The sequence below is a fragment of the Haliotis rufescens genome, unplaced genomic scaffold (assembly GCF_023055435.1).
Source record: "Haliotis rufescens isolate VD_foot unplaced genomic scaffold, xgHalRufe1.0.p SCAF_86, whole genome shotgun sequence".
Taxonomy (NCBI): Eukaryota; Metazoa; Mollusca; class Gastropoda; order Lepetellida; family Haliotidae; genus Haliotis; species Haliotis rufescens.
Window position 1 is genome coordinate 704,714 of NW_025964379.1, and position 144,179 is coordinate 848,892.

A 144,179-nucleotide genomic window follows, 5' to 3' on the forward strand; every position below is an offset into this window, starting at 1 on the left:
TTTGATTCTCAGCTCTCTGTTTGTACATGCTATGGTTGAGTCTGTTTCTGTCCCTCTGAATACACTGCACTGTGGTCATTCAGCCTCTCCTTGATAAACTGAATCTGGGCCGAATTGATATGGCACTTCCCTTTGTTGACACTCATTTCTGTACCTACATTTCATGTCCTACATCCTTGGCTCATTTAAGAAAACTGTGGAATGCCTTGTTTTCATCATGGGTCCTGACATGCTTCACAAGAGGATCATCATACAAATAAATGTGTGCAAAAGTGCACAATACAATTACTGCTACTACTACTACTACTAGTAGTAGTAGAAGTAGTAGTAGTAGTAGTAGTAATAGTAGTTTGTTCGAAGTTATGTGTGCAAATGTGCACAGTACAATTCTATCACGGAACCACGCCCTCCCATCATGATTACCTCCTTTTCACCATCAGTCTTGACATGCTTCATAAGAAGTAGTAGTAGTAGTAGTAATAGCAGTAGTAGTAGTAGTAGTTAGTAATAGGTGTAGTAGTAGTAGTTTGTTCGAAGTTACAATTTTCCGATAGAACTAACGTGATCACGACAAATGGATAGCTTTGAATTAATCATATTTTCATTTCAAAACACAAGCGCCTCGCGAGCAGCAAGCACCGTCTAGCAGTAGAGAACCATCAACAATATTAACATTGAGATTATGTCCCTCGTCATTATTATTACTATCATTGTACTACTAATTGATTATCTTGTATTTCCCCGATAGCCTTTGTTATGCGTGAAAAGAGTGAGTTGAACCAAACTCACTCGAGTTGAGGCCCTAGTAAATTGTGAGTGAGTGAGTTTGGTTACGCTGAAAAGAACATCAGTTATATCACTGAGGAGCCGTGAAGATCCGGGGTACTATAGGTCTTCAGCAACCCATGCTTGCTGTAAAAGCCGACTATGCTTGTCGTAAGAGGCGACGAACTGGATCGGGTGGTCAGGCTCGCTGACGTGGTTGATGCATGTCTTCGTTTCCCAATTGCGTGGATCGATGTTAATGATGTCAATCACTGGATTTTCTGGTCCAGACTCGATTACTCGATTACTTACAGACCGCCATCATATAGCTGGAATATTGCTGAGTGCGGCGTTGAACAACAAATAAACTACTATATCACTGAGTGTCAGCTTGATGTAGGAGGAAAGCCCGAAGTGATACACAACCCTCCATAACTCTGCCACCGGCCCAACACTTTCTGCAAGCGACACAAGACCAATATTTACTGTCAGCATAACTGGCTCAAACCCGGTGTATGTAAGGACGTCTCGTATATCTCTAAATCTCTAAGGAATCAGGATGGAATCTTGAAATATTGAACAGGAAGGCATGTATAGTAGGGTGGATTCATCCCGCAGACGACACCCATCCCGTGTCAGCATTCCCAACCTTGGATCAGAAGGTCGTGGTTCGAATCGCATCCCAGAAATCGGATATTGTATGACCGCTACATTAGCGCCTAACGTAGGGGCTGAGGACGTTCACATTAAATATCAGCAAATCGCGGCCCAAACGTGTCTTCTGTTGGGGAAGGGCTGGCAAGCTTAACCTCTGTTCATGTGGACCTCGGATCAGACGGTCCGTGGTCTGAATCCCATTATGGGGATTGGAAATTTTATAGCTGCCCAGAAGCAAATTGTGATGATTTGACAAGGTGCAAGTGGATATGTCTCATTCTTACGTAGGAGCTTAAAACTTAAACAATGGTCTCATATATTTATATTGGAAGAAACAAGGCTTTTAAATGCGGATTAAAGTGAAAATGATTCACGATTTTGTACAAGACATTATATATAATTTAAAAGACATCTTGTGATCCATTGTTTAGGCTCCAAGCCATAACGTTATATACATAAAAGACATAATAGTTGTAGATATAGAGACACACTATTTCAGTGGTCAAGTTTATTAATCGTCACACACAGACAATTTCTGTCACTGGGAAACAGGTAGGTGATGAACTTTAACTGAGATTTTACGACAGCTTCTTCACCACAGAAAGGTATTCACGACGTGCCGTGTTTAATATTATTACCAACGTCCCACGTTTCCGGTACTATGACAGGCACTCAACCAGGTCACCTTTGTCCACTCAGTCGCTTCACACAACCTTCACCTCTAATTTCACACATTCTACAACGGCAATACTTGGAATGGTCACCGAACTTTACCACCTCATCCACTCCGTCGCTTCATACCACATTCACCTCCACTTTGACACATTCTACAATGGCAATACTTAGAATGGTAATCTTTCCAAGCATGTTGAGTCCAGTTTCATGTATAACTTGTTTCAAGATAGGTTTCCCGTAAGTTGTTCAGATTGTATTTGAAGAAAATGTAATATATGAGAAATACTGTGTTCAGAATACTGCGGATCAGAACACCAAATGTGAAACTATTCAAGTCTGAAATCAGTGTATATCGCAGGTCTAACCTGAAGTTAGTAAGAAGGTATAACGACGTTAGTGAATGTACATGGATACGCATCATGACTGTACAGTTTGATACATACTGGTTCTGGATAGAAGCAAAAGAAAACAGGATGCCAGGCATTAGTTACACAATTTAATTACTTCACTTTGAAATCTCACAAATGAAGTTGTGCTTATGGCTGCAGGTGGCGTCATTCCAGCGATACCCGACTGCGTCCCAAATGACGAGACAATCCTCACCCCCCTTGTAGTTATCTGGTTGACCCGATCCCCAGTTCTGGTATCCACCAGCAAAAGGTCTGCCTCCTTCCCAGACGAACCTGCCCTCGCGAGCCAGGTCACTCCCTCCAATGAAGTAAGCGGAAGCTTAAATGCAAAAGGCAAAGTTTAGAAGTGAAACATAGCCTCAAAAATTGATCGATTGTTTGTCAAAAAAGTCTTTCAATTATTGTTTTTCAAAAAGTGTCACCTCTCTATGTAAAGAGTCCAAACTGCCTTACCTACCTATCCAAAACTCTTAGGCTTTCAGTGCACTTTTGCCTTTACAAACCTTTTCCTCTTGCATATCCCCTGATGAAGTCATCCTCCGCTCGACCGTTGACGATGACGAGCCGAGCTCCGAAAAACTGACAGACTGACTGCAAAACGAATGGTATCGGGATGAACAGTAGTACATCAACCGTCTATTGACGTGCTGATATTTTAAGATGTCAATCCACTGGATTTCCGTTTTTTATTATAATTTGTGTTGTTGCTGTAATCGGATTTGATGGAATAAACGGTTGATTGATTGATTGTCAATCAACCTATATAGCACCATGATACACCAACCGATCTCAAGCACTACCACTCCGAATGTCTTTGTTTGCTCCCTCCTTGTCAGTTCTGTTAATACTGTTAATAGCCCTGTACATTTATCTTATCGCGTTTATTCACAGCATGCCCAATACGTGCAATGAGCAATACAGTTCTGTACACCACTCAGTTCAGTCGCAATTTGCAAAGGTCTTGTGGCTATGGCATGCACTATTGCATCTCAACCCTGATTTCAATCAGGAGAACCTGTTTGTCAAGCAGTTGCTTCTGCATTCTGCACGACTTCACGTATAGATAATGTTGTTTGAGTGACATTTTTATATTCAACCATTCACCTGATAAAGGGGTGAGAAGTGAGATCCGAAACATCGATACAAACAATAAAACAGTTGTTTTCATAATACGTTTAATGCTTTTGATATTTAACTATTTCATATTAATCATATTTGAGCTAAGGACTCAGCACTGGTTACTTACCCTTGCTTCAGCAAACGTTCCTGTCATGTCAGAGAACCAGTAGCAGGAACGTCCATGGGAATGAAACCCTGCTACACACCTTGAACCTTCAACATTTAAACAAACATATTGGTATATGTCATTGGAATCAGTTAGTTTCTGATGGACCATGTAACAGAAATATAGGATAAAGACCGGATTAAAGACTCATTTGGAATTGGGTGTTGGCAAATGAAGAATCACCAGTGGATCCTGGCGATGTGGCACCAGAGCCCCTCCAGCAGTTCAAAACAGGGGAAAAAGAAGTTCATGTTAATATTCCTAATCTACTCATGTTCGGTATCAAAAGTACAATATACCGATATCCAGAAGGTACAGATTTATGCCTGGGGTATGTACGTGTACTTTCAAATGATATGACACTCAGTTAACGTATGCCTCTTGCAAATGAATTTCAGGGGGGTTCAGTCAACGTTCCTAATATGAAAACACTAAACCTTCACTTTCAACAATAGATCATAGTACATTATAGCTAAAATGGATAGAATTATCATAAAAACGCCCGCATGTTATCAGAAATGAGCGGGCCACTGTAACTTGATAATGCCCTCATATTACTTGACGACGGGCCATTATCACGCCCGTTGTTAGGTGACGTCATAGGATAGGGATAGGTGACGTAACGTTCAATAGTGACGTTATCTGGTTTGTTCTATGACGTTTCAATATTTGTTAAAGTGGGTCAGTGACATTCGTGTTGATTGCAGTAAATGTTTCAAAACCGATATTGTTGTTTCTTTTTATTTGATAACAAATTCCATCAATTTTAACTATAATAACGGTAACGCTATTTTTCAGGGCATTATCATTTGCAGAAGCCCTCGGTCTTCTGCAAATGATAATGCCCTGAAAAATAGCGTTACCCTTATAGTAAACTATGGTTATAACGAACTCAAATGGACTACTCAGTTTTGTTCGTTATAAGCATACATAAACCATCTGTACAGCAAATGGCCGGGACCAAAAGTTAAGTTCATAATATCCATCAGTTCGTTATAAGCGTGTTCGTGATAAGCGTTTTTTTTTTTTCATTGTAATCCTGCAATGATTTGATTATTTTGAAACGGATGCAAATGTTACGAAGGTACGGTAGCGAGCATCAGTCCATGTGAGTCATGTTGAACGAGAGGTTTCAGAGACAATTTTACAAGTCACTGGCAGTGGGCAATAATGCAGGACTGACACCTTCTCCTCTTTGAGGCAAAGAAACGCCCGATGAATGGTAGTCCATATCTGAGGAGGGATATACCTGAGTTCCTGCAACATCATTTGAGGATGAGAATGACATCGGAACATCATTCCATTTCATCCCAGCATGTTTGAATGATGAGGTGATCTTGCAAGCATTCTGGTATTTCGCAACATTCAAATTCCCATCAATCACAACACTTTGACTGTACCGTTTACCCGTTGATTCACCTCAGATCATAAAGCCACCACCTTCAAACGATCGCTTTCAAGAACGCACGGTGTGCCATAACGTTCACCTGGATGCCTGAAGACAGGTGTTTTCCCATCGAATCGGTGAACAAGTAAACGTGACACATCAGTGTCAAAGACCACATATCTGAATCACTGGAGACGTCGACCTTGATTAGGCTTAGCCTTTTAGCTGGGCGTCTCTCACGGATGCCGTAGGTGTGTCAGTGTCTGCGGACCACCCTCGCAGATACGCCACTTATACACGGGGTGTGAGCCATGCTGTCTGTGACCTGTGTCGACGATATCTTGGAAAGGGGTTGTCACGGGAGGGCGGACACTACGGGACCATCTCTGACGCGGTTGTTAATACGGGGGCTGGAGGAAATGTTCTTAGCCTGACTAACTTTCAACTATGGGCTATTACTTCAACTATGGGCTATTACAAAGTGAACTAGTCAATGTAGTACATTTTTTAGTAGTTCATTTCAAGTTAATTTGGTCTGTTGAGTCCGTTTGTATATTAGTGACAGCCAGTAGATTGTGATACGGGTCTAACGGATACAGAAAAGGAAAAGAGCGAGTACCGAGCAGTCATTAAGTTTATGACTTTAGAGAAATGTACTCCCCATGAAATTCATGGCACAAGAGTAAGTGCCCTAGTAATTCCACTGTTAAACTTTGTTGATCCATGTTCAAGGTTGTGAGAATAAGCCTTGAAGATAACTCTAGGTCTGGACGTTCCTCAACTCCCACCAATGAAGATTCAATCAAGGAGATTGCTTCAAGCATACCAATGGCTCGCAGACGCTCATTTTTGGACAGGGGTGGCATTTCGTAATGTTGAATAATTGCGTAATTTTGTTGTTTTTCTGAGTGGTTGTTGTCAGCACGATGCTAAACAATGCATATGGAATCTCGTTAACGCACATGTTTTATACCCATTCTTGGGTAGTGAAATGCATGGGAATTGCATAAAAGTCAACCTTTGCATGAAATGCATGCTTTTCTGTAGCAGTTGCGTTTTTTTGTGACTTGATTTCATACATGTACTACAATATTGAAAACCAAACTTTACTTGTTTGAAAAATACACTAAAGTATTGGTGTCACGGGAACTTTTGTTGTTGAGTATAGATATGTGAAGTATTGTCAATTTGATGAAGGTCGCAATTCTGCTGTAATATAACCTTCACTTAATTAAAAGCATTTATTGGCGAGATATTGTATATTTTAATGTATGGACAATCATGTCAGGTGTAGATGGCACACACAACCTGGCATCAGATTCACGAAAGTATTTAGATGAAACACGTTTCCTTGAAATATATGGCATTCCGCCATGAGAGTCATAGGCACAAAACAGTTTAAACCAATACTTCAATGGTCCATTATGTGACGCTAAACCAGCATAATATTGCTGTGAAATAGCTTCTTACTGCATTTTGTACATCATTTCACGGGTGCCTGTAACTTGAAAACGTTACGAGACAATTTCTGTTTCGATGCTAAAGCATTCCAAACCTTATTACAGAAAGGTAAAAGTCCCATATGGAAACACATGCAACATTATGGGTCTACGGATTCTTACGTGCATTTTATTGAAGGCAATTTCCTGGAGTATACACTAGTTTATAAATGTTAACTTTCAAAGACATATAAATGAGTGGTATAAACACATTTCTTTAAAGATGACAGTAAGCTAAAAAAAAAAAGAAACACTTTTTTCGCACAGAGTATCAAGAAATGTTAGGAAAACATTATTTACTATTGATGCCATTAGGACATGTTAAACGTTTTGGGGAAATGAGTGACTTACCCTCTGCGTGCAGGAGCATGGAAGAGCCCAACAGTAGAAGCGCAACACCAGAGAACACATTCATTGTTGCAGTTCAGATGCTGGCGGTTAGCGTGTCATAGGATGCACTGGCGAGTAAACGGATGCATATATGATATAAAGCGTTTTCATGGTTTGGAGCAGCTGTGAAAGGATGAGCATTGATTATACTATCGGGTCACAAGCAGCTTGGAACTAATGATGCGTATTTAGAGGGACATAGGGCTAAACAATATTATAATCAAAAAAAAAAATATCTTTCACGATTTCTACTTTTGTGAAACTGAATACATTTATATGTTTTTATATCCCAGTATAAATAAATTATTTGAATTAAGTCGTCAAGATACAAATGTCATGTTTGTCGGTTTAATTGATATTTACTAACGTAGGTTCATAAAATATGTATCTCAAATACACTAACCGTATTCGACGTAATAAGCGCCCTGGGCGCTCTCAAAATAAGAAATAGGGGGCTCTTATTAGAATATTATTTTGGTGGAAAAAAACAGAATTGAAAGAAAAAAATTCGTGGTTTATGCGGACCGCCTCCGTGGTCTAGTGGTAGAGCGTCCGCCCGGTGAGGGGAAGGTCCGGGGCTCGATCCCCAGCCGCGTCATACCAAAAGACGCTAAAAGATGGTACTTGTTGTTACCCCGTCTGGCGCTCGGCCAAACATAAGGACTGGTCGGCTCGGAGTCAGTATACTGTGTCTGAGTTGGGTATTCATGTTAAACTGCGGCATGGTATCTCAGTGTGCTAGCACTATAAATCGGCATCAGTCCGGTCTAGTACAAGCAGCTACACACACACACACACACACGTACATGCACGTCGCTATATAAGTGCAATAATCTTGGTCGCGACGTTAAACCCCATTTCACCTCACCTCACCTCGTGGTTTATGCTGACAGCCTGAAATGTTTATATACGACAGATATATTTTTCCAGAATTTAATTGCCCATAATTAAGGGTGCATATAGCACACGAGTGCGTATTATACGCGAATAAATAAGTCTTGTGTACATTGATCAATTGGAAGGGGTGCTAATTGGGATTGTTCACTGGCCAATATATTAGCAAATATCGCCGTGGGCGCTTATTACGTCGAATACGGTACATACATGAACAAGTCATGTTGAACGAGGGGCTTCAGAGGACAATTTACAAGTCAGTGGCTAGCGCGCAGTATACATTAATACAGGCCTGAGACCTTCTCCACATTTAGGTGACGAAAGGCCCGATAAGTGGTAATCCATATCTGAGGAATATATATATAAATAATTTTACTCCCAAATGGAATGAACAAGATGGGTAAGCGGAGAAGGGAATTAAAAAAAACAGCCATTGAAGAGCAATAATTAATTGGGATATCAAACACTGATTTGTCTTATAATGTCTCTACTGTTACATAAGAGTTAGGACAGGGCAAATAACAGGACAGATACAAAGGTAACAGCGTTTGTGTTGTCATGTTTAACTCATGATGTTTATAATGATGTGTTCGTTCTAGTAAATGTTTAAAATGGGGAAATTATTTCACATAATGATCAAAATGTTTATAGTTTGACTGAGATATTAATCAGAAGATGTGTGTAACGATAGGGACGTTAGTTTGTAGTTTCTTTGACAAATTAACCTTGCAAATAATTTTGTAACAAATTAAACTGTTGAGCTGTATATATGTACTGAAAATGTACATATATTGTTGCCCGACCCCCCCCCCCCCCCCCCCCATTGTTTTCGGTGCCTTAGGTCTTTTGGCTAACATTGGGAGAGTGTCAGGGGAACGCCCCTGAGCTGCTGATGAGCCTAACGAGACTGACTATGTCAGGATCACGCCAACCCTCATTTGCTGCATTTTTTATATTTAAATAATAATAATTATAATTATATTTATAATTATAATTATAATTATAATTATAATGGATTGACTTCCCCAAGCGATTACTTGTTTTACTCAAGTCATTAATGAATTGCTGGTCAACTCAACTTGATATGGGGCAGGTGGTGACTTCGGAACCCATTTCTATCAGCAGAGGAATATTTCAGGGCAATTCTTTTAGCCCTTTGCTTTTCTGTTTGTCACTAAACCTTTAAGCTTTTTGCTCAGCAAAGAGGACAGTTATCACCCGGGACCTCTAAGAACAGAACCCCAACAGCCCTTACTCACCTCCTTTACAAGGATGACCTTGAACTTATAGCCAATGGAGGATCTACACTCAAAAAACAGATTCTGCTTGTGGAGTACTTTTCTAATGATATCGGCATGTCCTTTGGACTCGACAAATGCAACATTCGTCATTTGCAACGTGGCAAGGTAGAAGAGGGAGGATCCGTCCGTTTACTTGGAGGAGGAGTTATTGACCACGTTGTGGAAGGTCAGGCCTATACGTACTTAGGGATGCAGATTAGGGACAAACTCCAGAATGCCCTTATCAAGGGCAAACTTCGGGCAGAGTACAAATGTTGACTTACGAAAATCTGGAGTTCGGAGCTGAACGCTCGCAATAAAGTCAAAGCCACAAATACTTATGCTGTGCCCGTCCTTTCGTATTCTTTTGGTGTTGTTGATTGGACGAAACAAGAAATTCAGGGTATTGACACCCTCACACGAAGAATCATGTCAGACAATACATCCCACCATCCTCGCTCTTCCCTCAATCGCTCATATTTACCAATCATGATGGGAGGGCGTGGTTTGAATAATGTGGAGGCTCTTCATGATAGAATTGTCTTGTGCACTTGTGCACACATTTATTCGTCTGATCCTTTTGTGAAGCATGTCAAGATTCATGATGAGAACAAGGCATTCCACAGTTTCCGATAACGAGCAAAGGATGTGGTACATAATCTCAATGACCGTGTTGATTTTGTTGATGGTTCTGTACTGCTGGACGGTACAGATATGAGTGTCAACCAAGCGAAGTGTCATATCAAGTCGGCCAACTCAGATAGCCTTTCCATTTTCAAGGAAATGTAATATTTCAGGTGATAGAAATGCTAGGATCATGAGAGGCAGCACAGCTGTGGTCCGCACCTCGGTGTTATTGCACACCTGTATGATAACAAGTTGGGACGGCGCCTAAGTTCTTCACACGCATGTAACAGAACATGTGTGATACTTGATCAACTTCAAGATAAAAGTTGGTCACGATTGTTTCAAATTGTGACATGCTGTAAATTAAAGTGACAAAACCCTTTCCGAATTCACCAGGGTCTATTGTATTCGACTACAGTCAAGTCTCGTTAATCCGACACTCGTTTATCCGACAATCGGCTTTATCCGATGCAAATGATGGGAACCGATTAAATCAGTGTTATTTAGACCGGATTACCGGGACTGGACTGATTATCATGAGCACGTGTTCATGATTCACTATTAAATAGTGATAATACCAGTTGATAGAGAAGAAAAGGTGAGCGTATCTTGCCCCTCCCGTGACACCCATCACAAACACATGCAAAATGAATTTTTCACCCCAAAGCGTTTTAAAATCAACTGACAGTGGTCGCACTGGTAAATACATTTCTATGCAAATGAACACAAGCTGTTCCGTTGGTAAAGAGCAGCCAGAAAAAGCATACAAAGTTGTCAATATATCTGACATATGCAGTACCAAATTGTGACTTGCAGAACTATCTGTGTCATTTGCGCATGACTATTCGGGTATCGATTGAGTGGTTGTCATCATTAAATGTTAATAATTATACATGAAATATACAGACACATATTCGAGTCAAAATAGACCGCCTCCGTGGTCTAATGGTTGAGCGTCCGCCCGGAGAGCGGAAGGTCCGGGGTTCGATCCCATACCGCGTCATGCCAAAATACGGTAAAAGATGGTACTTGTTGTTAGCCTGTCTGGCGCTCGGCATTAAGGGGCTAAAACAAGGACTGGTCTCGGAGTCAGTATACTGTGTCTGAGTGGGGTATTCATGTTAAACTGCGGCATGGTATCTCAGTGAGCTAGCACTATAAATCGGCATCAGTCCGGTCTAGTACAAGCAGACACACACACACGTACATGCACGTCGCTATATAAGTGCAATAATCTTGGACGTGACGTTAAACTCCATTTCATCTCACCTCACCCAACTCGACTGGGGAATTTTCCAAAGTATGATTTCATGGCAACAGAACGTATGGAGATTAGGAGTTCTCATCATGGCTGAACAGACTGATAACCTCTTTCAGCAGAGATTTCTTATAGGGAGGTTTTGTCGTATGTCTATACATGTTCTTCTAAAATAGCCATTGTAAGTACTAAATGAATGAGTAGGGAAATTTCGCAATATGATCCCGAGAACACCATTACTGGGCTCAGGGTGGGCCTGAAAATGCTTCCCTTTTCTCGAGCACTGGGTGCCATCACTGGTGCCATCACCTGGTGCCATCACCTGATGCCCATCACTGGTTTTCCATGGCCCGTTCATGTGGTATTCGACGCTTCTTTTGCCGTTTGCGCCCATTTGAGTCTGTTTCCGTTGATGATCGAGCTGATTACTCTACGGCGTTGATGTTCTAAATTTACACAGTGAACCATATGAGAAATCGAAACTAGGTCCATGGCCCTTTATCACAACGAAGAGGATACAGTATTCAACATCTTGAGTGAGAAAGTATCGTTTTACGCAGCTTTTTTGAACAAAAGTCATGCAATATCAAGATGGGGACACTGGAAATGGGCTTCACACATTGTATCCATGTCGGGAATCGAACCCGGACTTTCGGCGTGTCAAGCGAGGGCTTTAACCAGAAGGCTACCCAACCTCCCCTTTTGAACATCGAAGGCATTAAAGTTACATTGAGCATAATTCTAATGTTATAATTATTTAATATTCCCTAGTTTTAAGGGATATTCTCTAAATAATTTGAAGAAATTTAAACTTAGCTCATTTCAGTGTATATGCTGATGTAGAAACAAGGAAACGAACTAATTTACAATCGACACTGTCAGTAAGGACAGCAAACATCCGCTTATCGGCAAGCTGGTCACAGGGGCCAGTGTGAACAGTAATTACAAAATGTCACTTGATATTCCATGTAGTTCCATCCACGTGCGAAGTGTTTTGTAACATATGGTTCTTATCTGTCAGGATGTGTTTGTGTAACGGGTGATCATAGTGAAGTGAACAACTATTGCGTGACTGAATGATACACAATGAAGCCAACATCACTAATCGACATGTTTTGTTCGTTGTTCATATTGTCAGGTATGGTATAGCTTCATGTTAATGCCATCTTCAAATGTTAAGTGTAAACTTATTATACTTTTATTGGGTTTTTAAACATGTTATGTCTCACGTACAAGTCATTAAATATACATGGATCTGTTACCCCACGGCGAATGCCATCTGTGTATTCATTTCAAGTTCGATCCCCACTATTTGTGGGACATTTAAGTCCCTTAAAGATGGTAGATTATACAATAACCCAACGTTCCAATTTTCCTTTACCATGACAAACAATACAGGTAACTGACCACTTCGGTGCAGTGTATTGATTTCTTTGAACGATCGATGCTGAATTCTTGGCCGCGGAAATGGGGCATATTGAAAAAAAGCAAAATGGAAAAAAGATTACTTTGTAGTTTGGACTCATATCCAGAAATAATCATGCCATCTTCTAACATTACTAGTAATCATGTGTGTATCACTCACTTCACATACGAAGGGTATTAAGGGAGGACAGGACATACTTACTCACTTCACACATGGCGGGTACTAAGTATTGGACACGACATGCTTACTGACATCACAAATGACGGGTACCAAGGGTTGGACAGGACATGTTTACTCACTTCACACATGGCGGGTACTAAGGGTTGCACAGGACATGCTTACTCACTTCACACATGACGGGTACTAAGGATGGACAGGACATGCTTACTCACTTCACACATGACGGGTACTAAGGGTGGACAGGGCATGCTTACTCACTTCACACATGGCGGGTACTAAGGGTTGGACACGACATGCTTACTCACTTCACACATGGCGGGTACTAAGGGTTGGACACGACATGCTTACTCACTTCACATATGACGGGTACCAAGGGTTGGACAGGACACGCTTACTCACTTCACACATGACGGGTACTAAGGGAGTAGAGGACATGCTCACTCACTTCACACATGAGGGGTACTAAGGGAGTAGAGGACATGCTCACTCACTTCACACATGGCGGGTACTAAGGGAGTAGAGGACATGCTTACTCACTTCACACATGACGGGTACTAAGGGTGGACAGGACATGCTTACTCACTTCACATATGACGGGTACCAAGGGTTGGACAGGGCATGCTTACTCACTTCACGTATGGCGGGTACTAAGGGTGGACAGGACATGCTCACTCACTTCACACATGACGGGTAATAAGGGTGGACAGGACATACTTACTCACTTCACACATGAGGGGTACCAAGGGTTGGACAGGGCATGTCCTTACTTCACACATGAGGGTACTAAGGGAGGACAGGACATGCTTACTCACTTCACACATGACGGGCACTGAGGGTGGACAGGACATGCTTACTGACTTCACACATGGCGGGTACTAAGGGTTAGACAGGACATGTTTACTCACTTCAGATATGACGGGTACTAATGGTTGGACAGGACATCCTTACTCACTTCACACACGACGGGTACTAAGGGTGGACAGGACATACTTACTCACTTCACACATGACGGGTACTAAGGGTTGGACAGGACATGCTTACTGACTTCAAACATGACGGGCACTGAGGGTGGACAGGACATGCTTACTGACTTCACACATGGCGGGTACTAAGGGTGTGACAGGACATGCTTACTCACTTCACACATGACGGGTACTAAGGTTAGACAGGACATGCTTACTTATTTTACACGTAACGGGTACTAGGGGTGTGACAGGACATGCTTACTTATTTTACACGTAACGGGTACTAGGGGTGTGACAGGACATGCTTACTCACTTCACCCATGACGGGTACTAAGGGTGTGACAGGATATGCTTACTCACTTCACCCATGAAGGGTACTAAGGGTGTGACAGGACATGCTTACTTACTTTACACGTGACGGGTACTAAGGGTGGACAGGGCATGATTACTCACTTCACATACGACGGGTACTAAGGGTGTGACAGGACATGCTTACTCACTTCACCAATGACGGGTACTAAGGGTGTGACAGGACATGCTTACTTACTTTACACGTGACGGGTACTAAGGGTGTGAGAGGACATGCTTACTCTCTTCACACATGACGGGTACTAAGGGTTAGACAGGATATGCTCACTCACTTCACCCATGACGGGTACTAAGGCTGGACAGGAGATGCTTACTTACTTTACACTTGACGGGTATTAAGGGTGTGACAGGACATGCTTACTCACTTTGCCCATGATGTGTACTAAGGGTGTGACAGGAGATGCCCACTCACTTCACACATGACGGGTACTAAGGTGGACAGGACATGCTTACTCACTTCACACATGACGAGTACTAAGGGTTAGACAGGACATGCTTACTCACTTCACCCACGATGGGTACTTAGGGTTAGACAGGACATGCTTATTCACTTTGCCTATGACGGGTACTAAGGGTGTGACAGGACATGCTTACTCACTTCACCCATGACGGGTACTAAGGGTGTGACAGGACATGATTACTTACCAACCACGATGGGTACTAAGGGTGTGACAGGACATGCTTACTTACCAACCACGATGGGTACTAAGGGTGTGACAGGACATGTTACTCACTTCACCCATGACGGGTACTAAGGGTGTGACAGGACATGCTTACTCACTTTACACGTGACGGTACTAAGGGTGTGACAGGACATGCTTACTTACCAACCACGATGGGTACTAAGGGTGTGACAGGACATGCTTACTCACTTCACCCATGATGGGTACTAAGGGTGTGACAGGACATGCTTACTCACTTCACCCATGACGGGTACTAAGGGTGTGACAGGACATGCTTACTTACTTTGCCCATGACGGGTACTAAGATTGGACATGACATGCTTACACACTTCACACATGACGGGTACTAAGGGTGGACAGGACATGCTTACACACTTCACACATGATGGGTACTAAGGGTGGACAGGACATGCTTACTCACTTCACACATGACGGGTACTAAGGGTGGACAGGACATGCTTACTCACTTCACACATGACGGGTACTAAGGGTGGACAGGACATGCTTACACACTTCACACATGATGGGTACTAAGGGTGGACAGGACATACTTACTTACTTGAAACATGACGGGCAGAAAGGGTTGGACAGGACATTTTCACTATCTACACACATGACGAGTACTAAGCATTTTTTATTTATACATGTACACTGTACCCTTCACCTTTGGGCGACAAGGTAAGGGCGACCCTATCACTATATTCTTTATGTTAAGGTTTGATCATTTGTGAAGTTATGTATCAGCTTTGATTGTTAACAACTGTAAAACTGTGTGGTTATGTATGCTTGTAATATATGGTACTGACGCCCAAAGGTAGCAATATACCATAGTGTTACATGTTGCAGAATATATAAAATCCTATTTTAAATGAAATGCATATTAATTTTTTTATATCATGTTGCTTGTGAAGAGACAATGGGGACACACCAGCGACACATTAGTGCGGACACCGTGCGTCGACGATTGACGAGCCTCCACTGTCACAGGCCACACAGAGGACCCATTCTGACACCACGTCATCGCCGGGACCGTCACTGGGCAACACAGCACCAGCACTGGCGCCACCAGCAGTGGAGAAGAGTCCTCTTGTCAGAAGAGAGCCGTTACTGCATGTCAACAGCAGATGGCAGAGAGAGAGAGAGAGAGAGTCTGGCGACGCAGTAAGGAACGTTAATCGGATGATTGTTTTGAGAGAGAGACTCGTGGGGTGGTCCGAGCATCATGGTGTGGGGTGGAATTGGTCTTGCACAGAGGGTCGACCCTGTGGTCTTCCGGAACATCGGTCCAGGAAGAGGCAATGGTGTCACATCAGCTCAGTTTCAGCATGATAACGCCCGTAACCACACTTTGAGAGCAACACGAGACTTCCTCCAGCAGAATGGCATCAGAACCATGCAGTGGCCTGCCCTCAGTGCCCATTTAAATCCCATTGAGCACTTGTGGGACGAGATTCAAAGACAGCTGAATGACGTCCAACCAAGGCCGACAACTGCAGCTGAACTGTGTCAGGCGTTCCTCAGAGTGTGGGCTCAAGTGCCTATGGCCTTCATCAACCGCCTCATCCATTCAGTGCATCGACGTTGCACGGCAGTCACCAATGCACATGGCGGACACACAAGATACTGACTTGTGATGCCATTTTCTCAGAGACTAGTGTTGTGTTTCACTTTAAGAACATTTGACACTTTCATTTCAACCTTGATGATCAGCTTTGGCAAGTTTCATCTTTTTAATATGTCTTAAAGTATGTTTACAGTGTTTGGACAAATAAGGTTTCTCATATACCTATCCATGGTGACGTTTCTTTTGCGGTTAAGTTTATATTAATCAGCAATTAGATGACGTTTTCAAAACAAATCATTTATTCATATTCCGTGTATTGTAGCCCCATGAAATGTACAGTACAGTAAACGACGGTTATAACGAACTCAAAGGGACTACTTATTTTAGTTCGTTATAACCGTAGTTCCTTATAAACATATATACAGCAAAACTACAGCAAATAGTCGGGACCAAAAAAGTAAGTTCGTTATATCCGTCAGTTCGTTATAAGCGTGTTCGTTATAACCGTAGTTTACTGTATGTCGTTGCAGTTTGACCCTCCCCTCCTTCTCCTTCGGCAAACACTTAAAAAGGTTGCAGGTCAAGCATGCACTGGTCGAGTGTTGGCCGTTACCTATAAGCAGGATGGAAGAGGTCGGACCTGCACTTGGAACTCTAAGACAGCAACTTCATGCAGTAGTATTGTAAGGGAAAGAGTAAGAGCATCCTGGAATATGGTCTGCATGCTTCGAATCTATAAACTGTTATATGGCAGTGTATTTATTCTTGAGCAATTATTGTAACTGTGTTACATTATTTCTGTTCAGGATCGGTAGAAGCTCATTGCATTGTATTTGGTTGGTTGTTGGTTGGTTGTTTTAAGCCGCATTCATTAATATTCCAGCTATATGACGGCGGTCTGTAAATAATCGAGTCTGGACCAGACAATCCAGTGATTGATATCATTGGCATCGATCCACGCAATTGGGATCGATGACATGCTTCAACCAAGTCAACGAGCCTGACCACCCGATCCCGTTAGTGTATTTGGACAATCATAAGTCGTCCGGAATGTGGTACTATTTTATGTAAGCAATCACCCGGAAGTTACTATATTTAAATGCTTGAGTGGTATAGTTACTTCCGGAATCGGCGAGACTCGTCCATCAGTGTATAGAGCCTTACATCACTGGAAAGTCTGGAAGCTGGTTAGGTATATCAAAGATGTAAACGACTCGTGGTCGTTGTTTATCGTACAATAAAACACTGCAGGGAGACTAAACCATGAAAGGCGCAGCCCCGAGTGGTTTATTCTCCCTGCAGTGTTTTATGGTGCGATAAACAACGACCACGAGTCGTTTATTTTTTATATGAGATATCAACATTATGTACAGCCTCTTTAAGAATGTTACTAAAAAGAACATGCTTTATAAATATTTACCCGTATTTAAATAATGATGCCTCCCGATGCCTGCCTCCCGAATAGAATCCGACGCGGGAATTTAGGACCAAGGAATAAGTCCATTTTATGTATAGCGTCGGGTAGCCTAGTGGTTAAAGCGTTCGCTCATCACGCCGAAGACCCGGGTTCGATTCCCGACATGGGTACAATGTGTGAAGCCCATTTCTGGTGTCCCCCGCCGTGATATTGCTGGAATATTGCTAAAAGCGGCGTAAAACCATACTCACTCACTCACTCACTATAGCGTTTCCTTCATATTCTCACAATTTTAACGTCGATTATCTGTACCCTTCTCCCAATACCGATTGTCATATCTCTCTCAATTTTGAAAGCGATCGTTCAGCCATTGCGTTCTATTGCCATCTATAGGGAACAACTTACTTAACACTTCCCTCTTAAATTTGTCCAATTTACGACGTCATCAAGTTGCGAGAGCATGTTGGAATCACCAGTCATGATAGAACGATGTTTTATCGTGAAATAAACCCCGCTTCGTTCGTCATTTTTTTCTTTGCGCTTTATCGCTTAGCTATTTTGTATAAGGGGATGAGAGCACGCCTCTCGTATCTATCTCATACATTTCATTGCATCAAGTCTAGTCGTGTGAAGATCATTCATTTCTCCTGATTCCCTGATTCCCCAACTCACTCGAGCTCAGTAACTGTCGTATTCACTGAAGCAGTGCTCCGTTTTATTTGAGCTGTCCTACTTTTTGTATCGGCTGATGTACACTGGTGGTTGTCCGGTATAAATATGCAGCGCAATACACGCTTGGGAGAAGCACGTGTGTTGTGATGTATGTGGAATGTTGAGGTGACGGCTGACTGAGGTGACTGATCATGAGTATGCCGCAAAACGCTGGAAGTGTTTTCCCACTCCATCGCCACAGTGTATCCCACTCGGCCATACTTCGGAAAACGTTCACCTTGAGTGGACCAGAATCCGATTGTACCAATGATAAAGATTCCGACTACAGCATAAGTAACTGTTTCTGAAATGGTTACAATACCAGGTGTTCGAGAAAAGGTGAGCATATTCCGCAACGCCGGCGGTACCCATTACAAACACGTGTGTGAAGATCCGGGGTCTTCAACAACCCATGCTTGCCATAAAAGGCGACTATGCTTGTCGTAAGAGACAACTAATGGGATCGGGTTGTCAGGCTCGCTGACTTGGTTGATGCTTGTCATCGTATCCCAAATGCGTGGATTGATGCTCATCATGTCCATCACTGGATTGTCTGGTCAATACTCGATTATTTACAGACCGCCGTCATATAGTTTGAATAATTCTGAGTGCGGCGTTAAACAACAAACCAAATGCAAAAAAATGTATCTCACTACGGCCATACTGAGCAGGGAGTTTGCCTTGAGTGGACCATCCGATTGTACCAATGATAAGGATTCCGACTACAGCATAAGTAACTGTTTCTGAAATGGTGACACAACCAGGTGTTCGTGTAAAGGTGAGCATATTCCGCAACGCCGGTGGCACCCGTTACACACACGTGTCATGTCTTGGATAGACATATAATAGAAGCCAAGGAAAAACAGGGAATTACATCAGGCTTCTTCTTGGTCCATGATGTGAGTGAGTGAGTGAGTATGGTTTTACGCCGCGTTTAGCAATATTCAAGCAATATCACGGCGGGGGACACCAGAAATGGGCTTCACAGATTGTACCCATGTCGAATATGTTTCATTTTGTTATCTTATAAATCCACAGTGTTCATAATTTACTTGATCTCCTTAAAAATAATGATGGTGGAAAATCTACATTAAATAAGAAATTATTTATTGGTTGGTGGCTCTCATACTTTCCCACGTCTATAATTTATCTTCTTGTTCATGTACACCGAAATGATCTTCAGAAACACGCTATTCTCTCGACTGTACGTTTTATAATCTAGAGGTGAACTGCTGCAACCTTTATCTTTTCATGTTTAAAAGCTTGATTTACCATTATGTGCATGGGTGTGTCGCAGTGTTTCTTATTTGCTTATGTTTTTTAAATGTACATTCTGAAAATAAGTAGGGAATCAAGAAACATAAATGTTATTTGCAAGTGTAGTTAAATAAAGGTAAGTGTTAACGACAATTATCCTTTACAAGAACGTTTATGTCTGTGAAGTGTACCACCAAAACGAAAGTGGCAAAATCCTTTGCATATGCATAAGATGTATCTGCCAAAAGCAGATTCGATTTTACTATTCCGATCATATCATGTGTTTTTTACTCATTATCAAATAGTGATAACACCAGGTGTTCTCGATACTGTGAATGTATCCTGTCCCACCGTCGGCACCCGTCACAAACACATGCAAAGGCAAGTCTGTTGTTTCCTGGAGTGAGTGAGTGTTGTGTTTAAATGCTGCTTTTAAGATTATTCCAGTTCCATCACGGCGTGTCAGCTTAATTTTGGAGGAAAACACGAAGTGATGCAGATCTCAGACGTTTACCACTTCGGTGAAACCCACGAGCGCGGGTATGGTGCTGACAAATCTAGAAACATAATCGGGGCGAACCGGGATTCGAACCCACAATCATGGGTTTCTGGCGTGCCCAAGGGACGCAACTCTGCACAGCGAATCGCGGCGCCTTAGACGCCACCGGTGCCTCCTGTTCACTTGACAAAACAATACGGGACCATATGGTGTTAGTCAAAATAATAAATTGCATCGGACATCAGTCTTATCACTGATGCGTCTCATTTTCAAATGCCTTCCACATGTCTCCAATAAAACTTTCTGATAGCTTTACTGGGGTCTTGTGCCGTGTAACCTTGATCAAACAATATATGCCACGCTTTGAAGTCTTGGTAGAAAGAGCATGCAGGATCATCTCAAAAGTTGTGAAATGTAGACACCAAAAGCTGCAGCTGCAGAAATATTGCGCGACATAAATGGAACCGATCCTATTGTTTGCATGTGTCTCACACAGTAGAGCGAAGGCTTACATTCCTGATTTTGACACGTTTTGTACCGACAGACCTGTATACCCGAGCACATGTCAAGTTTGTAATATTTGTAAAAATCATCCACACTAAGCTCAATTGTGATTGTTGGCTTCACACAATCTAAAACAATAAAATGACAATCCAAATATTTTGACATACAATTTTGTGTTATGTTAAATTTCTATCCCCAAACTTCCTATAGGTGTCGCTTTGCAAATTGAAACAATAAGTTAAACCAGAAATCAAAACGTAAATAAAATGAGTGTCAAGCCAATAGACAGCAAAGAAATAGTATACAATTAACAATTGTATCATCATATTATGAGCTAGGTTTACAAATCAACACAAACTAATGCAGAGCAATTACCGTGGTAGTACACACCAGAGTGTAAGTACAAAACGTAATAGCAGTACAATTACAATTGAACCGTAAATGAGTGAGCATGGTTTAACGCCGCTTTTAGCAATATCCCAGCAATATCACGGCAGGGGACACCAGAAATTGGCTTCACACATTGTACCCATGTCGGGAATCGAGCCCGGGTCTTCGGCGTAACGAGCAAACGCTCAAACCACTAGGCTACCCGACCGCCCCTTATCCCTGATGTGTTTAGAAATGTCCTCTGTGTCCGACCATACACTATTCGAAAGCTTCACTAAATGTTGCGGGAGCACAACACACAATAATGACTTATGTTTCATTTTGCTTTTTGTAAATCCACAGTGTTCATAATTTACTTGATTTCTTTCAAAATAATGATGGTTGAAAATCTACATTAAATAAGAAATTATTGATGGGTTGGCGGCTCTCATACTTTCCCACGTCTATAATTCATCTTCTTGTTCATATACACTGAAATGAGCTTTCGTTATACGCTATTCTCACGACTGTACGTTTTATAATCTAGAGGTTAACTGCTGCAAGCTTTATCTTTCAGGTTTAAATGCTTGATGGACCATTGGTGTGGCGCAGTGTTTCCTATTTGCTTATGTTTTGACATATGAAATGTCTATTTTATGGTGATTTGAAACGGGTATAATAGTTGTGTTTTGGACAAGACGTTTGCAGTGATTCGGCGACTCTTTTAGCCCAGTAACGTTTTGATAAAATAGTGATTTGTTGGTCAAATCATAATTTCAGGTTTATACATTCTTTTTTACCGGCAGTTTATATAATTAGTCTGGCATCGACAATTCCTCCATTATGAAGCATAAGCACACGTTACATTACAAAAAGAGACAGCCCATATTTACACACTCATGTCCAGTATGCATTTAAATGGTACACAAAAGAGAGACATGTCTTGACAACTATATATTACCAACTAGTTTTAAAGATAAAAAAATACTTTCTTAATTACTACAGAATTGCAGAGTGAACAAGAATTCAGTCACTCAGTGGTGTGTGTGATTACACTTCGTGATAGAACACTTGAAAGGACAGGTACAGAGATATATGCAATGGTGGGTGTCAAATACATTGATTAGCTCTGTTATCAATCGGTTTGTAATTTATATTTTCACTATTGGCGCAGATGGACAGTATATTTGACAACCTTTATTTAAAAATTCAAGACTTCTATCAGGGTAAGAGATAGAGTGGAGATATTAGATGCGACAGACTAACAGTTGGTTGGTTTGTTGTTAAACGCCGAACTCAATATTCCAGCTTCGTGAGCCTCTTACTACAAGCATAGTCGCCTTTTACAGCATGCATGGGTTGCTGAAGACCTGTTCTACCCCGGAACTTCAAGGGTCTGGGAAATATAGAACGGTTGTAAAGAATATTTGACACAATCACACTAAAGACAATCATATTCCTCATGGGCTGGAATGGTACGTAATGCATATGAAATTTAATGGCAATGTACGACAATTATTTAGTTAGAACAACCACCATTTTCAAACGGCTTTTTGGCTGCTTCATAGAAAAGGAACGAAACTGACAAACAATTGGCAGGACAGTTTAGAAACATACAAACACAACACAAAGGTGGCAATTATCAAGTAAAACGTCTGTATAACCAGCGACAATGGAACATGCACAAAACAGAGCTATAATGTTAGGATCATGTTCAGATTATTGTGTGCAATGGAGATATAATACACATGATAACACGTCCAATCGAAATAGACGAAGACATTGCGGTTGTGCTACGAATACCTATGCATGATTAACCTCTAAGCGTTTGCGTCAATAAGGGAGGCTTTTAGACCCGCTAAGCCCATGATAAACGTTTATCTCGAATTACTTTAAATATCAGTCAGGATACCGACATCGGATTACCAAGATGCCATGGCTTTTCAGACTGATGACAATCACACATAACTTTTCGACGTCGACCCTAGCCTACACAGCATAACCTACCACAGTTTGAAAACAAGGGATGTTTGTTTGTTGTTTAACGCCGCACTCAGCAATATACCAGCTATATGACGCCGGTCTGTAAATAATCGAGTCTGGACCAGACAATCCAGTGATTGACATCATGAGCAACGATCCATCGATTGGGATACGATGACATGCATCAACCAAGTCAACGAGCCCGACCTCCCGATCCCGTTAGGCGCCTATTACGACAAATATAGTCGCCCTCTACGGCAAGCATGGGTTGCTGAAGACGAAAACAAGTAATGTGTGACATGGATTGAATGGTGTAAGTGTGTATACTGATTGTTTGTTTTGTATATTTGAACAGCTATTTGTGCCTTGTGATTTATTTATATCTGGTTTGATTCAATATCAGCTTCAGCCCTCAAACTATAACTTACGTTCTTGGATCATGCATAAATAATATGTGTAGAATGGTATCAATCGAACTGAGTTTAGGAACCGACGAAATTGACGAACAAAGTGACAGCAGGACTTTTACTTAAGCGATAATGTTTTTCCTGTCACATTCTTCACTATTTGTAAACTATTTGAAATGAATGGCATTTTGTTCCATGACACCAAAGAATGCATTAATCTCATTTGTCAAAATCAGTTATCTAATTTCACTCTAACCTTCAAAATTTACATATTTCTTCCCAAAAAAACATCTATCCATCTATTGTCTTTGCATCCAGGAACATAACAATGGCTGTCGATAACCCATTACCATTGTATTCGTTCAATATCAGTATATTATTAGCTGTTTTTGTCTCTGGTACACGCACTTGGTCACAACATCTTATCAAACATGATGACACCTTTTTCTGAGTACATGTAATCAAGTAAAACGTACACTAACCACTGTGTCACAGACATCAGTCTCATGTCAGAGTCTGAGTTTCAGTGTAAGATTTAACTTTGACTTCTCTGTCACTATTCAAACATATATGCACAATATATAAACTGTTGACAACTACAGAGAATCACTTTGAACAACGACGCTTTAACGCTTTAAACTCGGGGTACTGCCTCCGTGGTCTAGTGGTAGACCGTCCGCCCGGACAGCAGAAGGTCCGGGTTTCGATCCCAGCCGGTCATACCAAAAGACGTTAAAAGATGGTACTTGTTGTTACCCTTGTTGTAACTCTGTCTGGCGCTGGCATTTAGGGGCTAAAACAAGGACTGGTCGGCTCGGAGTGGGCTAGCACTATAAATCGGCATCAGTCCGGACTAGTACAAGCAGCCACACACACACACGTGCATGGACGTCGCTATATAAGTGCAATAATCTTGGACGCGACGTTAAACCCCATTTAACCTTCACCTTAAACTCGGGGTTTCATTTTGTTTAAGGTTAATGCATGAAGATACAGAAGTGTGGTGCATGCTATTTGATGAGATTCATTTCCTCCGAGACCCCACACCTGTGATGAATGGATGTCCTTCCATTGTATGGTGCAAACACCTCTGACAAGGAACGTCCTATCCTGAAAGAGGGGATTTCTACGCAAACAGAAATTTATAAGACACAAGAAATATATTTGTATCAAGCATTTTTTGTTGTCTTGAGACTTCTTTCAAAAGGATTTGTTTAGTTCAGACGGAAGTCATGAGCTGACCTCTCAGAAAATGCAGCAGGAACTTTCTTACACCTGGGTCAGTCCTCTATTACCAGAAGGATGTCACTATGCTTCCCAACTAGCGGTGAGACGTGCTATCTGGTCATACCTAAACACGTATTCAACCTCGCAGGTTAAAAAATATTTTTGTTAGCAACTTCATACTGGAAGCCAGTGTCATTTTTTCTATACTTTTCTTGGTCTAAATTCTTGTCCATATCAATATGTTTGCAAACATCTGTTTCTCTTCCTGGACAGGTTTTTATTTTTTTATTTTTTTACACGTGTAACGCGATCTGGTCATGCATACACTGACGTTTACTGCATCACGTTTTATCTTCTTAATTAAAATATATAAAAGTCAGAAGGAATGGGTGCATAGACAGAAAGAAATGGGAACATTAGTGACTTGTAGTGTCACCATAGAGTTTAAGATATTTTTTATCATCAAACAATGTATTACGTGACTAACCACGGATCCGGGTAGTCCTGTGGGTACCCGGGGAAGAGTGACGTGCCCTTGATCAACATGGACGTGAGTTTTCGAACATCTCAATAATACCTCGTATTTGTGTAATTTATATGCGAATTTGAGTCTGAAACTACTCATTTTGAAACCTGGTGACGTACACATTCTGAAGTAACGAAGCATGGTATCGACCGAGGTGTACAGGGCCAGGATCGGGTCGTTCTCCCACCCGAGGGGCACCCGGCAAATCAAGCTCAACAATGTCACTTACTCACCGTACATATCAGGATCGGGTATACCACTCAGATGTTTGATGTGCTCTTTTCTACTGACGATCAAGGTACTATGCTCATTTGGCATTATCAATATTCTAGAAAATGAACTAGATTTCACCAATTTGATAGCGGCAGAAAAATACGTCATCAGTATTGACAAGTCCTTTGTGTCAACGACGGGCCACTTTTCCCGTGCACCAGTTTTATGTTGGCTCGTGGGACACCCTGCGCCAGCGAGTGTTGTATCAGATTTGCTACTTTGCTCTGGCGATATAGAGGCTAACCCCGGCCCAACTACTCTCGAAGACGTTTAAAACACTATCCTCGAAGAGATTCGCGCCGTCACATCTGAGCTTCGTACTGTCAAAACGGACCTGAGTAATCAAATTAGTTTAGTCAAGTCGGACGCTTGACACTATCAGCCAAGTGTGGACGGATTGAAAATCAACTAGCCACTACTCAGTTGGACTTGAACGCTCCCCAACAGACAAACAGTATCAAGTATGACGACATAGATGCGCTGACGGAAAAGGTCGACAGGATACAGAACAAGATGTCAGGTGTCGCCGTTGAGCTGGATAGGCTGGAGGCGTTCAGCCGTAGAGACAACGTTATCTTCTACGGTGTGCCAGAATCGCCAGAGGAGACACCCTTATTATGTAAAGAAAAGATAATAGCACTTCTCAATGACAGCGTAAAGGCTAAAACGTGGGAGAAATCTGACGTTATCCGTGCTCACCGCCTTGGCATCCAGCGTGACAATCCGAGCAAACCACGACCCTTAATAGTGAAATATCGGGAGTCTGATGATAAAGTCGAGACTTTAAAAGCAAGGCCTGTATTGAAGGAGGGCGGTTATGGCGTCTCCAACGATCTCACCTTTCGCCAACGTGACTGTCTGAAGGAACTCGAGAGGAGAGGATTGAAAGGGTATTTCAAGCAAGGAAAACCGAAAACAGTACGAAACCAACATGAGACGGAGCAGGCACCCAGCACATCGGAGACGCGATCATTGACCTCCAGGCGTCCGTTCGTACGTGTGAGTCGTCGAATTGATGGACGGCGAACCGACCGCACCTCAACCAGCAGGGACAGTGTCCAAGGCCTTTTTTCCACAGGAGCTATGTCTAGGCGACACCGGTGAAATTGACAATACAAGCTCATGTCGTGAAAATCACAACACCGTAAAAGAATCCACATTTCATCGTCTATTAACTTATAACAAAAATGGACTTTCAAACTTTCAGATCTTGACTTTTTAAATCATTTACAAGCATTTGGCATTGTATTTCTATTTGAAACGTTTTTGTCTAACAAAGTACCAAATAGTTGGTTACCTGGATATGTAAGTTTTTATTCACCTGCCATGAAAAATAACTAAATACTGTCGGTGGTGTTTGAGTCTGTATTGAGCAAGCTCTTGATGGTTTTTGCACCGCTATGCAAACCAACTTAGATAATGTTGTTTGTCTCAGGCTATTAAAAATATTCTTAAAATTGATTTTGACATTGTTCTAGTTGGTGTATATGTTCCTCCACAAGGATCTACTTATTATGATAATAAGTCATCAACGTGTGCTATAGACCAGCTGGAGTTGTTTTTATCTGATTTATTACCCGATGTATCAGATTGTCATATTGTGTCGTGGGGGCACGGGTGGCTCAGTCGTCTCAGGCGCCGCGATTCGCTGTGCAGAGTTAACGATTACTTCATCTGCTCTATGATTTTTTTGACACATATCTATGTTGAATGTTGGTGAAAGATTAGACTCTGATCATTTTCCTCTGAAACTCTGTTGTAAATATGGCGATGACGTAGAAGACCAGCATCGGGGAATCAGTAATGTATATTATGATAAGTACATTTTGAATGATAACTTCAGTGTTCAGTTTTTAGATAAGTTACGATCCACTAAGTTATTAGATCGTCTGTTGTTAGATGTTAATGAAAATGAAGGTAAAGCTTTAAACGACTTTGTAAAAATAATGTTAGAATCAGCACATTGTATGAACAGATGTGTGTCAAATATCCACAATTCACCCAATAGAATAATATTAAATAATGAATGTATATAATGCTAAATGTGCAGACGACATGGAAATGAACATTCCAGAAAATAATATTATGCTGTTTGGAATGAATATAAGCAAACATGTCGGAGGTATAAATTTTAAGTTCGACAACATAAAGTAGATACATTATGCAAATCTCTCGGTAACCCAACAAAATTTTAGAAAGAGATTAGAAATATTAACTCAAAGACATATACCATTTGCAGAATTAATCCCACTGAATGGTTAACTCATATCACAAAGATGTCTTCCAAACTGCTGATATATTGAAGAACTTAACCAGTTCTGATACAGACACAGATATGTTATCATGAGCATTATACTGATATTGCAATGTATTCTCTGAAGAATGGAAAGTCCCCTGGACTAGATAATCTTCTTGTTGAAATGCTTAAATGTTCTAAGGAAATAATACTGCCGAAATATTTTAATAAGATATACACGTTGGCAACGACGTGACTGGCAGAGGGCTGTCTTCACTGACGAAAGTCGATTCTGTATGTTTAGGGCTGATGCTTGACCGGTGATTTGGTTCCTTGTCAACAAGACCGAATTGAGTTTATTTCAAGGTCATCCTGATCGTCGTTTACTACTATTAAGTGTATGGTTGGAGGCAAGATCAAAGGCGCCGCACAGCATTTATTAGACAACAGACGGGGTCGTCAGTTTCGCTTTGAACAACCACCCCACCCTGTCGGTAGGAGTTATATAATCGGTGCGCAAATAACTGTGTCAAGTCCACTGTGATAGTTATGAAAAGACATTCGTTATATATCGTATATCTTTTGTTACTAACTATCCTCCTATTTGCTAAAAGAAAACGGATTTTACCACCAATAAGTCAGCTGACTGGAAGATCCACTGACTGCTACATTCCTTATATAGGCTAAACGGTCCTCTTTGTGTGTACAAGACGTACCATTCGAAGACTAATAAAGTCAAGGTTAAGCCAGCACAGGCTATGGAACTGAAAGACAATATGTTAAGAGCGAATCTGTTGTATGTAAGAGGATGGCTATGCCCTGAAATGTTAGAACGTTAGATCGAGAGGACGAAACATTAAAGTAGATACACGAGAACTGGGACACTGGCTGTGTAACACCAAGACATGCGGGGTAAAATTAGATAAATTAGAACACATGTATATCAACAGTAAGTAAATGTAACAAGTCCGTGAAAAATCTTTGGTGTACGGTTTTTTTTCCACTTTGACATAAGATATGTCATAACAGAGTACGAAAAGGTTTGGGATTGATTCATCTTGACAAGAACTAAAATAAACTGTTGTACTGAACACATATTTTTTATAATAAAATACATTGACTATTTATTTCTTCTCTCAATTTCCAATGTAGTTCACTTCAAATTTCGGCTGTTCTTCGGGACTGTTAAGAAAGACGTTAATAAAGTAATGAGCCTGTTGAATGTTACCCTGTGAGAACTGTCACATCCGTCACGGATTTGATTCTTTTTACAGGTTCAGCTATTTCCGATTTCCTTAACCAGTTATGAGAAACTGTTATGAAAATATTCCCCCTAATCCCATCTTTCACGCACGCGAAATGTAACACATATACTTAGTGAGATCTATATGTAATTCATACAATAGATTGATCTCCATTCATTAAGATATTGATTGGTGTAGGGAGTAGTCCCTTTGAATATTTATGATTTAAAACCCAATTTTATGTACAATTTGACAGAGATTAGAATAATATGAATATTAAAATTCATGGCCACTTGCCAAATTCACTAAAATGTCACGAGTTGGAAGTTGTCACAGATAAATACGGATTCTAACCAAGTCTTATCTTCGTTTACATAGAATACATGAACTGGTTAAGTGACTTGTATTATTCAGAATTACCCACAGAGATGGAAAGAGCTAATAAGCCAGGAGGTCCTATATACATGGTATTAATAATTCACAACTAATTTCCTCCAATAATATAATATTACCTTTGGGATCACCTAGCACCAATACTCAGCAGGATAATTTGGGCAATTGTGAAAATCACAACCCCCTAATGAGAACCTCTCCACATGGTCACACCCAGTGATTGTTTACATAGCAAATCCTATCTCCAGTCAGACAACATGGCAGTCTACGTTCATTTCCAATCCTCCTGTTAATCGACATAAATTATGGCTTTGTTTGGAAAATACAGGCATGAATGGTAAAATCCTACATATGTTAAAAAGTATGTACACAAATGTGAGAGCATGTGTACGGTTTGATGGTCAGTTAAGGGTCTTTTTCGATTGTCCTCTTGGTTTGAAACAAGGTTGCTTATTAAGTCCTATGCTGTTCTCATTTTTCATTAACAAGTGAACAAAACCATATTGTCAGACATACGATATTGTCAAACACGGTGTTCAGCTGTACCCAGATATTTGAGAGTTATTCATGCTATTGTTTGCTGATAATGTTATAATTGTATCAGATACTGTGGTAGGGCTTGAAAACCAGCTGAATATCTTAGAAACGTTAACAGACGAATGGAAACTTACAGTAAACCTAGATAAAACAAATGTACTTGTGTTTAGGAGTGATGGTCAAGTCCGAAAACTTGTTTTACAAAAACACCCCAGTTAGTCTTGAATATAATGATATATAATATAGATGAATATAAATACCTGGGTATTTTATTTACTAAGGAAGGATACTGTGAAGCTGAGGTATTAAAGATCAACCAATCTTCAAAGCCAATATACTGTCAAGGAGTTGATCCTGTCCCTACCAAATTCGTTTTGGATTACATGCATATCTTGCTTCCCATAATAACTAGGATTGTGAACCTCAGTCTGGAGTCTGGAGTCTGGAGAGGTACCCGAACGACATAGAAGGGCCCTAGTTCGCCCACTCTTGAAGAAGAAGACTTTGGACCCTAACCTTCTCTTGAACTATAGACCTGTGAGTAATTTGTCGTTCATGTCCAAAATCCTGGAAAAAGCTGTGAAAGTCAGGCTTACAGATTATATGGAACTGTATGGCTTATATGATAAGTTCCAATCGGCTTACAGGCCAGCACACTCAACAGAAACTTGTCTTCTGAGAGTCATGGCAGCTGCTGATAAGGGCAAGGTAGGACTTCTTGTCCTTGACTTATCAGCGGCATTTGACACCATAGACCATAGCAGGCTACTACGTCGTCTTGAGTCTAATCTTGGTATAACAGATGTTGCACTTGCTTGGTTTACATCATACTTGTGTAAAAGAAAGCAGGCTGTTTCGATTGATGGCTTGTCATCTGAAGATTCAATGCAGGGTTCTGTATTGGGACCTCTGTTGTTTGTGATTCATATTTCTCAGTTAGGCAAAGTTACAGACACTTTTGACACTAGTCGTCATGGTTATGCTGATGGTAATCAGCTCATGAAAGTCTTTACACATGGTGACTCAGCACAGGTGATAGCAGAATTGCGAATGTGCACATCTGCGATCCAGACATGGATGACACAGAATCGTCTGAAGCTCAACCCTGATAAGACCGAGGTCATACTCACTGGGAGTAGCCGATCTGTTGCATCAATATCCGAATCATTCTTGACTGTTAATGGAGTTGATATCCCCTTTTCTTTGACTGTTAAAGACCTCGGAGTCATCATTGACCAATACCATCAAGTAAACAATATCTGCAAAAGTTGCTACTTCCACATTCGAAATATCAGTCAGATAAGACCCATGTTGACATACGATGCGGCACATCAGCTCGTGAGATCACTTATCCTATCCAGGTTGGACTATGCTAACAGTCTGCTTATTAATATCAAACAGGATCTGTGTAGCAAATTGCAACGTGTGCAGAATGCTGCTGCCAGATTGATATGTAGACGAAATAAGCGTGCACATGTCACTCCTTTATTAAAATCATTACACTGGCTTCCTATAAGATCTAGGATTGAACACATAGTCGTGTGCATTGCATACCAGTGCTACTATAGTACAGCACCTTCCTATCTGAGTGAACGTCTTACCCTACACCAGCCAGCACGAGATCTCAGATCAGCACATAAACTCCAGTTTAGTGTCCCTATGGTCTCACGCAAAGCATTCGGCAACAGAACTTTTGCTCACACTGCATCTGTGCTCTGGAATTCCCTTCCAGTGGAAATTAGGCAATCTCCAACTCTGGACACTTTCAAGACAAAACTAAAGACTTATCTCTTTAGATGTGTCTATGACCCTGTGTGAGGCGCTATGAGCGACTACGTAGACGGACATGGCGCTGAAGAAATGGACTTTATTATTATTATTAAGACTTTGAATTTAGGAAAAACTGTCCACAATTCAGCTGTAAGGGCCAAGAAAGCAATGGTCATGGTTACCACTGTATCTAAATTAGAACCTGTTCCACTTAGACTTTATTTTAAGCTATTTGATGCCGAAATACAGTCTATCCTTTTATACGGCTCAGAACTCAGGGTTTTAAAAATTATGGACCATAGCGAAAATACATTTATATGCATGTAAAAAGTTTTTGAAGACAGGAATAAACACTCCAAACTGTATGGTTTATGGCGAATGTGGAAGATATCCGATGTACATTAATGCATATATTCGTTGTTTAAAATACTGGTTTAAAATTTTAGAAATGCACGAAGACCGCCTGCCTAGAAAAGCATACAAAATGCTACTTAATCTGGACAATCATGGGTACACAACATGGGCATCAAATATTCATTATATGCTATTATATCACGGTTTCGGTTATGTGTGGTTGTATCAAGGTGTCGGTAAGATTATTTCATAGAAAGTGACTAGATATGTTTCAGCATGATTGGAGATCGACACGTGAAAACAGTTCAAGATATGTCATATATAGATCTTTTGAATCGTTGATTGAACTTGAATTGTATTTAAATGTTATTACATGCAAATCTCTGCGCATAACATATTCAAGATTTCGTCTCGGATTGTCTGAAATAATGGTTAACATTGGACGACATCGTTCTATCATGCAGCTGGAATGTTGCTGAATCCAGACAATCCAGTGACTGACATCATGAACATCGATCGACGCAATTGGAAAACGATGACATGCATCAACCAAGTCAGCGAGTCTGACTACCCGATCCCGTTAGTCGCCTCTTAGGACCATGTTCGAGACAAGTGACACTTGGTTTTGAATAGAAGTGAACCTGTATATACCTGTGAACCTGAACTGTACATGTGTTAAGGTATTCGCCACAAGGGAGCTTGTTCAGTTCCTTAGTGCATTTACATGTCTGCATTGCGCTTGAATATTGCCAAACTATGTGTATGTTTATGATCAAATAGTTAATAGATTATCAGTTGGAAGTGGGAGTAGGTTTGAAGCAGTGTGAGAGATATGACGAGTGTTTGAGCTTTGTGTGGGCAGAGTAGGAGTTGCATCACTCCGGTTGGTTGGTTTGTTGTTTTACGCCGCACTCATCAATATTCAAACTATATTTTGGCGGTCTGTAAACAATCTCAGTGAAAGCCTACCAAAATGCACAATAATAATACATTTGCATTATTATGTCTATTCTCATTTAATATTCAAACTGGGGCGGTCGGGTAGCCTACTGGTTAATGCGTTAGCTCGTCAAGCCGAAGGCCAGGGTTCGATTCCCTATATGGGTACAATGTGTGAAGTCCATTATTTAGTCTCCCTCACCGTGATATTACTCGAATATTGCTTAAGGCTGCGTAAAACCACACTCACTCACCAATATTCAACCTAACTTTTCAAATTACACAATTTATGCACATGCTTTCTACATTGCATAAAACTATTGTTTCCGTCATAAAAAAGATCTTAAAGAAATAACTTACTCATTGTAACTAATTTTTTTAGTTTTTTTAAAACTACTTACTTTACTGTATATAATGCATATTTATTTTTAAGTTCCAAACACATGACTGGCTTATTATGCAGTATAATTCCTAAAAAATGTATATATACAATTGACTTAAACACATTTCTCGTTTACAAATTCATAGCATGGATTTTCCTAATTTCATCCTCCAAATCCTCCCTAATTCAATGTCGATCCTGAAGATGCCGGGGTTGAATAGGTCTACAGCAACCCAGACTTGCAGTAAAAGGCGACTATGCTTGTCGTAAGAAGTGGATCGATGTTCATGATATCACTCACTGGATTGTCTGGTCCAGACTTGATTATTCACTGGCCGCCGTCACATAGCTGTAATATTGCTGAGTGCGGTGTAAAACAACAAACCAACCAACCAACCAATGCCTAGTCAAACTGTCAAAAGGCAAGCTCATGTTCATGCTGTCAGATACCAGAACACTATGGTCGTTTGGCCTACATGTTAGTTGTTGAGGGGGCACGGGTGGCCCAGTCGTCTCAGTCGTCGCGATTCGCTGTGCAGAGTTGCGTCCCTTGGGCACGCCAGAAACCTATGATTGTGAGTTCGAATCCCGGTTCGCCCCGATTTTGTTTCCAGGTTTGTCAGCACCATACCTGTGCTCGTGGGTTTCACCGAAGTGGTAAACGTCTGAGACCTACATCACTTCGGGCTTTCCTACCACATTAAGCTGGCTGATATAACTGGAATACTGTTAAAAGCGGCGTTAAACCCAACTCACTCACTCACTATTGGTTGTTGCATCTTCATGAATAGTCCTATATCTCAGAAACAAGTAGCACATCCTACGTTATGATAAAATAACTGTCCACTGCGAACATAAGTACACTTCTGAACGATAGTTACCCAACTGCTAATGAAAGTTATTTTAACGGTGAAGAAAAGAACACATTCCTTTACGAACGGTTCCATGATTGTCATTTGTCAGTCAGGAACTTTGCAGGAATGACAAATAACCGATCATTATTATTCAGGATTAAGCCATCTTTCACGACTGTCAATAGAGGAGACAATCAAGCATGGTAGAATACTTGGTCCTGTCTAGCAAAGTTAGCTTTGGCAGTCGCGCATTTCGAAAAGCAGAACTAGTTCAAGAGTACAGGCACGTCACCTGAAATGCTGGTAACGGATGTAGCGCTTCGCGAGATTGACGGGACCTATATCTGGAGTCGAACTTTGGTTCGAGACAAGTGACACTTGGTTTTGAATAGAAGTGAACCTGTGTATACATACACGAACTGTACATGTGTTAAGGTATTCGCCACAAGGGAGCTTGTTCAGTTCCTTAGTGCATTAACATGTCTGCATTGTGCTTGAATATAGCCAAACTATGTGTATGCTTATGATCAAATAGTTAATAGATTATCAGTTGGAAGTGGGAGTAGGTTTGAAGCAGTGTGAGAGATATGACGAGTGTTTGAGCGAGTTGTGTGGGCAGAGTAGGAGTTGCGAAAACATGAGAGTGGAATATTCAGGAAATTGTTTGAAATTTATTTTATTGTTATGTCTATAAATCTTTAAAAGCCCCCTTTGGCTTCTGTTGACATTTGATGTGTAACAATGTCTGCTATTGTAAGGCCGATATGTGAGAGATGTCTCACTTCAGGAAAGCAGCCTTCAGTGCGAAACCCTTTGACAAAAGCTTGAAAAGAAGCGAAGATAGACGTACCATGTACATCACTCCGGTTTGTTGGTTTGTTGTTTTACGCCGCACTCAGCAATATTCAAACTATATGACGGCGGTTTGTAAATAATCGAGTCTGGACAAGACAATCCAGCGATTAATATCATGAGCATCGATCCGCGCAATTAGGATCGATGACATGCATCAACCAAGTCAGCGAGCCTGACCACCCGATCCCGTTAGACGCCTCTTACGACAAGCATAACATTACTCCGGAATTCGGTGATATGGCCTATGAAAGCTAAATCCTTCAATGTATCACATAATTTATTATTACCGTTTTTGACCTAATAAGCGCCCTTTGGCGCTCTCAAAATCAGATATATAAAACATTAGTTTGGTGAAAAAAAACAGTTGAAAGATTGTAAATTTCGTGGTTTACGCTGACAGCTTGAAATGTTTATATACGACAGATACACCTTTTGCCAGAATTTAAATGCCCATAATAAAGGGTGCATATAACACACGAGTGCGTATTATACGCGCATGAATAAATCTTGTGTGCATTTATCAATCGGAAGGGCTGCCTATAAGGATTGTTTACTGGCCAATATATTAGCAAATATCGCTGTGGGCGCTTATTAGAGCGGGGCGCTAATTACGGCGAATACGGTAAATACATAACTTGCAGACTATCTTTGGGTCATTTTTACAGACGTAGTTTCTTTCAATGTGGGTTTGGTTTGGACCAGCACAGTCAGACTTGTTTTCTTGCGGAGTTCAGGGCTTTTAGGTACAGCATTATGTTGTATATGATAGGTTAGGATATTCAGGATCCCTCATGGACGACCCTAAAAACAGCCGTCCAATAAGAAAACCCTTAGCGTGTCCATTATGGAGTCGGAGAAGTCAATTCCGAAATTTATTTATGTTGTACTTTCCGCAAAATGACCTATGCTTGTCGTAAAAGGCGACTAACGGGATCGGGTGGTCATGCCTGCTGACTGGGCTGAAGCATGTCATCGATCCCAATTGCGTTATTCGATGCTCATAATGTCAATCACTGGACTGTCTGGTCCAGACTTGATTATATACAGACCGCCGTCATATAGCTGTAATATTGCTGAGTGCGGCGTTAAACAACAAACCAACCAACCAACCAACCAACGCAACATGAAATACTGACGCGGAAGTTTGTTGTGCATATGGTTTTGAAGTTTCTTTCCAGCTTTTCGCCCCGATTATGTTTCTAGGTTTGTCAGCACCATACCTGTGTTCGTGGGTTTCACCGAAGTGGTAAACGTCTGAGACCTGCATCACTTCGGGCTTTCCTCCCACATTAAGCTGACACGCCGCTATATAACTGGAATACTGTTAAAAGTGGCGTTAAACCCAACTCACTCACTCACTCACTCTTTCCAGCTTACTTGTATACATTACTTTTTTCAAAGGAGATACATTTTTTGCATGATTTTACCTCATGATTTATCCATTATAATTGTGATTAAACATATTTAATGACGCAGGACACACAAATAGAATTGATATTTCACAGTGATTATATTTACAAAAATGAGATCTTTCTGCTCAAAACTACTGTTAATTCATTTAAGGAATATACAATTTCAAGTACTTTACTTTAATGCTCTATTTTAGCGATGTTTTTGCTTTATCGTTGTATTGACTGAACACTAATGATCTACTTGCTCTTTCAGTGATGTGATAGAGTCTGGAACAGAACTGATAATACTCACGACGACTACTTTCATTGTCAGAAGATAACACCATAATATAGTTAATATGCACATTGATGTGTTTTTATATGAATTAAATGTGAGCTTCACTTCAATATAAGAAAATCTTTCTCATGCAATAAAGATGCTTGGCTGCTCAAAAAACTTGAATACTGACTGTCTGCGTTCCGTTGGCAAAGGCAAAACCCCTTTCCATTGATCGGGGACAGTCGAGAAGAGTGTTTTTTCTTAACGTTGTTTAGCAGTATGGTTCGTAAAAGCCCGTAATAACATTCCTGAATTGTACATCCAATACACAGACGTGTATTTTCGAGAAGGTTAAGGAAGCAAAACATTTTACATTGTACTAGTAGCAGTGTTGGTATAAAAAAATCCAAGCTGTTAAGAATGATATGCCACGTGTTTTGTACTTGTCTTACCTTGCCGTGGGTCGTCATGTACAGGGCAGATGCGCTCAAGGATATGACTGTATTCAGGAAATGTGCACAGGAAGAGCTATGTGACGCCCCCCTTGCTGAACTGGCGCCATACGGTAGTTCACTGTGCTTCGCTAAATGTTTGCAGCTTGCTAGTTGTAGTCATGTAGGATTCAATTCCAAGACGCTGGTTTGCAGGATCTGCATGGCATCAAGTAATGTGCCAGCTGGTAAACCAAAGACGTCAGAGAGTGATGAAGACTGGATGTGTCGGAAGAAAGTAACATTAGTAAGTCCAAACATTTGTCACTTTTAAACTTAGACAAACTGGATGTTTTAGATATTATTATCTGAACCCCAAACTGGAGGGCATCTGGCCAACCTGGTAGTAGCCGTGCCTCAAAACCTATGACCGCTGATTAGAACCCCCTGATTATGTTTCCGGGGTTTGTCAGCATCACAGCCATGCTCGTGGGTCTATGTCCTTGGATTGAGTGTTACTTCGGTTTTAGTAAAAGCAATGTTACGATGGTAGACCCCGGAAATAAGCTCTCAACAAGGCCTTCAGGGTTTCCAGTGTTTGTCAGCACCGCAACCCTGCTCGTGGGTTTATGTCCTTGGATTGAGTGTTACTTCGGTTTTAGTAAAAGCAATTTCACGATGGTAGACCCCAGAAATAAGCTTTAGACAAGGCCTCCAGGGTTTCCAGGGTTTGTCAGCATCACAGCCATGCTCGTGGGTCTTTGTCTTTGGATTGAGTGTTACTTCTGTTTTAGTAAAAGCAATGTTACGATGGTAGACCCCATAAATAAGCTTTAGACAAGGCCTCCAGGGTTTCCAGGGTTTCCAGGGTTTGTCAGCACCTCAGCCATGCTCGTAGGTCTATGTCTTTGGATTGAGTGTTACTTCGGTTTTAGTAAAAGCAATGTTACGATGGTAGACCCCGGAAATAAGCTTTAGACAAGGCCTTCAGGGTTTCCAGGGTTTGTCAGATCCACAGCCATGCTCATGGGGTTTTGTCCTTGGATTGAGTTTAATCACGCTCTTCCTACTGGTGGCAACCTCAAGTCATACAACACCCGTGTAGATCCGGGGTAGAATAGGTCTTCAGAACCCATGCTTGCTGTGAAAGGCGACTATGCTTGTTGTAAGAGGCGACTAACGGGATCGGGTGGTCAGGATCGTTGACTTGGTTGATGCATGTCATCAATCACAATTTCGTGGATCGATGCTCATGATATTAATCGCTGGATTGTCTGGTCCAGACTCGATTATTTACAGACAGACAGTTTGTCTTTAGAACCCAAATGAAGCTGTTTCGTCGAATAGTCAAGAAAGTTGGGTTTATTTTAGCGTTGAAGTTTTGTATTAATGTCACAAATGTAGGAGGCGGCCCCTGCTTGGGCTTCTTTCAGCACTGCCCCCACATGTATCTGACACTGGATTTAATATCTATGTTGCTACAAGCGGAGTATGGTTGTTACATCCAATACAATGGTCAATCCAAGTAAATAACAAGTCAGGGTTATCCATTGAAACATATTATTCTTTCATGTCACAGGCTCCTTTTTCCGAGTGTCAGCCAGGAAGCACATGTGTAAAGTCTCGAAGTGGTGAATCAAAGTGTGTCCATTATGGTGAGTGCATAATATGATTTTATCTGCACATAACGGTCGTCTACATATGTTTCGTGCTATTGTTTTACAAAAGTTTTACTTTAACATACCTGAATATTTCCTGACAGGGTACACCATCAGAAGATATATCACAATTAAATATGGTATCGATAATTCGATGTCTTGACTTAAAATGACTTGGTGTGTTTCCGCGTCAGAAATATACAACTCAAAAGAAGTTAAAGAACACCCAATTCTTTCATATTACTATAGTTAATCTCACATGCCAATACAGATTAACTATAGTAATATGAAAGAATCGGGTGTTCTTAAACTTCTATTGAGTAGTAAATAATATTTTAGGAATAATCAATGTATTATACAAGCTTTTGGCGATCATAATTTCATGTTATGTTTTCCTAACATACGGTATTTACTGTGCTGATACAAACGAGGGTAACATTCCCATTATTCCCATTATTCTTGAAATAATCGATGTTTATGATAGTTTATTACTCAATGCAGTTACTTTAGAAACCGCTATCAATAAACGGTTTGTGTGAACCGCCTATTTATCATATTCCGCCATATTATTTGCAGCCATTTTCGGGATTCCTGGTTAAATCATAGTTGCTATGTGGGTTGAAAGAGACATTGGGGTCGTTGTTCCCAAGATCAATCACTGGATTGCCTGATCGTTACTCGATTATTTCTAGGCCGTTGTCATGGAGCGGAACATTGCAGAATGTAGCGATGAACATGAAACCTGCCTCCGTGTTCCTTACCTGTAAGCTGTCTGTATCAAATAGTGAGTGAGTGAGTGAGTTGGGGTTTAACACCACTTTTAACAGTATTCCAGTTATATCACGGCGTGTCAGCTTAATGTGGGGGTAAAGCCCGAAGTGATGCAGGTCTCAGACGTTTACCATTTCGGTGAAACCCACGAGCATGGGTATGGTGCTAACAAACCTAGAAACATCATCGGGGCGTAAGCGGGATTCGAACCCACAATCATAGGTTTCTGGCGTGCCCAAGGGACGGAACTCTGCACAGCGAATCGCGGCGGCTTAGACGACTGGGCGAAACCGCATTATCAGTGGTTCGAGTGTCAAAGGGAGCTAACTCTAAATATAGATTGGAGCTATGCTGTTTAGTTACGTATCCGAGAAAAAACATGGCGCTGTGAAAGCGATAATCTGTTCCGCCTGTCACTCCGTTCATCATTAAAACTGCACAGGGTATTCTATTTAGTGAATCATTCCCATCAATACGAACAACAGTAGTATGACTCACGATGGTTACAAGTTTATGTCAACATTACTGAATTGTGGATCACTTACTAGCTGGTTATAAGAGGGTAACAGATGTGGGCCCACATTTCGGAGGGACTTTCTTACTGAAACACTCAGCATCTTGTGGTGTGGAACAAATATCTGAGACATGAAAGGTAGGCCATTTCATAATCCTAGTCATCTTATTAATTGAGGATAATTGTAGATATCACCAACGAAACTGTATGCGTCATGAATGAAAACCGAAATGTGGGCCCACTTTTTTTTATATCTATAAAGAGATTTTTCTGAGTGGGCCAACATTTTAAAAAATGTGTAAATCAATACAATTCTTACCATTAATTTTTTTTTTTTTGACCGTAGTAATAAAACAGAAAGACAAATGAGCTCACCTTCAAAACAAGGCGATAGAGTGAAAACAGAAATGTGGGCCCACTTTTTTTTTTTATCTCTATAGAGATTCTGATGGGTGGGCCCACATTTTAAAAAATCAGTAAATCCACAAATCTCACCTATTATTAAAACTAATCTATTGACTGTAGTAATGGAACTGTTGTTATGAAAAAGAATGACAAATGATATCACCAACGAAACTGTATGCGTCATGAATGAAAACCGAAATGTGGGCCCACTTTTTTTATATCTATATAGAGATTTTTCTGGGTGGGCCCACATTTTAAAAAATGTGTAAATCAATACCATTCTTACCATTAATTTTTTTTATTTTGACCGTAGTTATAAAACAGAAAGACAAATGAGCTCACCTTCAAAACAAGGCGATAGAGTGGAAACAGAAATGTGGGCCCACTTTTTTTTATATCTATATAGAGATTTTTCTGAGTGGGCCCACATTTTAAAAAATGTGTAAATCAATACAATTCTTACCATTATTTTTTTTTATTTTGACCGTAGTTATAAAACAGAAAGACAAATGAGCTCACCTTCAAAACAAGGCGATAGAGTGAAAACAGAAATGTGGGCCCACTTTTTTTTATATCTATATAGAGATTTTTCTGAGTGGGCCCACATTTTAAAAAATGTGTAAATCAATACAATTCTTACCATTAATTTTTTTTATTTTGACCGTAGTTATGAAACAGAAAGACAAATGAGCTCACCTTCAAAACAAGGCAAAAGAGTGAAAACCGAAATGTGGGCCCACTTTTTTTTTTTATCTCTATAGAGATTTTTCTGAGTGGGCCCACATTCTAAGATCTGAGTAAATCTACTAGTCTTACCTTTCTAAATGAAAGACCATCACAGTAAGTAAACACAAACACATTCTGAAGATTAAAAACTGACATTTTATTACCCGGTAATTCATAACAAAACAAAAGGACTCAACATATCATTTCATCCAAACATGTGACATCAGTAGCAATATAACAATGACATTCAGATCATTTAGTAATTGTCATCACAATAGCAGCTTTTGATGGGAACTCTGTTTCATTTTATCTTTTCAAATATGAACTCACATGTCAGCGTCCTCAATACACATTGATATTTACCTTCCACAAATATTTTAATTATATAGAAACAGTAACAAATTCTATAATGTCACAAACAAAATACCCAGTGTGGGTATTTTAATGGGAACAAAATTCTAATCATGGTAATGAAAATTTATTTATGAAACACTCACCCACACATGTCATTTCTATCACGGTTAGTTTCACCAGAACTATTTAAACAGGAACTATCTGACATATCAGTGGCAATCTGTGCAACACCAGCATATAACATGTCAATCTCGGGAACGTTTAAGAATAACAGTTTAAAAACAAAACAACATACAATGATTCTGCACTCTGTCATGATTATCACAATGATTGAGTTTGATATTGATGGAAACAATATCATATTTCACACTGAATACTGGAAACACAATTTAGGCAACTTGAATCATCTGCACAGATGATGAATAGAAATCTTTGTAGCACTATCTGTCAAACTATTGACATACATGTGTCCTTCATGATACATGTATGTTTGAATTGTCAAGAACATCACAAACATTGTAAAGGGTAACAGTGTCACAATAACTGATGCTATGTTCATATGAACTTGATGGAAACATTTCTATATTTCCAAGCACAATGGGCAAATTGATAAATGAGATAATCAGTAGATCACATTCTCATCAAGAGATCAGAATTGATCAAATTGGTTCATTCAAATATTCATACAAATTTGTAGTATTTGTTCATAAGGCCAAGCATGAGGGTAAACATACATTCATTCTTGTTGTTCCATCGGAACATAATCTCATCAAGATGAGCAGCTAACTGTTCTCTTGGGACACCATGCATTGACTTAAACTTTGCCTTTGCATTGCCCCAAAATCCTTCAATGGAGTTGGTATGGGCCCCAGTTTTGGGGTTCACATAACCATCCTTGTGTTTTACAGTGTCATGGGCATACCCTGCCTTTTGTAGACAAATATAGGATTTGAATTCATCAGTAATTATTTGTGTACCGACTTCAACATGGGCAATGATTATTGGCAATAGGGTGTCTGTTGTTCTGTCATGAACATTAAAAAGCAGAACCTTCTTACTTTGCCTATCTATAAGGCCAAAGATCCAAAAGTTTCTAATGCCCTGACTGGAACCCATGTTGTATTTTCTCTTCCTCCCCCATTTACTTTCATCCATTTCTACCACATGACCAACACCCCCAAGGACAACAGGATCGTCCAGAAGAGAACGGGACATTAAATCACGGTATAAATTGTACCAGCTGTACACAGTGTTCTCACACACGCTCAACATTTTTACAGTGATGTGACCGGGAACGTCATTGCAAAAAAGGTACAAAATCATTAACAGTGTGCCAAGTGAAGCTTTCTGGCCTTCCCAGAAACTTCCAAATCTAACAGATTTACATTTTCTACATTTAGTACAACGCCACACATGGCCATCTGATTTGTTCTTTTTATCTTTCTGCCATGACATAGACATATTACATTTATCACAGTTCATTGTTGAAGCTATCAGATTGTTTTCTTTCATAAAATCACAGGTCTTTTCAAAGTTATTACATATCGCACCAATCTGAATTAAATCACATTCCATGATGTATCAATAAATAGAATGTCCAGTGAAATGCTTGAATGCTTCCATGGCTATCCAACAACTGTATGGCTTGGAGTAAATGCCAGTACACAAAAGTGATTCTACCCACCAGAACAATCTTCCAACAAATGTAAGTCCATCCAATCTTCTGACAAATAGAATCTTGAATCCTTCATGGGAAATAATTGCAAATTGGTACATCATGTAGCTGTTCCCAAAGATACGTTAAACTGAGTCATCATGAAAAGTTACATGTTGTAAAGACTGTTGTGTCGATATATAGTTCAAATTTGAAGCAAGATTTTCCACAATATTGGTGTGGGTAAATATGGCAATATGAGTAATGTAAGATTGCTTTCTTTTGGACCACCAAAACAACAACTGTTTTATTCTCCCTTCCTTGGCAGGCAAACCCTGAGCAACGTGACTCAGTTCATTCAAATGACCTGAAACAAACATGATTATGAATAACACACACAAAAACAAGCGCCAAGTTCATGATACTTTTCCCGAAATCCACTCAGATATTTGGTTAAAAGTGTCCGGATAGTGAATTCAATTGTGTTCTTAGGTGGGTATCTAAATGTCTGATGGATGTAGAATTTCAAATTCAGTCTGTTCATATAAAAAAACAGCATTCAAAGTATTTCTTTTATATCTCCTTTTGTTGAAGGTCTTCTTTTGCCTTAGTTGGTACTTGTAATAGCACAGAACATCCAAATCATGCTCAGGAAAGAGTGGTTTAAATCCATGTGAATATAAGTGTTCATTTACCTCATCTTCCTGATAATCTTCAATTGGGGCACAGTTTTCTTGAGATGTGAATCCACAAAAACTACAGAATCTCTCCTTACTCTTGAAGATAGGGTAACTCCTCTTTAGCCAGAACTCAGAATTACAAACACGAAGACTCTTGACACACGTTAAATTAACGCAACATTCTCGAATTTCTTCCATGTCCCATAATTAGGGCGTGATGATATTCCCAGAGAACTCTCCGTAGTAAAAAATCGGCAGACGTAGTAAAGCGATTAGCATATGACCCCTATCTATGACGTCAAAGGTCAAAATCTCAACCAATGGCGTCATAGATAGCGTGGGAACTGTTCCACAAAAGGAATACCCTCATGAATATTAATGAGCCTACGTCCTAGTTTCGCGGGGCAAGTGTTCGTGTCGTTTGCTATTGTTTTACTTTATTGATACTATTTCATGCATTTTGAGTGAATAAGTGACTCTTAGATTGAGTTTTTAAGTAATCAATTTGGTAGATATATTTAATTTAAAGTCTACTGAGTTCCTTAGTTTCGAATGTGGGCCCACTTTGCCCGTCCGATGGAGTGAGATAGAGTGACCTCCCTTGAACCACTGATAATGCGGTTTCGCCGACGACTGGGCCTACCGTGCCCCCCTCTGTAATAAAAAAATTACCTAACACTGATGATTAATGTTAAAATGATAAAACTAGATGTGTACTCCGCAATATTGTTTTAAATCGGTACTCGAATTTTCTTTGCAGACCTACAAGAACACTTACAGGGGAAAGGTAGAATGTCGACGCAACAAGGAAATGCTAAATTATTGAAGATGTCAAAACAAGGTAATTTGTTTCACTTTTTCGAGAGCAGATGGTTTTCGAGAGCATAAAACAAGAGTGAAAATACTCTGGTGACTAAGGACATTTAAGTGTTGAATGCTGCAAACTCAAAAGATAATAAAGTCCTTAGGTAATTAGGATGCAGCTGTCCCTCTGAGAAAGAATTTGGAAGCAATGCTAGGTACAAAGTTAACGTCCAAAAAGACTCAGACACTGCCAACACGGAACTGTCATTTTTTTGTCTGTACATTCGCATTGGAGAGAAAAAGAATGAAAATTAATGAAAATTGATTAATTGGTGGACACTAAGAAATTATCCAAAATACGTTCGATGTTTTGAAGAATAAAATTTGCTCAACCTTTTATAAATGTTAATGATTAATCACATGGCCTTGCTCCCCCGATGCACATAATACCCTCAGCTTCATTTAGGATACTATCGATCTTTAACTGTAGTAGTTGTATTTCTGGCTGTGGGACATGCCTTACTCTTATATCTCTGTGATCCGCCCTGCGATGTGCTGCTAGATTTGCTACAAGGGCGTTGTGGGATATGTAACAAGTCAGTTGCATTTATAAACGCGCCAAGAAGTCTCTAGAAACCTTGTTACCAAGTTCATTGATATTAATGAAAGATAATTTATTCTTCAGTAACAAGGTATCGAAATGTACCCAAATTATGTTCCAATTTCAATTCCATCGGGTAATGCATGACACACATTTGGCAAACTGTATGGACTCGGATCATTATTATTAGTAAGAACATTTCAGACTCTTACCTCGGCATGTATGTGAACACCTTATCCCTTCCCCACACTTCTAAAATGTATGAAAGCAAAACCTGTAGCTGTGTGTTTTAACTTAATATCTTCTGAAGGAAATGTATGCTTTTTTTTCATTTCGATTTTATAAGAAGGACCTAAATGATAAATGTCTTTGAGGTTTACCACTTCGTTGAATCCAACGAATGCAGGTATGGTGCTGATAAACCTAGAAATAGAATCATAGGGGATCTGGGATGATTCGAACCAACGATCATAAGGTTTCTAGCATACTAAACAGAAACAATTAAGCGTAGCAAATTACAGTAACTTATGCGACTTTGCAAATTTTCCGTTTTCCTTGAGAAACATGTAGCGTTAATAATTTGGTTCCCTCTGCGGGGGACCCGAGAAGATCCGGGGTAGAATAGGTCTTCAGCAACCCATGCTTGCCGTAAAAGGCGACTATGCTTGTCGTGAGAGGCAACTGACGGGATCGGGTGGTCAGGCTCGCTGACTTGGTTGATACATGTCATCGATCCCAATTGCGTAGATCGATGCTCATGATATTAATCACTGGATTGTCTGGTCCAGACTCAGGTTATTTTCAGACCGCCGTCATAAAGCTGGAACATTGCTGAGTGCGGCGTAAAACAACCAACCAACCAAACCTCTGCAGGGCGTTCGTAATGTAAAAAAACAGAGAACCAACAGAACGGTAGGATGATGTTGATGCGAAACATACAATATTGGTCCGGATCGCGCAAACGTAGCCTCACAAAGAAAAACGACGTCCGATGATATGTCATTCTGTATTCTGCTTTCCCTGGGATACACTAAACTGACCGTACGATTCCTACTATATCATAAGCATGCGTTTGTGAATCAAATAGTGATCATAACAGGTGTTCGCAATAAGGTGAGTCTATCCTGCCCAACCGGTGAACCCGTCACAAACACATGCAAAGACAAGTCGATTGTTCACCTGAAAAAAAACCACGGCAACATATGGTACAGTCAAATTAGGGAATTGCATTGGACATCATTTTTGTCACTCATGCGTCAAATTTTAAATGACTTCCACATGTCAACCCAAAAAACTGTTTGAAAGCTTACTGAGGCCTTGAATCTTGCAACCTTTATTGTAATCTTTCTTATATTAGCGACTCATTGAAAAAGTGGAATTCACAAAATTAAATGTTAAAAGTAGTACTTCTATAGCTGAACTTAAAACAAAAATGTTTCAAAATGTAATTATATCTTAATATTATTTCAGTTATGGAAAGCGTGAAATTAATATTATTCACAGTAGACGTAGATATAGATGTAGTAATCTGAATAATGATTTATTCAGGTTAATTTGTAGGTATTATGAACAAAGGGGCTCAGCACCAAATTAGAAACCGTTCTAAGTGGTAACAATACTATTTTCGACGAATAAAATAATTTAATTTTCAAATATGTGTGCATGTATGAACATGTGTGTAATACTTGTGCCTAATCCATTTGATTTATTCGCAATAAAATATGTTTAATTCAAATCAAACTATAACTGGCAGCAAGTGCCGAGCCTATAACCTTCACTTAATACTAGCGTGAGAATGACCGTAGGTATATTCTTCAATAAATGAGTCTGTTTATACTTATTACGGACCAGTTTTTAAATTTAAGCATTACAGACGATCCTTGCACCTCCCTCTAAAGCGGTATATAGTGTAAGTATCAGTTTTATTTCTCTGAAAAAACACCAACGGTGGTACAAGAGTATATATATATATATATATATATATATATATATATATATATATATACACACACACACACACACACAACGTATAATATTCAATTCAGATCAAGATGGTAACATGCCTTTATAATTTATTTAGACACTTTAACGTAATAATGTGTTCAAATGTACAATTATTCTGGACAGCTGTTTCAAAAAGGATATAGTTTAGGTGATAACGTCTTGCGCAGTTTACACATAGTTGGCCAGGTATAACAATTCTTTGGAATATAAAGAAGTCGTTGTTGGAGAAGGGCTTTACACCCAAAAAGATTGTGAAACTCGTCTCCAACAGCCGATGAATTTCAGTGTACAGACACGGTCTTCTCTCAGTAACCCCCGCCATCGACCGTTTTCAAATGGGCAATTGATGATTCGATGTAAGTAATTGTGAAATTGGCAAGTAGATAGTGTTGGGAAGTAAAAGAAAAGTTCAGAATTTTGATAATTCCTCAGACCAGTTACTATTTTTTTTAAATTTCAATTGCATGCTCTCATTTTCAAAACTCCATATATCGGAAGAGTAAACAAGGATTGGCACTACCATCACGGCAAACGCCTTCAATAAACAATCTTATGGTAGGTAATCATTTCGTGCTCTTTTCATTAGGCAGTACATTCCTTTTGTCGCGTTTGCTGTCAGTGATTTCATAAAAAACACAAATTTTCTATTTCCGTGAAGATTTATCCATAAATATGTATAATTATCAACAATTTCCAGTGTCTTTCCTTCAAACTAAAATATTGATTTGTTTGATTTGGCTGGGCCCCCCTCAAAAGATTTTTTTGTTTGTTTTTCAGATATTTTACATTTAGCTTCCATTTTAAGCAATCTCGATTAGGGAATCTCATGATTTGTGCAATCCAATCCAGATGGGGCATCGCTCAAAAGGGACTGTGTCGACTGCTTAGAGTAATACTTAAACTTGAAGCCACACTGTGGTGTCATTCCCTGATATACAATCAAATAAAATCCATTCGCACCCTTGTTTTGTTACATACGGTTCAAGATCATTTAAAAATATTGAAAACAGGAGTGGCAATAGATTTTCGCCCTGTCTGACACCCGATTGACAAGAGAAATACTCCTATTCTGCATTTTTTGATTGTACCATTGATTTAAAATTACAGTTCACATTTTCAACTTAAGTCTGAAATTGGTCCTGAATACCAATGTTTTGCATTTTAGACCACAGTCCTACTCTCCAGACAGTATCTAATGCTTTTGTAAAATCTTTGCACGCACAAGTATTTTTGGGGGTAGTTTCCCGACTGTGCTGGAGTTAGGATATTATCAGCATCTAGAAATTTGTTAATCGTTCGTTTAGGATACAGGTTAAAAGTTTTCCGAAACAGCTTTATATCGTAATAGGTCGATACGAGTTTGGGTCAAATTGATCGCCCTAACGGGATCGGGTGGTCAGGCTCGCTGACCTGGATGATGCACGTAATCGATCCCAATTGTGTGAATTGATGCTCGTGTTGTCAATCACTGGATTGTTCGGTCCAGACTCCATCATTTACAGACCGCCGTCATATAGCTGGAATATTGCTGAGTGCGGCGTTAAACAACAAACAAACAAACAAAACATTTCAGAGGATAAGATTGAAAATTCGGAAGATAGTGGGGCAAGTACCCCAATGATATCTATAATATGATCATTCTCGATAAAATCTTGCCTGGAACCCTTATTTCTTATAAGGTTCATTGCAGCTTTTATAATTGCTTCAGTTGTTACGTCATCGTTTAAGATTTTACAATCATATAGTAATGTTGCAGTTGCACATTCTTCTAATTCTGAATCATCGAATTTGTTTTCATTTATTTTTTTATACAAAAATAAAGAAGGAATTAATATCAGGAGCTTTCGGATTTGTTTCTTTCTTACAATTAGTTAGGATCTTCCAAAATTCTTTTGGTGAGTGGTAAATGTTTTGACGAAAAGTCCTATTTAAACTGTAATATACGTAATTTCTTTTCCATACATCTCTTGTAAGCCTTTGTTTCTTGGTGATATGCCAATTTATTAAATTCTGTTTTTGAATTTTTAAGAAGCCGTTTTGCTTTATTAAATATCTTACGGGATCGTCTATACCGAATCAAGGTTAATCTTTTTCAAGTCTGTATTTAACACTTGAGTCTCTGTTGCTCGTGCAGCGTTAATAAGCACTCGACGAGTCGCGTATGACTTGTCATAACACAAAACGGGTCTGTTGCCATCAAGGGCGGCGATACCTGCCCCGATTGGCAGAAAGGCTAATCTAATGCTCAAGTATCTTGTAATCCGACACACATACACTGCTCATTCCACGTGTCTATTTGTACATGTAATAGTTCCGTTAAATGTATGTGGGGACATGGGGTTTATGGGTAAATGTACAGGAAATTTATAATTTTGTCTACAAGGGTCTGTGACAATTCATTTTTGGTAATCGTGCTTTACACATTTGCGTTATGCTGTTGGTTGTTCGGTTGTATTTTTAAGGAAACCCCTAAATTCATAAAAAGTGTCTACTGCGCTTTACATGAGACGTTTTACATTTACATGTTACCAAAGTGAGTGAGTGAGTTGGGGTTAACGCCGCTTTTAACAGTATTCCAGTTATATCACGGCGTGTTAGCTTCATGTGGGAGGAAAGCCCGAAGTGATGCAGGTCTCAGACGTTTACCATTTCGGTGAAACACACGAGCATGCGTATGGTGCTGACAAACTTAGAAACATAATCGGGGCGAACCGGGATTCGTGCCAAAGGGACGCAACTCTGCACCGCGAATCGCGGCGGCTTAGACGACTTGGACACCCGCGCCCCCCTTTATACAAGACTCAATAAGAAGAGGGATGACTTCTACTTCCCAATAGTCAACTTTCCCTTAAGGTCGAGCAATATTCCAGCACCTTCAGCCTTTGGCGTCTACATCTCACAATTTTTGATGTACAAACAAACATGCTCTGTCCACGAAGGAAAACAGTCATACAACTCTGACACAAAATTTGTAATGTTTTAATGTGATTGCCAGAAAATTTGGTTTGAAGTTGACTCAGCATATTTGATAAATGCTGCTGAGCTTATGATGAATTCGGGGACTTTGTCTAAGTAAATATAAAATGTCGATGCCAGGGACCCCTCTCATTTATCTGCCTAAACAGAAACCAATAGGTGTAAACGGCCAAATAGTTGTTTAAATGATGTGAATGGATAAATGAAAGTCAATGAGGAAACAAGAACTTGGCGAAGAGAGCAGCATTGCTTCTTACCACAAATGTTGTTATCTTCGAAACAGACACATTCGATCTAATAAATCTGATTCTAGATTTAACACTGTTGATATAGTCGGCAATATAGGCTCGATTATTAGCTCACGTTCATTTCATGATACTCCAGACGACGGTTTTTTATGTGCCTGGTTAAAAGGCATAGAAGCTTAAACGTCAGGACGTCAGCTAAATTCGAGTCTTTAAAAGTAAAATAATACAAGAAATATATTTCAAACATGATAGAAGCAAGTAGTTGGTGTGACTTAGCTAAATACATTTAGATTCGCTTTACTATGTCATAGTGTTGAATACAGGTTTTCTTTTATCGTTTTGTTTCAGGATCTGAATGACAGAGTGTTCAGGTCGGGTCAGCTGATATTGCTTTATGTCAACAAAGGGTTATTAACATAAAGGGTATTTTTGATGAGTGTTACCAATAACCGTGTATAAGTGATATTTCCTTACTGAAGAGGTCATGACTATTTTGAATATATTCATGTGCTTCACTTCAGTGTGTACATTCGAACAAGTGGCATTTGTGACTGCCACATTGTCTACATTCTCCCAGTGTTTCAGCGTAACTTTATCAGTACATCTGCAATACACCGTGCGGAATACAATGCAGTATACTGTTACACTACCATATGACCATACAGCATGCATGTGAAGTTAGCTTTAACCTCCTTTGACACACAGAAGCACAGAAGAAGTTTGATAACATCCTTTTTGCGCAATAAATCTTAATATCAAATGTCGACGGTTATTCGGAGTTCAACCGTCGCTTAGAAAGCATCCAATGCTCATATACGTTCGAAAGCAACGGCGCCGTGTTTGCAGTGTGAGTCAGGTTAATAAGAAATCAGCTAAGAACTGTATTTAATTTTGTCCACGATGTGTCAGCTCAATCTTGAAGGGAACATCAAAACAATACAGGTCCAGGTATTTACCACTTTGGTAAAACGCATGAACACAGGTGTGGCGCTGACAAACCTGGAAAACTGGGATGTTAACAGCCGTAGATTTCTGGCATACGTCAGGGACGCAACTCTGCATAGCGAAATGCGAATTTGCAACATCCCGTGCAGCTATTCCCTACCCTTAGGCTAACCCTACCCCACCCAAACCCTCATATGCCCGTCTGTTCCAAGCACGTTACATTATGTAATATTTTATATTACAGATTTTAAAGACAACTGGACCACAACTAAGATTCTAGGATCCGCCAAAATAATAGCGTTGACTTATAGCCCTTCATTTGCTAATGAGCTGTACAGTTTGAATGAGAAGGGGTCTCAATTCCTCATTGGGCTTTTCATGCTCAAAGGAAATTCCCTGGAGAAAAAGGTCATATGGGATAATGTCCGTCTTCCCCTTAAAAACATAGCTGATTTATGGAAATCAATAGACACAGGACCTTGTCTGACAAGTGATAATATGTCCTGCATATATGCATTCAGAAAAAGGAACTCGTTTCGTGAACTTGTGATGCATTTGCGTTCTTACCGGGAAGTCAAGAGTCCACGTAACCTGGAGTTGGAAAAGGAAGGGGACATAACACAGTATGGATAACTATGTTCTTGTTTATTGTAGCTGTTGTCGACTCAAGTACACAAGTATACACCCGTGTCTGTTAATGTTCCATTATCAGGTGATGGGGTCGGTGTTGAAGCCTGTGGTTAAAGCGTTCGCTAATCACGCTGAAGACCTAGGTTCGAATCCCCACATGGGAATAATGTGTGAAGCCCAATTCCGTGACTCCCGCCATGATATAGCTGGAGTATTGCTGAAAGCGGTGTAAAACCATACTCACTCACTCATCAGATAATGCCACTTATTTCCCCGTCGTCAGGTGATGTTTTCCAATGTTTCGGCAGATATTCTAAACTTGCTTTTCTCTTACATTGACAATTTTTATTCCCTTATTGCTTCTTCATCGTGTGATATTACCTACAGCCCCTTTCATGACTCGTGCTTGCAAACTGCACGGTAATCTGTATAGAAACGTCGCATCATAAGAGAAAAGAGAAGATATAATCTATAAAATATCTCGTCTTTACAGTCGTAAGACAACCCTGGTACAGACCGCACCCTCCCTTTTCATTGGAGCGTAAATGTCGTATATATCCTCTAGTGTAGGATCATGGTCATGTGAAATATTAGATTACCAATAAGTACAAATAACGATGTTGAGACCCGTGAAGATCCGGGTTAGAATCGTTCTTCAGCAACTCATGCTTGCCGTAAAAGGCGACAATGCTTGTCGTAAGAGACGACTAACGGGATCGGGTGGTCAGTTTCGGTGACTTGGTTTGATGCATATCATCGATCCCAATTAATCACTGGATTGTCTCGTCAAGACTCGATTATTTACCGATCGACGTCATATAGCTGGAATATTGCTGAGTGCGGCGTTAATTAACAAACCAACCAACCAACGATGTTAAGAGGGTAGCAACTACAAATGAACATAACATGTATTGGACAGTAGGCACTACATATAAGATCAAGGGAACATTTCTATGGACACTACAATTGTAGCGCTAAAACGTGTACAGTATATCTGGAGTGTTTAAAAAGCAGATATTGACAGTGAAGATCACATCCTGAGTACGTCAAGAAAGCAGCAAGTGCCAGTGGAATTACTATCTCGATTGCATAAGAAATACAGTTAGTTACCGCCAGTGGACATCAGATCCCGGATGCTTAGGAAAGCCACAACTTGAAGTGTTCATGACATTCCCATCAGTGTTCCGAAACATTTAGTAACACATTTATCACTATAAAAAAAATACACTGTGAGATGAACTCATACAGGTTGCAACATCAACTACGATTATCTTTATTGATGACATATTTACAGACTGTGTTTCTACCTAGAAACTTTACACTGAATTATCATTTATTGTGCGCTCTCTTGACTCTAGCAGACAAAGATACAAACAAAATCAACAACTGGCAGTTAAGTTGGGAGGTGTAAAAGGCTGTGCTTGAGAGAAAGTTATTGTTCTCATGTACTCCAAAACATTCTTACCATTATAGAAATCACTTATCTACATAAGGCATGTATGTCTAATTTGAATACTACACACAGACCACTCATCCAGTCGCTCACTAACTCACTCACATGCTTATAAAATATATATATATATATATACACTTTTTTATTACAGAAGTCTTCCCACCTCTTTGGTTCAATATATGTTTGCCAGCCGTGGGAAGTTCGGAATGGCGATATACTGCCATCATGGTATGAGTACAACAGTAGAAAAGTACCACATTCAGACCGGAGAAGGGGAATTTACGTTGAAGGAATCTGGAACTGTAAGCCAACTGGGGATTGCTCGGCACATTAAATGGAATAATGATGCTTCATTTGCCATAGCCACGGATATTAATAGTAAAATACATTTTATCAGGCGTTTTGATGATAAGGAGCAAGTAGAATTCTCAGTCAAGGTGAAATGGTATAGGGATCTTTTCCCTGTATGGACCAAGACATCAATTTTGCTTCTTGAAATAGATAGGTTAAATCTGTTGCACATTCTTAAATTTTAATGAATTTGGTAGAACGACTGTAGCTGACATCTTTTCGCGATACTTTCTTTGAAATAAAGTAAGTGTGTGAGTGAAAACGTAACGTCTCATCGGCAATATTTCGGCAATATCGTGATGAGAACAATTTATACATGAATAATAAATACATTCAAACAACATAGAAACCTGTAAGGAAAGGACATGAAAACAACTATAGTATCACAGATTATTATCTAGCATATAACCATAAAAAAATATACATGACAATACATAACCAAGACATACAACACTATGGACCATGGGGACTTACACTACATCTGCTTCCTGCATGGTACCCAAGCAGGATTTACACCATCCCTTGAGTCACTGGTGATTATTAATAAGTTTCAGCTAGAGATGAAAAGAAACAAATATTCGCAGATCAAAACACTGGAAGCCATAAAATTACTTTGAATGACGTGGCTTTCATATCCTCCTTGAAGGACAATAATTGACTCTACTTCAACCCCAATCAAGGGCATAGCCACTACCAATCTCAGTTAATAATCATATACTACCATTTAATAAAATGAATTATTACCAACAATCCAAATATATCAATTTAATTCAATTTCTTCAAAAAAAGTAAAAATCTGAAGGAGCACTTACTTGATTTAAAAGATCCTTTATGGGTGAAACTTTGAAGATGTATCCCTTGTGATGGAAAATCAATATGTTCAAGCAGGACATACTTGACCATGATTCTTTCTTCAATTGGGATACAAAATGGAGGATCCTCATCTTTAAAACAATACCCATGAGTATATCTGTTATGGCCAATACAACATAGTCAGAAAATGACCTCTTCTAATCTGGACTGACAGCTGAAGAAGATGTAGCAGGTATTTCGTGTATTTGTTTTATCTCATATGGATGTAACATGTCGAATTTGGCATCAAATCATTAGTTTGTAATCACTGTATGGGATAACAAGTGGGGTCACAGATTTGTGTACCCTTTTCTGCCCACATGACCAGGCAACAAACAAAACACAATGTTGGACTGACCAGTTAAAAGATCATGTAAAGTTCTAAACTATCTTAAATTATTAGATGAGACGAAGATACAATTTTCAGTGCCTTGGGACAAGATAGAGTATCAGAAATGATGAGAAAATGTTCAGACGCATACTGTCGTTGAAGGTATACAAAGGTTGTAAGGATAGTATTAGCTATGATATTTCATTCGTGTCAGATTTGTTTAACTAAGTTAGAGAAAGGTTCACTTCAGGCCTGACTAATTGCCAAGAAGTAGACAGAAGCCAGAATGGAGACATTACATCTAAGTTAATATCAGCATCGGCAACATGAGGCTTGATCCAAATCCCACGTTGAATGATACAAGCTTGAACTTGTTTTGAAACAGACTCATCAGCCTCCACCACATACAAACTATCAACAGAAGATGTTCTAAAAGTTCCAAGACAGAGCCTCAGTCCTTGATTGTCTATGCTATCTAATGTCTCTAAATTACTTGAAGAAGTCTTTGAAAGGCATTTTGAAGTAATGCGCATAAGGAAAAGAATTTTTGGATGTCAACAATTTATTATGAGGAAACATTACGTTTCCGAGTATATGCTTACTCCTTCATCAGGTGAATAAATGTTATGAGGCAGAGATCATGTATATGTACCCGAAAGAACAACAAAAGTAATAAGATAACAAAGGTGGAAACTTAACATGGGAAGCAAACAGATAATAGGCAGCTGATAAGTGATCAGCAATAGGCAAATGGAAGCCAACACTTAACAGTAAATTGTGCTGAAAGTTGATTAAAATGGACAATTGAAAGGCAGGACTAATTGGTAATAGACAATGGGCAAACGGGAGGCCGAGGGTATTTAGCTATGGTAATAGAGTGGAAACAGCGATGGACAAATGGAAGCCAGCTAGATAATTGACACCGATCATGAACAAAGCAATAAATCCCAAATTGACATTTTAAAATTATCTTCTTTACTATAGAAGCTCCGCCCTATACAATTGAACCATAGTCTATTTTTTGCGGTATTATCTTCAAGTGAGTGAGTCGGGTTTAACGCCGCTTTTAACAGTATTCTAGTTATATCACGGCGTGTGAGCTTAATGTGGGAGGAAAGCCCGAAATGATGCAGGTCTCACACGTTTACTACTTCGGTGAAACAATCAAAGGTTTCTGGCGTGCCCAAGGGACGGAACTCTGCACAGCGAATCGCGGCGCCTTAGACGACTGGGCCATTCGTGCCCCCTATCATCTTCAAAGAAACAATCATTCGTGTAGTGATTTGTTTTATAAAAAAGACCACTTTGTCATTTAACGCATTACAACAGTGTTTGGTAATAACTATGATCTTTTCCCATTTGTGTATTGAACAAACGAATAAATGTTCTTTGCGATCCATTGGGCATTCAATTGAACCTGGTCGTATATCTTTCTCCTTGTCATCTCCTCCTCTTCAGCACTAACCTCCCATACCTCAACTGACATTATTTACCCACGGTCTCACTGTCATATTCACCTTGCCTTGTATATTGTATATATTCCTTCTTCACAGTATCCACACGCAATTAAACAACCCATGCATTGACGTACGATATACCACACCCGCACATCCACCATAAATTACCCCGTGTCAGTCCCCCCTGTTGAAAGTGCATTATTACCTTAATCAGATTCTTAATCATGATATGAAATACATGTTAACTGGTTGTAGTTGGGGGTTCGAAACACAGCCTCAGTCTTATCCAACGTATACCCCAAAAATGTTCAATCCAGATAAGCTATATTTGGATCACATCCGTCTTGAGGACTCAAGTATGTGTATTAGTTATGTGAATGAGAACGAAAGAAAGTTATAGGAATGTTCACATGTATGTAAGATATGTATTCTGTATGATTTGTAAAGTTTTCATGTCAAACATTCATGATATCGATACAGCCATGCTCTTTTACTATAATACTATAGGCCATACTATAATGGTATTGCGTGTAATGCATGGCAAAGATATGTATTGTATTTATGATGGCGATGGAAGTTATGATTGAACTATACCGATATAAGATATGTTTGAAGTATATCAGAAGAGGAGAGTGAGGGGATGTAAGCTAGAAGAAGTTTGGGAACAAAGGAGATACATTTAGCTGTTATCAAATTACACATTTTGTCTTTATAATGTTTTCCTGATTGTGACACTGTTCCACATTGATCTGCGGCACTTTTTGCTTAATCTAAATGTATATCTAATGTGTATGTAATATTTTAGATGCAACATGCACAACATGTTAAATGTAATCACTAGTTATTGTGTGATTCCTTATTTCTAATGCTTCTGGTATAAAAATCTTAATTTCCCTTGTATTTTGAGTTACATTTTCTGCCGTAACAATAAAACCACTCGGGCCTTGGGTGCATGTAACACTTCTTCTTAAAGGATCAACGCTGCACATTATCAGGATGCTCATATTAATTACGTTCATTAATATACCAATCTGCTTTATCAAATTAAAGAGTATTGAGAAATATGCTCGATAACCGCAGAGGTAAGAGACTCACTCGGGTATAAGAGCGGAATCTAACATACACTCTGAGAGACACCCAACCGTCGGTGCCCCAACTTAAACTTCAAAGACCAGAGTTGCTGTCCGGCTATGCCTACAAAGAACAAGTATCACACCAGGTGGTTTGTTCTGAAGCCTGTTTTAACTACATAGATTGGCGTCTTTCGATTTATATCCCGGTAGAATATAATACCCTCTGTATTTAGATCTGGTGTATCTGTGTATTAGAACTGAGAATTGTTCTTTATTGCTGCTTGATTATTTATATTGACATGTTCGACTGACTCAGGCTGTGTGAATCTAGCCGATGATTGCTTACACTAATCCTTAATACTTGTTATAGGATTTGTCTCTTGGTATTTTCAGTTGTATGATCTAAGTCACCTTAATTGTGTATTGCCCAAATACAATCCGAGGACGTTATAACCAAACACCTTAACCTTCATATAAACAAATCGCATAGTATTTGAAACACTGTTAACATATGTGTATAGTAGTCCTAATTTTGTGATTACTTATATGTTTGTATGTGAAGGTTATATATTTTCGAAATGATGAAACATTTACAATAATGTATGCGGGAAAAAAATCTACCGAATGCCATCTGAGACGATATTGAATCTTCTACACAAAAATTACTTTTAGATAGGTCATCACCGTTATACGTCAAATATATGCAAGCGTGAAAGGCAGGAGTCAATTGTAGATGAACAAGTACAGAACAACCAAAAGAAAAAAGAACCATCTCGTTACTGTCAGAGGCCAGTCGAAAACCTAGCAGTGCAGTGATTGAGAGAAAGACAGGTGTCAATTGTAGATGAACAAGTACAAGACAACCAACATAAAAAAGAACCATCTCGTTACTGTCAGAGGCCAGTCGAAGACATCGCCGTGCAGTGATTGAGAGAAAGACAGGTGTCAATTGTAGATGAACAAGTACAGGACAACCAACAGACAAAAGAACCATCTCGTTACTGTCAGAGGCCAGTCGAAGACCTAGCAGTGCAGTGATTGAGAGAAAGACAGGTGTCAATTGTAGATGAACAAGTACAGGACAACCAACATAAAAAAGAACCATCTCGTTACTGTCAGAGGCCAGTCGAAGACATAGCAGTGCAGTGATTGAGAGAAAGACAGGTGTCAATTGTAGATGAACAAGTACAGGACAACCAACAGACAAAAGAACCATCTCGTTACTGTCAGAGGCCAGTCGAAGACCTAGCAGTGCAGTGATTGAGAGAAAGACAGGTGTCAATTGTAGATGAACAAGTACAGGTCAACCAACAGACAAATGAACCACCTCGTTACTGTCAGAGGCCAGTCGAAGACCTAGCAGTGCAGTGATTGAGAGAAAGACAGGTGTCAATTGTAGATGAACAAGTACAAGACAACCAGCAGGCTGTCCAGAGCTCCCTGGAGGTGGATGATGGATCCACATTGGCATGTTGGGGATGCAATATCATCCTCTATCCTACGAGTTCAGGTAGTTGTGGAAGGGCCAGCCATCCTGAGTGGAATGTGTGTTCATAGTTAATTCCATGGGAAATGTTGATGTTCCGTTATTGTATGTGTTAATAAGGAATCGCAGGAGACAGGAGAGTGGCAGCTTATGTTTATTTTTACACCAGTTCATTCAAAACCTGAATTCATATGAATAATCACAGTGATAATCTTGGGTAAGTGGGCACAATGATTTCTGAAAAAAGAAAGGTCCACATTAAGTTAGTATGGAACACACAAATTCTAAACACACATTCATAAAAAAAATCTCTGCGATCAGACAATGTTTTCTAAACAATTTATTTATTGTTGCACTTATTCTGATTGTCCATTGTACTTCATTCTCAATATTTATTAAAGACGAGAAGACACGTCTGTTGTCAAGACCGGGTGGTATATCACATGAAGTATACAGTATGTCGCGTGAGGTTTGCGACTGGGTTTTCGACCCTGGGTAGAGGCTCGCATGACCCTCCCCTGTTTCCACTTCATCATTCACTGATTGGATTTTTGGCCGTTGCCTTTTAGGGGCATGCTGGAGTCGCATATTACGTCTTGCAGTAGCCTTATAAGGTGAAGGTTAAGACTGGCCACTGCACTAGATGCAAAGGAGTTGTGGACGAGGTACGTTGTGGTCTGGTCTTATAAGCATATTAGGAATTTGTTCAGGAAGCTTAGGGTGTTTATACATATACATTTAAGCCCGCCAGAGTTGGCAGATGGAGTTGAGATGTTGAGAGCTGAACGTCTTCTTGTGACGAATAAATGTTGTAGACCTTTATGCGGACTTGTGTTGTTGCTATCGAAGTGTCCTGTAGAATGCCAACTACTACTCCCGACATGTTCTTGTGTGTTTCATCAAACAGGTACACATTATCACATAACTGCATCCTTTTTAGCTTTCCTCACAAAGTAAGATGCCACGCAATGATGTAACTGAAATACGGTTACAAATAGTGTTAAACCCAACTCAATCGAGTTCTGTCATATAATAGAGGGCACGGGTGGCCCAGTCGTTTATGGCGCCGCAATTCGCTGTGCAGAGCTTCGTCTCTTGGGTACGCCAGAAACCTATGATTGTGTGTACGAATCCCGGTTCGCCCCGATAACGTTCCTAGGTTTGTCAGCACCATACCCGTGCTCGTGGGTTTCACCAAAGTGGTAAACATCTGAGACTTGCATCACTTCGGGCTTTCCTCCCACATTAAGCTGACACACCGTGACGTAACTGGAATACTGTTAAAAGCGGAGTTAAACCAAACTCACTCATTCAAGCACTCACTCTGTCATAAAACGCATATAAAAGAAAGTGTTTTAATACTCCATCATCACACTGTATAAGTTCTTTTGTTTTGTTCTCAGTAAGGACATATCTAGCGAATAGACTCCCTTGAGTGAACCAGAAGCCGATTTATCGATATGCGTCTGACTGATATTCATCAGAAAACCTTGACTGCAATTTCTGCTGATGAGGCGAGTTTTGCCTCAGAAAGAAATGACGTCATTCCTGATTGTCATCTGTTTGAGTTCACGTTAGTAGATGGTATTTACGCTGTCCATAAAATGCACGGGAAGTTTATCAACATATTGTATCAGGCCTCAAGAACACTCGAAACAAAACATGTTTTACAATATAAACAACGAACAAGAAATAAGGGAAATTAAGTTAATTGATGCATCTGACCGTTTTTGGTCATTAGCGGACATTATTCAACCGATGTCCATTTTTCCTCAAGGACTAATTTCCTGATTTTCGCAGTGTATACAAAAGACGAATTGTACTCCGGACATCGTAAATAACATAATATCAAATATGTTCTGAATATGCTTATTCATGAACAAGGACGACATCTTAAATTATATGTAATACGGCTGAATTCCACATTCTACATACCACACTTTTGATTGTGTGGATGCTCATGTTCACTGGAAATATTTGGAATAGTTACATTTCGTATTTTAAATTAACCCAGTCCCCCGTGTTTTTTTAATCAGTGCACCGGACATAGCCACATGTGAAACGTTTGGCAGCAAAGTCAAAGCAAAATAGTAGTATTTTTCAAACGTTTAATGGAATTAAATGTACTGTAGCTCTGGTCGCTATCATACATTTTGTGTCCCAGGGCTCAAATCTATTTGCGTTTGTTCCACTGACCTCGATCATCTGCTGCATGAAGGCACAGCTCTCTATGGTCACATGGTTAAGGCTATGAGGGGTATTTAGGTCATAATCAGTTCCCAGCAGCCACTGTCTCAAGCGATATTGTCTCCACAACAGATCAGTTTTATGGCCGCGTCATTGGTGCTCTAAATATTGAAGCAGGAGAAACAGATATCCTCGAATCATTTCAACAAGCAATATTGATATCCCAGTCAGTTTTGGTAACTTTTAATGATGTCTCCATTGCAATCTTACGGAATTTGATTCGTATGCATTATTTGGCTCTTATATGCGGAATGGTTTGGGTCAGATTGATCAAAGACCTCATCTAGTATGACGTTTTTACCATATGGTGCCCATAGCATTTTCATTTACATTATTTTAACCAAATGCCTCATTTTGCCAAGTGTTAAAAGAATGTGATTTATTATTTGAGAATGTCCATCTGCAAATATTGTCGGCAGTTTTGATACTATTTCCACATGTTTACATTTGTGCCAGAAATTGCTTCCATCTACTGTTTTAATAAAGACCCAGGTTAGAATAGGTCTTCAGCAACCCATACTTGCCGTAAGAAGTGACGAACAGGATTGGGTACTCAGGCTAGCTGATTTGGTTGATGCATGACATCATATTCCAATTGCGTAGTTCGATGCTCTTGATGTCAATCACTGGATTGTCTGGTCCAGACTCGATTATTTACGGTCCACCGTCAAATAGCGGGAATAATGCAGAGTTCGCGTTTAACAAGAAAACTGTTTTTAAATTGACCTACTCTATGCAAATGTATCAACTGTATTGGCCAATACTCAAAATAGATAATATTTTTTTCCAAAACAGCGTTGTCTTATTTGTGGTTAGTATAATAATTCTCCTTCATGCCCTTTCAGTAACGTTATAATTATGCGTTTGTGAGGCATCACACATGACGGGGAACTTTGATGATCTGCATCAAGGTTTTCTTGTTTACTTTGTCCTACCCTTATCACAAGTATGTGTAACGGACTACCTGACTGCTGCCACATGCTGCTTTCACATGCAGATTACAGCCTTGAAAAGAACATAAAAGCCCATGTTGGTGAATAGAAGTATTCCAATTACACTGCAGAATGTTACTACTGGTTCTGTGCACCTTGTTGCTGTGGAAGGAGGCCTTCTCTGACACAACCGTCACAATCTACAACCACTGGCTCGCCCAAGGTGGACGGGTCCATTATGAACCTGAGAGATGGAACAAGATTAATGGGCTCACTCAAACGAACCTAATTCCTAAATGTAAATCTATCGGAACGGCTCCCGGGCGTTGGGTGAACAGAGACCTGAGAGATGCTCTCTTTGCAAATGTAAGTATGACGTAAAAATCACCTTCCGTGCAAAAACTGATTTAATGATATGATATGATTCATGTATGATTTCAAAGTCTCAGTATACCTTCTGAATCTATGTTTTGATGGGTATATTGTAAGGAGCTGTATTCCTACCTACTTTACAAAGGGGGTGAGACAGTGTGTATCCATATACAGATCAGTGCCAATATTTCAACTATTGATTTGTCTGGTATAGATTAAACTATTGAGTGTGTCCATTTTGTGCAAATGTTTGTTGGATCCAATCTTATGTGAATATAGACATGTGTTCGTATTCAGTAAACTACACGCTGCCTCTTACCAGTAGTCAATCCCTGGATTGTCTGGTCCAGACTCGATTATTTACAGACCGCCGTCATATAGCTGGAATATTGCTGAGTGTGGCGTAAAACAACAAACCAACCAGCAAAGTGGTTTTAAATCCCAGAGTCGCGTCCTTTAGCCCAAATCGACATCAACCACGACCCTTGATCTGTACAGTCTGTACTTGTGTATATTAGTGCATAACATCTCAGATAAGGCATGTATCACTGCACGAATACATTGTATCGATTCAAAGTAAACCCATGAAGGCGAAGTGTGGTACGTAAACAGTTTACATAATTATTTGAGGGAGTACAAAGAGAAAAATTTTAAACTAGATGTTCAAAGTTGCTTTGAATAAAACTCTATAGTTATCACATGACGAATTATAAAGTGTGTAGGTAAAACATATGGTATATTTCACGCCGGCCATTTGAGAGAAACGCTATGCAAGCATTACACTTAAACAACAATGATGAAACACGGGACAATGGGCTAGGTGTTGACAAATATTCTTACACATATTCATACATCAATGTATTTTTTTTTTTAAAAGACATAAATAACTAGTTGTTATGTTATATGTCTAAAAAAATTGCGGTTCAGAAAAGACGTTCAGCTTCCTAAATGTATTACTATATGATAACCTTATGATAACCTAATTCTTACTCTCATATATGAACACTCTTTCAAAACAATGCTGTCCTGGAAACATTTATATTCAATTAATCCCAAAATGGAAGTAATGTAGATATGAAGATATATTCCTCCATACAAAAAAATGGCAAATCCATGCATATTATTTTTTTTCAGTGGCCGCAAAGCCCTAGTCACCCTGGTTACCCCGACCCCACCTATCTCCAGAACCATACATTCCAGTCAAAGACATGGGCGTCCTATATGCTACAACTGGATGGCTATGGGAGCGGCATCGACAACATGGTCTGGAACATACAAGGTCTGGTTTCTTCTGGCATTATTTTAACTGACAGACAATGTCAAGTTCGTGTTGGACGAATCCTGTCTGATCATTATAATCAGGATCAGGGGGTTCCACAAGGCAGTATTTTGTTTGTTACCTTGTTCAGTCTAAAAATAAATAGTTTATCACAACTAGCAAATGACTCAATTGATAGGTCATTGTTTGTGGGTGATTTTAATATCTTATGTCGTGGTAAAAACATGCGTGTTATTGCATGCCAATTACAGTTGTGTCTGAATATATTTCATAAATGATATCTTGAGAATGGCTTTTCGTTTTCACAGACCAAGACGAATTGTATACATTTCTGTCGGAAATATAAACCACATAAAGACCCCAAACTCTTTTTAGAGGCCACTCCAATCAAGATTGTAAAAGAAGCCAATTTTGTAGGCTAAATGTTCGACCATCAGTTAACTTTTTTGCCACATACTAAATAGTTTAAGACAAAATGCCTGAAGGCCCTAGATCTGTTCAAAATGGGGAGGGAGATAACCCTTCTTCACTTATGTAGATCCTTAATTCGCTCTAAACTGGACTATGGCCCCATTGTGTATGGACCCGTGAAGATCCGGGGTCAAATAGATCTTCAGCAACCCATGCTTGCCGTAAAAGGCGACTATGCTTGTCGTAAAAGGTGACTAACGGGATCGGGTGGTCAGGCTGGCTGACTTGGTTGATGCATGTCATCGATCCCAATTGCGTGGATCGATGCTCATGATATTAATCACTGGATTGTCTGGTCCAGATTCGATTATTTACAGACTGCCGTCATATAGCTTGAATACAAATCAACAAAACCAACCAACTATTGTGAATGCTGGGGCTTGTAAGAGTAATTTCGTAAAAAATGGATTCAACCATCAAGGACTAAAACTATGCCTTGGTGCTTTTCGAAAGTCCCTGGTTGTCGAGGCTGATGAATTCTCCCTAAAACAACGCTGTCTGACTTATCCTTGCAATACATCACCAAATTATATTCGAATTAGTCCAATCCAGCTTTATTTTCGTCTTTAATCCTCTTTACGAAGATACTTACAATAACAAATCATCTCCTGTTCAACTACACGTAATCAGAATCAAGTCTGCCCTATCTGCTTCTAACATTAAACTGCAAGATATAGACCCCTCTCAACTGTTTTCATCGACTCCCTGGCAAATGCTAAAGCCAGAGGTAGACCTAATATTATCCAAATTAAAGACATCGGATACCAATAAACTAACTTACCAACAAGAATACAATCAGTTAAGAAACACTTTTGACACTTATAAATCCATCTTTACAGATGGATCCAAGGATGGTGGCGCTGTTGCTAGGGCCACTGTCATTTGACCCAGAATAATATCTTCACGATTGCCAGATAACAGTTCCATTTTCACCGTAGAGGCAAACGCCTTTTTAGCAGCATTAAAATATATCAAAAACAGTTCATTATTTTTTCAGATTCGCTATCGTGCCTTCAGGTGATTAAAATAAAATTAAACATCCACTTTTAATCCAAATTCTTGAATTATTTAATGATCTTGCTTCTGGCCAATGCGACATCGTCTTTTGTTGGTTACCAAGCCATGTTGGTATCATTGGTAACACTATGGCCGATGCAGCTGCAAAAGCAGCACTCAACAAATCTGTGACACCACTTCTCATCCCATACATTGATTATAAACATCCGCGATCTAATGCAAAGGAAGTGGGATACCTAAGTAGGTATAAATAAGTTAAATAAAATTAAACAAAATATCGGGTACATCTACTTGGGTTATTAGTCCAGATTTGATGAGGTCATTATGCGACGATTTCGTATTTGCCATTCAATATATACTCATGAATATATATTGAAAGGTGAGGTTCCTCCATTCTGTATCCCTTGTGATGAAAGAATCACAGTCAAGCACTCACTCACTTCAGGCATTAAATCGTTTCAAGAAGTATGTAAAAAGAGGAATAGATTCTAAAAGATAACTGAAGACAGAGCGCATGGTGTCCCTGTGTTTTAGTGAATGAGTTGTGTTTAACGCCGCTTTTAACATTATTCCAGTTATATCACGCCGTATCAGCTTAATGTTGCAAGAAAGCCCGAAGTGATGCAGGTCTCAGACGTTTACCTCTTCGGTGAAAGCCACGAGTACGGATATGGTGCTGACAAACCCAGAAATATAATCGGGCGAACCGGGATTCGAACCAAGAATCATAGGTTTCTGGCGTGCCCAAGGGACACAACACAGCACAGCGAATTGCGGCGCCTTAGACGACTGGGCCAACCATGCCCCCCACCCCTACCCTGGTGTTTTAGGCTACTGACTGTTCCATTGATCTCCTAATCTCCTAGCAATTATGTCCGCAGAATACCCACTATCACCAACAGTTGTTAATGTTTGTAACTTCATCTATCCACACCCATTTACTCATAAGGCAGTTTAACACGTGATGATAATGTTTGACTTACGTTTTTTGTTTGTTATTGTTTATGTAACTTCTTTACAGGTTTGAGCTGGCCCAACTGGATGAATAAGTCTCTTCATCAAGGTAAATTCCCCAACAACGTTGACGCTGCGTCAGAGTTTGTGTCACTTATGGTTCAGAATGCCAAGAACTACACAGGCGGACGTATTCCCCACATATTTGAAGTCATCAATGAACCCGATTGGGTGGAGAAGATTATTGACCCACAAACGAATATAGACTTCCATAAGGCCGTCGCCGACAAGCTGAAATCAAGAGTTGGAATAAAAGTTGCCGGACCAACGTTCACAAGTATGGCCTTACGACGAGCAGACGAAAATAACTTCGCCTTCTGGAAGAAAACTGCTAAGTTCCTGGACATGTCTCTTGATCACTTGGACTTTTTCTCTTTCCACTCCTACAACTATCTGCGTGTATCGCGTGGAAATTACACTTATTTTGGCATCAATGAGGCTCGTCTGTTTGCTTCTATTGACATGGTGGAGAATTACTCTCATCTCAAGAAAGGGAAAGATGTTCAGTTAGTTAACACTGAATTTGGAAGAGGTAACGTGTTCGGAGTTGGCCCCGATGTTGAAAATGGAATGATAGAGTTCGAAACCATTTATCAACCAAACGGCTTCATGTTTACTTTCCTTAACATGAGAGAGTTTATAGACAGAGTTACAGTGTTTTTCCTCTCAAATGAGCAATACCCGGGTCATAGTTCCCTTCGAAATTCCTTATTTACCATCGATGGTCATGTCCTTCAACCAACCAAATTCTTCCTGTTTTGGCAAAACTTTACTATTGATCAAAAGTTTCTCCGGGTGTCAAGTGAATACAGTGGACAGGAGAGAATAGTTGCACCTCTTGCCCTTGCAAACCCTCACACCAAAGAGATGGTAGTTCTTCTCCACAACTATGGCAGTAAATTTGAGAATGTAACACTTGACTTTCCCTACAGTTGGATCAACCCTTCTGAAGGTGAAGAAACATGCGTTCTCTTCGCAAATGGTCAACCAATTCTGAATGTTGATTCCCATTTCAACATGTCTACGGTTCATGGCACCGTCGGTCTCCCTGGATCCTCAACCTGCTTCTACAAGTTTAAGACCAACTACAACTTTGACGGAATACTCACTGACAACCAGAACACATACTATGGCAAGGACATGGTGATCCCTATCAGCAACGGACATGCACAGACCACAATCAATCTACCCAGCTCTGGCTACAATACATCTAGTCTTAGAGTGGGAGTGAGCCGAGACAAGAAGACCAATGCAGAACCCAATGTAGTTGCGTTCAATGGCCAGACGCTATCTTCAAGCTACATGTTGTTCGATGCTATGAAGAATGGGGGGAAAACAAAATGGAACGTGTGGGAGTTCATGGTCCCAGAATCACAGGTCAAAACAACAAACACCGTCAGCATGACCTTTGATGGAGACGGTGGCGTCGTGACAACCGTTGCACTCGTTGTTGGAAAACTTCAGTAAATAAAAATTTCATTATGAATTTTGATTCAAATCCATGACGTTCACATGTTATTAGAGGATACGAACAGATAGGCCCTGAGGTACGATACAGACGGAAAGATGTACATGGCTCCAAATCAGTTAGCACCATATCATAAACAAAGTGGTACACTCAGACATGTTATTCCTACTTGGTTTCTAAAGCTACTGTCGTGACCTCCAATATGTCTTAAACTTCAATTATTACCTTCGTGTCTTTCATTATCGTAAATATCTTACAATACGATTACAAGTTTGTATTAAGCTCGCATAAAATATTTCTGTGCTCCAAATGTATGACATTTACAATACGAAGCTCCACTCAGCCAAAAATATCGCTAGTGGAAGAAAATATTCTGGAAGGATAGTGGGCGTGAATTGTTTTCATTAGATTTGTATCTTTAAAGGTACAAGGTCGGTTTTAAATCTACAAGAAACTGTAGTGTTTCTGTCTGCAAATTACATTTAGTATTGTTTGGAACAACAATTCTGTTTATCAGCTATGAAATGTTCATAACCTGCAAAGTTCAAACTCGTTATATTTTATATACCTGTGCACGGAGTAAAACGGACACAACTCTAACTCTCTATTTGGATTAATTAGCCTTCAGAAGGTGGAAACGGTCATAACGATAGCAGGCACACACGCTGCTGTTAATTTGACTGAAAACAAACGAAAATTGTGAGCTGTGTCCAATAGCAGTTTGTATGGATTGCTTGTAAAGCCATCTTCTGTTAGCGACTAGCTGTGAGGCATAGGTCATAATTGGCTATTAGTGTGTTTGTTTCGCGATCAGGGAACACAATCCAGGCAAAAATAAAGTTATGATAAAATATTTAGGGGTATGCTATTTGCGAGAGGGGGCAAGGGTGTCCCAGTCGTCTAAGGCGCCGCGATTCGCTGTGCAGAGTTGCGTCCCTTGGGCACGCCAGAAACCTATGATTGTGGGTTCGAATCCCGGTTCGCCCCGATTATGTTTCTACGTTTGTCAGCACCATACCTGTGCTCGTGGGTTTCACCGAAGTGGTAAACGTCTGAGACCTGCATCACTTCGGGCTTTCCTCCCGGGCTGACACGCCGCGATTTAACTGGAATACTGTTTAAAGCGGCGTAAAACCCAACTCACCCACTCATTCACTATTTGCGAGAATTTTCTGTTTGCTTGTTTATTGTTTAACGCCAAACTCAACTCTCAGGCTGCATACAGGCGGCATGTAAATAATCGAGTCTGGACAAGACATTCCAGTAAACAATATTAGGTAACGATCCACGCCGTCAACCCGATCCATTTTCCCATCTCTTACAGCATAGAGACCTATTCCCACACGAAACCCTATATAACTAGTGTTCATGCAATGAGTGTGACCCGTTATAGACTCTGTTGCACTGTTCTTTGAAGTAGAAGTGAATTTATGTAGTACATGTTAACTACCTTAACTTCTAAACGTCATGACGTTTCAAGAATTCACTTAGTTAAGATCCTTCTTGCTACGATAATATTACGACAATCTACGCTCTTAAGTTACGTGCATACAAAAAGCTTTAAAAATATTACAACATACCAACAATTGTAGGTGTTAAACAGTGGTTACCTGACAGTTGGAGTGAGTGAGTGATTATTCCGCTTTGTTACAATGGTGATCCTAAATACTAAATACTATACTATCTACTGATGGATAGGGACGTAAAATCGACATTTGTTTGAATTAAAATAATGCATACACGTTGGACATAGTTGAAAAATTCTACCCGGGGACATAAACGAAAAGGTGTATACGATATGGTCTTCTAAAGACGACTTTTGTTTACATTTTGGAAAACGGTTGTGTAGGAATTATACAGAACGTATATCTATATATTCCTTCCTACATGCCTTGCCATGTACACCTGACGAAATGTATATTCATCAAGATTTTAATCATGGTGATGCCTCTGTGTTGAAAGTTGCTATCATCTTTATATATTACCAGAATGTTTGTTATCTGAATCATTGTTACTCCCTTTCTGTACTTCATACGCTTGCAAAACATTCCTTTGAAGTGCGTTTAATAGACCAACTCATATCCACTTAAACTGCCGGGCAGCAGTAAGTATACATTCATGTATGATAGTGGCTGAAATGAAACAAACAATGAAGGAGTATTCGATAGTGACGTCTTTGATTCGGGTGTCATGGTTGTGGTTTGTACCTTACGGTTGCACTGTTTCGGTAACTCTGTACAGCCTAGAAACGTTCTGATAGTCTTTTGTAAAAATTCTGGGTTTTTTTCAAATCCAACTTTAAAATGTTATACTTTCTTCTGCTTGGCAAAGATTACACATAAATGGCCAACAAATACAAATAACTTGCTGTTAGCTCCACTGCCTATTTCTGACCTTGAAAGTCTTCACACCTGTTGAGTTCCACATTATCACACGTACTTTAGTTCTTACACAGCGTGTTAATAGGTCACATTTGGTTCAAAAACTGGATCATGTATACAGTAAGTTTGAAGCTGCTATTGCAACATCACATCCACTACAAATCAGTGAGTATTGTCTTATGCTGCTTTCAGCATTATTCAACAATATCACGCGTTGGACACCAGAAATGGGTTTGCCGATTTGGGGAATGGATTAAGATTCTTCGGCTTCACTGACGAACGCTTTACCCACTAGGCTACCCCATCGCTACTACATCCACTTACAGGTAGGGACACCAAGAACTGGATCATGCGTATATTATAAGTAAGTTTGAAGCTGCTTTACCCACTAGGCTACCCCATCGCTACTACATGCACTTCCAGATAGGGACACCAAGAACTGGATCATGCGTATATTGTAGAGTAAGTTTGAAGCTGCTTTACCCACTAGGCTACCCCATCGCTACTACATCCACTTCCAGGTAGGGACACAAAGAACTGGATCATGCGTATATTATACAGTAAGTTTGAAGCTGCTTTACCCACTAGGCTCCCCCAACGCTACTACATCCACTTCCAGGTAGGGACACAAATAACTGGATCATGCATATATTATACAGTAAGTTTGAAGCTGTTTTACCCACTAGGCTACCCCATCGCTACTACATTAACTTCCAGGTAGGGACACCAAGAACTGGATCATGCATATATTATAGAGTAAGTTTGAAGCTGCTTTACCCACTAGCCTATCCCATCGCTACTACACCCACTTCCAGGTAGGGACAGCAAGAACTGGATCATGCATATATTATACAGTAAGTTTGAAGCTGCTTTACCCACTAGGCTACCCCATCGCTACTACAACCACTTCCAGGTAGGGACACCAAGAACTGGATCATGCGTATATTATAGAGTAAGTTTGAAGCTGCTTTACCCACTAGGCTACCCCATAGCTACTACATCCACTTCCAGGTAGGGACACAAAGAACTGGATCATGCGTATATTATACAGTAAGTTTGAAGCTGCTTTACCCACTAGGCTACCCCATCGCTACTACATCCACTTCCAGGTAGGGACACCAAGAACTGGATCATGCGTATATTATAAGTAAGTTTGAAGCTGCTTTACCCACTAGGCTACCCCATCACTACTACATCCACTTCCAGGTAGGGACACCAAGAACTGGATCATGCGTATATTATAGAGTAAGTTTGAAGCTGCTTTACCCACTAGGCTACCCCATCGCTACTACATCCTATTCCATGTAGGGACACCAAGAACTGGATCATGCGTATATTATACAGTAAGTTTGAAGCTGCTTTACCCACTAGGCTACCCTATCACTACTACATTCACTTCCAGGTAGGGACACCAAGAACTGGATCATGCGTATATTATACAGTAAGTTTGAAGCTGCTTTACCCACTAGGCTACCCCATCGCTACTACATCCACTTCCAGGTAGGGACACCAAGAACTGGATCATGCGTATATTATACAGTAAGTTTGAAGCTGCTTTACCCACTAGGCTACCCCATCGCTACTACATCCACTTCCAGGTAGGGACTCCAAGAACTGGATCATGCGTATATTATACAGTAAGTTTGAAGCTGCTTTACCCACTAGGCTACCCCATCGCTACTACATCCACTTACAGGTAGGGACACCAAGAACTGGATCATGCGTATGTTATACAGTAAGTTTGAAGCTGCTTTACCCACTAGGCTACCCCATCGCTACTACATCCACTTACAGGTAGGGACACCAAGAACTGGATCATGCGTATGTTATACAGTAAGTTTGAAGCTGCTTTACCCACTAGGCTACCCCATCGCTACTACATCCACTTACAGGTAGGGACACCAAGAACTGGATCATGCGTATGTTATACAGTAAGTTTGAAGCTGCTTTACCCACTAGGCTACCCCATCGCTACTACATCCACTTCCAGGTAGGGACACCAAGAACTGGATCATGCATATATTATACAGTAAGTTTGAAGCTGCTTTACCCACTAGGCTACCCCATCGCTACTACATCCACTTACAGGTAGGGACACCAAGAACTGGATCATGCGTATATTATAAGTAAGTTTGAAGCTGCTTTACCCACTAGGCTACCCCATAGCTACTAAATCCACTTCCAGGTAGGGACACAAAGAACTGGATCGTGCGTATATTATAAGTAAGTTTGAAGCTGCTTTACCCACTAGGCTACCCCATAGCTACTAAATCCACTTACAGATTGTGACACCAAGATCCGGTTTATCGTTATCTACGTAACGCCTCATAAAGGACAGAAGTCTGCACCAAAAACAAATAGTATTTTACGAGAATTGATTTTACTTTCGATGAAAGAGAATCAAACAAGCCACCGAGCCTGACCACCCGATATATGTATCCTACTATGTTACTTATATAATCTGCTCGGAACCCTACCCAGAATCAACACCTCCACAAATATGTTAATAGCTCACCAGGGAAAACTGTGTGGCCAGGAACCTGTCTCTTGTTGGTTTTGTTTAATTTTACAACAAGCAGTCGGCTTGTATTTGACGCAAAGCACTATTTCATATTCGTTTACTAAGCCTATTATGAGTATGACACGCATTAGAACACCAATCTGGACCCCCTTAGAATGGTGCGTTTTCAATCTGATATATATATATATATATATATATATATATATATATATATATATATATGTACATGAAATCATGTAAAAGAAACCTACAACACTCGGGGCTTGCTATTGAACACACATCTCATTAAACTTTTTTTTAAAACACACGTTACCCTTGAGTTAGGTCTTTGACTATTGTCGTAAACCTGCTGAAATTCCTTACCAAGATTACATTTATCCGAAACACTTCAATAACATCGAAAAGTTCAAGGGATATCACAGTTTACCTTTCCATGTTCCTTTTGTGCTATGCTCTTCCCGCCGTTAAGATACGTAACACATATCTACAAGCAATGTACCATATCAAATGAACCTATGTTTTGTTGTGATTGGTAGAATGCACAAACTGAGGAAAAGAGTATATATATATATATATATATCCAAAATCTGGCTGCCCAACATGAAAAGTGAAAAGTGTGTAGTTGTTTCTACTGCAAAGGTCGCAAATAACAAAGTCATAATATGTCAAAATCACTGCATTAATATTTTTTCATAAGAAAATCTTTGGAGAACTGTCATCGAAAGTAATTCCACATATAAGGCCTGTATGCTAATTGAGAAGGAAATCTGTGAAAACCATGCATAATTACTATCAACTTTTGACCTGACTCTAAAACCTGAGGGCATGTCCATTCCTCTGTGTACCAGAGTCCATAGCTCCATAAATACCCGTACAAACAAGGACATTTTGATGAGTCCAGCAAATGTACCGCGAAATCCATGTGCCACCCCTTCACCACAATTCTAAAGAAAATCAAAGCACGAGTTGCTATATATTAACTTATTCTAATTGAGACAATGGATTCAATACCATGCATATTTTCAACAACTCAAAGGATTTCCTTTTGTTCAAGTTCAATTATGCCACATAATTAAATTTGTCAACTTTGTACACCTCTTACACATGCACCACCACGGCAAACGCGATTAAAAACCTCAGTCCTTGATCCTCGGGGCATTTGTCACTAAACGTGGTGACCATAGATGTAGTAACCTCTGTCTTATAAAGTTCATAACAATTTGTCAAAAATGAAAACAAATGTTGTCTAAAGTTTATTGCAAAAACAATTTGTCAAATGTTGGACATATCTGTGAAATTCTTGGATAACACATTCAGACAGGAAGTGTGCATCCCCATGCACACACATTGTGTTCCTCTTCTTGCTGGCATTTTTCTTGTTTTATATGAATCAGAATTTCTGCTAAGATTGTCATGTCAAAGAGAATATGGCCAATAAAATGAAGTTAAGTTTCAGTTATATCGAAGATCACATGTCGTTCAATAATAGCCAGATAGCCAACTCCCTTCTACTGATTTACCTACATGAACTAGAAATAGAAGAGACCGGTGAAATAGCTACATCTGTTTCATATTTAGCTTTATGCATACGAATTAACAACAGGGATGACTTCAACTTTCATTTAGTCACCTTTCCCTTTACGTCGATTTTTGTCCAACAACATCAGCCCTTGGTGTCTACATCGACAACTGTTGAGGTACAATTGGGGGCCTCAGTAAAACATCCAAAATGTTTAATGACAGACATGTGGAGGATATTTCCAAATTTAATGCATCAGTAATAAAAACGTATGTCCGATGCTATTGTTTTGCGTCATGCGTTCCGTGTTCTTCCTCAAGTGAGCAGTTCACTTGCCTTTGCATGTGTTTGTGACATGTACCACCGGTGTGGCAGGATACGCTGACCTTTTCGCAAATACCTGGTACCATCACTATTTCATAGTGATTCTTAAACACATGTTAAAGCCATACTCATTGTCGGGCAATGAAGTACGTTTCTAGAAGATATTTCTTATTATTAAAGTGAGTTTGTCGACTTATTGCTAAAATCAATTATTGCTGTGGAATACATTTTATGTGTTTCATGAGATCTACAAATCGTTTTAACTTCTTAATATATCAAAAGGTCGCATGGGTGGCCCAGTCGGCTAAGGCGCCGCGATTCGCTGTGCAGAGTTAAGTTCCTTGGGCACGCCAGAAACCTATGATTGGTTCGCCCCGATTATATTATATATTCTAGCTTTGTCAAGCACCATACCCGTGCTCGTGGGTTTCTGAGACCTGCATCACTTCGGGATTTCCTCCCACATTAAGCTGACACGCCGTGATATAACTGGAATACTGTTAAAAGCGGGGTTAAACCCAACTCACTCACTCACTCACTCACTCACTCACTCACTCACTCACTCACTCACTCACTACTCACTCACTCACTTACTCACTAATATATTAAAATCTTTTTCTGTGATAATAGTGTCCTTGACATATTTAGATGAAGGAAAACAATCTCAACTGGTCATATTTATGTCCTTTAATCTTGTAGGATCGTGGTATAGCGACAAACCGATTACATTATCATCTTTACTTTGTAATAGCGGAGAGTCGTGTAATTCTACACAATGTGCAATGCAGGTTGGTTTCAAGTCTCATGAAACAGACAGAATGGTTTCGAGATATCAATGAAAGAAAATTTTGCAATTGGAAATCACGCCTTTTTTTTATAAGACATTTAAATGTTATTTCATTTCAGTGGCCATGTACGTCATGAGTGGTACGGTATATACATAACACTCTAACATTTCGAAAAACATAACTTGTTTGCCTTCAACTGTTTGTTTGTTGGTTGGTTTGTTGACGTGTTATATTAGAATTATGTAAATGATTTTGTCACTTTTATTGAAGTGTAAATATTAATACCTGGCCCTTTTAGGATGATATAGGCAGGAGTTATCAGATCATTTGTTTGGTCATATTATCTTATTATAATACAACACAGGAGTGTTCAAGTCTTCAGGTAAATTATAAAATACTGACGGGGTTCGATCTCGTAACATTTAAAACTTATACTTTCATACGATTCAGTGATATCTCCTTACATTTATTATATTTGTTCGTCGATGAGAAACGAAAGAATAATAATATTAAACTTACACAGGCTCCTTTCAAGCAAGTTATTTTTCCATGTTCACCCACTCACTAAATTTCCATTCACTTAAATATCTCTTCAATCTATGTCCCTTGCATCAGATACCAAAAAGGTCCCCAGTGTGGTGATCTACCTCCGGTGGCTGGCGATCTATAGCCCGTTTTTATCATGTTATTGTAATGTATAGTTCTCTTTCTTATGATGCCATACTAGTTTTATATCTTTTTCTGTGATAAATCTAGTGTTTATACTGTCCTTCGTTGGCAGTTTTTTATTATAAGTTTAATAGTATTTATTATATTCAACCCTTGATAGTCACGATATGGCTGAAATATTGCCGATGTGACTTAACATTTTAACTCACTCACTCACTCAGATACCAAAATCATGCCTATGGAATAAATGAATGTGGCGATGAATATTGTGACGATGCTTGGACATGTTTGTTTATTACTGATTATCTGATTATCTGATCCTCAATACTATGATGTTTGCGAGATAGCCACGCGATAAATCGCAAAGAACAATGAAAGAAGCGTGGTTTATTTCACGATAAAATATTGTCCTGCCATGACGTTATTTCTGGAGATTCGAAAATGCGCTCGCAGCTTGATGATGTCGTATAGTGGGCAACATTATTTTTGAGAATTGAGTGTCTAGTGAGTAGAAGTCGCATGGCAACGTAGATGAACGCGATGGCCGAACGATCGCACCCAAAAGCGGGAGAGATATGACAATTCGAATTGGGAGAAAAGGTAGACGTAACTGACGTGAGGATTGTGAGAATATGCAAAAATACCCACCTATGCAATTGGCCTTGTCCGACACTGTCGAGGTCGGATTCTTTTGAGGCAGTCATCATTATTTAAATACGGGTAAATATTTTGTTATACTCACCCTTAAAGAGGCTGTAAATAATGTTGATATATCATAAATGCATCCCACATGGTTTATTCTCCCTCGAGTGTTTTATTGTACGATAAACAAGACGACCAGTCGTTTATTTCTTAACGAAAAGTGATAATTCACATACTCTCTCCATGTCAAACATATTTTGTTGAGAGTTCTGCTATCCCATCCACAGTTGATCTTATAACTTCTGTATGACACTTGAACACTGATATATTTTAATGTATTTGTGGTTTTTAACTATAAGAAATTCAGTGAAACGTAGCTTTGCTGTCTTACATGTACTTCAGTTTTGCAAGAAAGATATTGGATACGTTAACACATCTTTTAATCAAAATCTTTACATCACAACTTTACAACAGCCTTTAATCAAGTTGGGCCCAGGCAAATAAACTAAGCGGCAAAAAGAAAGTATAGGTTGGCAATTTGTAAATTTCCTAAAAACAGCGATATATAACTAGTGGAAAGTGGGTATTGGGAATATGACTGTCCAGGAATAGGTACCAAAAAACACCTCACCCGAACGCGCCACCTTTGACGGCGCTCGTGCGGTGACAAAAAAATGGTGAAACAGGTTTCCCGCCTATGGCATAAACTGCACGTGCATGTTAGCTGTAAAAATGCGTTCGTCTGCAGGGTATAACCAAAGAAATGCCAGGACTGTAACAGGAGCAGAGAGAGAGAGAACCATCGGTATGGCCGAAATGGGGGCAACACAGGTCCAAATTGCCAGAAGGTTTGGTTGTACACCATTGACTACTGCCAGGCGGATTCAACGGTACAGGCAGACAGGGAGGACACAGGACATGCCTAGAACCGGACGACTCCGAGTGAAAACACCACTGGAAGACGGTCAGATACGGCTCATTCACCTGCGAAACAGATTCGTAACGGCGACGGCGACGGCAGCAACAGCGTTGGGACATCCCATCAGCCAACGTACAGTACTATGACGACTTCATGCTGCTGGTATCCGAGCGTATCGTCCTTTCCGAGGAATGGTACTGACTGCTCAACATCGACACCTGAGACTGCGATGGGCGAGGCAGGTTCGACGCTGGCAAGTGAGCAGTTGGCGTCGACTGCTGTTTACTGATGAAAGTCGGTTTAACTTGTTTCGAAATGACGTTTATCGACGCAGAGGGGAACGTTTGGCTACGATGACACGCATCAACTAAGTTAGCGAGCCTTACGACAAGTATAGTCGCCTTTTACGGCCTGCATGGGTTGCTGAAGACCTATTCTACCCCGGAACTTCAAGGGAATGGTACAGTATGACCCTCATGACATGACATGTTTTTGTTATATCCTTGGAAATGATGTATTCATCACATCTTCTACAAGTTGGAATAAAGTAAACATCAAACTTTCAGGTTGCCAAATGCTTAGCGTTTGAATACTACAGAAACGCAGAGAGGAACTCTGTTGAGTCTGACACACATTTCCTTATCATTTACTTTCTTTACTCTTATATCAAGACCGCCTCCGTGGTCTAGAGATAGAGCGTCCGCCCGGAGAGCGGAAGGTCCGGGGTTCGATCCACGGACGCGTCATACCAAAAGACGTTAAAAGGTACTTGTTCTTACCCTGTCTGGCGCTAGGCATTAAGGGGCCAAAACAAGGACTGGTCGGCTCGGGGTCAGTATACTGTGTCTGAGTGGGGTATTCATGTTAAACTGCTGCATGGTATTTCAGTGGGCTAGCACTATAAATCGGCATCAGTCCGGACTGGTACAAGCAGCCACACATATAAGTGTATAAGTGTAATAGTCTTGGACACGACGTTAAACCAAATTTCACCTCACCTCACCTCTTATATCAAATATGTTTTCTCGGTCACCTGACAGCTGCCAAATGTTTCTTTCACATGCAGATTACAGCTTTGATTCAAACATTTAAAAGTCAACACTGGTTAACAGAAGGAGGATAATTCCAGTGCAAGATGTTACCACTGGTTCTTTGCACCTTGCTGCTGTTGGGAACCGCGTTCTCTGACACAACCGTCACAATCTACAACGAGTGGCTCGCCCAGGGTGGACGTGTCCATTATGAAGTTCAAAGATGGAACAAAATTAATGGCCTCACGCAATTGAACCTTATTCCAAAGATTAAATCTATTGGAGCGGCTCCCGGTCGTTGGGTGAACAGAGACCTGACTCTCTTTCCAAATGTACGTATGAAGTAAAACGCATCTTTCAAGAAAAGATTTTAGGAATTGACATGATTCATGCATGATTTCAATGTCTGAGTATGTCTACAGAATCCATGCTTTGATGGGTATATTGGAAGGAGCCGTGTTCCTATCAACATTGAATGAGGCATTTGAAGTGTGTGGAATGATGTATCTATGTATGCTAACGGCGCATATCGCAGCTCATACTTACGACTAGATGCATGTTTTTTAAGTCCCATGTTCATATAGATAGACACAGTAGAATTCATTTGCAACTTGGAAGCACATTGGATTTAAAAACGGAAGGTCGCTCTATGGGACCACTTGGCCAAATTCCACACCAACTACCCTTGGTCCGTCAAGTCTGTACCTGCGCTCATTGATACATGGTAACAGGAGCAATAACATGAGATCAGGCATGTATCACTGCACGAATATATCAAAGTATAAAATGTTTTGAAATGAAGTACAACACTATATTTCTCACCAGAGGACATATAAAATGATGGGGTAGAGCATGGGATGTTTTTCACAATGTTCATTTAAAAGAAAAGTTATGCAAGGAATACACTTAAACACAAATGATAAATCGCCGGACTATAGGTTAGGCGATGGAACATGTTTTTGCATATTCATTCAATCGATGTAGTTTTTTTTAGAATAGTAACATAAATAACTATTTGGTGTTGAGATGTGTTTGCAAAGTCTGATAGCCTTACAAAAAGCACATATAGCACAAACAAGTTCTATCAAAAGTATCAAATAAGGTATGTTGGAATCTTCATCAAGGTTGTATACTAGTATTGTTCAATATTACATATGCATGTTAGTACTGCAGTTCAGCTACCTAAATGTATCACAACACAATAATTCTCTATTAGTTAATCTCCTAATGAATATCCTTTCCCAAAAAAAGTTTTTTCGACAATACTGTCGTTGAACGTTGAAAAAAATTATATTAGACGTCATGCAAGTATTTCTTCTTCCTCATTAAGGAACTTGCACATCCATACTATCTTATTTTATTTTATGCAGTGGCCCCAAAGCCATAGTCGCCATGGTTACCCAGACCCCACCTATCTCCAGGACCATGCACTCCAGTCAAAGACATGGGTGTGGTATATGCAACAATTGAAAGAATATGGGAACTATATTGACAACATGGTCTGGAACATAGAAGGTATCATGAGTCATCAACTCTTTTTAAGAAGATGTAAAAAGAGTACTGTAGCTTTTTTAATGTTACCTGATGACAAAACAGATGTAGAATATGTGTCATAGTCCTTTAGCCTTTACTTACTGTTCTATTGGTTATTGGTGCCAATCCGATTTCGCTCCTAATAACCCTGTCATCAGAATACCTATAATCTGTTATTGCCCCAACAGTGTTAAATGTATACAACTTCATCTATCCACACACATACTAGTCAAACATGGAGGAGTATGTTTGAGTTATTATCTTATTGTTTATGTTCCTCCTTTACAGGTCAGCACTGGCCCAGCTGGATAGATAAGTCTCATCATCAAGGTAAATTCCCCAACAACGTTGACGCTGCGTCAGAATTTGTGTCGCTGATGGTTCAGAGTGCCAAGGACTACTCAGGCGGGCGACTTCCCTACATGTTTGAAGTCATCAATGAACCTGATGGGATTGAAAAGATAATTGACCCACAAACGAATGTAGATTTCCACAGGGCCGTCGCCGACAAGCTGAAGTCAAGATTTGGAATGAAAATTGCGGGACCATCGTACACTAGCATGGCCTTACGACGAGCAGATGAAAATAACTTCGCCTTCTGGAAGAAAACTGCTAAGTTTCTGGACATGTCTCTTGATCACTTGGACTTTTTCTCTTTCCACTCCTACAACTATCTGCGTATATCGGGTGGAAGTCACAGTTACTTTGGCATCAACGAGGCGAGATCACATACTATGGCAAGGACATGCTCATCCCCATCAGCAACGGACATGCGCAGACCACCATCCATCTACCCAGCTCTGGCTACCATACATCTTATCTTAGAGTGGGAGCTAGCCGAGACAAGAATGCCAATGCAAAACCTCGTAGTATTGTTTTCAATGGCCACACGCTGTCTACAAGCTACATGCTGTTTGATGCTATGAAGACGGAAGGGCAAACAAAATGGAACGTTTGGGTGTTCATGGTCCCTGCATCACAGATGAAAACAACAAACACCGTCAGCATGACCTATGATGGGAACGGTGGCTACGTGACATCCGTCGCACTTGTTGCTGGAAAACTTCAGTAAATAAAATTCCCCTAACAAATATTTTGTTTGTTTTGATTCAAATCACATATGAGGTATGATTTGCGAGGAGCAGGTGAAAGTTTGTTAGAGGAAACAAATAAGTATGTTAGTGGGGTGAAAGATACAATATACTGAAGCCATCAGGAATAGATTTATCATAAAATGGTTAGTGTTATTGCTGTGATAAACAAATCCAATAAACTTGGTATTTCGATCAGATAGACATGACAATTAAGCCACTTGGCAGGTCCCCCTTTTAGTAAGCTCTGTACAACGATGTGGTGTTTTCTAGCTTACAAAAGTGCATTCCCTGGGCCATTAGATAGCGGTCTCCCGATGTGTGAGTGATTATGCCAACAAACTTGGTCGAAATATGGCAACTTGGTTGACACTATTTCATAAATAAGGCGGTCCACACAGGTGTGTTTTTTTTATATTGCTACGCGCTTTCCAACGTTACTGAAGTGAATATCGATATGTATATCATTCATTTATTTTCGGCACGTTAATGTTAACATAAAGAAATGATTACGTTCTTGTCTCTCCGTATGGTAAATATTATATAATAGGAATACATATTACATACATCACGCTCGCATAATACATTTGCTTCCCAAACATATGAGAATATTCAGCTGATAAGAAACAGATGATTGGCCCTGATAGGTGATTAGCAACTGACAGTGGAAGCCAACACTAATGTGATCATAGATAAGTAATATACTCTGAATTTTTGAATGGCATTTAGAAGTGTTGCACATGAGGAAGAGAATATATGGATGTATACTTCTTTATTTTGAAGAAAAAAACGTTTCGGACTATATGCTTACTCCTTCATCAGGTGAATGAATGCCATGAGGCAGAGAGCATATCTATGTACATGTAAGGACAACAAAATTAATAATATAACAAAAGGTGAAAAAAAACCAAAGGGTACAGAGGTCGGTTTCACAGTGTGGAAGGACGTAGCTCAGTCGGTTACCTGTCGGGTTGACGATGCAATTGTCGCTAGTTCGCGTCCGACGAGGTCTCACCAAAAGTGGTTGTTTGTCTTTGAGACACGTGACCTACGGCAACCACGAGAAGATTCTGTATTCTGAAGGTGCTCTGAAGATGGTGGCATCATCATCATTGTTGGGTGATCGGGGCTAGGCATATAGGTAAGAATATATTGGCCAACTGTCTGTATAATGCGGACACAATTGTTTCCAATTTGAAACACTGCTTGATTTCAGAATAGATGGTACACATCTTGCCTAGAACACTTTTGCGTATGAGTTCAACGCCGCCTTTAACAGTATTCCAGTCATATTACGGCGTCACAATTTAATGTGGGAGCTCGAAGTGATGCAGGTCTCAGACGGTTTCATCTTTGGTAGGTATTGTGCATTGCAAACCTAGAAAAATAATCGGGGTGACCCGGGTTTCAAACCCACCATCATGTCCTTGTCCAAGGGACATAACTCTGCACAGCGAATTGAGGCGACTGGGCCAACCGTACCCCCTCCTATTTAAGCTATTTTTATAATTGTATCGTATATTTCGTAAGAGTTCCTTTAAGAACTAATATCATGCTTATTACCTGTACTACATATATATTAGGGTGCACATATTTTAACGTTTTCGTCTTAATTTGAACGTAATGTACTGTGGCCTTTTTACATATTTGTTAAAGTAATGGGAACGAATAGGGTGTTGTTTAACTTCTTTTGAGTAGTATTTATGTATTAAATTCCAAAATTGAGTACTTCCATTATCGGTATTATTACACAAACACACACCCACCTTCTACATGTACCGAATATCTGATAGCATGTGAGTTACACATTTTGACATACAAGGTGTAGCTGTTGTCACGACTTGTTTTCGTCTTAAATTGAACGTAATGTACTGTAGGCCTTTTTACATGTTTAATAAAGTAATGTCGACGAATAGGGTGTTGTTTAACTTCTCTTGAGTAGTATTTATATATTGAATTCCAAAAAGGAGTACTTCCATTGGCGGTATTATTACACACACACACACACACACACACACACACACACACACACACACACACACACACACACACACACACACACACACACACACACACACACACACACACACCCACCCACCCCCTTCTACATGTACCGAATATTTGATAGCATGTGAATTGCATGCAGAGTTACACATATTGACATACAAGGTGTAGCTGTTGTCACGACTTGTCAGTCTTTTCAGGGTTCACAGATAAGCTTCGTGTGCCCTTATCAAGAAGATACGAATAAACCACACGGCAGGGCACGTGTCCATGGTCCCCACTCAACTCAGCTTCATCATAAATACAGATATAGACTCCGACTTTGAGCCTTTTCGTTAGTGCCTATTTCATGCCGTAAGTGCCAGACCCGTGAAGATCCGGGGTAGAATAGGTCTTCAGCAACCCAGCTTGCCGTAAAAGGTAACTACGCTTGTCGTAAAAGGCGACTAACGGGATCGGGTGGTCAGACTCGCTGACTTGGTTGATGCATGTCATCGATCCGAATTGCGTGGATCGATGCTCATGATATCAATCACTGGATTGTCTGGTCCAGACTCGATTATTTACAGACCACCGTCATATAGCTGGAATATTGCTGAGTGCGGCGTTAAACAACAAACCAACCAACCAACCAGAAGTGCTATCCGAAATGGACGGCAATTTCTAATTTTGCTTAACCTGCCGACTTCTCAAGAACTGCCAAGAATGACCTGAATCGTTGCTTATGCCACCATCCGATAGTGTTGTCTGTTTATGTAATCGATTGGAGACAAACTTGATGGGGAGAAGTAATATTTAACTATTCACCGAAATAGATAAAAACTATGAAGTCATATTTTCATATTCTAGCCTGCTTACTATCCAAAGGACGTTTTTAGTTACCCGTGAAGATAGGGGGTAGAATTGGTCTTCAACAACCCATGCTTGCCATAAAAGGCGACTATGCTTAGATCAATGCTCATGATGTCAGACCGCCGTCATATAGCTGAAATATTGCTGAGTGCTGCGTTAAACAACAAACAAACAAAGTTATCCAATTACATAGGTTGAAAATCAAGGATGGTCTATCTCTCATGAGCAGAAAAGATAACCTGAAGGTGTCTAGTCATTATTAAACATATGAAGGGGTACCACATGGATATGCATTTTCCTCTAAGATCAGTAATTCAAGAAACATAATCATGTGTTTGTTTATTTGTTTGTTTATTTATTTGTTTTATTTGTTTCTTTGTTTGTTTGTGTAACGACGCATGGCGGTCTGTACATATTCGAGTCTGGATACATATTGTGAGCACCGATTCACGCCCTCAGGGAACGATGACACGCGATCAACCTTGTGATAAACGGGCCTGACCTCTCGGTCCATTAAGTCACCCCTTACGAGCAGGATACACATGTAAGTTCATAGGTTTGTATAGGGCACGGGCGGCCCAGTCGTCCAAGGCGCCGCGATTCGCTGTGCAGAGTTGCGTCCCTTGGGCACGCCAGAAACCTATGATTGTGGGTTCGAATCCCGGTTCGCCCCGATTTTGTTTCTAGGTTGGTCAGCACTATAGCCGTGCTCGTGGGTTTAACCGAAGTGGTAAACGTCTGAGACCTGCATCATTTCGGGTTTTCCTCCCACATATAGCTGACACGCCGTGATATAACTGGAATACTGTTAAAAGCGGCGTTAAACCCAACTCACTCACAGTCACTCACTCTCTATATGGATGTCTAATATGGTAAACAAAATAAAGATTATCTTGTCATCTAACTTTTACAGCAATATCTTTTCTCAACCAATCCGAGTCATTATAAAAGGGTCGCGGTCGGGTAGCCTAGTGGTTAAAGCGTTCGCTCGTTACGCCGAAGACCCAAGTGCGATTCCCGACATGGGTACAATGTGTGAAGCCCATTTCTGGTGTCCCCGCCGTGATATTGCTGGAATATTGCTAAAAGTGGCGTAAAACCATACTCACTCACTCACTCACTCATTATAATGGGTCAAACAAGCTGCATGTTATCTCAGTGGCATAAAACAACTTGCAATCCGTGATAACATTTAACCATGTGTTGGGACAGGCTAACATGTGGTCGTTTTCACATAAATATTGCAGTATATAAATAGGTCTGATATAGAACTATTAGAATTCTGACAATGTTATCCCCGGGACTGGCAGTGTACATCCTGTTGCTGGGACACACCGTCCTTTCCGACACCACTGTCACCATCTACAACCAATGGCTTTCCCAGGGCGGACGAGTTCATTACGAATCTGACAGATGGAACAAGCATAATGGGCTGGACCGACTCAATCTGATCTCCCATTGTAAGTCTCTTGGAACTCCATCTGGACGTTGGCTGAACCGAGATCTGAATGACCATTTCTTTGAAAATGTAAGTGCATCCATCCGACAAGCTTCAGTAATTATATTAGACTACTACGTGTTACCAGTGTGTGTGTGTGTGTGAGTGTGTGTGAGTGTGTGCGTGTGAGTGTGTGTGCGTGCGTGCGCGCGTGCGCGCGTGTGTGTGTGTGTGCGTGCGTGTGTGAGCGTGTGTGAGTGAGTGTGTGCGTGTGAGTGTGTGTGTGCGTGCGTGCGTGTGTGTGCGTGCTTCTGTGCATGCGTGTGTGAGTGCGTGCGTGCGTGCGTGCGCGTGTGTGTGTGCGTGTGTGCGAGTGTGAGTGTGTGTGCGTGCGCGTGTGTATGTGCGCGTGTGTGTGTGCGTGCGTGCGTGAGTGTGTGTGAGTGTGTGCGTGTGAGTGTGTGTGCGTGCGTGCGTGCCCTAGTGTGCGTGCGTGCGTGCGTGTGTGAGTGAGTGTGTGTGCGTGCGTGCGTGCGCAAGTGTGTACATGTGAGTGTGTGTGTGCGTGCGTGCGTGTGTGAGTGTGTGTGTGTGCGTGTGTGTGTGTGCATGCGTGCGTGTGTGTGCGTGTGAGTGTATGTGTGCGTGTGTGTGTGTGGTATGACTAGTGTTGGTCATATTATTAGTTGTGGTGTCTTTAGATGCCGTATACGGTGTCATGTTAGGTTAGCAGGAAAATATTGGGCATGGCGTGAGCCCTGCTCGATATTGTTGAAGTACTATAGCTAAAATGGATAGAAGTATCATACAAATGCCCGCATGTTAACAGAAATCTACGGGCCACTGAAACTTGATAGCTGTCCGCTTTCCCTAAACGACGGGCTGCTATCTATTCCATTGCTATGTGACGTCATTGGCGTCACGTTACTTGTTTGTGACGTCATCATACAGTATATTCTATGACGATGCTATTTGTAAGTCGGTGACCTTTTTTTTTTAATAATAATAAAGTCACGAACGTGGTTTCTTTAATAAAAAATGTCTTTGCTCATCACAATTAATGATATTGTGGATTGGAATTTTGATTTTTACTGACAGTTTACGGGCTCATGTGGGGGTCAGTAGTGCTGCTCTCTGACTAGTCAATCTCGCTTTGAGGCATAATAAAGTTGCAGGTGATGTCTCTATCTTTGACAATATCGACCTTCGTCAGTTATTCAAATATCGGCCAGCTACACAACCTTAAAATTATTATGGATGCTGTCGAATCGTATACTAAATAATGGGCAAAAAGAGTACAGGATCCGGTTAATATCTTTGAGTGAGTGAGTGAGTGAGTATGGTTTTACGCCGCTTTTAGTAATATTCCAGCAACATCACGTCGAACCCGGATCTTCGGCGTGACGAGCGAACGCTTTAACCACTTGGCTACCCGACCGCCCCTAATATCTTTGGGTGTAGGTTAAGTATGTGTGCCATGTTGTCATTGGTAGAATGCACACACTGAAACAGAATATACATTACTGGAACTCACCCATTCTGTTCCAGACAGCTGTCATCCAATGCATGGCTGACCTACTTTTCCCACTAACAAGGCCTAAAATTACATAATCATTATAAATAAGCAGAACAGATTAATAGGAGGGGGGGGGGGAGGGGGGGGGGGGGGGGGGGGGCAGAACTTGTTAAGACCAGTGTAAAGACAACTGTGAGGGAGACAAGTGCCCAAACTGCGTCGGTACTATCAACTTTAGTTGGATCTAAAAAATCTGAAGACATGTAGACATTTATTCTTCTTGGATCTGGGTCCATGCAGGTAGCAAAAGTGCGCCATGGACCCTACCGTGGTGATCTATAGCCTGTTTTTATATTGCCGATGTGAAATTAAACTTTAACTCACTCACTCACTCTTCTTTTATGTAGGATTCCAAAACTCCATGAAGTTCGTATCGCGGTGTTCATAGTGGTCTCATTTACCACATAGACATGTAGGGCGGTCGGGTAGCCTAGTGGTTAAAGCGTTCGCTCGTCACGCCGAAGACCCGGGTTCGATTCCCGACATGGGTACAATGCCCATTTCTGGTGTCCCCCGCCGTGATATTGCTGGAATATTGCTAAAAGCGGCGTAAAACCATACTCACTCACTCACTCACTCACTCACATAGACATATGTACATGAATAGCAATGCATTGTCAGCAAGAATGTGTAAAAACAAATGTCCTGTAGACTCTTATCTGTGCAATCTTAAAGCCCTTTCAAGTGTTCTGACCGACTTCCAGAAGCAATCTTGGGGCTGTTCCGATTGTTAGTGGTTGTCAAAATGAACAACGTATGCCGACTTCGCCGATAAATTTGGATTTATTTGATTTGATTTATTAGATTTGGAGTCTAAAATTGTATCTTGCGAGAAAGAAAATGCTTATCAGTTGTGAAATTGCACGTGCGATGTGTGAAAGACAAAATCAATGTTAAATATTAAATATTGTAAATTAAGGACTTTTAAGACTTTATTTACTTTCACGTTAACTAGTGGTCCGAGAATCCAAGTCACCATGGCTACCCAAATCCGAACTACGCCCAGGACCATGCATTGCAATCAAAGATATGGAAAACATACATGGGACAACGGAATGGGTACGGCAGCGATATTGATAACTTGGTCTGGGAAATTAGTGGTAAGTTGGAAACTTAATCGGCACATTAGTCATGTTTTTGTTTGTATCCATCATATTAGGGGCGTGGTTGTCTGCAAGTAGATGACATACATTAACTTGCTTCCTTGCAGGTTTTGGCCATCCTGATATGTGAAGTACCAATGTATTTGAAGCCAAGGCTGCTTCGAAAAAATATTTGTTCTCAGTATTATTGATATACCTTAATATGTCACAGGTCGTAGATGTTTACTCTTGTGGTTGACAAACTAAAAGCATATATCAATGATTGTTTCACACACAAGCAAACTAAAAAGAAGTTTTGTCTACCATTTAAAACAAAACACAACCCATCTCAATCATTGGAAAAAAATCATTATATTTTTCTAACCCAATAACAAAGTCTGATACTACTGATAGGTATGGACCCGTTAAGATTCCGGGGTAGAATAGGTCTTCAGCAACCCATGTTTGCCGTAAAAGGTGACTATGCTTGCCGTAAAAGGTGACTATGCTTGTCGTAAAAGGCGACTAACGGGATCGGGTGTTAGGCTAGCTGACTTGGTTGATGCATGTCATCGATCCCAATTGCGTGGATCGATGCTCATGATGTTAATCACTGGGTTGTCTGGTCCAGACTCGATTATTACCAGACCGCCGTCATATAGCGGGAATATTGCCGAGTGCGGCGTAAACAGCAAACCCACCAACCAACCAACCAACTGATGGGTATTAATATAAGACAAATGAAACAAATATAGCAAATCTTTACAATGTTGTTGGACTAATGTTTCAACAAGGTACGCACTGGCCGAAATGGTTGGACACGTCTCAACACCAAGGGCAGTTCCCCAACAACCTTGACGCTGCAGCAGAGTTTGTGTCGCTTATGGTTCAGAGTGCCAAGGACTATACAGGTGGCCACATCCCCAATATATTTGAAGTCATCAACGAACCCAACGCTCACTGGCAGTTCCTGTCTGACCAGACTGTTGTTGACTTCCATCGAATTGTCGCCCAAAAGCTGAAGTCACGCTTTGGAATGAAGGTTGGTGGGCCCACATATTCTGGATACAGCCTGGAAATGGGCGATATGGACAATTTCCGCTTGTGGAAGAAAGCAGCCGGATTTCTAGACATGTCTTTGGATCATTTGGACTTCTTTTCCTTCCATGCCTACAATGATCTGCGTGTTTCGGGTGGCAGTCACCGCTTCACCGGGTTCAACGAAGCCCGACTAGTTGCTGCTATTGATATGATAGAAAATTATTCACATATCAAGAAGGGTAAAAACGTTCCTATCATCATCAGTGAGTTTGGAAGGGATCGAGTTATGGGAATGGATCAGTGGTCCCCTAGTGGTTTGATAGACTTTGCAACTATATACCAACCCAACGGTCATATGTTCACCTACCTTAACCTCAGAGAGTTTATAGACAGGGCCATTGTATATGTTGTCCAATGAACAATACCCCGGACACACCAGCCTCAACTGGTCCTTGTTTACAGGGAATGGTCAAGAGACTCAAATGACCAAATTCTTCAAGTTCTGGAAATATTTGTATAATAATCAGAAGTTCCTTAGGGTAACCAGCGAATACTCCGGATGGGAGAGGTTAGTTGCCTCTCTGGCTCTAGCGGACCCAAACAACAAAGAGATGTCGATTCTTCTCCACAACTACGGCACCTCAACACAGAATGTCAAGCTGGACTTTAAGAACGGGTGGATTAATCCTACCTCTGGCGAATCGACGTGTATTCAGTACGAGAACGGTAACCCTGCAATGCACTCTAACGTACACTTTTCCACCAGCGGCAAGGTTAGTCTCCCTGGGGAGTCTACCTGCTTATACAAGTTTAAAACAAGCTACAACTTTGGAAGCATGCGTACCAACAATGAAAACACCTACTACGGTAAGGAGATGATAATCCCCATCAGCAACGGCCATGCTGAGACTACCATCAGTGTGCCAAGCTCTGGCTACAATTCCGCGTTGTTGAGAGTTGGAGTGAGTCGGACCAAGAACACCAATGGCAAACCCCTCAGCATCATGTTCAACGGGTACAAGCTGCCATCCACATTCATGCTGTATGACGCTGATGAAGACGAAGCTAAGACACAATGGCAGATGTGGGAATTCTGGGTACCGGAAGGTCATGTCCGGTCATCAAACACCGTTGCCATGACATTTGCAGGTAATGGAGGGCACGTGACGTCTGTGGCGTTGGTTGCAGGCAAACTTAAATAAACCAATTGACATTACCAAGTGTCTTGTGTAATGTGACAGAGGTGAGGTGAGAACTTGTACTAGCTCGGACTAATGTCGTCTATTTCGTGCAAGCCCACTAAAACAAACATGCTGCAGTTAACATGAATACCCCACTAAATCCCTCTTGAACTTAAACACTCAGACACAGCGTACTGACTCCGAGCCGACCAGTCCTTGTTTTAGATCTTTGTGCCGATTCTATCTAATCGCCAGGCAGGGTAAGATGGAATACTTATACCACCAACTGAAGCGGGGATCAGTGATAATTTTGCTCGGCAACGTTAGGGATTTTTTGGAAACTACTTAAATTATGCCTCATCCGGTCAGATTCTATCTGATCGAGTTGGGGTATAACAAGTATTTATGACCCATGAGGGCAAACATATCGAGGTTCCTTGAAAAAATAAAGTGAATATTTACAAAACAAACCCTCCTCCATCCATCCTTCTAGATGCTGCGCATAAGACACCTGATTCAAATTCTCTTCTTCTATCGCCTTAATGTTATATATAAGTTTATTTAGACTTTGCCTATGATTAGTGGAGATTAGTGTCAGGCCATCTAAATGATATAGTGTTTCTCATCTCCCGACGGTATTAAAAAAAAATTAAAATGCAAAATCATACAAAATCGGCGCGACATTTTATAGAATATTCCTGAAAGGTAAGAATAATGCCTTTTGCTTTGTGTTTTGTCCATTTTTATAAGACTTTCTCGGCCAAGTACACTTTGATTGCATACCAAAAGCAAGCCTTCTATTCGATATGGCTGCAGACCCGTGAAGATCCAGGGTAGAATATGTTTTCAGCAACCCATGCGTGCCGTAAAGGCGACTATGCTTGTCGTAAGAGGCGACTAACGGGAAAGGATGGTCAGACTCGCTGACTTGCTTGATGCATGTCATCTATCCCAATTGTGCGGTTAGATCTTCATGATATTAATCACTGGATTGTCTGGTCCAGGCTCAATAATTTACAGACCGCCGTCATATAGCTAGAATATTGCTGAGTGCGGCGCTAAACAACAAACCAACCAACCAACGATATGGCTGCCAAACCACGGGACATTTGACACACGTGTAAGATCCAAAGTTATTTGACAACCTCTATTAAATAAATGGAATTGCACCAAATTTGGATAAAATCGGAAAGTCGTTATGGAAAAAATACATCTCAATGTTTACATTCAAAACATTGCATACATTTAACACGATCTGATGATTTATATGACCAACATACGATGTCGTTTCAGAAAGATAAGTGTCATATTCACCCAATCGAATGCTTGCTTAAATGTCATCTCACCCTGAAGAAAAAAAAGAATTTTACTTTTCATAAAACACGGCATTGTAGTTTATTGAATGTTCGAAGAAGAGCAGTGATCTTGCCTATTGTTTGGTGTCTTTTCTTGTCGTATAACGCCTGCACTTTGACGGCTTTAAACACCCTGCAGCGATACACGAATCGTCATACGTGATAATATCACCGTATCGATCAACTTGAGAACGGTTTGTGCGCAGTCGGATAAATTTGCTTCCGCAAGCCGACTTCATCTTGAGTTGGGCATGAAAATTAGAAACACACAAAATCACATGGATGGTCTGACACAGAGTTGTCGTCGCCAGCTAGCATCTGTACAATAGACACAGGATAATAAAAGTGAACGCATATTATTATCCTGACTTTAATTAAATTTAAATTGATTAGAACAACATTAATTAAACGCCAATGCAAAAGTACAATCAGTGGTACTCATGTGCCGATTTGCGTAAAAGGCAAAAGAGTGTTGAAAACTATCACTGAATCTTTGTGATGACACTAGGTGTTCGCGAAAACGTTTAAGGTTGAACATGATTTGGTGCAAAATAGCATCAATGTATCATTAAAGTAAAATGCTGGAACGGTGCTGAAGCTGTGCTTTCCACTCAAGGGTGCGCCACTGAGCGAAGCAGATGGCACGGCTGCAAAGGTGATGGGACGAAATTGTTATACTGAATTCAAGGTACTCGCGAGGTATACTTTTCAGTGGCTGAATATATGTAGACAGACAGACAGACAGACAGACAGACAGACAGAGAGATAGACAGGCAGACAGACAGACAGATAGACAGACAGACAGACAGACAGATAGACAGACAGACAGAGAGATAGACAGACAGACAGAGAGACAGACAGACAGACAGACAGACAGACTCATTTATCAGCACCAGCCTCTGACCAGTATATAGTTTGACACAATGTAGGGATCAAAATCACGGGTCAGGATTCGCTTTAACGCAGAAACGTGCGTGTTTCACGCATAAATCGACAAAACACGCACAAGACATTTGTATGCGTGTTTTGCACGCAGTGCCTTTTGTCTGCTAATATCATTACATCACACAAATATAAGAAACACATCAGAGTTTACAGACGAAAATGAATGGACATTTGGAATTCCTAATTGTTTTAAATTGATCTCAGCTAAATGGTACTCACAACTCCAAACAGTGATTGGCCAGCCGCTTGAATCACGTCACGTGTCCAGTTGTTGTCCATATAATTGAGGGGCGGTCTGGTAGCCTAGTGGTTAAAGCGTTCGCTCGTCACGCCGAAGACCCGGGTTCGATTCCCGACATGGGTACAATGTGAGAAGCCCATTTCTTGTGTCCCCCGCCGTGATATTGCTGGAATATTGCTAAAAGCGGCGTAAAACCACAGTCACTCACTCACTCACTCACTCACCATATAATTGAGGTCACGTGATAAAAGTGTATTTTGTTTCTGTCAATGATCTGCTTCTTGGGTGTTGCCATTATACTTTCGTGACCTCCACTTTGTGGTATGTACAGTGGCTGTAATCTAGATTATACTTTCGTGACCTCCACTTTGTGGTATGTACAGTGGCTGTAATCTAGATTATACTTTCGTGACCTCCACTTTGTGGTATGTACAGTGGCTGTAATCTAGATTATACTTTCGTGACCTCCACTTTGTGGTATGTACAGTGGCTGTAATCTAGATTATACTTTCGTGACCTCCACTTTGTGGTATGTACAGTGGCTGTAATCTAGATTATACTTTCGTGACCTCCAGTTTGTGGTATGTACAGTGGCTGTAATCTAGATTATACTTTCGTGACCTCCACTTTGTGGTATGTACAGTGGCTGTAATCTAGATTATACTTTCGTGACCTCCAGTTTGTGGTATGTACAGTGGCTGTAATCTAGATTATACTTTCGTGACCTCCAGTTTGTGGTATGTACAGTGGCTGTAATCTAGATTATACTTTCGTGACCTCCAGTTTGTGGTATGTACAGTGGCTGTAATCTAGATTAAAGTTAAACTACCATTTGTCATTTAAATTGTATTTCCAGTTCTCCTAGGCATTGTTTTACACGCGGAGCTGAAGATTACCGCTTGTAGTTTGTCCTAAACAAAGCCTGAAATAACAGTCAAATGTACTCACATTTTCTCTATGATCCACCGGGGATTCAGTTAAAACATACCCACTGATATAAGATAAAGGGTTTTTGATGTGTGATCGTAAGAAATTGTATCTGAAACTATCCTTCATCTTGAATAATGTTCGGATTTTGTGATATTGTAGTTGTAGCTTTTACTATTATTCAAATGATAACAACCATACGTACGGAACAGTTTGACAGGTCACCGTTGAGATTTCACGCGCCCTTGCGATATTTTAGCGAAAACATTATGTTGACATGTAACAGTCGCGCTTCTACATATATGACTTAAAACACGCTATGTAAGGCATGTATGATATGTATCCATTCTCGGTCACCTAAGGTTCGTTTCAAGATATCCATTTTCTATATGGCTTAGGTTACAATCTTCTTCAAATTCTACATTTACGAGGAATATTAAAACGTCGCCCACGTTCAATTTCTAAGTTGTGAGAGCTTAGCCAAAATCGAATAAAAAATGAGACATTCGAAAGTGACACATACCAAAGTGATGCATACGAAAGTGACACATACGAAAGTGGCATATATGAAAGCGATGCATATACGAAAGTGACACATACGAAAGTGGTATATATGAAAGTGATGCTTACGAAGGTAACACATACGAAAGTGGCATATATGAAAGTGATGCATACGAAAGTGACACATACGAAAGTGGCATATTGAAAGTGATGCATACGAAAGTGGCATATATGAAAGTGATGCATACGAAAGTGGTAGCTATGAAAGTGATGCATACGAAAGTGACACATACGAAAGTGGCATATATGAAAGTGATGCATACGAAAGTGGCATATATGAAAGTGATGCATGCGAAAGTGGCACATATGAAAGTGATGCATACGAAAGAGGTGGACATGAAAGTAATACATACGAAAGTGGCACATATGAAAGTGATGCATACGTAAGAGGTGGACATGAAAGTGATACATACGAAAGTGGCACATATGAAAGTAATGCATACGAAAATGGCACATATGAAAGTGATGGATACGAAAGTTGCACATATGAAAGTGACAGCTCTAAATGCGTGTCACGACATGGACCATCTAAAACACATGCCACAACAGCAAGTTTACCTACAAGATGATAGTTTCCATGCTGAATGGCAACAACAACAATAGAAAAATAATGCAAATCATATTATGTCTTTTGTCTTTTGGTAATGTGTGAATCACATATTCGATGTTTAATTTAGGTAAAATATTCACACAATGAACTCAACGTCATCCAAAAGGTGGTGGCCCGTATGCAAAGTACACATGATTAACGTGGTGTTCGTGCATGAAAAATTATTACACGTGCATGAAGTATCATTACACATGCGTGGAGCATTATTACACGTGCATGGACTTCTAATTCGTTAACGACACAAAAGCACATTTTCACTCTCGGAGTACACACAATGCACGTCTTACAGTAGAAAGGGATGTTCTGGTTCTGGAAGCTTTACGAAACCTATCCCTTTAAAAAAAGTAGAGATCATGACATATATATGTTAATACCAAGTATAAGAACAAATATAAGTGTTGACGACAAACATCCTATACAAGAGGTGAGGTGAAATTGGGTTTAACGTCGCCTCCAAGATTATTGCACTTGTATAGCGACGTGCATGCACGTGTGTGTGTGTGTGTGTGTGGCTGCTTGTACTAGTCCGGACTGATGCCGATTTATAGTGCTAGCTCACTGAGATACCATGCCGCAGTTTAACATGAATACCCCACTCAGACACAGTATACTGACTCCGAGCCGACCAGTCCTTGTTTTAGCCCCTTAATGCCGAGCGCCAGACAGGGTTACAACAAGTACCATATTTTAACGTATTTTGGTATGACGCAGGCCGGGGACCGTTATACCACAAGACCACGGAGGCGGCTCCTATACAAGAACGTTTTTGTCTGTGAAACATAACACCAAAACACATCCCCACGCAATATCGCCACACACCTGCTAAGGGTGTCATTCCTGATTTTAACACCTTCAAAGAAGGTCTCTGTGGACCATTTATGTCAATTTTATTGATTCTGCTCATCATACTGTTGAGATTTACTTGATTCCATTCATTGTATGTGAATAAACAGTCTGTGATTAGCAAACAGTGGAACAGGTACCAATGAACCCAAAATGGTGACGTTCGACCCCGTTCAAGGCGTCCCCAGCTACACAAAATTGTTACAGAAGTAGTCCTTCTTCCACATATCATGTAGGGTCGGTTACAGACAAATGTCACATAAATAATCCTTCTTCGATGTGTATTTCAGGTTGTGTAAAAGTATAGGTTCTTGACATAGATATGGTTCCAGTTATCGTGCTTACTACACTTTACGTACACGAGATGTGCTGTAACTTTCAGTTCGGCGTTGAGACAAAATTGTATCGTGTTGCTGTCCATTCATCAAAACATGTGCTCTGCATGTAAATGTTCAAGTAATATATAATGTGTTCGAAGTAAAAATAAAGTTATACATTGTTTCTTTATTATAGGGGACACGGGTGACCCAGTAGTCTAAGGAGCCGCGATTCGCTGTGCAGAGTTGCGTCCCTTGGGCACGCCAGAAACCTATGATTGTGGGTTCGAATCCCGGTCCGCCCCGATTATGTTTCTAACTTTGTCAGCACCATACCCGTGCTCGTGGGTTTCACCGAAGTGGTAAACGTCCGAGACCTGCATCACTTCGGGCTTTCTTCCCACATTAAGCTGACACGCCGTGATATGACTGGAATACTGTTCAAACCCGGCTTTAAACCCAACTCACTCACTCACTCTTTATTATAATATTAAATTAATTGGGCATGTTTGTATCAAATAATGCTGATTTCTTTACGTTAAACGCATGTGATCACAGTAATTGATACAATTTAACAGGTATCCCTCTAAATTCATTAAAAAACATTTGCAACCAACTGTTCATCGTGACAATGGAATATAGCTGCCCTGAAGGGTCGCAGTGGTTGTATTCGTAGGTTTCAACAACGGGAGACCGCCTCCGTGGTCTAGTAGTAGAACGTCCGCCCGGACATACCAAAAGACGTTAAAAGAGGGTACTTGTTGTTACCCTGTCTGGCGCTCGGCATTAAGGGGCTTAAACAAGGACTGGTCGGCTCGGAGTCAATATACTGTGTCTGAGTGGGGTATTCATGTTAAACTGCGGCATGGTATCTCAGTGAGCTAGCACTATAAATCGGCATCAGTCCGGACTAGTACAAGCAGCCACACACACACACACACACACACACACACACACACACACACACACACACACACACACACACACACACACACACACACACACACACACGTCGCTATATAAGTGCAATAATCTTGGACGCGACGTTAAACCCCATTTCACCTCACCTCACCTTCAACAACGGGATGAACGTTTGCCATGCAGCTAAAGGACTGTATAAATCAGTATTTACCTCACGCATTCGCTCTTTATTAGCTGTTATGACCAGATCTGTATCAAGTCTCAATGGGGAGTACGTCTATTTATATTTATTATACAATCTTACCTCCCATAACATGTACATTAGGAAACGTTACGGACAATGAACAGTTATGAGGTTGGTTAAAATGTTCATGGAGTATAACTGACGCGATTCAGAATTTCACACCTCGTTTCATCTTGGGTGGAGTAACATAGAAAAGCAGCTGACGTCACTACCTTGTGTATGACATCCACAACACGTGCACGGGAGCTAGAGCTTGAATTTGAGTCACCTCCTGCACCTTAGCAAATAAATTATCCACACGCAATAAAATCTTTACAAAAGATAACCAGGGCCTGCTGTTATATATCGGAGGTGTCTGCTACCACAATTTGCACTATGTATTAAATTGCATTAGGGCCTAAGGTGTTACGTGCAAAAACTTGACTGAACATGGCTTTGGGTGCTTACACTCAAACATCAACATGGTCCCAGCGAGAACTCTTATACGTTAATATGATAATATCGCTAAAAAGGCGACTATGCTTGTCGTAAAAGGCGACTATGCTTGTCGTAAAAGGCGACTATGCTTGTCGTTAAAGGCGACTATGCTTGTCGTAAAAGGCGAATAACGAGATAGGGTGGTCAGGCTCGCTCACTTGGTTGATGCATGTCATCCTATCCCAATTGTGTGGATCGATGCTCATGATATCAATCACTGGGTTGTCCGGTCCAGACTCGAGTACTAGTATTTACAGACCAACGTCATATAAATTTAGTTGGTATATTGCTGAGTGCGGCGTTAAACAACAAACCAACCAACTATATTTCCTTCTGTTAGTCTGTTAGTGGTTGAAGCATGTCAACGATCCCAATTGCGTGGATCGATGCTCATGATATCAATCACTGGATTGTCCGATTATTTACAGACCACCGTCATATAGCTTGAATATTGCTGAGTGTGTCATTAAACAACAAACAAACAAACAAACAAACATATCACCTTAACTGACACACGAACGTCTTAACTGAGCAAGCTGTCCGCTATGTGTGAACTCAGAATGATGACTTTGGATTAAAAGCTGACGTGAATGTACAAATCCTTGGTCCAGCTATCAGGATAATACATCTTCACTTTCATCCAGTTAAAGGGGGAAGGGGTGGCCCAGTCGTCTAAGGCGCCGCGATTCACTGTGCAGAGTTGCGTCCCTTGGGCACGCCAGAAACCAATGATTGTGGGTTCGAATCCCGGTTCGCCCCGATTATGTTTCTAGGTGTGTCAGCACCATACCCGTGCTCGTGGTTTTCACCGAAGTGGTAAACGTCTGAGACCTGCATCACTTTGGACTTACCTCCAACATCAAGCTGACACGCCGTGATATAACTGTAATACTGTCACTCACTCATCCAGTTAAATATAAAACGTCAATGTCGAGGAGAAAGAAAATCTAGTGACGTGAGAGACACGAATCAAACTTCAAAACATTTGCCCTCACTGAGTCGTACCATCGGATGGTGTTCAAGTTGACAAAGACATGGACTCAGTTGTCTGGCCAGGGACGGTTATAAACATAAACAGAGATAATCACGACTGTCTCTCTGCAACGAGGCCAGAGTACTTGTGCACACTGCTATGCAACAGAAGGGTGATGGTGGTTTTATAGTGGAGTGTGAGTGAGTTGGGTTTAACGCCGCTTTTAACAGTATTACAGTTATATCGCGGCGTGTCAGCTTAATGTGGGAGGGAAAAAAGCCCGAAGTGATGCAGGTCTCAGACGTTTACCACTTCGGTGAAACCCATGAGCACGGGTATGGTGCTGACAAACCTAGAAACATAATCGGGGCGAACCGGGATTCGAACCCACGATTATAGGTTTCTGGCGTGCCCAAGGGACGCAACTCTGCACAGCGAATCGCCGCGCCTTAGACGACTAGGCCACCCGTGCCCCCTATACATTGGACATTACATTTTATGATGGGGAAAAAAGACAGAAGAATAATCTTTAATTGTATGGATACAATTCTTAGGCAGGCACTTTCATTCCTGGAACATGAATGGCTCTAACGCCATGTTAAAACGCCACTCTCAGCAATATTCCAACTGTATCGAGGCGCCCGGAAAGAGTCGAATCCGGACCAGCCAAACCAACGATATACACCGTGGGGACACAATGGCTCGCAGCCAAACAAGTCAACGATCAAACAAGCAATAGGTGAGGTGAAATTAGGTTTAACGTCGCGTCCAAGATGATTGCACTTATATAGCGACTCGGATCCACGTGTGCGTGCGTGCGTGCGTGCGTGCGCGCTTGTACAAGTCCGGACTGAAAACGATTTATAGTGCGAACTCACTGAGATACCATGCAGCAGTTTAACATGATGCCTTAATGCCGAGCGCCAGACAGGGTAACAACAAGTACCATCTTTTAACGTCTTTTGGTATGACGCGGGCTGGGATCGAACCCCGGACCTTCAGCTCCCCGGGCGGATGCTCTACCACCAGACCACGGAGGCGGTATAAATCAACATGATAGAATGTTTAAATGATTTAGGATCGTAGAACTAACTCTGTCAGAGCCATTTGATATAATGTCATATTTTTCAGTTAAAGAGCCAAACTCTAAAACTGTCCGTTTTAAGCAGACATAAATGATACCAGGGCCCAAAACTGTAGCTAAAGAATATGTATCATCAACTTCCAGCACAGCACTTCAGAGTTTTGTCTTATGTTATTGTGCCAAGGGCATTTTATCAGGAGTGTTCCAAACTTTTTGGCGTCTCCAAATTTCAGTGGTCACATTTTGGTTGGTTGGTTGGTTGGTTGGTTGGTTGGTTGGTTGTTTTGCGCAGCACTCTGCATTATTCAAGCTATATGACGGCGGTCTGTAAAGAATCGAGTCTGGACCAGACAACCCAGTGGTTGATATCATGAGCATTGATCCACGCAATTGGGATCGATGACATGCTTCAACCAAGTCAGCGAGCCTGACCACCCGATTCCGTTATTCGCCTCTTACGACAATCAGAGTCGCCTTTAACGGCACGCAGGGGTTGCTGAAGACCCATTCTACCCCGGATCTTCACGGGTGGTCACATTTTGGAGATACCGCTTCATTAATGATGGCGTTTAGCCCACAGTGTCGGACGGCATTTTCTTACGACCAGAATGTACAGATGGTCTAAGTTTGTACATCTGATCTGATCCTGGATCCCAGGACAGAATCACTCACGGGTGACATTTAAGGGGATGGATTTAATCAAGCCACACCGGTAGTGCTAGCATCCCAAAATTGTTGCAAACTCATTGAAATAGATTTCGATAAAACACAGAACTCTCCTGACCAAGCACCATCTGATTTTAAGGTATCCCCTAATCTCAAATCATACTTGCGTGGTACGTATTTATGGACAAACGCATCAACATCATCGAAAATGAATGCATGACATTTTTTTATGGAAACAGCTTCTTTTAGTCTTTATTCGTTGCAGCGCTACTTCTTGCTTCTTCATCAGGTGATTCTCCTTCATCATTCACCTGATGAAGGAGCAAGAAGTAGCTCTGAAATAAATAAAGAATAAAATAAGTTGTTATCCATAAAAAAAGTGTCATGTATTCATGTTCTCCGCACTTCTAAATGCCTGTCAAAGACATAATCGAAAATAAATTTAAAGTTGTGATCCCAATTGGTGGCAGTCAATACACGGTATGTTGGGCCGTATTTTAATAACTGACATTTCCTCGAAGGCTCGGATCCGATTACCAACATAGATCCTAAGGCCACTTTCATTGTAACCCCCTTGATGTTGATGGCATATTCCTTATATCTAGGCACAACCACACTTACCGATCCACAATGGGGATGGAAGATGACAAACTTCACTGTACGTCGGCTACGGAGACGCCGATGAGGATGGGTGGTATTCAAACAAGACGCCATCGGCATGTTAAACGTGTTCTTTGAAATAATGGATTCATAACGTGAAAGGTAGTCCTGCACCATGACCGTGGAATATATTTATTTTATGAAAACAAAATATCTAGAAACGCATACAAAAGCAAGTCAAGCCAGCTCAAGCTAGCTCTATTCCACAGTCTCTAAAATCAGCATAGGGAATATTTTTTTAATTTTTAGAGTCAAGAAGGATATTGTACAGAATTTCGGATTGCAAGTGCTTCCAGTATGATACTTAACACAATTAGTTACAATACTAGTGTGGTTACAAGATAATGGTGTATTATATTTAAATAAAGTAGGATTGGAAGAGTAATAAATAGGTAAATACTTATTTCTTAAATATCTGTAACATGGGCAGAAAAACCTAAAAAGAAACTCATCTTCAATTTCCTGTAAATTACAAAATCTGCACTGCCTATTACAATACTCTGTACCGCATCTTATACCTACATTTACCATCAATGGCATCTCGCCAACTCTTAACAAACAAAACATACGTCTATAATGACGGCTTGTGATTTCACAGAGATACTTTCCAACTGTTAGCAATGACTTATATTCCTTATACATTGATAATTTACGTATTTTTACAAACTTTACAATACCAGTCCTGTTGGTTAAAGTCTTTTAACCTTTGAATAAATGCATTAATAAAGAGGGTCTCATTACCAACTTCCTGCGAAATCAACACGTGGCCAAATCCGTAACTGAATAATAATCTTTTGACACAAGTTACCCATGTATTGCGATTAACTTCATCTAAAGATTTCATTATTAAATAACATTGCTTAGGGTATCTATAACTGGGTAAAGATAACAATTTCAACCAATATTTAATATATTTAATATTTAATCACTTGTGATAATCAATAAATAATCCATATCTACTACATTCGCCAAAGGCAGCAACATTTGAAACATGACTTCCAATTCCAATAGTAAATTCACAGAATTTAATCTAAAAAAATTCAATTGCTGCAATTTTTGAATAGCCCCATATTTCTGAAGTGTATAATAATACAGGCTTAATTTGACTGTCAAATATTTTAAAAAGTATATGTACGGGTATGTTCTTCAAACAATACTTGAATTTCTTAACAACGAACAGAGCCTTATTTGCCTTCTGAACAAGAGAGTTGATACCAGTCGTCCAACACAGCCGATTTGAAAATAACAACATTCTACTGTAAATGCCGTTCACCATCGTGCTTTGAGATTTTTCTTAAGGTTGGGTACATACGCTCCAAATGTTGCTGTTTATGTAGATATGGGATGAATGCCCATCATAGTTAGACAGATGATGTGTATATATTAGACAGTATTGTCGTTTTACTAAAATGTTTATTGGATTAAATAAGTATGTTTTTATGTGGTCTGAACGTATGCTGCTCGACGTGTGAAAAACTGGAGTATAGAATGTTTAAAGATGTGTATTGGTGTGAAAGTTATGTAAGTATGTATATGTCTCGTTCTTACCGCACTGCCTTCTCCAAATTTAAATCAGGTACCGCTCCTCTGAAGTTGGAAACAGGCAGATATACGAATATGAATGTCAATTAAAGGGTGTGTTTTCAGTGTAAGGACAGTACTGGGGTGAATGTCATGTACTGCTGGATTGCCCTGTGTAAGATGATTTGCGTGAAAGTTTATACGAAAAGGCCTAGGGCAATGTAATACTGATAAACTTATTTTACTTTTCAAATATTATGTATATTTTACAGCCAAAACCTGCTATTTAATTGTCCAACGAAGAAAAATATATTTTATATGGCTACTGTCGAGAAGTATATTTTATAAACCCCTTTTAGATTAATATATTTATGCTGTATATACTGTGATGTATTTTAAGTCTCTCGTAATCCTTAACGGGTGGCTCACTTATATGTGCCGTTATATGTATCTATTTAAATATATTTGTGTGGTGAGACTCAAATAAATAATCTGTCAGTCTGTCCAAGAACTGAATTGAGACGGGCGGACATTGCCGCTACGAAATTGGCGTATGTCGGAGTGTCCAATTGTGTTTCCAACCAATTACCGACCTCGTCCATATTCGAATCCTGAAAGGGTTTGCTTGTACCAATGCCGTCAAAGGTAAGGCATCACTACGAAACTGGCGTGTACCGGAGCGTCAATGAGTGTTCTTATCCCATTCCGATCTCGTCCATGTTCGAATCCTCAAATAGTTTGCTTGTACCAACGCTGTCAAAAGTAAGGCCCTTCTTGCAGCATATCGCCGTTACGAAAATTTGGCGGAGTGTCCCATTTTCGACCTTGTCCACATTCGAATCCTTAAAGGGTTTGCTTGTGCCAACGTCGTCAAAAGTAAGGCACGTCTGCAGTTGGCAATTGGGAAACAAAAGACATGCATCAACCAAGTCAGCGAGTCTGACCACCGACCTCATCAGCCTCTTTCGACAAGCACAGTCGCCTCGAGGCAAGCATGGTTTGCTGAAGACCTGTCCTTACCCCGATCTTCAAGAGCAGAATACATAATGCGGAAGACATGTGCGACAAGACTGTGTATTGTTCTTGGGTCTCTGGAGAGCCAGCAGTGAATGTGGGTTAATCGTTTATTTATGAGGCGCTTCCTTCAGTATTTGTACTCAAATCTAGGTAATTCCTAAAATCAAATATAACCTTAATCTGTGTTACTTTTAATATACGACCCGTGAAGATCCAGGGTAGAATAGGTCTTCAACAACAACATATAGCTGGAATATTGCTGAGTGCGGTGTTAAACAACAAACCAACCAAACAACTTTTAACATACCATCAAATGAGGTCCATATGACACCATATTGTCATGCAAACTTTCAATACTTTCTGTGAAAAACCGCTCCAGGCCCTACAAGAAGAATGGCGACGTATCCCACGTGACGTCATCAGACAACTGACGTTTTTTGTTCGCGGGAGAGTTTTTTGCGTCTCTTGGCGCAGGGGGTGATCATACATGCTATCAATTTGTTGTGTCATTGAACTTGGGTGATTTTGGGAAATGTGTGTGCGTGCCCTTTGCCCATTACTTTGAAAGTTTGGTTTTACTATCCCACCTCTATCCCACTATCCCACCTCAAATATCGGTTGATGTACAATTGTCATTTTAAATATTGATTTCGTTGAGATTTCGGTCATTTCAATACATTTTACTTCATGCATCTATCTTTTGTGGTATTTAAACTAGAGTGATTAAATAATATGGTAAAGTTTCTTGTGGTGGTAAGTCTATTAGCATCTGGTCACGACTTCACCAATATTATTAACTCTCTTTTAATTGCATTTAACAAATAGTATATATTTTCAAGGGAAAACGGATGCTATTACTCTTCACAGTTCAATCCAGGCACGAAAAAATTAGAATTCTTTCTCTGAGATAAGTCCGACCTCTTTTAGCTTTAAAATACTTATAATTATATCAATGGATTCCTGTTTTGCTAGTTCAGAAACAAAACGACATTCAACCTACAATCAAGGTCTGAAAGAATATTTTTTATGTGAAACATATATAAATATCATATATTCAAACATACATTTAATGTTTTCGGTTTTCACCTCTCTCACATTTGTGTAAGATGAACTATTACTCTCTGATTCATGTGAACATTTGACGATATTTACCTTTCACACACACAGTTTTGCCAGTTCGAGTCTCCAGGCACAACATGTTTGGGCAAGTCTTCAATTGACATGAGCCAGCTCGGACCTAAAACAGGAGTAAGTAGGACCCATGTTTTGATCATATTATTCCATCTGTTTATTTCTCTGGCCAATATATACTCTGCAAAAAAAGAAACGCAAAAGTGATTGTATATGTATATTTTATATGAACAGACGGTAATCGATTGTTCAAAAATGGCACACATCATTTTCATTGACCCAGGTTCCATACGGCATACATTGAACAGAAGATTTTCACCGTCGTCCCATGGAAGCAATGAGATCCCGAATTGTGGCCTTGGGAATGTTCAACCATTCTACCTGTCTGCAGTTCCTGTGCAAACTGTCGGAGGTTCTGTGGTTGCTGCTTGCGTGCTCGCAGCCGTGGATCCATTGCATCCCATTAATGATTGGGTTGAAATCTGGAGAGCAGGAGGGCCATGACAGGACATGGATGTTGTGATTCCTGAAAGAAGACTGTTTTGCTGTGTGAGGTCGGGCGTTGTCTTGTTGGAAAAGGGCCGTCGCTTTTTGCATAATGGGGAGGACCTGTGGCCCAAGAGACTCATCCGTGAAACATTGTTTCATTAAATTCACCAGAACTTGCACCAAGTCTGTTTCGGCTGTGTAGGAGATGACTGCCCTTAACATCACTCTACCACCACCAAAGCTTCCACTTCCTGTATGCAGTTTTGCACATAACGTTCTCTGCGGCGCCTGTGAACACGACGCCTATCATTCGCACGGCGAAGCATATAACGTCACTCGTCACCAAAGCCAAACTTGTCTCCATCACAGTTGTGGCCGTATTCTGTGACCCTGACCTTGCTGTTGCACATGCATGTGATGTTGGTGTGTTTTAGCGATTTTCCCATCTTTTCACCAAATTTGTGCAGTGCCTCATTCTTTCCACCCAAAAATAAAGCCAATCCATGCAGAAATGACCAATTCATTTGTGGTATTACTTTTGCATGAATGTTGACAACGACCTGCAATATATTTACCAATCTCATGAAAATCAGACCTTAGTTCTTGCTAACGCTTAACAGAATCTGAAGGCATACCTTTTCGGGATAGGATATATACGATTTTACAACTTTTTCATTTCTTTTCTTGCAGAATATATTTATGCTTTGAGATCTCATTAAGTGATACTACTACTACTACTACTACTACTACTACTACTACTACTACGAACGCCAAAAAGAAAGTCATCTTTTAACTCCGCAGACCACTCAGACTCCCTGCGGTATTCAAATCAACCATTCTGGAGATGGGACTCCAAAAATATCTTAGACTCACAAACCTTTGTCCACACTTCCTCACATGATGGCCTGAAATGCCACGTAAAAATCGCAAATTATTGAAGTAGGATTGGGACAAAGCCATGCCAATGTGTGCATACCTGACAGAGCAGAATATTCGCGACCTTTAAGTTGTATATGTGCTGTCAACCTAGTGCGCGAATTGCCAACACGAATCAGGCACCTTTGCATGAATCCTCAGCTCAAACAGTAGAAGACACGAAAACCCCTCTTCTGTCAGTGATCTTTCTGATGATCCATTGTATATTCTGTTCATGTCGTTGTATAATCAAATTTATGATTGAGACACGTGGACCACTAAAGCAATTTTACCAATCATTTCCACAGAATCTACTTGATAAATTAAATGACATTATTGCTTCAATCTCAATTATTACTGTGCTTTGCATGACATTAACTGCTGTACCCTAGGGTAGGTCATCATTGTTGTGTTTCATTTCACCTGATGGCTTGACAAAAGCTAATTAAAACATCCAAATCTATTGGCATGTCAGGGCCTGACGGTATTTGAAACTGTTATTGGAAACTGTTTCCTTGTCTCCAAACACCATCAATTAATGATTAAAATTCTCTTTTGGGATACAGCTGGTTTTCAGTTCCTGCTTGATTGAGCAAAAGTCGAACAATACTTTTCACAATTAAAGGTGATTTGACTGACCCTTAAAACATCCGCCCTACATGTCTGAATAAAAAGTACAAAACATTTACAGGTTGTCTTACAGATCTTGTGTCATCATGCTGCGCTCCCAAATGTATTATTTACATGGAGCAGACAGGAGCCATAGAGGGAAGATCAATTGTTTTTCTAAAAAAATGATCATTGAAGAGACTAAAACTAACGACTCTAGCATCTGAAGGATGAAGGTGCAGTGTCTCTTCGACATAAATTATTCTACGAAGTGTAATTATAATGCCGTATATAACGTGTTTAGATTGACAGGACAGGTGAATGGAAATCAGGATCAGTCCAAGTTTTGTAGTGTTTTGTGTATCATGAAAAGAATATTGCATGGAGAAAGAAACATATTCCTCCAACCTTACTGACTGTTTTGGGGTAATGCTAGTAAAGGAATGTACACGTTTTAAATAGAAGTTGACTTCATGTTGTACAGAAGCGGAGATCATGATAGCCCCAAGGACAACCAGAGGAAAGAAAACGTTTATCACAAAAATTACACAGATACTTACATCTGCTAACTCAGTAGTTCCATGGAAGTAATGTTCCTCATTCGCAAGCGTATCGTTATCCATTTCTGATAGTTGACAGGTAAGAGTTGGAATAGTGTATTCAATAGCTCGGCAGTGGCCGTTTTTTACACATTTGATTTGGCATAACTTGATGCCTATGTTCTTGAAGAATAACGAGCTATACGCCGGCGTATCTGTTGGCAGCTGACAATTAGCCACACCAAATATGAGGGACGTTATTAAACTTAGGAACATGTTCTCAAGATTACCAAAACACAACTCTGTCATCTTGCTGTTCACAGATCTGTATTATTTTACAACTGAAAATACCACGTCTACGTGGTAGAGAGGAAAAAAAAAAGTGTTGCTGACGACAATCAGATAGGCAGCGTTTTCAGGACTATCATCATGTGACATTTTATTGTAGTCTTAATAACAAGATGGTCTATTCTGCTATCGGCAGATCAATCCAAAGGGAATCAAATACCCATAAGAGTGTTTCAGAGTTACAAATTGCTATGTTAAGGAGTAATCCAAGGTATACAGTCTCCTTATCCACCATTCTGCTTTTCCTCTCGTGGGGGATTTCGACTATTACACCAAACAATGCCATATGATAGCAAAGATACACATACATTGACATACATTCAGCTGAACGAATTATTCTGCACCATTGTCATGTATGTTTAATATTTAAAAATATAAGCAAATATGATAATAATATGACTGCTTGATCCTTCCGCCACATACCCACTTACAGCTAATGTTGTCTGTGGCCTGATAGTCTGGTAGATATCAAACTTATACTCAGTAAATATATGCACGCAAGAGTATATATATATATATATCAGCACGTGTTAGTAGGAAACGGGACTCGTCAGTAAACGGTACATTTCTCCACCTTGCACGTGCCCATCTAACCCTCTGTTGGCACCAAAGCAGACGGTCTTCCAGATGACGTGGGGTCAATACATGACGTCGAACAGGTCTTCGTGCAAAAAGTCCAGCCTCCCTCAGTCTGTTGCATACCGTTTGATCTGACATTCTGCGTACCCCAGGGATCTGTGTGGTTGTAGACATGGCTGTTGTTGTGCGGTCTCGGAGGTGTCGCAGCCGGATGTATCGATCCTGTGCTTGGGTTGTCACCCTTGGTCTGTCGTCAACTCTGTTGGTGTTATTGTATCGGGTCCACAGTGCGGAGATTGTCTGTCTGGATACGCCAAAGTGCCTGGCCACTTCTTGCTGAGTTTCTCCAGCTTGTAATCTCCCAATGGCGTTGTTCCGTTGAGCTGCATTCAGTCTTGGCATTCTGTCACCGCCTCTACTGCCGTTATAAGGACTGTATGAACAACCGTTGATGTGGATATATTATATGTATATATATATATATGTGTGTGTGTATATATATATATATATGTGTGTGTGTGTGTGTGTGTGTGTGTGTGTGTGTGTGTGTGTGTGTGTGTGCTGAATCTAGATCTAGTCTACACTTCCATAATTTACTGAAAGTGTAATTAAATATTACAAGTATAAGAAGGGGTTTAGATGCCTATTTTATCATCAGATATCAATTAGAATGGCAGCGACGAGACGTCAAAAACGTCTCAACGACCTGAACGTTTTGAATCTATACAACTCCGTTAAAACCAACCGACAATAAACAAGATAGTATGGTAAAAATATACGACTCTTCAAACACATTTAAGATATAAATAGATTCTATTCTTTTCAAATTAGAGGGCTTAAGAATCAAAATGTGACATTGTTTCATCTATGATATATGTCTCCCTATAGAAATGCTCTTGAACATTCATACTAACATGAATGTGCATAGTGATGGCCTAGAATGTGTATGCTATGACTCAGAGATCCTCATATTTCCATGGCTTGCAACGAAATACATGACCTGCACCAAAATATTTGATATTTTGTCTACACATCCGAAGCAACATCTTGATCACTCATTTAAGAGATCAATGTCTTTTTCATGAATGACAATTGACGTATGACTATTACCATATCAGCTGATTGTAACTTCACAGAAAAGTATTTGATGGAAAAGAGGAAATATTAAGGATTTCCAGATTATCTGCCTATCGGTGATGCACTTGATCTGTTCTTTTTCTCAATGGTGTTTCTAACATGTCACTTGAAAGGATGTATTCAACAACTGAACAAGCAAATGACAGATGGTCTTATCATACGTATCCACACGTGGCAGATCAGTACCTCTCTATGTCCCCAGTATGTTGCACACATCGCTGGTGACCTTGCATCATATCCTCTTGTCATGACCTCTGAAAGGTTCTGTGTCGGAACACGTGTTGCAATCTGAAAACTTCCTCCAACATTAAGGATTATTTTACCGGCACGATTCATTGTTGTCTGATTAAACCTCTCGAAACCTGTATACAAAACACATCCTCCAGTGCTGCACCCATTTCTAGCAATCTCCCGTCCACATCTTTACAATTTCCTTCGTGACGGCAGACCTTGACTGTCTCGATATCTGCTCCTTCACATGGGGAGTGTTCATATTGTCATGGGTACAGATCAGCTTCTTCCTCCTTGAGTACGTCTTTATGTTAATCGTTTCTGGCTGGTTGCTGTTAATTTGTATCGGGTTTTCTTGTCACCATCTAATATGACAAGGAGGTTTAACACTTCAGGATGTATCCTCTTTGCTCAGAATTTGTTGAGGTGTTTCCCATATCACCAATCTCATTAAACTAATATCTTTCATAACCTCGATATGACACCTCTCGGGCCGAAGTTTTTAGCGTCGAGGCTTCTACATTGTAGGTACGAATGAGCGAAGCCTTCATATCTTCTTGTCTGAAATCTGTATCTCGCTAAAATGCCTTTGTGGATATTTATTCACCCTCTCGTATCAGAGCGCCTTTGCATCTACGCCCCAAATGGAGTATCATCGAAGGGATATTTGTGTTGCCTATATTCCATCGTATTATCAAAATATAAGTGTGATTTAACATGAAACATAGACATGTTTTGATTATCCTTTCTTTCAAATCGTGAATATTGAAAAACATATGAGAAATACATACGGTCATGAACAAATCCCTTGATCTAAATGTATCAAGATATGAACCATTACTTTTGAATGAATAACATGTTTTGTTACAATATATGATAGGAAACCTTCACATTTCAAATCAACAATCGGTCAACTATAGTGAACCGATTGGAGTCTGTATGCAGTTTTGTGAATAACTTTCCCCACGAGAAGCATAAAACGTGACTCGTCACGAAACAAAACATGTCTCCATCACAGTTGTGGCCATACTTTTTGACCTTGTGACAGGTTCGCCAAGAAGACCCATCGAACTGGTCGTCTAGCACGAATACCTTCAGCGCTATAAGGTTCCTCACTCTCTCGGCTGATATCCTACGCAATCATGACATTGCCGTAGTTGTAGAGGTCGCCGTGGTGATGCTTTTACGTAAGTGACGTAGCCGTATGAATCTGTCCTGTGCTGTAGAAGTGATGAAGGATCGGATCTGGGAAGGTCGAGTATTGTCCCGCGTGTCTGATAACAGTTCCTCAGTTTGGTGCTTGGTGCTACGTGTTTGCAGTACCCCCGATGATGTTGTTGCGTTGGGCTGCCGTTAGTCGTGGCATGTTTTCTTTGTTCACTTGCTGTAAGATTGTGATGGCATGCAAATGAAAACCAAATCCATGCAGAAATGACCAACTCATTTGTGTTATAATTTTGTATGGATGTCGGCAACTCTGTCGAATTTACTACTTTTATGTTTCTCTTTTTGCAGAGTATATTAATATATTGTTTGTACCTTGTAAAGTTCACGTTCAGGTTGGTGGGTATAGCATTCAGTTAAATCCCATCAATAAGTTATCAAATGATGCAAGTATGTCCTGTATGAAGCAATAATCAGTCATTTTAAGCACTGTATTGATACTACCCAGCTAACACACGACGTTGTCACAACGTTGTGGAAAGGTTGTGGATTGGTAACGTCGTGATAAAACGTTGTCACAACGTTATTATAACGTCAACGTGCAACGTTATTTCACAACGTTATAACAACGTTGCACATTTACGTTGTGAAAACGTTGTGCATCGGACATGACACAACGTTTTGTAACTACGTTTCTGAAACGTCGGTGAAACGTTATAGAGTTTGCTTCTCGATAGTCATAAAGGAATAGAACTGCTTTATCAAAATCAACATGAATTTGTCAGAATACCAAGGCAGTAATGCATTACCTGTCTGTATATTCGGCATTTGAATTTTCATCTCATAATACTAAAATTTCAAGAACGTAATTTCGTATCTCCATGACAACGTTAGTATTATGTTACATTGAAACGTTATTCCACAACGTAACAATAACGTTGCAAATTAACGTTGTGATAACGTTGTGCTTTGGACATTACAACACTTTTTGTAAATGATGGTTAGGAAACCACTTATAGATCTACCTTCTCTTAGTTTTATTTTTTTTAAACATATATATCTATTAACGAAGTTATCTGTCTACTAAATGTTGTCACAAGCAATATTATAGTTAAAAACAATTAGCGCGCATTTTTTGCGACGTGAGGGGGACTAGACTGCTGAAAAGTTTAGCCTGTTGCCTCGTGAAGTGACGTCAGAATGACGTCACATTGTCGCGAAAGATTTGTTGTCACCAGCCATCTTAGTTCAAGCTCACTCCGGACATATTATAACTAAGTGATTGTGCAGCAACTGGAACTGGACAGAGGATCTGTTAATTCGGATGAGGTAAGTTAATTTTTCAAAAGCAGTCTCCGCTTGTTGATATGTTTCTGTACATGCAGACAGTCAAATGATTTAAATGTATCGTATTATTCAGAAGTGGCGGGGTTTAGAATGCAGTTTGCCGGTCACTTTCACTGAGCGTCAGTGTTGATATTAATATTTGATACACAGAACATGAAGTATATATAGAGGTGAAGGAGGCCCAAGATTTTTTTCCATATTATTATTTTATGGATACCAAGGGTAATTACAAAGGGCAAGCAGTATATGTTTGACCAGAATTCAGTCTGGCGGCGTTTTGTGGCCGTCATATTATGTTCGGGTTTCGATCGTAAACGTGTAGGTCTGTAAATAGGCCTAACTTATGCATCGCCTACTGACCACTGACATTTATCGCCATTTCTTCCGTGTTATTTCTGAAATCATTACTATGTAAAGTTTACATGTACTAATCTTCTGACTTTGATTTTTGTGAAACAATGTGGCTCATTCAGGCCATGGGAAAAGTTAAGTAGATTTCTCTTATGCAGCGAAGAGAGGGAATCAAAACAATGGAAGTATTTTCAGATCGACTCTCTGCGGGCTCCAAGTTATAGCCTTAGTCTTAATGCGCTCAATGATGTTATGAAAAATTGTATTTTCGGGAAGAGACAGAAACATACTTCTTGTTTCCGAAAAAGCCTAATTAGCACTGACTGAAGTAGCCTAAATGTGGACCATCAGGTTGTTGGTGCTGTCTATAAAGTTAAGTTTAGCAAGGCGCTTATCATGGTGTATTTTTATTATTTCCAAAAAGCAATCAATCCATCATTTTCCGACAACTAGATCTATGTCCGACTTCCTTCTAATGAAAACGAGCAAAAGTAAAACGAGTCTCTCGTCGCGCGCTATAACGGGGTGTTTGCGGTATTGTCATATTGGTGATGAAAAGCTAGTCGACAGTCAAAAAATAAATATCACCATATATTGTCAGTGAGTTGGTCATCGTTTATTGATTATTAAGGTGAGATAGGTGTAGCCAATGTGCACCAATGAAAAATACAATGGAATTGATAGCAACCATATTCGTTCGGTTTTCGATCTCCATATGTTGCCACGTAGGCTACCATACTAGGTCTACAGAATTATATTTAACGATATTGAACTGTATTATGTTTATAAACGTAGTAACAAATAAATTTCAATAAATATTAACAGAGCTGTTTCAACTTTGTCTGGTATTGTAGATATGGTAAATCCTACTTTCAAATTCCTAACGCCTCTAAATATCCAGAAAAAAAATGATGGCTGATCGGTGGCCGCACAACATTGGCACTGGCACAAGGTAGATAAATTGTGTTGTACTCCTGCTTATTCATTTGACATGTTAAAACGTTCTGTCTTGTCGGCACAGGAACTCGTTATTATTCAGTAAAGAACAATATATACCCCCTATATGAAAGTAGAGAAAAGGAGCGTCACTCGCCATCTTGCCAGTTTGTTTACATTCGATATCCCAGGCTTTTTTTTTTATTATACGCTTATTGACAAGCGCATTTCTGGCCGTAGATTGATCGATAACACATTTCTGCACATGTACAAGTCATCTACATTCGATTAATGTCCCTTACTTACCGAAATATCAACAGTATAATTCGCGAGCTGGGAAAATGTTACCAACCCCGTAAGTAAATTTCAAACGCGGGCAGAATCGAGCGAGCCACCTGATTGGCTGACCTACTTATGTCAAGTCAGCGTGAAAACAACAACACACGTGCAAGCCACGTGGGTTCAAAATGATAGCTTTGACTGAAGAACAAGTGTTTGCATGGAATTTGATCAAAGATGGTCACAACACTCTAATCATTGGCCAGGCTGGCACAGGAAAAAACGTTCTTATCAAGGAAATTACGGAAAGATTGAGGAGAAATGAAAAACAAACCGACAAGATGGCGAGTGACGCTCCTTTTCTCTACTTACCTATAGGGGGTATATATTTTTCTTTACTGAATAATAACGAGTTCCTGTGTTACAACCTCAGACGTGAATTCGAATGGTCAGTCCACGACGACTTCTGTGGAAGTGACCATTTTCCAACTATTCTTCAAACAATAGCTCCTACTGATGTTCCTTCGTCATCAAGATGGAATTTCACAAAAGCTAACTGGTCTTTGTTTGAGTTACTCTGTGCGAACAAATTAAATCCTGATCGTTTTGTTGATTTTCCTGATTCAATAAAAGTGTTCTCTGATGAACTAAACAAAATAGCTGATGAATGTATCCCCAAGTCCTCTGCAAATCCACACATTCGTAAACCATGGTTTAGTGATGCCTGCAAACAAGCTAGAAAGGCACGGAAGAAAGCTGAACATTATATCCGTCGCCATCCTATGGTGCATAATTTAAATAATCTTGTCTTGGCAAGATTACCTTTCAAAAATTAATTCGCGAACGCCTATGTCCAAGGTATGGAACATGATAAAAAAAAAAAGGTAAGGGAACTAAATCTGGCATTCACCATCTTAAAAACGAGAATGAATTATTAACTTGTAAATCTGATATTGCGAATAAACTGGGTGAAACTTGCTAGAAATTCTTCCTCATTAAACTATGTACCTAAATTCCCAAAACACCAAAAGCAGCAGGAAAAGAAAACTATTAATTTTAATTCAGATAATGGGGAAGATTACAATGAAATATTTTCTATTCATGAACTACATACTGCCCTGGGACAAGCACACGATACTGCTACAGGAGCTGATACATTACATTATCAACTCCTGAACCACTAACCAGAACTAGTTTGCAATCACTGTTGGATTTTTTAAAATGAAATTTGGACGTCCGGACGATTTCCTCCTCCTTGGCCTGATGCAATTGTTGTTCCAATACCTAAACCAGGACGTGATCACACCGTTCCATCAAATTATCGACCAATGTCATTGACAAGCTGCGTTTGCAAAACCATGGAGGGCATGATAAATAATCGACTAGTTTGGTACTTAGAAACCAATAATCTTATTACAAATATACAATGTGGTTGCCGTAAGAACCGGAGTACTATCGATTATTTAGTACGTTTAGAATCATTCGTAAAAAAATGCCATAATAAACAAACAACATGCAGTGTCTATCTTTTTTTATCTAGAAAAAGCATTCGACACTGCATGGAAACATGGTATTTTACAAAATTGACATGATTTTGGTTTGCGAGGCCGTTTGCCTCATTTTATATCCAATTTTTTTAACTGACAGACAATTTCAAGTCCGCGTGGGTACTACCCTGTCTGATCATTATAATCCGGATCAGGGCGTCCCACAGGGCAGTATTTTGTCTGTCACATTATTCAACATAAAGATCAATAGTTTATCGAAAGTTTTAAATGATTCCATTGATGGATCACTTTTTGTGGATGATTTCAATATTTCCTGTCGTGGTAAAAACATGAATACTATTGAAAGGCAACTCCAGTTATGTTTAAATAAAATTCATAAATGGTCACTCGTAAATGGTTTTAAGTTTTCTAAATCAAAACGAATTTTTGTAGAAAATATAAGCCACATAAGGACCCCAATTTAGTTTTAATGGAACTCCTATCAAAATAGTAAAAGAAGCCAAGTTCCTTGGTATTATATTTGACCATCATGTCAAATGTCTGTAGGCACTTGATCTCTTGAAAGTCGTTTCAAATACGAAGTGGGGAGGGGATCAGAAAACCCTCCTCCAACTGTACAGAGCGCTCATCCGCTCTAAATTGGATTATGGCGCCATCATATATGGTGGAGCTTGTAAATGCAATTTAAAAAAACTGGATGCTGTTCATCATCAGGGCCTGAGACTTTGCCTTGGAGTTTTTAGCACTTCTCTAATACAGAGTCTGCATGTGGAGGCTGATGAGCCGTCGCTTACGCAACGCCGCATTAAATTGTCTTTACAGTACATTTCTAAATTACATTCTTCAAAATCCAATCCGGCGTACAACTGTGTTTTAATCCACTTTATGAAGAACTTTACAATAGAAAATCATCACTTATTCCACCTCTACGAATAAGAATACAATATTATATTTCTGCTGCTAAAATAAATCTTGAAAATATAACCCCCACTCAGCTTTTCTCTTCTCCACCATGGCAGTTAGTACAGCCAGAGGTGGACCTGACCTTAACTAAACTAAAGATATCTGACACAAATCAACTAATTTATCAACAGCAATATAATGAATTACGAAGCAAATATGACACTTATAAATTTATATTTACAGATGGATCCAAGGATGGTGACACTGTTGCAAGCGCCACTGTCATTGGGTCCAGGACTATCTCATCCAGATTACCTGATAACTGTTCTATCTTCACAGTGGAAGCAAATGCTATTTTAACAGCACTTAAATATATCAACATAAACCAAACTAAACATAAACAGTACATAATTTGTTCAGATTCTCTTTCCTGCCTTCATGTTATTAAAAACTAGTCATGCACACGTCCACTTTTAATTGAAATTGTTGAATTGTTTAATAATCTTGCTAGTGGCCAATACGACATCGTTTTCTGTTGGTTACCCAGGCATGTTGGGATTATAGGTAACACAATGGCCGATGCTGCTGCAAAAACAGCACTCAACAAATCTGTGACACCACTTCTGATCCCGTCACTGATTATAAACCTGTTATAAGATCTTACATTAAAGATCTTATACAAAAGAAGTGAGACACCCAAGAAGGTATCAATAAATTACATGAAATAAAACCAAATATTGGTTTCACCTACTTGGGCTGACAGTCCAGATTTGAAGAGGTCATATTACGACGATGTCGTATTGGCCATAGCAGGTATACTCATGTATATATATTAAAAGGTGAGGATCCTCCATTCTGCATCCCTTGTGATGAACGAATCACGGTCAAGCATGTCCTGTTTGACTGCATTGATTTTTCCAACACACGGGATACGTATTTCAATCTTACATCCATAAAACTGAGATTGTTAGTGGCTGTATATTGACAGGGGGTGGAAGTATCGTAAAACAATTGTCCCCCTGGGAAGGTACGTAAATCCGGTATCATTCAAGGTATCTTTTCATTTCAATGTGATTTTAATCGAAGTATTTGTGTTGATTTTAACTGTTTGGCTAATTTTTCTGATCATCGCCAGTGGCAAGAGGGATGGTGTAAATCCTGCTTGGGTACCATGTAGGTAGCAGAAGTACCGTAAGTCCCAATGGTCCCTAGTATGGTGGCCTAACTTTGTTTGCTGACGATCTACAGCCCGTTTTTATATTGTATCGTCTGTTATAATCTGATCATTTTATTGTTCTAGAACTAGTTTTACAATTATAATCTGTGATATATTGCTAGTTGTACTGTCCTTCGACGACAGGTTTTTATATATTATATAAATGCATAACTTGCTCAAGTCACGATATGGCTGAAATAGTGCCGATGTGACTTTAAATATCAACTCACTCACTCACTCATGCAGTAGTTGTGTAAGGTAAAGAGTAAGAGCATCCTGGAATATGGTCTGCATGCTTCGAATGTATAAACCGTTATATGGCAGTGTATTTATTGTTGAGCAATTATTGTAACTGTGTCACATTGTTTCTGTTCAGGATCGGAAGGAGCTCATTGCATTGTATTTGGTTGGTTGTTGGTTGGTTGTTTTACGCCGCATTCAGCAATATTCCAGCTATATGACGACGGTCTGTAAATAATCGAGTCTGGACCAGACAATACAGTGATTGATATCATGAGCATCGATCCACGCAATTGGGATCGATGACATGCTTCAACCTGGTCAGCGAGTCCGACCACCCGATTCCGTTAGTGTATTTGGACAATGATAAGTCGTCAGGAATGTGTAATCGGCGAGGCTCGTCTATCATTGTATAGAGCCTTACATCACTAGAATGTTTTGGAAGCTAGTTAGGTATGTTAAAGAACTAAACGACTCGTGGTCGTTTTTTATCGTACTATAAAACACTGCAGGGAGACTAAACTATGAAAGGCGCAGCCCCGAGTGGTATATTCTCCCTGCAGTGTTATATCGTACGATAAACAACGACCACGAGTCGTTTATTTCTTATATGAGATATCAACATTATGTACAGCCTCTTTAAGAATGTTACTAAAAAGAACATGCTTTAAAAATATTTACCCGAATTTAAATAATGATGCTTCCCTGAATAAAATCCGACGTCGGAATCTCGGACAAGTCCATTTTATGAATAGCGTTTCCTGCATATTCTCACAATTTTCACGTCAATTATCTGTACCTTTTCTCCCAATACCGATTGTCAAATCTCTCTCAATTTTTAAACGCGTTCGTTCGCCCATTGCGTTTATCTACATCTATGGGGAACAACTCACTTAACACTTCCCCCTCAAAAATAACGTTGTCCAATTTACGACGTCATCATGTTGCGAGAGCATGTTCGAATCACCAGATATGAAGTCATGATAGAACAATGTTTTATCGTGAAATAAAACACACTTCGTTCGCCATTTTTCTTTGCGATTTATCGCCAAGCTATCTTGGATAAATGTGATGAGAGCACGCCTTTCGTATCTCTCTCACACATTTCATTACATCAAGTCAAGTCGTGTGAAGATCATTCATTACACCTGATTCCCTGCCTAGGCACAGACCGCCTCCGTGGTCTAGTGGTAGAGCGTCCGCCCGGAGAGCGGAAGGTCCGGGGTTCGATCCCCGGCCGCGTCATACCAAAAGACGTTAAAAGATGGTACTTGTTGTTACCCTGTCTGGCGCTCGGCATTAAGGGGCTAAAAAAAGGACTGGTCGGCTCGGAGTCAGTATACTGTGTCTGAGTGGGGTATTCGTGTTAAACTGCGGCATGGTATCTCAGTGGGCTAGCACTATAAATCGGCATCAGTCCGGTCTAGTACAAGCAGCCACACACACACACACGTGCATGCACGTCGCTATTTAAGTGCGACGCGACGCACTTGGACGCGACGTTAAACCCAATTTCACCTCACCTCACCTCACCTCACCTCACCTCACCTAGGAACATCTCGGAAGCTTGACCACTGTCGCCGTTGATACTGCCAACTGCCATCATAATATATTCTGTCATTGAATATTGTACTAAAACTCTTTAGTGTGGTGCCATTGTAATTGTTGAGCAGTAATTTGTATTGACTTGTAAGCCTAGTTAATTTTGTAATACTTTTGTTGATTGAATACCACTTGTTGGTTGTTTATTGGTTTCACACTTAAGTTCTTTTACGTACATATTTCTGGGTTTATATATTGTTTCAATTTGGGAATCGACACGCAACAATATAAGCCTGCGAGTGTTAGGCAGATGGAGATGAAAGTTGCGAGCTGAACGTCTTGTTGTGAATAATATTTGTTGTAGACCCTGTGCGGGCTTGTGTTGTCGTTATCCCGTTGAGCACCAACGTCTGCTCGGGAATATTCTTGTAAGTTTCCTTAAAGAGGTAAATATTATCACAAATCAGCATCTTTATGGGCGTTCCTTGCAAATTAAGCTGGTGTGCTTTGATATACCTGAAATACTGTCCACAGCCGTGTTAAACCCAACTCACTCGAGCTCAGCAACTGTCGTATTCACTGAGGCAGTGCTCCGTTTTATTTGAGCTGTCCTACTTTTTTGTATCGGCTGATGTTACACCTGTGGTTGTCCGGTATAAAAGTGCCGAGTAATACACGCTTGGGAGAAGCACGTGTGTTGTGACGTATGTGGAATGTTGAGGTGACGGCTAATGACTGCGCATGAGTAAGCCGCAATGCGCTGGAAGTATAACAGTAACATTAATTAACACACATTAATTAGTGTTTTCCCACTCAATCGCCAGATTGTATCCCACTACGGCCATACTTAGGAAAAGGTTCACCTTGAGTGGACCAGAATCTGATTGTACCAATGATAAAGATTCCGACTACAGCATACGTAACTGTTTCTGAAATACCAGGTGTTCGAGAAAAGGTGAGCATATTCCCCAACGGCGGTACCCGTTACAAACACGTGTGTGAAGAACCGCCGTAGAATAGGTCTTCAGCAACCCATGCTTGCCGTAAAAGGCGACTGTGCTTGTCGTAAGAGACGACTAATCGGATCGGGTTGTCAGGCTCGCTGACTTGGTTGATGCATGTCATCGTATCCCAAATGCGTGGATTGATGCTCATCATGTCAATCACTGGATTGTGGTCCATACCCGATTATTTACAGACCGCCGTCATATATCTGGAATATTGCTGAGTGCGGCGTTAAACAACAAACCAAATGCACAAAAAGTATCTCACTACGGCCATACTGACCAGGGAGTTTGCCTTGAGTGGACCAGAATCCGATTGTACCAACGATAAGGATTCCGACTACAGCATAAGTAACTGTTTCTGAAATGGGGACACTACCAGGTGTTCGAGTAAAGGTTGAGCATATTCCCCAATGCCGGTGGCACCCGTACATACACGAATCATGTCTTTAAATGGATGGACATATAATAGAAGCCAAGCGAAAGCAGGGAATTACATCGGGCTTCCTCTTGGTCCCTGATGTGTTTAGAAATGTCCTGTGTCCCACCATACACCATGCAAAAGCTTCACTGAGTTGTTTCGGAAGCACCACACACAATATTGACATATGTTTCAGTTTTGTTTTTTTGTAAATCCACAGTGTTCATAATTTACTTGATTTCTTTTCAAAATAATGATGGTGGAAAATCTACACAATATAAGAAATTATTTAGGGGTTGTAGGCTCTCATACTTTCCCACGTCTATAATTTATCTTCTTGTTCATGTACACCGAATTGATCTTTCGTTATACGCTATTCTCACGACTGTACGTTTTAGAATCTAGAGGTTAACTGCTGCAAGCTTTATCTTTCAGGTTTAAATGCTTGATGGACCATTATGTGCATGGGTGTGGCGCAGTGTTTCCTATTTGCTTGTTTTTTAAATGTACATTCTTAAAATAAGTAGGGAATCAAGAAACAGTGTAGTTAAATAAAGATAAGTGTTGACGACAATTATCCTTTACAAGAACGTTTATGTCTGTGAAGTGTACCACCAAAACGAAAGTGGCAAAATCTTTTGCATATGCATAAGATGTTTCTGCCAAAAGCAGATTCGATTTTTCGATTCCGACCATATCATCTGTTGTCTACTCACTATCAAATAGTGATGACACCCGGTGTTCTTGATAAGGTAAGTGTTCCCAGTCCCACCGTCGGCACCCGTCACAAACACATGGAAAGGCAAGTTTATTGTTAACTTGACAAAACAACACGGGACCATATGGTGTTAGTCAAAATAATAAATTGCATCGGACATCAGTCTTATCACTGATGCGTCTCAATTACAAATGCCATCCATGTGTCTCTAATAAAACTTTCTGATAGCTTGACTGGGGTCTTGTACCGTGTAACCTTGATCAAACAATATATGTCACTCTTTGAAGTCTTGGTAGAAAGAGCATACTGGATCATCTCAAAAGTTGTGAAATGTAGACACCAAGGACTGGCAACATTTCCAAACATATTTCCAACACAGGAAATGTTTGGAATGACTTGGAATGGTTTGGAATGGTTTGGAAATATGGTGGTGGGGGGGTGGGGGGTGGGGGGTGGGGGGTGGGGGGGGGGGGGGGGGGGGGGCTTTAGGGGTTGCTTATATAGTAATTTTGAAATTTTGAGATATGGAAAGAATGCCAAGAGTGGGCGGGGGACGAAATAAAGGGAGCTGTGTGTGTTGGGTGGTTGTTAGATAAGGTAGTTTTGGTTTTATTGTTTTATTTGGGGTTTAAATGCGACTAATTAGTCCTGTTTTAATTAGGTAAAAACCTAAGGCTTAGAATTTTTCATATTTATTTTGTGGATTTAGGATTGATTCTAGTGTAAGTCCGGTTTTAAGATTTAGGCCATAGCAGGTATATTCATGTATATATATTAAAAGGTGAGGATGCTCCATTCTGCATCCCTTGTGATGAACGAATCACGGTCAAGCATGTCCTGCTTGACTGCATTGATTTTTCCATCACAAGGGATACGTATTTCAATATTACATCCATAAAAGATCTTTTTATTCAAATCAGTACTCATTTAATCATCGTTTTTTTAAAAGAAATAGAGGGATAGATAAATTTTGATTGTAATATGTGTAGTATAAAGTAAGTGATTTTTAATTTGGTGGAATGAATTCATAACTGAGATTGTTAGTGGCTGTATATTGACAGGGGGTTGAAGCATCGTAAAACAATTGTCCCCCTGGGAAGGTACGTAAATCCGGTATCATTCAAGGTATCTTTTCATTTCAATGTGATTTTAATCGAAGTATTTGTGTTGATTTTAACTGTTTGGCTAATTTTTCTGATCATCGCCAGTGGCAAGAGGGATGGTGTAAATCCTGCTTGGGTACCATGTAGGTAGCAGAAGTACCGTAAGTCCCAATGGTCCCTAGTATGGTGGCCTAACTTTGTTTGCTGACGATCTACAGCCCGTTTTTATATTGTATCGTCTGTTATAATCTGATCATTTTATTGTTCTAGAACTAGTTTTACAATTATAATCTGTGATATATTGCTAGTTGTACTGTCCTTCGACGACAGGTTTTTATATATTATATAAATGCATAACTTGCTCAAGTCACGATATGGCTGAAATAGTGCCGATGTGAATTTGAATATTAACTCACTCACTCACTCATGCAGTAGTTGTGTAAGGTAAAGAGTAAGAGCATCCTGGAATATGGTCTGCATGCTTCGAATGTATAAACTGTTATATGGCAGTGTATTTATTGTTGAGCAATTATTGTAACTGTGTCACATTGTTTCTGTTCAGGATCGGAAGAAGCTCATTGCATTGTATTTGGTTGGTTGTTGGTTGGTTGTTTTACGCCGCATTCAGCAATATTCCAGCTATATGACGACGGTCTGTAAATAATCGAGTCTGGACCAGACAATACAGTGATTGGTATCATGAGCATCGATCAACGCAATTGGGATCGATGACATGCTTCAACCAGGTCAGCGAGTCTGACCACCCGATTCCGTTAGTGTATTTGGACAATGATAAGTCGTCAGGAATGTGTAATCGGAGAGGCTCGTCTATCATTGTATAGAGCCTTACATCACTAGAATGTTTTGGAAGCTAGTTAGGTATGTTAAAGAACTAAACGACTCGTGGTCGTTGTTTATCGTACTATAAAACACTGCAGGGAGACTAAACTATGAAAGGCGCAGCCCCGAGTGGTTTATTCTCCCTGCAGTGTTATATCGTACGATAAACAACGACCACGAGTCGTTTATTTCTTATATGAGATATCAACATTATGTACAGCCTCTTTAAGAATATTACTAAAAAGAACATGCTTTTAAAATATTTACCCGTATTTAAATAATGATGCTTCCCTGAATAAAATCCGACGTCGGAATCTCGGACAAGTCCATTTTATGAATAGCGTTTCCTGCATATTCTCACAATTTTCACGTCAATTATCTGTACCTTTTCTCCCAATACCGATTGTCAAATCTCTCTCAATTTTAAAACGCGTTCGTTCGCCAATTGCGTTTATCTACATCTATGGGGAACAACTCACTTAACACTTCCCTCTCAAAAATAACGTTGTCCAATTTACGACGTCATCATGTTGCGAGAGCATGTTCGAATCACCAGATATGAAGTCATGATAGAACAATGTTTTATCGTGAAATAAAACACACTTCGTTCGCTATTTTTCTTTGCGATTTATCGCCAAGCTATCTTGTATAAATGTGATGAGAGCACGCCTTTCGTATCTCTCTCACACATTTCATTACATCAAGTCTAGTCGTGTGAAGATCATTCATTACACCTGATTCCCTGCCTAGGCACAGACCTCCTCCGTGGTCTAGTGGTAGAGCGTCCGCCCGGAGAGCGGAAGGTCCAGGGTTCGATCCCCGGCCGCGTCATACCAAAAGACGTTAAAAAGATGGTACTTGTTGTTACCCTGTCTGGCGCTCGGCATTAAGGGGCTAAAACAAGGACTGGTCGGCTCGGAGTCAGTATCCTGTGTCTGAGTGGGGTATTCATGTTAAACTGCGGCATGGTATCTCAGTGAGCTAGCACTATAAATCGGCATCAGTCCGGACTAGTACAAGCAGCCACACACACACACACGTGCATGCACGTCGCTATATAAGTGCAATAATCTTGGACGCGACGTTAAACCCAATTTCACCTCACTTCACCTCACCTCACCTCACCTAGGAACATCTCGGAAGCTTGACGACTGTCGCCGTTGATACTGCCAACTGCCATCATAATATATTCTGTCATTGAATATTGTACTAAAACTCTTTAGTGTGGTGCCATTGTAATTGTTGAGCAGTAATTTGTATTGACTTGTAAGCCTAGTTAATTTTGTAATACTTTTGTTGATTGAATACCACTTGTTGGTTGTTTATTGGTTTCACACTTAAGTTCTTTTACGTACATATTTCTGGGTTTATATATTGTTTCAATTTGGGAATCGACACGCAACAACATAAGCCTGCGAGTGTTGGGCAGATGGAGATAAAAGTTGCGAGCTGAACGTCTTGTTGTGAATAATATTTGTTGTAGACCCTGTGCGGGCTTGTGTTGTCGTTATCCCGTTGAGCACCAACGTCTGCTCGGGAATATTCTTGTAAGTTTCCTTAAAGAGATAAATATTATCACATATCAGCATCTTTATGGGCGTTCCTTGCAAATTAAGCTGGTGTGCTTTGATATACCTACAGCATACGTAACTGTTTCTGAAATACCAGGTGTTCGAGAAAAGGTGAGCATATTCCCCAACGCCGGCGGTACCCGTTACAAACACGTGTGTGAAGAACCGCCGTAGAATAGGTCTTCAGCAACCCATGCTTGCCGTAAAAGGCGACTGTGCTTGTCGTAAGAGACGACTAATCGGATCGGGTTGTCAGGCTCGCTGACTTGGTTGATGCATGTCATCGTATCCCAAATGCGTGGATTGATGCTCATCATGTCAATCACTGGATTGTGGTCCATACCCGATTATTTACAGACCGCCGTCATATATCTGGAATATTGCTGAGTGCGGCGTTAAACAACAAACCAAATGCACAAAAAGTATCTCACTACGGCCATACTGACCAGGGAGTTTGCCTTGAGTGGACCAGAATCCGATTGTACCAACGATAAGGATTCCGACTACAGCATAAGTAACTGTTTCTGAAATGGGGACACTACCAGGTGTTCGAGTAAAGGTTGAGCATATTCCCCAATGCCGGTGGCACCCGTTACATACACGAATCGTGTCTTTAAATGGATGGACATATAATAGAAGCCAAGCGAAAGCAGGGAATTACATCGGGCTTCTTCTTGGTCCCTGATGTGTTTAGAAATGTCCTGTGTCCCACCATACACCATGCAAAAGCTTCACTGAGTTGTTTCGGAAGCACCACACACAATATTGACATATGTTTCAGTTTTGTTTTTTTGTAAATCTACAGTGTTCATAATTTACTTGATTTCTTTTCAAAATAATGATGGTGGAAAATCTACACAAAATAAGAAATTATTTAGGGGTTGTAGGCTCTCATACTTTCCCACGTCTATAATTTATCTTCTTGTTCATGTACACCGAACTGATCTTTCGTTATACGCTATTCTCACGACTGTACGTTTTAGAATCTAGAGGTTAACTGCTGCAAGCTTTATCTTTCAGGTTTAAATGCTTGATGGACCATTATGTGCATGGGTGTGGCGCAGTGTTTCCTATTTGCTTGTTTTTTAAATGTACATTCTTAAAATAAGTAGGGAATCAAGAAACAGTGTAGTTAAATAAAGATAAGTGTTGACGACAATTATCCTTTACAAGAACGTTTATGTCTGTGAAGTGTACCACCAAAACGAAAGTGGCAAAATCTTTTGTATATGCATAAGATGTTTCTGCCAAAAGCAGATTCGATTTTTCGATTCCGACCATATCATCTGTTGTCTACTCACTATCAAATAGTGATGACACCCGGTGTTCTTGATAAGGTAAGAGTACCCTGTCCCACCGTCGGCACCCGTCACAAACACATGGAAAGGCAAGTTTATTGTTAACTTGACAAAACAACACGGGACCATATGGTGTTAGTCAAAATAATAAATTGCATCGGACATCAGTCTTATCACTGATGCGTCTCAATTACAAATGCCATCCATGTGTCTCTAATAAAACTTTCTGATAGCTTGACTGGGGTCTTGTACCGTGTAACCTTGATCAAACAATATATGTCACTCTTTGAAGTCTTGGTAGAAAGAGCATACTGGATCATCTCAAAAGTTGTGAAATGTAGACACCAAGGACTGCAGCTACAGGAATATTTCTCAACATAAATGGAACCGATCCTATTGTTTGCACGTGTCTCACACAGTAGAGCGAAGGCTGTCATTCCTGATCTTGACACGTTTTGTACCGACATACCAGTATACCCGAGCACATGTCAAGTTTGTAATATTTGTAAAAGTCATCCGTACTAACACAAGACGAAATAGCGTCCATTCCAATTTGGAATGAACGTTGGAATGCTTTGGAAAGATCGCTCATTCCAAACTTTCCAAAGCTTGGAAGGATCGATCTTTCCAGAAAATCCAAAATTCATTTCCAAACATATTTCCAACACAGGAAATGTTTGGATTGACTTGGAATGGTTTGGAATGGTTTGGAAATATGGTTAGAAGGAACAAGTTAAAATATGTTTTATCAGTAATTTGAACAATAAAAAGACTATGAATTATTTATTGAGTTTAAACTATATATAATAAATAATAAATTTATCTCAAACATTCACTACTTGTCTGTCTAGCAAGGGGCTTTTACAGTCGCATTCTCCCTAAGGTGAGAGAGAGACCCGCACTTGACTCGAAAAGACACTTACTTACTTACTTATATTGGAGATTTAACGTGCGCTTTCCGACTGCAAGCGTATGTCGCACACGGGCCCGGCCAGTCAATTTAATGTGTTTCCAAAAAGGGGAAAAGTGAGTTTGGGCAACCCAGGAGGGGGGGCTTTAGGGGTTGCTTATATAGTAATTTTGAAATTTTGAGATTTGGAAAGAATGCCAAGAGTGGGTGGGGGACGAAATAAAGGGAGCTGTGTGTGTTGGGTGGTTGTTAGATAAGGTAGTTTTGGTTTTATTATTTTATTGGGGGTTTAAATGCGACTAATTAGTCCTGTTTTAATTAGGTATAAACCTAAGGCTTTGAATTTTTCTAATTTATTCTGTGGATTTAGGATTGATTCTAGTGCAAGTCCGGTTTTAAGATTTAGGGTGGTCTGTAGTGTTGTTCGGTGTGTTTGGTAGTGTGTGCAGTGAATGAGTACGTGTTCTGGTGTTTCTTGTTGTTTGCAATGTGGGCAGTTTCCTGTTGTGTGTAGATTAGCTATTTTACGTTGATTATTTAGTTTGGTGTGGCCTGTTAGTAATTATTCTGTCGATTTTTTTGGATGGGTGTAGTATTTTTGGTTTATTTAGGTGTTTTTTTAGTACTTTCCTGATTTGGCTATTTAAGTTTTGGTATATATTTGGCCATTTTTTGTTGATTTTTTGTTGAGTGAGACTTTTGATTTCTGATTTTGAGCTGGGTAATGTTCAAGCTTATTTATGGGAGTTTAAGGGATAGTTTGGCTGCTTTATCTGCCTTTTCATTTCCAAAGATTCCTACGTGGGCGGGGGTCCAATTGAACTCTATTTGTTTACCTGCCCTAGTTAAGTTGTTTGAGCTATTGAGTATTTGATTTATTAGTTTGGGGTGGTTTTTAGTGTTTTTTATTTTTGAGGGCTTGTAGTCCACTGAGAGAGTCGGTTAGGATGAGGATCTTTTGTTGTTTTTTAGATTGCTGATTGTGTAGTGCTGAGACAACTAATAGGTCTCAAGATTAAGTATTCGGCTGGATGGCAGCTGCCATTTAATTACAAAACAGACAGTCGTCTAGACGGCTCACATGTTAGTGCGCCAACATGTGCCTAAGATCATAAAATGGACAATCTTTGGTAACATCTAATTTATTGTTGTCTCACGCCAGAGCTGTGAATAATTCTGTTCATTGAACAATTGGAATTCAGGAAGTTATCAATAATTGTTTTACTTAACATAAGATAAGATAAGTTGTTTACAACATAATATTATGATGTCAGGACGTACTACAGTCAAAACCATATATTTTAAAATCAATTTAATGACAGACTATGATTTCCAAGTCCCGATTAGCAAATCAATGAGGTATCAGTTTCACCACATGTGCACAGACCGCCTAAACTTATATATATATTTTTCATAACTATTCTCCAGTTAAAGTCCTATCCTCTTATCAAAAATCTGTGAGAGTGATCATCATTAACGAAACTCATTCTCGTCAAAGAATACAGAACAAATGAAGAATCAGATGCATACATTTATTGCCATGCTTCATTCATCACGAAGTAGATTTACATACATTTGTGAGTAGCACTTAAACTGTGATAATGAATTTTACCATTGTCTATATTATATTATAAATATTAACCTTAATATGGATTTGCGAATATATAAACGACTACAACGTTGATATTTCAGGCAAAAACAAAGTCTCCTGTCTTTTAACGTTCAGGGGAAAAGGGTTTGCTTTCACAATTGTACTTTGTTTTCACCAAAGGACAATCAAATCAAAACAAGAAAAATACATATATATTGTTAGCGACCGTCATTATACAGCTGGGGGGGGGGGGGGCAAGAATTCGTCTGCTCTAACTGCCTTCACAAAAACATTCCAGCCCTTAATTACCGAGGCAGCTGTGACTTAGTAACATTACATTTGCAGCATATAAGATGTGTAATCTGTGGAGTGACTAAAGTAATATTACGACTGAAATCTTACTTGCATGGTTGTTTTAATAGAAAACTTACGGTTTAAAAACACAATTGTTCTTATATAATGTTTTTAGGTTTGGTTTATAAATACAAGAGAAGATTTTTTACACATATAAAACTGGTCGAAAATACAGCTGAACAATAGAAAAATAAAAATATGAGTTGTGAATAGTGACAAACTTTACTTACATCACCGTGTCAATAATTATTTTTCATTCCGTCGAACAACTGTCAAACCATTCATTGCCATGTACGTACATGTACACAGGAAGTCGGCGCTGTCGGAGGCTCCAGGTAAATAAACATCGTGGTTTTTTAACGGGAGATCAGACGAACCGTGAACCAGGGGCATGCGACGTAATTACACCTAAAGGTGGTAGAACCAGGGTATTGTCTCTTGGACTGGCTAATTGACCGTACGTATAATTGGTAAATATATTCCTTTTTACACCCGTGTTTCATGCGCATCCCAGCTCATAAGCAGAATACAGACAAATGAGGCCCCGTGATCAGCGGAGCGTGAACAACATGGATGCCGCCTTTCGGCCGTACCGAACAGTCAAGCTGCGATCTCGGAACTGAATCCAATTGCAAGCGGAGACATGATTACTTCCCTTACCCAAACACGATCGTTGCTCAGCAATGTTCAAATCTATCTTCAGTAAATCATGAAATTAATGCGAGCATGACATTTATGCGAAAAATGCGATCGTCAGTCCCTCTGATTATTTTAATATGTTTCATTTCATCATGATAAAAAAGTTAGTCCCTTATAAGGTTACCACGTTGAAAATGGAAACGATCGTTAACAAAAACAACAAAATGTATTCTCTCATCACTCAGCCTAACAGTGATATAACTGCAACTTAAACAATCAAGTGCGCTAAAATATTACACATGGTGGGTGGAGGACCAGGGGCACTTTGAGTTTGACAGGTGTCATCAACTGGTCAAGTAACATCACGGTTTGTATATTCACGTTGATTGGACAGTCTAGACTGGCGCCAACTAATCATGACGGCGTCTTCAGAACAGAACAGAACTTTATTTCTCCCAGGTTTAGGCTAACCTGGATAACGGAAAATTTTGTTTAAGTGATAGCACATTTGTAATTCAATCTAATATACTTTCCTTGATTGATTATATGGCTGCGGTCGTAGATCCGGATGTATCTAAATATGCTCAGTATATACACAGGGTTTATTGTTATACTATTAGGATTAATAGGTACAATTGAGTATTTATACCCTTGATCATAAAGTAAGTCACTACTTTCACATTTTGATTTGTATGATTTGGGTTATGATTAAATTGCCAAAATAAGCAATCATTCCGTGTATATGTGTATTATATATGTACCCCAATACGTAATTAAATTGTGTATAAATAAGGACACTAGGTTAATTACTGTAATTGGTTATTTGATAAACATATTTATTACCCACGTGGTGAAGATACAGGTGGTAAGATACTAAATCCGTACGTCACACGTGTGTCGTACAAGGTTGACCTTGTTTTATTCGTTTTGATTGGATAACTGTGACCTCTGTCACACCGGGACTACTTTTTTCATTCATAAAAAATCGCGAGACGTCATTCATTTTGCGATTACAAGGCAGAACGAGAGATATTTACAAACACTTTATTAAACCAAACAAGATAGTCACACGCATCAAATTCGGTTTGCATTCTATATAAGTTATGCATAGAGCTCCTACAGACATATAATCGAGCTAGATCTATAAATCGATTTACAATGTACGACTGCCGATCGAGCGCGTCCCTTGAGCGTGACGCACCCGGCCATTTTCGCAACTTTCAATTTGATTTAACGTAAAAGGATAAGCGTGGTGAAATGAAGTCTGTTGTGATGATCCTTTTGTGCCATCGGTGTCCCCTTTGAAGCGTATTTTGTGGCGCTGTTTCGGGAGGTGTTGTTCATGAATGAACGAACACGACAGCACGACCAGATCACTTAAAGTTCACAGTTCCGATACAAATCATTCGAAAACTCCGTGGAAGTGTGCTTGACTTCTGATTTTGTGGCCCCAAACATCCCAAATGTGAACAGTAACATTCCCTATCTCTAGCGTAAAACGCTGTCAGTGGATCGCGGCTGTCTTTTCTTATTCCGGTGGCGACCTTGCCCTTCGATCGTTCGAAGGTGTCACTGACATGCAAGCAGATTTGAGTTTGTTGATTTTCACGTCTTCAGTATATAGGGTGGTACAGTTAACATGAATGTCTTTGGCGAACAGTCTGATTTCCCTCTTCCAAAATGGTACGGACATGATAGATCAAGGAAACCGAACCATTTTGATTGCCCAGACGGGACCCCGGCAGTGCGATGCGTGTGACTGTTGGTCCGATATTCAAAGCGCGGCGCTAATGTGACATTTCAAATTTTCTTATCGTGTCCTGCGTACTAACAACATGGCGCTTGAAGTTGAAGACTTTCTTCCAAAAGGATCTTGAGCGTCGGTGCTGGTTTGTTTGCAAACAGAACAGCAGGCGCATGTTGTTAATGCGTATGCATAAACATGTCAACAATGCCCATATTTGGTCATAAATCAATATTCATGCACAACCAGATTTTGCAACCGGTTTCAGTTTGGTCTGTCAACGAACGAAAGTATGTATTTACACTTAAATATATATTTAACGTGGGTAATAAATAAAATACCACACTCATTCTCGTTAGATACCATTTTTAGGAAACTCGTGAACTTTCTATGGTATGGCAGTACAATTACAATTGAACCGTAGGTGAGTGAGTATGGTTTTTCGCCTCGTTTACCAATATTCCAGCAATATCACGGCTGGGGACACCAGAAATGGGCTTCACACATTATACCCATTCTGGGAATCGATCACGGGTCTTCGGCGTAACGAGCGAACGCTTTAACCACTAGCTTTCGCTCGGTCAGAGACCATAGAAAGTCCACTCGTTTCCTAAAAATGGTATCTAACGAGAATGAGTGTAGTATTCTCTATTCTCATTTAGTTGCGTGATATGTCAAAGAGGTAAAGCGAATTCATAACAACTAATTGTCCCATTTATTTGGCTTCTATCTTTTATATGAAACAAATGCTATAACATGGGGTGATAAACTTCATTGGCAATAGACGTAGCATATAATTGTCCGCATGAACAGTCTACTCTGTTCCATATATGTTTATTCATTTTGTCAGCATTTAAATCGTTGCATTCCTGGCTCAATGATTCATTTGACGAAATCTTGTTCCCTGTTTTGAATTGCTGTCATATAGTTCCAGAACAACTATAAAATGTCCACCCTATGTGTTGCGCATAATTCCGAGATAATTCGAAGTTCATATTCTTGTACGAACACTTATCAAAATTCATTTATACCTAGTACTATTATGTACATATGTATATTAGTTCAAATTATAATAATGAGGCCCTCTATATTCTCGAAACGGTCTTTGTTCTACGACAACCGTAAGTCGGTATGGGAAAACAAAATATTTGTTTAATTGTTCAAAGTTCATAGTCAATGTCATATGATTATAGACAAGGAAGATAAGAAATTAAATATAAAGAGTAGCCACTTTAAATGACAGAAATTCTTTTAGTTAAATTTGCTCATGATTTGGTCTTTTCGTGGTACATAGTGCCAAAATACTCTTAATTATTTACTTTCATGTCATTACTAATCTCACATAAGGTCAAAAGTTGTACAACGTTTAACAGATATGATTATGACATGTTGTATCCAAACATTTCCAAACAAATCCAAACAAATCCAAGCTTTCGAAATATGACCTTGCCAAATATTTGAATGGTCATATTTCCAATTGGAATGGTGGTATTTCCAAGTTTTGGATTTTCTGGAATGGATGATATTTTGTCCAGTGTAAGCTCAATTGTGATTGTTGGACTCAAACAATCTAAAACAATAAAATGACAATCCAAATATTTTTACATAGAATTTTGTGATATGTTAAATTTCTATCCCCAAACTTCCTTTACATGTCGCTTTGCAAATTGAAACAATAAGTTAAACCAGAAATCAAAACGTAAATAAAATCAGTGTGAAGCCAACAAACAGCAAAGAAATAGTGTACAATTAATTATTGTATCATCATAATATGAGCTAGGTTAACAAATCAACACAAATTACTGCAGAGCAATTACCGTGGTAGTACACACCAGAGTGTAAGTACAAAACGTAATGGCAGTACAATTACAATTGAACCGTAGGTGAGTGAGTATGGTTTTTCGCCTCGTTTACCAATATTCCAGCAATATCACGGCTGGGGACACCAGAAATGGGCTTCACACATTATACCCATTCTGGGAATCGATCACGGGTCTTCGGCGTAACGAGCGAACGCTTTAACCACTAGGCTACCCGACCGCCTCCAATTGAACCATAATGTATATAACCGCAGTGGTAATAATATTCACATAGCACTGGCCAAGTTACCCAGATAGACGGACGCCAAACATCCAGGGTGAAAAAAAAGATTTTCACACAAAAGCTGGTCTTGATGTGATGTGAGACATAATGTGAGATGAGAGAGGCATATGTCTGGACACTTATAGTGTCTAAATACCTTCTACAAATTCCCATACCAATCTGGTCTACAGTTGTTCTGGAAGATTATTACAGACCATGCTAGATTAATCTACAGCAGTTCTAGAAGATTATTGCAGACCATGCTGGATTAATCTGCAGCTGTTGTAGAAGATTATTCCAGACCATGCTGGATTAATCTACAGTTGTTCTAGAAGATTATTACAGACCATGCTTGATTAATCTACAGCAGTTGTAGAAGATTATTACAGACCAGGCTGGATTAATCTGCAGCTGTTGTAGAAGATTATTACAGACCATGCTGGATTAATCTACAGTTGTTCTAGAAGATTATTACAGACCATGCTTGATTAATCTACAGCAGTTGTAGAAGATTATTACAGACCAGGCTGGATTAATCTGCAGCTGTTGTAGAAGATTATTACAGACCATGCTGGATTAATCTACAGTTGTTCTAGAAGATTATTACAGACCATGCTTGATTAATCTACAGCAGTTGTAGAAGATTATTACAGACCAGGCTGGATTAATCTGCAGCTGTTGTAGAAGATTATTCCAGACCATGCTGGATTAGTCTACAGCTGTTCTAGAAGATTATTACAGGCCACACTGGATTAATCTACAGCTGTTCTAGAAGATTATAACAGACCACACTGGATTAATCTGCAGCTGTTGTAGAAGATTATTACAGACCACACTGGATTAATCTACAGCTGTTGTAGAAGATTATTACAGACCATGCTGGATTAATCTACAGTTGTTCTAGAAGATTATAACAGACCACACTGGATTAATCTACAGCTGTTGTAGAAGATTATTACAGACCATGCTGGATTAATCTGTAGCTGTTCTAGAAGATTTGAGACTTCAAAAGCATCTAAATATAGTAACTTCCACACCACTGCTTACATTAGAAGTAGTATAGGTAATGGGGGTTCTGGACCACTTCCACTGTAGCTGGATTTATATACCTATACTGCTACTACAGATGGAATTTTTTATGTCAAAATGAATTATGTGATTTAATGATAGTCATGAGATTAAGTTAAATTGGCCCCAGTTCACCACCACCTGGGGCCAATGATATAAATTTTTATAGGTAATAAGGGTTCTGGCTCACTTCCACTGGAGCCAGATTTGTATTAAACGAAATATCAATATTAATTAATAATGGATAAAATTTACTATAGCCCACGAGGATATTGGAAAGGTGTAGGAGCAATAAAAAAATTAGCCACCGCGGCTAAGGTATCTAAAGATGTGACCAAGGATTGGTTAAAGAAACAAGCGATGTGGCAAATATATTTACCGGCACCGCGTTATATACCGAGGAAGAAGTTTGATATTTTTACAACGAATGAAGTTCATCAGGCTGACCTCTTGTTTCTTCCCCACGATAAGGTAAAACGCAAAACGTATAAATACGCTTTAACAGTAGTGGATGTGGCTAGTCGATACAAAGAGGCTGAGCCATTAACATCGAAAGAATCAACAGAGGTAGCTAATGCACTGAGTCGCATATATAAACGCGGACCGCTAAAATGGCCTAAGCTATTTCAAGTAGATCCCGGTCGCGAGTTTATGGGATCGGTAACTAAACTGTCAACAAAGAACGATGTCAAAATCGTCCGTGGTGAAAGAGAGGCCCACCGCAGTCAAGCTATTGTCGAAAGATTTAACAGGACATTAGCGGAACGTTTGTTTGGCTATCAGTATGGGATCGAAATGAAATCCGAGCGATTGAGATCAACCGAATGGGTGACACGATTATCAGCCGTTGTATCAGCGCTGAATAATGAAGTAACGAGATTAATAGGGAAGAAACCATCCGATGCTATTAAAATGAAATCCGTGACTTCCAAATCTTCAGCACCGAGGAGAGGTAAAGAACGAAAACTTCCGGATAGAGTAAGGGTAAGATATTTATACCAGGCCGGTGAACTCGAAGGAGGCCTACGTCGCGCAACCGATCCCATATGGTCCCTTAAGATGTATAACATTAGTCGATTGGTTATGAAAGAAGGAGAGCCTATTCTTTATTATCTTCAAGATGGACCGGGTAGGGCATTTGTACGAGAAGAGTTGTTCATAGTTCCCGATGGTACAGTATTACCACCATAACCATAAGCATAGGTATTTACACCATCATTATCAATCCATCTCTTTGTATCTAAGAGGGATAATGATGTCTTGTTCATTCTTAATCCATATATCCTATGATTGTAACTTCTTAAAGAGTTCATCTCATGTTTGAACTTTCTACCGTTAAATAATGATTCTTTATACTGTTCGTGTTTGATATGCTTTTTTACAACATACTTCTTAACACCCTTAGCTTTTCTTATCTCTCCATTATCAGACTTCTTTATAGAATACATCTTAGGTCTTAATCCCACATACTCCACTATAGGGGTCCCAGCACATTCATCCTTCATCTTCCCTAACACCTTTTTATTTACAACGCTGTGCAGTGGATTATCTTTTGGGTAATCGCTCGTGTCGTACATATCTATTTTTTCTGCCATATCTTTATACACATCCTCGGTTTGTATTTCCATCAACAAAGAATCTGTGTCGGTATATAAAACCTCGCATCTATCGCCATATTGCTTCTTAAGTTCGTTGTAATAAAAGTCATACATTAAGTGTTTTGACAAGTCGAGAATACTCATACCGACGTACACCGGTCTGTTGAATTTTATATTACTCTTCTGCATATGCAACGCGGCTAAGTCGTTATCGAATATCTTGCTTCTGTTAAAAGCCGGACTGGCTATAAGTTTCCTGAGTCTTTCTTCCTCATTAGATCTGACTAATTTAACATCAACACGCTTCCTTAGATTCTCCATAGTTTTACCAAATACCGAGTTATTCATGAGCTTATACAGATCCTTTTCGAAATCGCTGGTAGCTATCTTTCTTAAATCTGTGTTCAACCTTATATAGGGCTCCATCCAAGGGCTTTGATCAAACTTTAGAACTCTGTGTATTTTCTTAAGTTTCATACCTAACGATAGATACAACTGGAGATTTCTGTAGTGAACTATATATTTTGTTTTATCCATCAAATTTGGTATGAGTTTTTCTACGTTAGCTAACCTACTATTACCCATCAAGGAGCGTTGATATTCCGACATCCAATCTTTATTAACCATTAATCTTTCGGGAGCTAGCGGATAACTGTTATGATCTTTATGTAACGAACTTGGATATTCCAAGTCAACTTCTAGTATGTACCCTTTATTCACATCATTATTATTGATATTATTCATATTGATATCATCGACCCATTCAAAACCACCCGTGGGTAAAGGTTGACTCATAGCCCATCCGTACAAATTGTTGGCGTCGAGATATAATGTGTGTGTGTTGGGTTTACTGGGATCGTATCCTTCCACTAATTTATTATTAGCCTTAGAATACCTTTTAGCTGTCATCGATATACCACCTCTTAATCCTTTCTCAATAAACAAGTGCATATCGTAATCTGTGAGTAGTTTTAGTTCTACGCCGGTCTTCTTCAACAATGCATCCCACGATAGTCCTGGACTGGAATAGTACCATGCCGGGTCCAAGCCGTATTGTTTGAAACATGTCTTTCTAAATATCTCGAATATATCGGCTAGTAACAGTACATCAGTTTTTAAGTACAGATCGTGATAATCGCCTAAATTCTTACAACCTAATTTATCCCAGACCGTCAGAGCGTGTTCATAATCAGCATCTGTTATTCTAGATTCTGTTAAGTTACTATAGAATGATTCGAGGGGTGGTAATTCAGTTTCTTCGAATCTAGACCAATCATCCATATATTCGTAAGGATATACACCTTTTCTCAGCAACAAATGACGAGTTATCTTATCGGTATATTTATTTGTTATCGTGAAGTCATCGGGATTGTTCGCATTAGCTAAATTGTCCAAGGAAGATAACAGAAATTGTACGGAGTCTATGAATCTAAGCCCATTACACGAGAACGATATGTATTTTTCCATATTATTAGGAATGCATGTTAAACCGCCGTCGGTCTTCGAGATAGCTTGCATAATGAGATGTGAATCGTATCCCCTAAGGTTATGAAACACAACGGGGATGGGTATTGTTTGAGAGTTCATTTTTAGTTTCAAGTTACACTCGTTATGAGCGGCTCCCCGATAATTACCCGTGACGTGACAATGATCTCTTACGGAATCCCCATCCAGGGGTTTATTACAAACGTGACAACTCGTTGACTTCTTATGGGTACTCCAATCATCCCTCGTCATACGTATGGGTATCTTACACGATAATTTTTCCCTGATTATTCTCTCTTCATTTTGTAGATATTCTAGGAACTTTCCCGCTGCATCGGGACCTCTGTAAATCACAGGAGTGTTTGTTTTCCCATCATACCTTACAACTATATATCCAAACCCACAAGGAATATGTTCTTGAGTTTTGTACGTAAAACTACTATCTTGATTATTGTGTTCAGTATTTTCTATGGGTTTGATAAGCGCTTCGAAGTCGGCGTAAATTACGTACGGTACTGGCATTTGATTACAATAATGTTCAAATTTTAATATATTTTTTCCCTCTTTAGGCATATCGATCCTGATAGCATTCTGTCCAACACCTCTACAGTCTTCTTTATGCGCTTCTAATAGATCTTGTCTGCTGTACCCATGTAGGCATCTTTCACAGAAATATTTCTTTTCTTTATGTTTTGTTTGATCGTATAGTAGCCTGTTTAAACTCTTTATCCACGTATAATGATATTTACCATCTTTTTCGATCAGAAATGAATTGATTCTGGGAATATTTTCCAGAGCGGAGCTTATCCTGTGTACAACAATTCCTTCAGAAGAATGTCCGAAAACATTTATAGCTAAATTATTTTGCTTTTCCACCTTATCAATTTGTGATATTGGTGTAGGTTCGTCTATACCATCGAAGTTGAGTCCATCGTTTTTGGGATAGCTAGAAGGTCTATCTGGATGTTTGTCTACGGGGAACAATGCAGATCTTATCATCATTCTTAAACAGTCATCGGATTTATTTTTTACGTTAATTATGGCTTTTTTCTTCTTATAATACGGGGGTAAATCTATATAAGATCCACCTTTGAAGGGCATATAATTTGCTATATCTAAATATAAACTATCGATTTTATCCACTCCCCAAACCGAACCTCTATTAGTCCAGCGTTCTAAAGTTTCCTGTATTCTCTGAATTGATGTATCTAATGATGTGTTTATAGCATCGGATTCGGTTAAAACTTCTTGATTGCTACGGAAATATGGTTCGGTATATTCGGTGCTATCGTCTGTGTTACTTTTACTCAATGTCATTTTAATCGTCAGCTGGTATTTTATACTATGTAAATCATCTAATTCCTCGTTAATTTTACTCGATATGATGGGCTTAATATCGTTAACATCCATGTTGGAATTAATATCCATCTTCCAACCTCTTAGATATTTACCAACGCCGGTGGATGTGGGTACAAATATTAATTCTTTTTGTTCCAGTAAAGCGATCAATTCATCTCTCCTCATTCGAGAATAACCTCTCAACCCACTGTTTCTCGCTCGAACTTTGAGTTCTCTAACAGTCTGAGGTTTGTTGTATTCCAAACCGAGTAAGGTAAACAATTCAGCTTTTCTCATTCGAGAATATCCACGTAGACCACGTTGCTTTGCCATAGCCTTCAACTTTCTGACAAAAACCATTGTGGTTGAATATACAAAATGATTCATTTGTCTAAATGGTTATACGTATTCTCCCCAACCTATTCCTCTCATTGATGTAATCTCTCTTCCTAGCATAAATAATCTGCTTCCTGACCTTATCAGCACCGTGACTATTACATAAACTGTAACTACATTTGACTCCAATCCCACATACAGAACAAACGTAATTTTTAAACCCCTTTCTGATGTTATAAGCGTGAGTGCCACAGTAAACACCCACCGATGGCTTCTGACATTGAATCGATTTCCCCATGAGTGTATATTTGCATAGATTCATGATTATACACATATCATATCATTTGTCTAAATGCATGGTATAGCTGAAAATCAATACAGCAGTCAACCCCATAATCACAAATGTGACCTCGCGGTCTTTCTGAGCCTCTGACGGTGTATAAAACTGACTCATTGTTGGTCTAGGTATTGGGTCTAGTTTTTTCCCATAAACGAGGAAGTATTCGTGCATGGCAGATTCAACATCCTTAAACGTTTGAATTGAATGTCCTTCCTTTATCAGTTGTTCATGAATAAAGTCTAATCTCTTCATTCTCTGCTGTGTATATTGTAACTGAGCTGCTTGGTATTGCTCTAAAGCTTCGTTATGTCGTTTACGCTCCTCTTCAACTTCTTTAGCGTTTGATTCCCTCATACTAGAAAATAAAAAATTACTCCCTGAAAAAGCTAGAGCATTAACAACAGCTCCACCGACCATCATCGCAATTGATGCCATATGTATAATAATATAAAATATTCAAATGTTTAATTACTTCATTATGTCTTCCGGGATAAGTCCTTGTTTGATTAGCATATCCTTTGTTGCCATAGCTAATCCAATATCCAGAATGGCCATACCAATGTCATATCCATTAAAATCTAGCTTGGGAGGTGTGGCTTTAGTAATCATTTTAGCCATACGGGCATATCCAATGGCCAAGCCGGTGACCACCACTGAATGATACGTCGCGTTTACCAACATTTTACCGTCTGTAGCTGGAGTAGTCATGCTTCTTATAGCATTATATGAGGACTAACCTCTAATTGTTGCGGCGGGGGTGACGTTTTCTCTTCTCCGGACTTATAAAAGAACCATACAACCGCTATACCAGCAACTCCTACTAGTGCCCATGTTTTAATCGGATTAATATTTGAATTATTTATTAATTTCGCTTTGCGCGCAAGCCCTCCCTTTCTTCCTGCGGCTATTTTCAAAGGATTCTTTGTCACTCTGGGTTGTTTTTTTGTATTCACATGTTGTGGTTCCTCATTCACTTGTTGTTGCGTTTCCACAATCTGTTGTTCCTCGTTCACAATCTGTGGTGTCACCTGTTGTGATTGTGTCTCCATTATTATTAAGTGGGCACGTATGTTTAAATTGACAATACCTAGCTGTTATTAAAGCTGTGGTGAATGGAGCTAAGAACATTCCATATCTATGATAAAACTCACAGCTCACTGCGCTTATAGCGTGTTCGATGAATGGGTCTTTCTCTAGAGATTCGCATAAATACATGCGATGTTCTGCTGGGATGGGGAGAAATGTACTAGCTATGGTCGTGTATAGTTGTAATATAGAAGACCCTATCGATTTAGTCATGGTAGCTCCCAATCTAGACTCGTAACGAGCGTACAGTTTTTTAATTTCTTCGTCTGTCATGTTATCAATTTTTTCGATGGTATAATTTTCTCCCAAATATTGGGAACATTTTCCACCGGCTACCAAAGCCGCGAGTCTTTCTCTATGTTTATCTGTAACTACTTCAGCATGTTGATGTGCATCAGATTCTTTGAGCATTTGTTCGATGAGTTCGTCGCATTCCATAATGTAATACCTAAGGAGATATTTAAGTTTAACATAATGTAATATGACATATCCAATACAACCCGTAATAATGAACTGTTGCGAAAGAATGAGGATTTCGAACCACATTTTATGTAATATTAACCGCTAATGTTCAATTTGCTACATTTGCTATAATTTTGCTACATTTTGCTACATTTTGCTAAGCAATTGTATAAGCAGCTGGTTGATCGGTTTTTAATACGAGTTTACAGTGCTTCGTTGCCGCTAACACTTTTCTGACTTTATCTCGTTCGCCCTTGGTATAAATGACATCATTTTCGCGTAGACATTCCTCGAATGAATCTCGGTCTTTGCAATGAAAAAGCGCTACCCATTTGGTCTGCTCTCTGAGATCTTTCAGTACAGAGTTGTATTTTTGAGTAAGTACCCAAACGCTATGTTGAGTATGCCGACCGGAGAATGCTAAATACGAAAGCATATCTTTCTTTTTTGTGAGTTCTTTACTCGCGCTGCAGTCATCTATTACGAAAAGGGTCGATTCTCCTTTGTATTTTTCGTGACATACTCGGAGGCAGTCTTGTAAACGATCGCCTGGATCGACTCTGTGTACCCCATTGTCATTCATTACCCAATCTCTCGATAGGTATGTTTTATTAACGCTTATAGTCGGGCATAGAATAATGATATGATCGAAAACGTCCTGATAATGACTTTCTAAAATATCTAGAATAAAGGCTGTTTTTCCACAGCCCGTTTGCCCACATATGATAGCGCAGTGTGGATCTTTAGGTAAAAGATTATCAATAGATTGCTTGCACGAATCTCCCATTCTGTATATTAAGTTGCGCATCCATAATCACGTACAAATATATGTTTAATTTACCAGCTGATTCCTGAAGCTTTGTTATCTGTATGGTGGCACCCTCGCTAGCATTTTCTATTCTCCTCCCACTACCGTGTAGTTGGTCATCATCCGTTGTTCGCATGTCTAGCCATAGCGCGTACTTCGTGGTGAGGTATTCACCCATCGATACACTCCCGAGAGACAGATCTTTCACGACCGCGTTAACTTCGGGAGAACGTTTTATAGAAGGAAGTTTTTTAATATCAATTCACTGGTGATACGCTAGCATTCCTTGGCTATATAGTTGATTAGGAACTCCCTCGATAGTCAATTCTACTTTTGTAATCTTAGGATTGTAGAACTTCTCGGTATTTCTTTTAAACACATCGGAGGGGTCCTCGAACAACATTAAAATACCCTTCAACGACCTCGTGGGGACGTTTAGATTGATATTCCACATCGTATCTTTTTTATCCCTCGTGATCTTTCGGTGTCGCAGCACGCGATCGTACAAAATAGCTAAACTTCCCGAATACTGATTACGAATTTGTCTAGCTAATTCGGGATCCGTTATCATATCGTACTCCAGAGAGATATTATCAATGGAATATCTAGCATCTTCATTAACAGATCTGATTACTCTACCATAATCATTAAAAGTGAGTTCGTATTCTAACCTATCACCTAAGGATGCTTGATAAAAGGGCATGTGGGAATCTAGTAATTCAAAGTCTAGGGGAACATAGAATCTGTTACCTAATGCGTCGGCAACAGCCTTATCTTTTTCGTTGGTATCAACACCATTTTCAGCACCCACGCGCAGTCTCAATGTGTTCTTATTACAAATACCTTGGTACTGTAAGTTTTCCCGCTCTTTATCCGTTCTCCAGAGATCCATGTAGCAATAGTATACATCACTATCGTCGATACTCAAAACCTCATTACCACTAATTTTAATGGCGATTTTCTTAACGATAGCACGACCTATGTTCTGAACGGGCTCCCTGTTAACGTCTGTAGAAGTCAAACTAATCGTAAATGCTAGTCGGACAGTTCCCGGAACTAACACATCGTGTGCGCCGAGATTAGGAAAGCGAACCAGAAGGGTTTGATTCTGATCTATGGTACAAGGGTTATTAGTTATAGTTACAGACTGACGAATTGCTTTGACCCCTAATGGATCTCGAAGTCTACGTTGTGGGTTTAACTTGCGTCCATATTGCGAAGACATTGTTTATATTGAAATTATGTACCTTATGTTTAATATAAAAATGGATAATTTTGAACATAATGACTTTGATCTAAGTACCTTTGATGACTTTGATAACCCAATCGAAGAGGGTACTGATGAAACCAACTTTGGTGCCACGAATCTTAACGATGAACTTTTACAATCGTCCGTCAATGATTATTATGATGCCTTAAAAGAAGATACCCCAATAGGTCGTGACTATTCAAAGTTTGAGATAGATAGTAAAGGAATATTGCGACTGCGTGGCGCTCTGGATATTGATCTTATGCATTCTCGTACTCGTAAGCCCCTAGCCTTGTCTACGATAGCTGCTAAACACGGCATCAGCACTGTTCGTGATAAATTAGGTTTTGTGGACTACCGACGACTTTCCGCGAAGACTACTAAGGTTCTTCGAACCGTGCGTACTGAACTCGTTAATACAGATGATTTGGAAGCTGCTTCGATGGTGGCCTCGGACGGACTCGGAGAAATCTTAGATACCTATTACGATAATTCCACGTTACAGGTACCATCCTCTGAGTTCAGTATTAGGGAATTACGAGGTCTTGACAAGGCAATGCGAACAATGCGGGGAGAACTCATCAATAATATAGCCAAGATATCCGAAATCGACAAGCATATAGCTCAAGAGAAAACAAAACTCGAACAGGCGGGCGATGAGTTCAGTAGACGCCGCGTAGCGGAAAGATTGCGTAACTTAGAAGACGAAAGATCGGCCCGCCTCGAAGCTGCTTCCAGTAATAGAAAGGCACTTCGTTCGCAAATCAGTCGTATTCGAGAAACTATCGAT

At 39.9% G+C, this 144,179-nt stretch overlaps 5 protein-coding genes across 5 annotated transcripts; 3 read left to right on the plus strand and 2 right to left on the minus strand.

Annotated features, from left to right (window-relative positions):
• Positions 1-2,580: 2,580 nt before the first annotated feature.
• LOC124123928 (perlucin-like) lies at positions 2,581-7,143 on the minus strand. Its single transcript, XM_046487133.2, has 4 exons — positions 7,030-7,143; positions 3,754-3,839; positions 3,011-3,098; positions 2,581-2,826 (listed from the first exon to the last, which is right to left on the minus strand). Exons 1-4 carry the CDS (start codon positions 7,091-7,093, stop codon positions 2,603-2,605), a joined length of 462 nt encoding a protein of 153 aa, XP_046343089.1. The 5' UTR covers positions 7,094-7,143; the 3' UTR covers positions 2,581-2,602.
• Positions 7,144-42,230: 35,087 nt separating this feature from the next.
• On the minus strand, positions 42,231-43,156 carry LOC125377279. Its single transcript, XM_048390189.1, has one exon. The coding sequence runs from the start codon at positions 43,154-43,156 to the stop codon at positions 42,263-42,265; it is 894 nt and encodes a 297-aa protein (XP_048246146.1). The 3' UTR covers positions 42,231-42,262.
• A 19,231-nt stretch (positions 43,157-62,387) lies between these two features.
• LOC124115190 lies at positions 62,388-67,956 on the plus strand. Its single transcript, XM_046476103.2, has 3 exons — positions 62,388-62,671; positions 63,812-63,956; positions 66,466-67,956. Exons 1-3 carry the CDS (start codon positions 62,438-62,440, stop codon positions 67,923-67,925), a joined length of 1,839 nt encoding a protein of 612 aa, XP_046332059.1. The 5' UTR covers positions 62,388-62,437; the 3' UTR covers positions 67,926-67,956.
• Positions 67,957-78,750: 10,794 nt separating this feature from the next.
• LOC125377281 lies at positions 78,751-81,344 on the plus strand. The gene is made up of 3 exons (XM_048390191.1): positions 78,751-79,052; positions 80,091-80,235; positions 80,542-81,344. The coding sequence occupies exons 1-3, from the start codon at positions 78,825-78,827 to the stop codon at positions 81,177-81,179; spliced, it is 1,011 nt and encodes a 336-aa protein (XP_048246148.1). The 5' UTR covers positions 78,751-78,824; the 3' UTR covers positions 81,180-81,344.
• Positions 81,345-85,488: 4,144 nt separating this feature from the next.
• Positions 85,489-90,535, plus strand: LOC124115207. The gene is made up of 3 exons (XM_046476121.2): positions 85,489-85,728; positions 88,170-88,314; positions 89,091-90,535. The coding sequence occupies exons 1-3, from the start codon at positions 85,489-85,491 to the stop codon at positions 89,753-89,755; spliced, it is 1,050 nt and encodes a 349-aa protein (XP_046332077.1). The 3' UTR covers positions 89,756-90,535.
• Positions 90,536-144,179: the final 53,644 nt, after the last annotated feature.

Coding starts and splice junctions, on each gene's coding strand:
- LOC124115190 (XM_046476103.2), top strand. CDS start 62,438: ATGTTACTACTGGTTCTGTGCACCTTGTTGCTGTGGAAGGAGGCCTTC. Junction 62,672..63,811: donor GAGATGCTCTCTTTGCAAAT/GTAAGTATGACG, acceptor ATTTTTTTTCAG/TGGCCGCAAAGCCCTAGTCA. Junction 63,957..66,465: donor CATGGTCTGGAACATACAAG/GTCTGGTTTCTT, acceptor ACTTCTTTACAG/GTTTGAGCTGGCCCAACTGG.
- LOC125377279 (XM_048390189.1), bottom strand. CDS start 43,156: ATGGAATGTGATTTAATTCAGATTGGTGCGATATGTAATAACTTTGAA.
- LOC124115207 (XM_046476121.2), top strand. CDS start 85,489: ATGTTATCCCCGGGACTGGCAGTGTACATCCTGTTGCTGGGACACACC. Junction 85,729..88,169: donor ATGACCATTTCTTTGAAAAT/GTAAGTGCATCC, acceptor CACGTTAACTAG/TGGTCCGAGAATCCAAGTCA. Junction 88,315..89,090: donor CTTGGTCTGGGAAATTAGTG/GTAAGTTGGAAA, acceptor TGTTTCAACAAG/GTACGCACTGGCCGAAATGG.
- LOC124123928 (XM_046487133.2), bottom strand. CDS start 7,093: ATGAATGTGTTCTCTGGTGTTGCGCTTCTACTGTTGGGCTCTTCCATG. Junction 3,840..7,029: donor CATGCTCCTGCACGCAGAGG/GTAAGTCACTCA, acceptor TAAATGTTGAAG/GTTCAAGGTGTGTAGCAGGG. Junction 3,099..3,753: donor GAACGTTTGCTGAAGCAAGG/GTAAGTAACCAG, acceptor TTCGTTTTGCAG/TCAGTCTGTCAGTTTTTCGG.
- LOC125377281 (XM_048390191.1), top strand. CDS start 78,825: ATGTTACCACTGGTTCTTTGCACCTTGCTGCTGTTGGGAACCGCGTTC. Junction 79,053..80,090: donor ACCTGACTCTCTTTCCAAAT/GTACGTATGAAG, acceptor TATTTTATGCAG/TGGCCCCAAAGCCATAGTCG. Junction 80,236..80,541: donor CATGGTCTGGAACATAGAAG/GTATCATGAGTC, acceptor CCTCCTTTACAG/GTCAGCACTGGCCCAGCTGG.